This window comes from Porites lutea, chromosome 3 (assembly GCF_958299795.1).
Source record: "Porites lutea chromosome 3, jaPorLute2.1, whole genome shotgun sequence".
Lineage (NCBI taxonomy): Eukaryota > Metazoa > Cnidaria > Anthozoa > Scleractinia > Poritidae > Porites > Porites lutea.
The window spans coordinates 27,171,103-27,315,281 of record NC_133203.1 but is presented as its reverse complement, the minus strand read 5'-3'; the positions used below and the strand labels follow the sequence as shown (position 1 = coordinate 27,315,281).

Here is a 144,179-nt window from a genome sequence, read left to right as displayed (position 1 = left end):
CCTAGTTCAAAAACATAGCTAAAACATGCTTACCTTCATTGATCCATCAATGTTCAGTTCAACTTTGATAGTGTGCGTTTAGGTTTGTCCAGCTCCGCAAATATTCTCCAAATATCAGATGTCGCCCTCTGAGTTGTCTTCTTGCTGTTTTTGCCATGTTTTTAACTATTACTTTGCCTAGTTCCAACTGAAGTTATTACTCTGGAAACGGGTGAAGTGGCGGCCATTTTTGTTTTCACAACCAAAACAACTCAACCTTGTCCCCAGGTCTTCTCAGTTAACTGTTCATTAACCTGTAGAAGGCTGCATTTTTGACGTCATTTCCTCGTTAAACACAAAATTCTTCCAAATTTGGTCATCAGTAACTGGTTATGGTGAATTAAACATGTGCTTTTAGCCAATCAGAATAGGGGAAATATTTTGAATGTATAATAATATGTTTTATCTATACATGCGTATTTATTGTTATGATCTGGTGATAATAAATTCAAGCTTTTCAAAAGAAACTGAACGCAGTGATTTATTGTTTCCTTATCTGAATGGGGTTGGGGTTATGGAGATTTCGTGTATCATAAATAGAGTAATTATCTAATTGAGCATCATTGCTGACCCAATTTTACGCGGGAAAAGGCTCAGAAGCGGGAAATATGGACGGGAGTAATAAGCATCGTATAAATATTATGAAGACAAACCAGCCATTTTCTTGGAGAAAGAATACCCCTAACGAAAGAGCAGCAATGCAGAACGAAAGAAGAAAGCGAAAGAGAAAGGTTAGAGCCGCGAACAAAGAAGATAAAAGAAGAAAAGCTTTGTTAGCACTTGAAGATGAGCGAGCGATGACCCTAGCGAAGAATGAAAGATTGCTCCATCTTGCGAGGAAGTACTACGCTAAATGGCATGCCCTACATCTTCGTGAACAGGTAGGAACGTCATTTGATGTAATTTTTCGTAGTCCGTTAAATATCATCTAATGTTTACAGTGAAGGGTTAAGACTTATAAAATCTGCCGCTTCTGCAAATACCTCACAGCTATGTATTCATTACAATGATTTCAATACTAATTGAAGTAGCCAGCAGGTTTAAATACAGTAACCGACTGTAACAACAAGGTACCGCTAATCCCCTCCTTTTGGAAAAGTCTGTGGTATGCTTCCCCAGAAAACTTTGAAATTTCAAAGCCCTAGGACGCGATTTACCGCGTTCTTGTTTATACTAGATCAGGAGCGGATCTAGAGGGGAGGGTGGAATGGGTGCGTCAGCAAAATTAAGCAATTAAAAAATGTAAGGGCTACTTATGTATCGGTCAAATCGAAGCTTGAACATGCCCGCCCCCCCTCCCCGGGCATACCCTGGGCATTTGACACCTTTGCCGTCCCGGGGAGGCGGGAATTTGATGATCAGAGTCTTCCAGGGGGTGGGGAATTTGATCCCCATGCTTTAGGGGTGGGGAATTTGAACTCCACCCTCGATTTCATGTAAAATATTATTTTTGCGTGGCGAGCTATCATGCAGGGTTAGAAGATTTTCGTGGAAAAGATTGTGCCTTTGTGGCCAATTGGTTACGAGGAAAGAGCTTAAACAAGCTTTGTGCCATATTTGAAGTATTTAAATTTTAAAATTTTTAATATTGGATTCAGGCTTTGAATGTATGAATGTATTTTATTGTTGTGTTTACAATGAAATACAATACCTATACCGGCGATTCAATACAACAACATAAAATGAAATAAAATAAAATAAAACGGTCAACTACTTTGACCTACGGCAAGTATGTTAATTAATAAGGTGAGCGACGATGCATGTCAGTGAAATGGTCATGATGTAGTAATCTCAATATGTGGGATCTTTTTGAATAGAACGCTTTGTATGTTGCATGACGAAGAAAAGCTGAGCATTCAGTGACCTTGTAGCGGCGAATTCCGCCGCTTTGCACGAGACTTTTGTTCGTAGTAAATACGCTAACAGTGTTGCTCAGTTTTTGTTATATTTATAAAGATTTTGTTCGACAACTGAAGGCGTTTCCGCCGTCCTTCTGTCATTTTTGTGCCTGTGAAATGTTCCCGGGGTGGGGGCATTTGATCACCTGAATGGACCCTAGTGTGGGGCTTTTGAACGGCATTTTGGCCCCGGTAGGCGGGAATTAGAACAATAATTTTCAAAAAAGTCAAATGCCCGGGGCGTTGCCCGGGGGGGGGGGGGGGGCATGTTGAAGCTTCGATTTGACCGATACATTAGAACCAATCAGATTTCATAATTGGCAAGAATGGTATTAATTTTTTTCAGACTAGCAAAATGGATAAATCAAACACCAAGGGAAATGAGAAACAGGCACATAAAGATGCCTCAGTTTCTGCAGATCAACTGGTGTCACATGTAAAGAGAAGTCATCTCAGTCATGTGAAAGATCCAAGTGGTTCTACTGACCAACCTCTGTTACTGGGATGTGGTGTCTTTGGACGTTGCTATAAAATGTATTACAGAGGGATTTCAGTTGCTGTTAAACAATTTAACACACACCTGTCATCAGAGTCCAGTGTTATCAAAGAAGCATCACTGATGAAACAGTTGGATCACCCATGTTTTCCCTACGTTTATGGTATTTGTGTACAAAGCAAACCTTACCTGTTAATACTTCAGTTTTGCAATGTGGAAGGCAAAGCATACACTCTTCACAGGACTTTACACAGCCGTACCTTGGTTTTAAAAAATCAAGAGTGGTTTGATGTCATTTTGCAACTTCTAGAAGCACTCAAAGTGTTGCACAACTCTGGACTGATTCATCAGGATATAAAAGGTGATAACATCTTGCTTACATACAAGAATACACTGTTTGTGCCAGTAATCATTGATTTTGGAAAGTGCATTAGAAAACAAGAAGCCAGTAGAAAAGTTTTGTCCAAACAAGAACAAGAGACATACAAACAGAAGTACACACATGTTGCCCCTGAAGTTGGTGCAGGAACTCACCCTCCATCTCATGCAAGTGATGTATATGCCCTTGGCCGTCTATTAAGGCAGATTGCAACCAAGATTGGTTGCAAGCCACTTCTCTCCCTTAGTGAATGCAGCTTAAAGAATGACCCAAATGCTAGGCCTTCTTTGGATCACCTCTTGGTCAGTGTCAAGTCTCTGTCATCATGATTAGGTTCTTGATATTAAATAGAGAGGAGAAGTCGTTATGTCAAATTGCTTGATTGCAACAAAGTGAAAAGGTCACTTTAAAAGTGAATTCACACTGTTTCAAACTTATCAATCTTATTCAGTTTCTTTTAATTTGTAAAATCGTGGCCAAATTATTTTCTGGGGTTGAATCCAAAAGGACCATATCTGACTTTAGAAAAAGAAAAAGAAAATTCTTGTGCTGTGTTCACCAACTCCATAAACCAGTGACGTGAAATTAGGAAGTTTCAAGTTGCAGACTTGCAATGATGGATAAGAAATGTACAAAAAAACGTGATGCACGTGCAAAGTTGTTGTTTTGCTAACATAAATAGAGGATATTACACGGTCATGCGGAGATAAGAAATTTCTCTTCAAGTGTTGAACGAGAAGAGAAATTTTGTATCTCCAAGCAGCCATGTAATGTCCTATTTATTATGTAAACACCAATGAAATACCAAACCATTACACTTTGACAGTTTTTTGCTGTGAAAGGCTCGATTTATTATCTAGCCATAGCAAAGGTGATATTTTCACATGTGAAGATAACATGTTATTTTCACCCGTGAAGATATCAAGTTTTCGCAAGAAAGCTCACCTAGTATTTCATTGGTGTTTATATAATAAACTGATTTCTTTTTTGCCGTCGCTGTGGTTAATGCTTAAGCTCCCCACTGTTGTGATCCAGAAATGTTGCTACAATGGTAAAGTGACATCATACTCCTTCTCTCTATTGGTTGTCATATTACCACTAACTAAAACTGTATATCACGCTGTCAAGGACACTGTGGCAGGGCTACAAACCCTTTAAGTCCCAAGAGTCACCCAAAACAGTTTTCCCTTCACAACATCATTACTTCATTAAAGGAAAAGATTATGACAACAACATAAACACCACAAGGAGAAGGGTTTCATCTTTCAACAAATTAATTCTCTCGACTAATGCGTGGAGATTATTAGGGAAATTTTGTATTTGGATATTGGGGCTTAAAGGGTAAAAGTGTTTTAATGATGTTAATATTGTGACCTTTATTTTTTAAAAAATAGCTTTCTAATAAAATTACTGATAAGTTACTGAAGTTTTGCTTTAGGTTGACTGAAAGCCGAGTCCACTCTGTCCGATCTTAGGTTATTTTTCTTCTGTTTTTAAAATGACCTGGCTATGAATTTAAATTTATAATGTGGATTTGACTATTGTATGACATATTTTACTGCACAAGTAAGGATTTCACATTCTGTGGGAGAATTGTTATTTACTTCAGGCTCAATTGAAAGCCAAAACCACTGTTTCTGGTCATACTGCCAGGGTTTCTTTTTTCAAATGACCTCCTTTGCAAGCTTGGAACTACAGAAAAGTGATGGTGAAATATTTACCTTTAATTCGGTTTTCTTTACAGAGTAGGTGGAAGCTTGTAGTTGCCCAGATGTTTTCATCTTTAGGCAGCGCACCGGAAACGGGACAGGACAGATGTTTCATCTGTTAAGTTAGCAGAAGCTTCTCTTGTAAGGCAAATTCAATGATTGGCAGAGGTATTCATTTTTCCAGACTCACTGTGTGATATCATCATGATTAGAAAGGTAAATACCAAAGGCTAAACTCAACATTGTTCAATCACTTAAATTTCACAAGTGTGTGTTCACTGCAGAGTAGGTGGAAGCTTGTAGTTGCCCAGATGTTTTCATCTTCAGGCAGCACACCGGAACGGGACAGGACAGATGTTTCATCTGTTAAGTTAGCCAAAGCAAACTTTGTAGTGAATACAAATAATGGACGACAAGTTTTGGTAATGGACCGTGTTATTTCTGCAGTAAATACCATTCCCTTGTGGGTCATTTGAAAGAGAAGCTCTGGATCCCAAAATACATGATGGAGAGTGGATCTGGTTCTATTGCTTTTAATCACTCCTGAACATCGCTTTACTTATTTAAAATGGCAGTGAAATGAGGTGTCAAAACCTGATGGTGAATCCCTAGTGTATAAGCACTCACAAAGTAGATAACTTTCTTGTATTGGGATCAGTTTTGGTTTGGACTGGGAGACTTCTAACAAAGAATTCAGCATGTTGTGCTCTTATGATTTTCTTTCTTCTTTTAAGATTTAGGCCATGGCCACAGTAGAACTACATGAACACTGTAGTTATTATTTTTTAATAAGTGAGCTAATAAACTCTTCCAATTGGCAGTGTTTTTGCATAAAGGCTCTATGCCAGGTACCACACAGAAAACACACAATAGGTAATGGGCAAAATTCTGGTGGCAGGGAAGTGCTTAAATCTAGGGGTAAGGGGACCAGGAGAGAAGCCCTCCTGGGGGGAGACAAGATTGAGTGGTACCGGGGGTAGCCACCCTGGACAGGAGTCCTGGTAGTCTCTGGGGGTGAGGCCCATATCCCCCAGTCACTAGGAACTAAGGGGAACCAGGAGGGGTGGTCATCCTGGGTGGAGTACAGATCAGGTGTGACCGGGGGTCCACACCCTGGAGTGGAAATTTTTCCAGACCTGTCTCCAAAGGCTAAGCCTTACTGTGGGGTAAAGTGCAGCTAGGGGTTGCACTTCCCTGCCACTACTTTTATTGGGAAGCAAGACAGTAGTTTCACATCCCAGGAACTTAATGAAGGAATAAGACCTAGTCCAGTATAACACCATAATATAAATAATTAATCTTTAACATACATTTAGATGTAGAAAAATAAAATAATGATCTGCTTGAAATACGTTCTGGTCATGCTAAATATATAGTGAACATAATTAATAATCGAAAGAGATAAACAAAGGTTCCAGTCAGAACAAAGGGTGGGTGGGAGGGAAAAAACGCTGTTGTGAATGAACCGAAGCCCTAAGAGAACTGACTGGGAAAGGACAGTGTACGGCAAATAGAGGAGCACATGTGCATGATGAGCATGTGGTAATATGAATGGAACCTTAGTGCAGTCTAGTCAAAGGAGAATGATACATTGTAATCAAACAACTAGTTACTGTCCATTGTTCTTTCTTGTACTTTGAGCTAGTACCTACCATTACTTAGTACAAAAGCTTATTCAAATGTTGAATTTTGTGTGACAAAAGAACAGAGACATGACTGTTGCTAGTACGTCAATAAGTGTGGTTTCATAGGGCATAATTCTCAGGTTTATTAACATCAGTTTATGCTACCATAAACTTGAATTTGTCTTTATTTTTTAGCAATTCGTTGAAATTTAGCAAAACTTCGCTATCTTGCTGACATGCTTTCTACGTTTTGGAAAGAAAAATTGTTTGAATGGCTTACCCAATGTCACTCTTTTTCATTGTAATGCAGCGTTTTTTAAAGAAAATACAAGACAAGACTAATAAACGCCAGTGGAAAAATTTGGCGGTGACATTGCTCAAACCGATTCTTTAAAAAACCGTCAACTAGTCGATCTGTACTCTGATTGACTGTATTTTCTATGACATGGTATAATTGAACTGATGTAAAATAGTGTTAATTCCAAATTATTTTGGAAATAAAGGTTATGCTTTCAGGGGGGATCTTTATCCACCCCATGACTTGTGTTCATTATACACACTTTAGATTACCCTTCTTTCCTTTTTTATTGCCTTCGAAATGCCTCAGTTCATGGTCAAAATTTGTTAAGGGGTTAGTTTTCCTTTAAAGTGGACTGATGCTGTGTCGGTTGCGGAGTGGAAGTTGGAAAATTGTTTAGTCTACTAGCTAGGTTGACATTGTCACCTCAAGAAGATGGCGTTTCGAACGTTCATCCCTCATCAGAACGAATACTATCAGTATACCGAAAGCACTCGCAAATTTGGTTATTTGGAAGTAATGCAAATTTTGTCCAAAAGTAAATATTTGCACATGTTACATGAGTAAAACGCACGCGAAAGTTTTTGGATGTAGTTTGGGTAAACGTTGGAAAACACTGATGCATACATATAGATTTGCAACATGTTTGCTTAGATTTTTTCAGAAAGCAAACACTATTTTTCCACAGAGAGCAAATCTGGAGTAAATGTACACCGGATTTGTTGATTTGCGGAGGTATCAAATACGAAGCAAATGTGAAGTAGATTTCAGGTTTACGTCGTATTTGCACGCAATTTCAACGGAATAAACATCTGTGTTTGCATCATAATTACTTCTGGTGATAATTTTGGTCAAATTTAGAGGGCTAAATTTGCATCATATTTACTTCTGTTGCAAACCTGTTTAAATCCGTTTTTTCGTGCAGTGCAAATAACTAAAGTTAGTCATGGAAACATTGATAAGACAGCCTCTCTAGGGAATTTTACTCAGGCTGAATATGATATCATTGAATCTCCAACTGGATGGTTGGACTGCAGTGTCATACAAGAAGCTCACATTTTACTGAAACAAGTAAATCCCCTGATCAAGGGATTTCAAAGGACTACCCTGGGACCAGTAAGAAACTTTGATGTAGTAACAAGTGAATTTGTGCAAATTCTGCACACAGGTAACCAACATTGGGTCTGCACTAGCTCTGTTGGTTGTTTACCGGGCAGAGTAAACTTGTATGACAGCTTATTCCATGACATCATTGCTAGTGAAGTGGAAGAACAACTGAAAGATCTCATGGCAAACAATTTTACGGGAATGAACATTGTACCTGTCCAGCAACAAGGAAATGGCAGTGATTGTGGTGTGTTCTCTATTGCATTTGCAACCTGTATAGTGTATGGCAGAGACCCGAGTATTGTCACATTTGATGTACCACAGATGCGACCTCATTTGTCTACATGCCTTAAAAGTGGAGTGCTCAGCTCATTTCCCCAGATTTAAAGTAATTATAAACTGTTACTGACACTCGAATTAGCCATGCATTTTACTGTATATACAAGTGTATTTTAATCAAAATGTACAAGAGATACATATAATATTGATATGTATGCTTCATATAAGCTGTTCTAGTTGTAGTCAAAACAAAAGACTATTAATGCGAAGATAAACCTGTTATTAAGGCGAAGTCAGTGATCAAGTGATCACTTTAGATTTTTTTTTTTTTTTTTATTCAAGACATTTATTACTATAATTACAAAGAACTACTTAAAAAGAAGATAATTACAAAGTTCTAAACAACCGCAATAACAGACATACTTACAATTATCTACATTTCACAATTATAAACATTACAGCCACAAAACAGCCGCGCAATTGCCGAATGAGGCTTATTTTACAAAGAATTAATTAATACTTAATTATGTAGATAAAAGAGAGATTAACACTTAATATTTACAGTACGCTCTAAAATAAAAAAAAAACAAAAACATAACCACACATACAAAAAAAAATATACAAAAATACAAAAAAAAAAAAAAGTGTCGAATAAAAGATTACATTTTTAATTACATACTTACGAACTTAATTAAAGGGGAGAAATGTCTTTTGGCCATTTTTCATAAAAGGTTTCTAATTTATTATTCTTAGTGGAAATATATTTTTCAACTTGGTATTTAATTCTTACTTTAAATTTGAAACCTTCGATGTTTGGAAGTACCTGTTTCTTTCTGCAATCCCATAAATACAATTTACCAATTAATATCAGATAATTTAACAAGGGGCATTTTGACATCGTTATTCCAATTATAACCTCTCGTAAACACAACCCGTGAAATTCCTTTGTTATTGTTAAATAATACTGTTCAACATTTTTCCACAACATATTTGAGTGCTGACAGTAAAATAGAAAGTGACATAATGTTTCCTGTTCAGTCTTGCAAAAAGTACATTTGTCATGCTGGAGATATCCAATTTTAAAAAGTTTTGCATTAGTGTAAAGTATTGAATTTAAAACTTTATATTGAAAGGATTTGACGTAAGGCTCCTGTGTTGTCAGGTGGGGAAGGTTGTAAGCAATTTTTAAGTCTTCGTCAGATAAGCCAAAATCATGTTTTAAATTCTTTGCATTACTAGGTAGTTGTGCTTTATTTGATATTATTAAAGAGTAGTAGTCTTTCGTTTTCTTTTCCGCTATGTCAAAAATCTCATTCCCCTTTGTAAAATAAGTATTTTCTGTAAAGGTAGTATACTCTATTGTTTTCAGAATAGAAGGAATTGCATGCCTGAGACCTGTCCATGTAAGAAAATTAGCTTTCTCAATTATGTTATTGATTGCATTAAAGGATTCTATATTGTCGAGATTAAACAAGAGATCTTTAATAATACATATCCCCGAGTCATAATAAGATTTATAAAAGACTGGTTTTCCATCTATTCTTATATCTTTGTTATTCCAAATTATACAGAGCCGTTCTTTGTTAGCTAAAAAGAGATTTCGAAATTCTAACCAACATTCTAAGAGTTCTCTGTAGAAAACCGAGTTGATTGAAAGATCGTTCATTGCATAATTGCATTTAAAAAGTAAAAGACCACCAACACTACGTAGGAGATGAAACAAGTAAAATTTCCTCGTACTTTCATTATCGCTGAAAACACGTTTTAGCCAAGCTAGTCGTACAGCTTTGACCAAGCTTTCAATATCTGTCATTTTTATGCCACCGTCTTCATAACTGTTTATTGAAGAGAGCCTCGTTACTTTATCCTTTCCATTCCATAAAAAGGAGAAAATTATACTATTCACTTGTTTGATGATTTTACCTGGAGGTGAAAGAACCGAAGATATAAAAACTAGTTTGGGAATAAGTAATGATTTGATTATAGTTACTTTACCATAAATGGACAGTCCTCTAGATGACCATATATTTGTCAGCTTCTTTATGCTGTCAACCTTCTCTTGAAAGTTTTTTTCGTAAAGTAATGATTGGTCATATGTAAAAAAGGTTCCTAAAGCTTTTACGGGTTCACTGGGCCATTTAATACCAAACGGTTTTTCATCTTTTCTTTTAAGCGAACCAATCCACATTCCTTCTGTTTTAGAGCTATTTATCTCCAACCCACTGAAGTTCTTAAATACTTCTAGTTCTTGAAATAACGTTTTTGCAGAACTTTCATCAGACAGGATTGCTGTGGTATCGTCTGCGTATTGCAATAGCTTGGCTTCGTAATTTTCTATTTTAATTCCTTTGGTATCAGCATTTTGACGAATGGAGATTGCCAAGCTTTCAACAGCTAAGATAAAGAGGTAAGGGGACAAAGGATCACCCTGCCTCACACCACGTTCTAAAGTAAAATAGTCTGATGCCATTCCATTATTTATTACACAGCTTTGAATATTTGTATAAAACATTTTGACCCAATTTATAAAATTGGGGCCAAAATTAAAAGCCTCAAGGCAACTGAAAAGATAATGCCAGATGCACCTTTTGTCTGATAAATTATCACTTCCTGTTGTTTTCCAAAGTGGAATATTTTGTTTTAATTCTTCCAGATAATTCGGATCTTCGAGAAGAGAGACGTTCATTTTCCAGAAGCCGGGCCCCTTTGAGTTCTGATTGGAGTCGGTTAGATTCAACTCAATTGCTGCATGATCAGTTTTTATAGCGGGAATGATATCGGTTGTATTTACAAAATCCTGTAAGTTGTTTGATATCAGCCAGTAATCTAAACGACAGAAAATTGGTGGAGATTTTTGGCTCCAAGTGTAACTTCTAGATTGCGGATTTTTAATTCTCCAGACGTCGACAAGGTCCAATTCATTTTGTAAACATTCAATATTATCAATAACCATTTTTCTAGGAACCATAACGCCACCTTTCTCATCCAGCTTAGGGTCAAGAGGACAGTTAAAATCCCCTCCAATGATTACATTTTCTTCACAATCTAAGTCTTCTGTCTGTAGCACTCTATGTAGGTTTTTATAAAATTTGCCGCTGACTTTATCTTTGTTTGGCGCATAAATATTAACTAAAATGTACACCTTATCCTGAATGCCTGCCTTCAAAATAATAAATCTTCCCTGGGGATCAACAATGGATTTTTGGATTACACAATTAAAATTATTCCTAATCAATATCGCAACCCCACATGAATTTGGACTGCCATGTGAGAAAAATGCTTTACCACCCCATTCATTTGCCCATTATTTTTCTGAATCCTCTTTTGAATGCGTTTCTTGCAGGAATATTACGTCAGCTTTTCTTTTTCGGCACCAGGTGAACATAGTTCTTCTTTTATGAAAATTACTTATGCCCCTTACGTTCAAAGAAACTAATTTAAATAAATCTACCGTTTCAGTTGTGTTTTATAAAAATGCATATATTGTTTGGGATTAGTACTTTCCAATGTTTAACGAAGCATTCAAAAAGAGTGAGACAAAAGACATTTTCTCCTCCAACTGCGAAAATAATAAAACAAAACAGAACACATAGTACATTTACATATAAACTGATATTAAACAAAATTCTTAACATCTAGTGGACGTAGATTCACTGTTCAGTTTGAAACCGATCATGGAATTAATACATTAATAATTTTTTGCCATTTTACAATAATAGGGAAGGTCTTTAGTTTCCTTTCCTCTGTATATTTGGCCATTGATTATCAATTTATCAAAATTAAAGAAGGCTTTTTGCTTATCCTGCTTGGCCTTTTTAAGCACTGGATAAAGTTTTCTATGAATTTCTTCAATTTCTTTCGGGAAATCATCTGAGAAACCGATGTTGGTTCCTTTTAAGTTCTTATAGAAGGAGCGAACATATTCTTTGTCCTGATAATGACTGAAACGAGCAATAATTGGTTTGGGATAGGACGGAGCTCTTAGACTAGAATTATTAGTGGAGATTCGGTGAACTCGCTCAAAGCGGATATCGTTGACTTTATCCGCCGGGATTTTCAAATTAGCGACGAAGACACTTCTTACCAGCTCTTCAGTATTTTCATCCTCTTCTTCCCCGACATTGAAAATTCTTACATTCTCGCGTCTTGTATAGGCTTCCAACTTGATGTTTCTGCGTCTTAGCGCTTCAATGTCCTCGAACAAGAAGTCAATGTCTTCATTGTTTTCTTTTACTTGTGCAGAAGTTTCTTTCTGACTTTCTTGTAGACTTTCAATTTCTTCCTCGGCAGATTGCAAAGATTGTTTTAAATTCTTTACTTCATCTCTCAGCTTGCGTATTTCATCTTTTAGTAGTGCAATTTCACCACACGCTGTTAAAACTTGATCTAGTTTAGTGTTCATTTCCTCGAGGCGTGCTGACATTACTCCACCGACCCCACATGTTCATCATCTTCATCCGTTTGCGAGCCATTTTCTCTCAGCCTTTTGCTCGGATTCTTGTCCGCTTTGTCCTTCCCCATTTCTGGTTATATCTATTTGTAGGTTTCCATGACAGGTACGTTATTAAAGCGTTTAGAACAGCATATTTGGTGGAGCTCACAAAAACACGTCCTACCTCCACGAGGTGCACTGCGCAAGTCATCACTTTAGATTTATGCATAAACTGTCTTGTTAAGTCAAGTTATCCAAAACAGGTGTAAACAAGACAGACATGGTTTGAATAACCTTTTTACAATTTCTTTTAATCAAAACAAAGTACTATTTTATTTTATCTAATCAAACAAACAATGGTAGAAATTTTGTAGTGGAACTATTTTTGATATTTCTAAAGTGAAACTAATTTATGGCATTGAACTAAAAAAGCAGACAACAACTAGCAAGATAGTAGGTAAGGACGACAATGATAAAAGGACATAAGTAACCAATATATATGTCTACTGAAATATTATATGGTCAACCCACAAAAATTATTCCATTAAATAAAACTTGGTTCTACAAAATGAGAAGGAGCTTGTGATGTGGTCATTGACGCACCTTTTTAATTACCTTCTCTTAAACAAAGCTAGCACTTATTCAAAGTTTCAGTCATTAAAATGAGGTCTACAAGTAACTAGTGGTCAACTAGATTCTCATGGGTTAACTATACTCACTCTAAAAACCGGTACAGAGTGAACCCATACTTGCTATCTTGAATTTTGATTTATAAAACTAGTGGTCCCTCTAAAGTCCACTCCTTATTTACAGTGTGGCCCTCTGTGTACAGCTACCAAAACTCATGGTCCACCTCAAACTGTAGAATGGGAACAATGCATCCCAGTTTTGAAAACTTTTTTCCCCTTCTGAGCATTTATTAACAAATCCCAAAATGGAATGCATTTCTAGAGTTTCACTGGTTGTCTATCTATGAATAATAAATTGTAACAGCCTAGTCAAATGGTATTATTGGGGGACATAAATTAACAAGAGCAGAACAAACCTTAATTACTCGATCAATTACAGGGGTTCCTTCTTCAAAAGATCCATGAGGATTGCTCATGAGAAAATCAGTAGGAAGTGTCCCCTGCAGTATTGTGTATTTGCTACGTAAAAGACCTATGACTCTTTCCACATGGATGCGGACACTGGCAATACCCCTTGTTGTTTCAACGTCAACTGGATCAAGTTGATCCTTGCCTTTCGTAAAAGCTGGAATTACTAGCTTAGCTCCCTTGAAGGCAACACTTTCATGAATAGTGAAGCCACGATCGGCCATCACCATGTCCCCGGGAACCAACTTACTCAATATCCCACAGTTCTCAGTCAAAAACTTGTCTGAAGTTCGACCACCCCATGCCTCAGAAACATAGGAAATGGTACCTTGTGGGGTGATACCAATTAGCACCTTGACAGTGTTGTGGTGCTTGTAGGAACTGAATGTTTGTGCTCTAGCAAGTAAATTAGTGGGTTTTTCAATGAAAATTTCGAAGCAGTCAATTATTACAGTTGTTTTTGTTCCAAAGCTGAACTTGAAGCATTGTGGCATTGTTCTTATAAGACTTTCACGATCAGGCCAGTGTACAAATGGCGATAACCTTATGTCCATAGTCATCAACCAAGAATGAAATGTCCTGGATACTGTAGGAACTGAGATGTTGAAGCGATAAGCTAGGTCTTGAAGAGGTACATCTAATCTCAACTTAACCAGGACCATAACAAATTCTTGAAAAGGACTCAGTGATTGAGAGCGACGAGAAACAGACGGTGACACGAGTTCAAACACAAAGTTCAGAATTTCATATGATGGAAGACCAGTGTAAAACAGCACTTTATCGTCGCTATTCCTGAAATACTCTTCGTCAAATTCAATGACTTTTTTATTTGACTTTTTTATTTGACGCAAGACCAGTGTAAAACAGCACTTTATCGTCGCTATTCCTGAAATACTCTTCGTCAAATTCAATGACTTTTTTATTTGACGCAAATAAATAATCAAAGTCCTCTGTCTGTGAGGTTGCATCATAAAATTTACGGCGTAAAACGTCAGTATGAGTACACATCTCGCCAAAGCTTTTGACCTCGGTCTGACAACTTTTCTCATTTTCAGCAATGTCTTGATCGGCGAAGGAAACATCAATTTCCTCTGTTTCTTGAGTTTCTTCTGTTAATAAACCCAGATCACCGCTTAAAGGCGTAAAGGATATATTGGATGCTTGAGTTCCTTCATCATTCAAACGAAGTTTCTTCTCCTCGATCTCTACTTTTGTTTCGTTCAACTTCTTCTTCCATCTAGCTTTAGCTCGCTCTGCCCGATCCTGATCTGCTGTACTGCTATCTTTCTTTTTTCTCTTTGAATGTCCCAGATTTAGCGTTGGCACCCAGTCAACATTGAACCCATCAAAGTCTTTTGCTGGCTTACCTGAGACGAAATGACGGCTACAAACACGTTCATTTTTTAGGATTTGCTCCGTCAAGTCATCTCTGCTTATAGCCGCTATCCACTGCGTTCGACGCTCTATTGAACGCTCCTCGGCTTCCTCGCCATGATTAGTATCAATTGAAGGTACTCTAAAGAAAGAAACATCTTTATCTCGCCCGCTTCTTGCGTGGCAATCCACAAATAAGCAGAGAACCATCACGACTTACTTCGTAACATGTGCTTTACAGTGTTTGTTTGTACACCAACATGGCGGATAGCAACCGTTGTCAGGACTTTGGTCACGTGGGTGAAAACCGAGAATAGCTAAATAACTGTTACTTAATAAAGTGCAACAAACAGTAAGAAAAGTATTGTGTTTCCAGAGAAAATATCGTGCACCGTATATTAAATATATGGATAAACAATCTGAATTTCTATTATTTCCTACAATGTACTGTGGGAAAACCAGAGTTGATAACCACTTGATCATTTTCTAAACAACGTTCCAACGAGTTCTTTCTATAGACTGATAGTAATTATTCTAGTACTTTCCAACATGTAAATAGGACATTCAATGTCAATTTTGCTTCTCTTAAGACTCACTGCCTAACTAATGCCAGTATCAACAGAATGTGTCGCAGCATTACTATCTTTTAGATACCCTAGTAAAGTGTTTTATATCCTTTGACCTCTGTTTATTACGGCTGAATAAAGATTATAGTTTTTTTGGTTTTCTCCAAAATGGTTGTATCTGAATAACTACATGCATGCATGCAAGTTTCTTTGTCCGTGAATGTGATTATTTCCTGCCATGTCAGTATGACTCTGGGCCCAGCTCTATAGTGTGGTTTGCAGGATTTTGAATTTCCACGGATAGTGCGATCTTCAGATAGGAGTTGCACACTGTAGCTTTAAAACTAAAGCTACACCAAGTTCCGAAACTGGTTTGCAAACCATGGATTGAACACATTGAGTGATGCCTTCATGCAGCGTTGCTTAAGACAACTTTGGCTCACATCAGCTCGTTATCAGGGGCACCCAACGACAATTTTCGGAAAATATCTGTTCGGAAGACGATTTGAGATCTAGAATTTTCGGAACATTTGTTGCCAAAATTTCTTGCTTGCGTGCCTCTCCTAGGATTTTCGAACATCTAAATAATGGTATAAGTGCCTATTTTTAACGGATTTTTACCCTAAAAAGGTCACCTAGAATTTTCGGGAGCATTTTTCCTGGCTGAAATTTTGGAAAAGGTAAGTTTTGGTGGCTATAATTTTCGGATCACTAGACTTTCAGCTAGCAAATCCGAACAGATGAATTATTTTTAGGGGATGAAAATATGCCTATATCTACCGTTTAAATACTAAAATACACTTAACAATGCTATGTTTAAGTGGTTTGAACTATATTCTCGTTGGGTGCCCCTGCGTTATGATTTAGACTTACATGTCTCTCATATTCCGGGGGTCCACAATGTCTTTGCCGATTGTCTTAGTCGCTGGGATGCCGATTCTACGTTTCAAAGAAAGTTCCATGAACTCGCTTCTCAGCGTAACCTTTGTTTTCACATGTTATCCATTGACAGCGAGGATTTAGCCTTTAACCTTTCTTAATGGGTGCTTTAAGCCTTTGTTGCAGATCGTCGCAGGCCAGTTCAACCATCACCAGATATTCGCGCATTGGATTCTCTTGGACGCGACTTGACTGAGAGAGCATACGCGGATTCAACCCGGCGGAACCTGAACTCCCATATAAAGATTTATCTGACATTTTGTGAGGCGGTTTCGTCTGCTCCGTTTCCAGTGACTGTAAAATTAATTACACGTTACATAGCTTATTTAGAGTCACTCGGCCGCGTTTATGGTACTATCCTGAATCATTTAAGTAGCATTAAGCATATGCATAAGTTTCTCGGTCATGATTTGACTTGGGATAGTGATTATCGTTATAAATTGTTGTTACGCGGAGTTAAGCGTTATTTAGGAACAGCAGTTCAGCGCAAGGCTCCAATCACTCCACGATTGTTATTACGCATTGTACACCTTTTCGATTTTGATAAGCCTTTGCATGTCGCTATGTGGGCGCTTTTTCTAGTAGCTTTTTACTCCTTTTTACGCAAGTCGAATTTAGTTGTTGATCGCGCGGCGTTAGTCTCGCCTGAGGTCCTTTTGCGGTCAGATCTTTGTTTTGATGCATCGTTCGCTTATCTCACAGTTCGCGCGTCTAAAACTATTCAGTTTCAGGAACGTCTTTTTTCTTTACCCTTGCCGCGCATTCCGGGTAGTTTGTTGTGCCCTGTAGCTGCTTTGGTTAACCACCTTCGGATTAACCAGGTACCCCAGGACATGCCATTATTCTCGGTTAGGTCCGCTAGTTCATTGAGTCATATCACCTATCCGCATTTTAGTTCTTTTCTGGCCAGGGTTAACAAAGCTGTCGGTCTCGATTCTACTAGCTACTCCCCTCACAGTTTTAGGCGCGGTGGCGCTACCTTTGCCTTTGAAGCTAAAGTACCATCTGAGTTAATTAAGGCACAGGGCGACTGGCGTAGTGACTGTTATTTAATTTATCTTGAAATGACTGATCGACAAAAGAGGGCGGCTGCTACTCGCATGGCTGCCGCTATTTCACACATTGCTGTTTAGTTTCATCTTCCATTTCTTCAAGTTACTGTTAATTAATTTCTCTAATTATAAAAATCACTCTCAACCACATACTACCATGTCTGGGCCTTGGCGGTTTTGTTCATTGACCTCTCGCCAGCGTCTCGTCCTGCTAGTCAATAAACTGTTTTGCCCAAACATTGTAGTCTGTGTTTGATATTACAAGTAATTGAACAAGGATCACCACGGGTGATGATTGCTAATTGCTATAGAGAACACGCCCCTTTCGGACCAGTCTTCCGCGGGTTTAGTGTATCGGCTTTCAGATCGCTCCACGTTAGCTTTGAGCAAGACATCGCTTACCCGCCCACTCCACCCTTGGCGGTTTTGTTCATTGACCTCTCGCCAGCGTCTCGTCCTGCTAGTCAATAAACTGTTTTGCCCAAACATTGTAGTCTGTGTTTGATATTACAAGTAATTTGTGATACAGTACGTGCCAAATAAAACTTTTCTTTCACTTAAGTTGGCGTTTCTTCATAAATTTCTCTTTATCTCTTCTTTTTTTATCCAAATCCGTTCAATCTTTTCAAATGTGAGAGCCGCAAGTGAATAAAGCGGCAGATCCCTTTAACTACCACAACCCCTCCCCCAACCCCTTCAAGAAAAAACAAACAAAAACGGGATGTAACCACTGGGCAGTTAAGGAAGTTCAAAGAGAAGAATAAAATAAAGGAAAACCAACAAGCTTTATTAGAAAAGTAAACTCGAATACTGAATCAAATTTCCTGATTTATGTACTCAAGGTTATGTATTGAGCAAAAAGTCTTGAAAAGCTGAAATGGGGGAGTTACAAACATAAAAATGACAAAAAATATTTACAATCTTATGTTCCCCATTTTCATAGCCATTTTCTGCTTCAATGCCTATAATAGCAACAGCAAGCTTTTACTTCCATGAGCACTCCACACCCAACCCCTCCCACAACCCAAAAAATTGTCAGTTGCATTGGACATTATAATAACTATTTCAAAACACTGGTTAACTCAATGTTATGTAAATCAGTTTTTCTTGGTAAGCCTATTGTGGCCCCTGAAACCATGTTAGGTGCTTTCCCACCATAAGAAACTAGTTTTGGTGGCACAGATTTCCATGCACTATTCCGTTGGTTTTTTCAAAACACTTTTTTCAAAAAAAAAATTCATGGCGTACTCTTAAAATTACTCTCTACAGATACAGGTTAACTATTTTGGAAACAGAAAAATTATCCCTAAAACTGAATCTTTATGATCAAGATTTAATTGTCCTTTGATTTGTATTCATCATTAAATTACCACGGTCAAAACAATGTATAGTAAAAAATGAACCAGGGATAAAAATGAGAAATAAACGGTGACTGTTGTCTGGTAATGTTGTGGTTCAATTTTCATTTTACTTTGATTTGTATATGGTAATATAATAATAAAGATACTATAAAGGCATTTAGATTTTTGGAACCAGGCATCAAGTAAAACCACAATAGATTTGCATACTTGGTTGCATCAGGACTGTCACTAAGGGTACACCACAGGCTATTACTTTCATTGGAAACATAGGGAAAATAGAACTAAAAGAAAATTCTACCTGTTTGATCCACCTTTTACTAGTAATTATTATTTGGGCGTGGCCCAAATAGAGTAATGGAAACGGCTTGTTTTGACGCAAATATGCAATAGGCACGCAATACGTACTAACGTAAACAAGGCAAGTAAACAAGCGAAGCGAGGCAAATGTCTGCCATGCGAACGTCTTGTACAAGGTATTAAAGAGGCATGTGGAAAAGAAAGCTCTGCTAGCACACGGCACTTAATCGCACTTTTACGATCTCAAAAGTTCATCTGAATCTTCATTATTTTTGCCTCATCGAAATTTGGAAGTCTGAAGTCCAGGGATGAAATCTATCAAAAATATTTGGAATACTAACGTCGGGTTTTGGTCACAATAAGATCACAAGCAACGAACCTTGAAACACAGAAACTCAAAAAACGGATCGAAATCCGCCAATCACAAATCATAAACAATGACCTTTTGAACCCGTTGACAAAAACTTTCGTTTCCTAAGAGGTCCGCTAAGATGATTGACGTCTGACATTTTTTTGACGATAGGATCGAAATGCACCAATCATAGAAAGACAGTTTTAATTGCGTGTTTCCTAAGAGGTCATCTGAATTTGCTGTTTTCTTTATTTTATGTCCACTTTCTTTTCTTTATTCTGTGATTGGTCGATTTTGTTAGGTCGAGTGGATAATCCAATGAGGGACGATTTGGATATCGTTTGATCCGAAATTTTTCGAAGCAGCAGCGAGAAGCAGTTTGGATAACATTTGGCAGCAGAGTTTCGAGGAACGTGTTAATATATTGTTCAAAACATCAAAGACTCATGGACCCCACAGACGTAATAACAAATCGGAATATCAGGAGTGTACGTGTAAAATGGATAAGAGTTTGAACAGAGGAATGTTGAACGAGTTTGAGAGTCGCAAGATTTGGTGGTCGTCAGTGTGACAATAGTGATTTTGATTTTTGCATTGCGGAACACAGCGAGTTGCCTGTGATAAAAATCTGTTCCGATGAAGGAAGAGACGATTGTCAACAATTGAAACCAAAAGGGACTGAGGCTTCTTTTGGAACTACTTTGATAACTGCAACAATTCTTTTTATTATTTCAATTTTGTTTAGCAGGGTGACGGTTAATGAACTTTTTTTGTATTGCGTGTTGTGTTTTTTCATCTGTATGTTGTGACGCGGTACATGTACTATGCTGTGCGTCGGGATTTTGCATTATCAGCAAGTTTTGTGGTAAAGTCTTTTGATGGCAGCGAGGTGACGACAAGAGAAGGTAATGAGCTAGTTGTACAGGAGGAAAATTGTGTTGAGGAGGAAATAAAAGAAGCTGAATTGAGATCTCGTCGTGGGAAATTTATTTATAACAGAACTTACAATTTCGTTGTTTAAATCAGGTTTGTCAATTATATTTTCGGCTTGACAGATTACGATAAAATCGAGATTGTAATTCGAAACTGGGGGTTGTTTTCAAAATTTGCATAAATCGGGCGCTGCAAAGAAATATTTGAGTTACAAGCGCTTCGAAATGCTGTACCTTCATAACGGCATAGCTTTTACTTGTTGCGCTTTATCTTTCAAAACTATTGATCGATTCTAGCTCAAAAACTCTCAAAGCAGCGGTTTAAGTGTTAAAGCCCGTGGCTGGTTGAAATCGTCTCTTGTTTGTTTTCAAACGATTTAGGATGGATCGAATCGACTTTGGATCGATTATTATTTTATCAGCTTGTGGTTTGAACGAAACGTTTTTTCTTCTCGATAAAGTTCACTCAACAAATTTAGAAAGATTTACTTGATTTTTCATTTTTGTCAACGATCTGACCATGGAACGAAATGACCGGTTACCGTGATGCCCCCTAGCAGACTACCCATGAACAAATTAAAATCTTTGTTACAGAAAACACGGAAAGTGACACTTTTTGTATGAAAGAGTATTAGGAAAAATACACCATTGTCGTCTGAAATTCATTGTTACGTTAAAAATAGAAAAGGTTTATAGAAGTAACTGTAACAGTGTGAGGTTTTTACTTAAGGGGCAACTCCAAAACTAGTTCGTAAACGAGGGAAGGTGTATCTGTCGTCTAAGCATCAGAGCACAGGCGATTTAGGTGGAATGAGATGTCCAAATAGGCTTCTAAGTAAAAATTTGCCCCTCTGTACAAGTAATTATCCATTTTATAGTGCTTAAAACAGTTTGAATCACCGGGTTAATTTTGGCCAATTTAAGCTTTGTACTGATATAGAGAAGAAACCAGGACCTTCAGTTTATGTAGATGCTACGAAAACAATTAATGCTCCATACTGTCAAGGAAATGTTAACAGAATTGCCAGGAATGTTTGCAGTGTTTGAGCAATTTTTCCACCTTGAATACATGCAGTGACAGTTATACTCAGGGGGGGTGGGGGGGAAGAGACGAGGTCTGGGACCGCCGAGAAACGATGTTCTCACAACTTGCAAAGCGGTCACCCAGCGTGGTGGTCAGCGGATAGTTACAGTATTTTTCCCACAGTAAATATTTTAGAAGCAAGAATTGAAGCGAACCAGCAGAGGAAATCAGAAAAGCTTAAAAATCTGAAAAAACTTATATCATGCAACTTTGTTTTTCTTGCATATCGTATTTGTCTTTTGGTACTGAAATGCGGGGGAAACTAAAACGCAACAGTGCTAGATCTTAACCAACAACAACGCGCTCGATGGATTTAATTTATAGGTTACATCGTTTTTGCCGGGCAAGGATAACTTGATGCTGATAAAATTTACTGGAGCAAGTGTCAAATTTATCGGAAGCAAGTACATTCAAGAAAGCTTTATAAATATGAGCTTACTGCTCTACACATCATAACTGAATAAAAATTAACACTTCATAACATTTCACTTCATTTATTTCGATCAGTCAACAACTTGAATTCAAAGTTAAAATTCAAAACGATTCTAAAACAAATCACAACTACTACTGAAAGCTCTGTACCTTGAAGCGACTTTAACTTTCCTAGGTTTGCACCAAAACACTGCTCGATAGCTCAACTCTTCGGCGGCCTTTTCTTAGCAGCTATACGGAGCTAGCTATATGTTGCATATTCCAAACTCTGCAAAGGGAAATTGTTTAACAGAAAAAGAAAACCACACACTATGTCTGAAAAGCGACATAAAATCAATAAATTTGCGAATTACCAAAATATAATAGTGAGAAACAGTCCAGCCTTCGACTGCCATGTTTTTATTTTTTCTCAAGACCGTTGATTTATGGTTTTTGACGTAATGCGCATGATCAGTGCGCAAATCCGCTGGCAAGACCCTTGCTGTTCGCTTTGCAAGTTGTGAGAACATCGTTTGGATTTCATTTAAGGTGGCTCCCTAGAGTAAATTGGCCGTGCGCAGCCTGAGCACTAGTATGGCGCGAGCTTTAAAATCCGCGCGACGTCCACGCAAAAATTAAAACAAACATGGCCTCTCAGTTTCGAAATATTCCCCCCAAAAAACTTTATTAACTTTCTATTGAAACTCATTGTGCAAAAAGTTTGTTTAGTGTAGGTCAAACATTTATGAGAGGAGACAATGTTACACCGGTTACAAGTCAATATCGATCCTTAAAAGAGCAAATTGTATGTAAAAACAAAGCAGAAATTTTCCAAAGACATCAATTCTTTCGCTTCAAAAGTAGACAAACGTTAAATAGTCGAAGTAAATGGACAATGTTTTTGCACAACGAGAAATAATTTTTACTCACAGATTGACCCTTGACGAAAGCAATAGTTGTCCGTCGAGACCTACGGTCTTGTGCATGTAGTTGAGGACATGATATACGAATTATAGATCGGCGCCATCTTTTACAGCAGACTTTAAAAGAAAAACTTCGCCGTCGAAATTATCCCTAAAGAAGAACAAGGTTTAAAAAGTATCCGGAAGTGGGCTAACATTTGAAGATCTGCAAGCAGTGTACAGCAGATTAAAAAATGAAGGGCTTATTGCGATCCTTTCACAACCACCGTCTTCATCGCCGACGATCGCCATCCTCACGAGTGACCACCACGCTTTGAATTTTAGCTACAATAGTCAAGTGTTTCGAAGAAAACATCCTGTGTTAGGTATAAAATTGAATCCGCTATCCCTCCTTTTTCAACTGGCGAGATATCACCGTAATGATACTAATAAACGGCTTCAAAAAAAGGCTTTCGTACTCTTCAAAGAAACCACATGTTTTCAGTAGCTTTGTGCATTATGCGCATGCGGGCGTGATGGCTCGCGCGCGTATTTTGCTCACACGACCCCGAACCACGCGTGTTTTTCGGATTTTTGTGACGTCAGCGCAGTTAATTAACCGTGAATTTCTCGCGTTTCCTTCGGTAAATTATTTTGAAAATCGCCTTATTTCTTAACAATGGTAGTACCTTTGTACTGCCATTTTTTTGTCAAAATCTGTAAGAGCTAAACTCCTCTATTAAGAAAAAGTACAAATTTCAAAATATTGGCAAAACCGTCTTAACGACCCCATGTTTTTTCCACTTTAAAATGTTAAGCAATATCGTTAATATAAAGTGGCAAAGTTTAAAGACATTTCACCGCGGGAAATTAGAACTATCAAGGAAAAATGGGCAAAAATGACAAAATTACTGCCTGTTTAAGGATGCAATGTTTCCATGGTAACGGCCTTAATCCAGAAAATGAAACTTGATAAAGGAGCCTTCTTATATGGGTAACCTTAGCGGTGAATCTCGTGAACAAAATCGCAAAGACAAAGTAACTAGATTTTCCTCTGTAACGTATGCTTGATAGCTCGGATCATTAGTAAATACTCTAGGGAGCCACCTTAAGAGAATGTGTGGGAAGTAGCTTCCCCCCCCCCCGGTTATACTTGTAACACCCATCACTACTGTATATGCCACACACAGGTTACAGCATTTGAAACACTTGGCACTGAACTACAACTCATTCATTTTAACGGTGGCAATTATTGGTGTTGGTATCTACAGCACTTAGACTGGGGGATATAATGTATTTGATTCTCATGCTACAGATATGTATCATAACAGTCATAGTGAAGGGACATGTGTATTGTTGGAAATACCATCCAAGCATAAATTAGTACAATATTTTCAGACTCTACATAGGAATGAGGATATATATGAACTTAAAGATGTACATATTGCCACCTTTGAACCTCATCTTTTCTCAAGCAATGTTGACAATTGTAGTATATCAAATGATAATAGTTACCAATGTTCCTAATGTGTTACTCTCTTATTAATCCTTGTGGATACTGGACTCAAGGAACTTTATTTGCCCTTGTTAGTAACCGGAATACACTGTACAAAGTGATGGGTGTGAAAACACATCTGTCAGTATCAGTGGAGCTGAGATAAACCTTACTCTCTGGGCTGTAACCACTTACGTCCTAAGCTGCAATTTCTGCATTGAAGATGTGCATATTTTCAAACATTGTCGTGAAATGACACTTTTTGTTGTGGATTGGGACACACTGTATAAGCTGTGTGGTTCAGCAAACAAGTGGAGTGAACAATTTTTCTTTTCTAGTAAGATATGATGACGGTTCTTTAGCTGCAATAAGGCATGTTCAAAGTATCATACCCGTAGTACGACCACGCCCAAATATACGCTCACACAGCGTCTTGTTCTAGCATATATCCGAGCACAATTTGAAATCTTAGTGACAGCCCTACTGCAGGGAATAATGCAAACTATTGTTAACTCTTAAGGAATCTGACCCCCATATTGTCCACAGTTAAATTTTGCTCAAAAGTAACCAACTGTGGTCAATGAGCAAATAGCAAGACCCACACTATGACTTTTTCTTAGCATGTCATTGACCCAGTTTGAAAATGATTGAGCCTGGTGGCCCTGGTAAGGGTCACTTCGAGCAACCAAGGCTCCATGGTGGCCATGAATATGAGAGTCAAAGAAAATCAAAGTTCCATTACTGTCTACAATGATAATCCTTGTTTTGTCATTGACCACTAACACATGGAATGACTGCTTCTGTTGGAGAATCAAGTTTACCACTGCAGCAAACTGATTCAGTGGATCCGCACCAAACACATTATACTCCTGCACAATACCACTGATGTGACAGTGGTCACCAATTGCAGAAACAGCATCTTCCACAGCAACATCAATCCCCTCACCTCCAAACAGTTCATCATGAAAATCGTTTCCAGTCCTGATTGCTTCTATTACAGCTGCCTCCCATTGTCTGTTGAGGGGTTGTCCAACAGCTGGCGTAGGTAAACTGGACTGGCGATAAATGGAACCAAAGCAAAGCGCAATAAAAGAGCATGCATTGCTACCATTTCTGCCATCGACTTTTGACTGACTAACAATACTAGGAAATAACCACTCTGTGATGCCACATCCAACGTCTGTTCCAGTTACAGATGGTGTCATTACAGGTGTTGTGTTAGATGCTGATGTAGTATTGGAGCGTACTGGAAGTGATGGTGTGGCTGGGGGTGCTGCTGCTGGTGCTAGTGCTGGGGATGGTGCCGTGGGTGCTATTGTAACTGCAAATACAGGTGTAGATGAAGTGTTCAAGCTTACAGGAAGTGATATGGATGGAGGTGCTGGTGCTGTGGGTGCCCCTGTAGATGTTGATGCTGGATATGAGGATGGAGTTGATGAGGGGAGTGAAGAACCTGTGGACCTTGTCAGTCCAGACGCTGAAGAAGGGTCCGGTTGATTGGCATTTCGAGCAGGCAGTGTTCTCCGGGCGTTTTGGATGTCTCCAGCCATACTCTCCATTTCTCGTTTTCGCTTCTGATGGTAAGTGCTCCACCAGCTCTTAATCTGACTTTCTTTGAGTGGTTCCAAGCCTCTTTCCCTCATAGCTGAAATGTAGGCCAGTGGGTCTGCCCTTATGCCATAGTTTGCCTGCCTGTTATGAAATTCGATCATAACCTCCTTCTGCTGAAGGGAAAACACTGTCCGCTTTGCACCACCAATTTTTAAGGCGAAACCTGGTTTTAGGAGGTTCAACTTGTCCTGATCGGTGCCGACAATCTCGGAAGAATCTGAATTCCTTTGGTGCTCCATCTCATGTTGCACAAAACGGACACTGTAAACCTCATGACTTCCACTTTGTCTTGTACCCGCTGTTTCTTGCAGGACAGGAATTTCGTCAGATGTAGCAGCACCAGTTGCACCTGCGATGGGGCGTCTGCGATTGGCAATACTTTGGAGCTGCTGTTGGGTTTTTTTTAATTCCTTGCCAATGCCTGCAAGAGAGTGGGCTATAAGTCCTCCATTGTGTGGGCCAGAAGTTGGAAACTCAAAGCTTCCAAAGAGGGAGATGTCTTTGAGTGTCCCTCACTTTTCTGGTGCCTTGCTTCTGTCGATGAGGAGTTTTCTACAAGTCACATTCTTCATTGACTGCAAAATTAAACAAACAAGGAACTGTCACATTAGGAAGCAGCTAAGGCACAATGTTAGAAGTAATTACCAAGCCAAGCACTCAAAACCATCCATCCCCCAGTAAGCCCTTAAATCTTTTTTAGTATACTAGATAATAATAATGATAACAATAATAATAATAATAATAATAATACTAATACAGTCGACTCCCGATAATTCGAACCTTCAAGGGAAACAGAAAAAAGTTCGAGTTATCGAGTGTAAAATTATATGGAAACTGTTTGGAAGGGAAAAGAAAATTGGTTCGAGTTAGCGGGAGGTTCGAGTTATGGAGGGTTCGAGTTACTGGGAGTAGACTGTAATAATAATAATAATAAGATGGCAATGCTTGTGCTAGAATTAAAATAAGTGTATTAATTTCACTTTATTCTCGTTTGTGATGAATTAATGATAACAATTTAATTAATTTATTGCAATTATTTTGAAGTGACCATTGCAGTTTACTCAGGTAAACAAGAAAAATAATAATAAAGAAATTGGGTTTGACTGACAAAAATTGTACAATACGGTTACTAACACTTTCATCATTTTCTACACTGGAGAGGAGCTCTACTTTCATGGTTTAGTATCTTTGAAGTGTTTGTAAGTTGTAAGCTTTAGTGTCACTGTATTATTCCAAATTTCATCACATTGTGTTGCATACAAAGTGTTGAACATTGCAGGTTTAATACAGACATTTACACAAAAAAATGCAGACGAGAAAATAACTGAATGCTAACCAAAAATATACTCATAACTGGGGAACATAATTAGAGGGAGGGGAAGGATTACCCCTTAAAAAAGAGAGAGGGTATGGCATAATTCAAACATTGGAAAATATGATGGGTGCTTTTAGAGAGTTGCTACACAAGTCAAACATACATACCCCTATAAGGTCTCCCAATTGACTTCCTGTTTCCAAATTGTTGCCCACTCTGACCCATCGAACAATTTTATGACTGATATGGGCAAAGTGGGTATCCAGCTTTGACTTCCCTTCACCAGCCTCAAAATTGTTATACTCCACCAAAGTCAGCTGGAATGCTTGGCTTAATTCTGCTAAATACAGGATGAACCCTGTATTGTGGTAGTGTGGGCCATTGTCTAAATGACGAAAAGATTTTCACAATATTAGGTACTCAGTCTTTATAATGATAATGTTTAAATATTCAGTTTTATAGCTTGTGTTTTGAGTCCACAATCCCTTTTGTCCTAGTAACACTTAGTCCAAAAAAATGTGCTGCCCCAAATAGACCTAGAAGAATGCAATGGATACTCAAAAGCAGATTCTGCAGGTTCACTTGGTTGTAAAGGAGTGACAGTTCCCTTAGATGTAGATACAATGTATCCCATCGGGAATTTTTTAATAACTCAGGTGGAAGTTATAGCTGATTAAGACACAAGGAATGTTTTACAGTTTGACTACTGTAGTGTATTTTCCATTCACTGTTCCAAACTGACACAAATTACTACTATACTACAATATTGTATTTCCTTTCTTTATACTACTACAAGAGAAATTTCTGCAATTTAATTGGCTCAGAGCAGTGGTATTTCAGCTTTGAAATGCCTACATGTGAAAATTACAAACCTTTTGCGGGTAGTAGTATAAACAAATAATAGCATGATTTGTATGTGATGTTTGGCATAAATATCACTTGTGATATTTCAAAATTGTCTCAAAATTACGTACAACAATTTTGAAGTATGACTCGTGGTATTTATGCCAAATATCACTACAAATCATGCTATTACCTATACAAATGTAAATAGTCTTACTAATATGAATACTCACCAGAAAATAAATATACTCGAAAGCCAGGGAACTCCTTCTCCATCCAGCGAAAGCACACGTCCATGGCACTCTGGCTAAACCAAGCATCCTGCTTGGTGTCCTCACTCCAGAGATCAATCACCTCTGTTCTTCTCTCTGTTTCACTAACTTGGGCAATGGCAAGGAAGCCGTGTAGGGAAATTCCACGCTTCCCATACCAGTCTCTCTGGATTTCTCGCGTTCTAACACCTAACTCCAATTTCATTTTGTAGTCGACAACTACAACAGCTTCACCAGCCTGCAGGTTGTCCAGAATGTACTTATAGTACTCTCCTTGATGACGTGTCCGTAACAGATGTGCCGTGTATTGAGTATGAACTTGCATCAGATCATCCACTTCTTTCCTTAGGCAATCTTCTTCACCCTCACTTGGCACACTTGACAACAGCATCTGCACTTGCTTGTACACATCATAAATGCCACAAGCATCTGGGCAAAACCTGTCATGAGGATGCGAACAGGAGGCAAATGCATTGGTCATGCAGAGTTCTAAGCATGGAGAATGCCTCTGCACCTGGTGGGCAAACTGGGTCTTCATGAAGCGTTGGTGCTGCAACAATTTTTCCCTCAAATCCTTAACAGACACCATTGTTGCTCTTTCGACACTGCCAAGCAAAGTCATAAACTTCTCAAAATTTGAATGTCCAAACTCATCACAGAGATTGCAAAGCCCTGCAAGCATGGTGATGTAGCGGAAATTGGGTGGAAGGTGTGTGTAAATAAAAGTGCGCTTCACGCCATTGGGGAATTCCAGGAGATATTGGTTGACAATCTCTTTAACATTGTCCTTCCAATACCTGACAGGTGTTTCCTGGCCATCTGTTATTACACTTCTGCAGGAAGAAGGCCTTGAAACACTCTCTCTGTTGAAAAATTCAGACAGTTCCATCACCACATCAGGACTGACACATTTTCTTGTAAATTTGAATTTTGCTGGAGGGGTTCCACCACGGCCAAACAAAATACAATGGACCTTTGCCGCCGCTACTGTCTTTGAAGAACAGTGAAACAATTCTTGCAACATGCTGTACGGATAGTCCATGGCGACAATGGACAAAAGTCTTCGTCTCTCATCTGCATAACAAGTTAGTCTGCCAATGGAATTTGCAGCACTAACCCTGTCCTTGAAGTGCTCTGGTGTTTTTTCACCCGTGAGAGTAACACGTGAATCTTTAAGTGAATTACCAATGCAAATCTTGCCTGTTTGTTTTAAGGACCTCCTTCTTGCTTCTCTTTTCTGTTCTTTGTCCATACAAGCTCTATACTCTTTCACAAGAGATTGCATGGTCGGGTTATTGCAAATGTCTTGATTGTCCACATCAAGCCCAAATACTGAACAGAAATTCTTGTTTTGAAGTAATTCATTCATAAATTCTGACATATCTTCTGGCACAAAATGAACAGTTTTCATTACTTCATCTTTCATCAACTCAATGACGTCAGCCCTGACAAGCCTTTGTGCCGGGTCGGACAACTCCTTGTAGGGTACTTGGCGTACTGGGGGCTTTTGAGTGCCTCTGTCACAAGAAGTTGCTACCGAAGAGGCCGCAATGTGAGCTGTTGGTTCTGCTCTTACTTCTAATATGTCACTCTCATGAAGGACATCTGCCACGCAGGATGTGCTTAAGCCGTCACCTGACGTTGAGGCTTCAACTTCATCAGGCATCATTGGTGCTGGTGTCACTACCAAATCATTGACCACATCCCCCACATTGCAAGTACTTGCATTGCTACTTCCAAATTGAGCCCTTGTACAAATTTCCTAAGTAAAGAAAGAATACCCAGGGATTACAGAAAAGCACTTAATCCAAGGAGTAAAGATTATAAAGTATTGTTAAGGGTTAACAGTTATTATTTGAAGTGAAACAAGTAACAAAGGGACAAACTTAATGTGGCAGTGACAGTATTCTGAGAAATGTACATAAACTGGACTGCTCACCAATGCATAGTAGTCAAATTGAACTCTGAGTTCTCTCTATATTCCTCTCGGTGTTTCGTCCATGGTTTGAATAAGTGCTGCTCTCGAATAAGGGCAGCTTTAGAATAATTGCTACACCTTTACATAGAAAATAAAATAAGCGTCGCGGCGCTTAATCGATCATTCACGGTATGTGTTTCTGTTGATGTTTACCCTACGCTGCTAAGAAAATATAACAGGCTTTACTGATGGTCAGCAAGTTACATATAAATCTTAATTGACAAACTATACAAGCTTTACAAATACTATTCACTGATAAATAAAAACGTTTTTCAATCTATCTCCATCAGAAACTATACAAATGATGTTTGGGAGGGTTCTGTCAAACGCATGTAGAGGAGGCACACGTGTGACAAAAACACATGCCACATTTGAATTGAAATAAACCAAAGCCCGTGAAAATGTCTAAATAAAAGAGTCCTACGCGACAAACATAAAAGGACTTATTATTCGAGAGGGCTTTACCGATAAACAACGCGGAGTATTTCAAAGATAACTTATGAACAAAACAAATTCAAAAAGGCATAAACTGAATGTGAACAAAAGAAGGTGTGAACCTTACCTCCAGTTTCTGGCACTTGACTTCAGCGTGCAGCCTTGAACGGCAAGAAACACAAATTTTTCTTTTTCTCCCCTTGTTCTTTGGATCTTCACTAGCAAGAGTTAAGGTTGAGGACGCTCGCTTCCTCGCGGGTACACTGGCAATTGCTCACCATTTACTTTTCCATGCTTCCATTCATTGTGACGAGGACAGCAGCAAACGGCTTGAAACGGCATGACGAACGATACCGAGGCCCAGAAGACCGCAAAAAATCAACCACTTAAACTTTTTGTTATTATTTACAAACGTATTTACAATATATTTACAATTATGAGCGAGCAAAACGACTTGAAAAGAAGGAACTAATGCAACCCGAGTGTGATCAAGATGGCGGCCGTGCTGTGAAATACGAGACACGATCGTCCAATCCTCGTACGCTTGTTCGCTCACATCCGAATCTCCCGACAAAGTACAAAACAATAGGTCGGAACAATACCTTTCCTTTGTTCGATATTTCTGACTTACAATCGTCTTTTTCCGTTGAAAATTCGGGAAAAAATGACTTCTGACCAATCAGATCGTTCCATTTTAAGCTGCGGTCGCTTGCTGGCATTCTTCACATTCCGGTGCCGGTTTCTCTTTCCACCTCAGCCGAAGCAAAAAAGCTAATGATTAAGTAACGGCTTTCATTTTTCAGATTTAAAGCCTTACGACTAAATTTGTTGTAGTCTTATAGCCAATCAACAATCAGTTTAGCGTTATGACAAGGTTTGGTAAACTGATGTCTACTGAAACCATGCTCCGTCTTTATAAGGCATTTATACTTCCTCACTTTTATTATTGTTCCATGGTGTGGCATTTCTCTAGTAAACAAGATTCTGATAAATTGGACCTATTAAACAAACGTATTCTTCGATTTATTTTCAAGGATCTTAACTCTGAGTACAATAATTTACTTAAAAAGGCAGGAACTGCAAACCTTAAGGACAAGCGTTTACAAAACATGATTCTTACTATTTTTAAATGTCTTCATTTTTCTGATTATCCGAGATATTTAAAAGATATGTTTCGCTTACGCTCTAGCACCTATTTTTTAAGAGTACATAATATGCTCTGTTTGCCTAAACCATTGACCACTTCTTATGGTATCAATTCCTTTAGTTACTTGGCAGCAACATCTTGGAATTCTCTTCCTGACCATCACCGCACTATTTCTGATTTACTTCAATCTTTTCGACGACTGATATGTACTGGGAACAATAATTTACTTAAAAGGGCAGGAACTGCAAACCTTTCTACATCATAATAATTTGCAAGTTAGTTGTCTAGGTAGTTAGTTATCTTATTTGTTATTTGTTATGGGCTCCTGTTGTTATATAGAATTAACTTTTTATTATAATTATTTATTAATATAGTTGGCTCGAAGATATTAGCACTTGAGTGCTACACTGTAAATTAGAGGGTAAATAAAATTGATTGATTGATTGATTGATTGAGCTAACAGTTCATTCTATTACTCTGAAAGCCTCCTGTTGTTTTGGGTTTCCTTGAGTGGAACATGGGCTTCCTGTGCAAAAGCCAACCGTGTTTAATATTTATCCCTTTTGAAAAAAGAAACACTTCGTTTTTATCAGCGAAAACTAGGTAGCAGTTATTCTTTCTTCTGTCACTTTTCCATAAAAGTAACGAACACATTTTGTGCATTTTTTGTTTAACCGTATGATTTCAACTAACGTGGGTGCCCTGTGTTAATAAAAATTTTGACATGTTCCGCCGAACGGATTTTGGCGGATTTTTAGTATGTTGTTAGATAGGCCACCCTTACTTAAATGACGTTGAAAATAATTCTGTTGCAATTAGTTTTATGTTGAGCCTTGAAAATGCCTAGATTGACTGGACTAGCGAGTCAAAGATCGTAGAAGAAGTTAAAATAGAATACAAGGATACAGACGGAAAATGCACTTCTTTGAAAACGCTTTAAGATGCCAACATTTCCCAATTTTCGCCCTGACATTTTTTGGAAAACTCAACGAGATCTCACATACGTGGATATTAATTTTAAGACTGAAGGATCGAAAGAATTCAATTTTTGGAAAGATTTTTATTTTGCTTTATCTGCAAATTACTTGTTACAGAGACATACAACTGACGTGTGTTCCATATATAAATATCGGTCATCATACATCATCAAACACTGACCGACTGAAAATGTTACGATGGAGGACGAAAGCATCAGGGTATTCCGATCATTCTACCCCGAGAGAATCATCGATAAAAAGGATTACACGAATTGTTTCCCAAAACCTCTAAACAGCTGGCTGCCATGTCAAGTACAAGCAAGACGGCGATGTCGCAGACTCAGTTGTGGATAACAGGATGCGATACGCAAAGAAGTCACCAGAAGAGCAAAAATCCGCGAAATTGAGCCAGGTAGCATGTCTGAACGAAGATACATGTGGTTCAGGCACCGATGCCAATGCTGATCTCCCAGGGGAAGCCAACCCCGCACCGCCTGAGCCAAAACAGGACAAACCTAAGAAAAAGTGCTCCAGGAAACAACAGCGGACGTCGGAGGAGGCCCACATGGCGCACATGAAGATGTGACAAGGCTGTGAAAATGATGAGTAAAATAGAACGTAATTTAGATAAATAGCGACGAGGACTAAACATGCGAAATATTGAACTGCCAATTTTCTTTTGTTCATTTTTTTCAGTTGATAGTATTTGTAAGCGAAAACGCTGAAGATAAAATGCTTTTTGTCACACAATTCGTCTTTTATTTGATGGTTCTATTCGTGCCTGCCGCAAATAAAGGAAAAGTTACCGATGAGAAAACACCCCGGGTCAGTTTTGCATATTTAGTGGACTTTTGCACTATAGTGGCTCTAGTTGGAGTTATGTGAAAGATATCTAATTGGACAGTATTTGATTGCTATAAAGGAAGCCAAGTATTTGAGTCGGGTGTGAATTGAACGGACCTCGTGCGTTTCATGGCGACGCCTACACCACGTTTGAGTTAATAATAATCAATAGCACATCGAATCCGCAGAAATACATTTTTGGTTGATTGCGTTCGATGCTAGGGAGTCATTTTGCATTTGTATACTCAGTCAACCGTCGTCTGTATAGCTTTTCGCAAACAAAGCGCTTCAAAATAGTATCTAGGCTGAAATGTCGTCTCCTACAGATGAGGAAGTCCATCGATATATACAAGAAATAGTAAGGGGTAATAAAGGTGTAAGGAAAAGACTGGAAAAAGATGTTCGTGCTATGTGCGCAATGCTGTCGACACTAGTAGAGGATGTTTATAAAAAAGCTGCAAAAGAACGAGACTTAGCTCAGAGACTGAGACGAAGTTTTAAAGACATCTATGGGAGCCTAAAACTGCATCTGAAATTCCACCTCGGGGATGCCGCGGAAATAACTGAGCTCAATAGACTAGGCCAGGAGATTGGATTGACCAAGGAAGAACAGAATGCACTTCCAGAGGAAAAATGTGCCATTGACCCTGGAAGCAAAATATTGGAAATTGTAAGTATCATTTTACAAAGTCTTTCATAATGTTTCTCTATAAAACTAGACACCAGAAGGTGTATACTGGGCAGCCATAAAACCTAGACTAGATAGAAACAAGAATTACTTCGTGAATTTTACCGGGGCCTTTTGTCTTGGCAACCCACATGGAAGGGTCGTTTTCATCAACAAGTTTGTCGGGCGGCATGAAAGTCTTTTTTATTGCAAATTTTCTTTAGAGATGAAAACAAGGTGTAATGAATAATGTGAAAAAGTTTCCTGTAGCGAGTGCGAATTGTAAGGTATTGAAACGCACAAACAAAGTTTCGCGCATGCAAGTTTAATAAGTTAAGATTTTTGTTTTGTCGTAGTGTACACAGTTCAACAGCGACTAAACTTTGTCATCGTTAGGATGAATACTGTAACAATATTTTTCAATACACAGGGATTGATAAGGAGCAAATATAGTCGCATTAACCATTCCGTTCCAAAACTAATCGAATTAATACTTGGCCCTAAGCCTATTTAATGAATAATTAATTTTCTTTGAATTATTTCAATATACTTCTAAATCACAAAGGTAAACAATTATGTTCAGTAAAGGTGAGGGCATAAAAACGCCGTAGCAATGGTTTAATGCAAATAAGGAAAGAGGAAAGGGCAAGGGGACTCGAAGGAGGGAAAAAGTAATTTGTTCGCATGGCGAGTGTGTTAGAACGAATGACTGCGTTGCAGCAAAGGTCACATGTAATTAAAACTCAGAAAAATAGATGAGGGTTCAATACATTAACATGAGTCAACTCCCAATTCTAGGCTGTCAAGTTACGCAGTTTTTCTCACGTGTTCAGATCGATTACATAATAATAAGATATTTCTTAGCAACAAGAATCCAAAGTAGCTAAGAATACCAAGGAGAAAAACATAAAAAATTCTACATCAACGTCTAATGAATAATGTGAAAAGACAAAATTAGGGAATCCCGCAATTTGAACAGTTGAGAATTTGCGCATCTCGCTAACGTAAATATTGTGTGACAAAGGTTATTTGAAAATATTTTGTTTTGTTGCTTCATAAGTCAAAGCAGTGATAGACTCCCTCCTAATGAGTTTTAATTGTTTGTCGGAAAATATTTGACGAAGTTTCTTGTAGGGAGTGCGAATTGTATGGTATTGAAACGCACAAACAAAGCTTGGCGCATGGCGACCATTTCAGATTCTTGAACAACAAAACTAATAGATAATGCTAAAAATGGAGGTCAGGGGTCGTTGAACACAGAGAAGATATAGATTGAAAAGCATAAACAATAGCTCTTAACTAAACAAAGGGATTATGCGCATGAAGAATTACAACGAACAATATCAATAGAAAACAAACATACATCATGTTGTTTTAAGAACTGCGGCTTGCTACATCTGTCTACTCAAACTTGTCCAAAAAAATTATTGTAAATCACTTGATAAACGGCGAAAATCGAAGAAAATCGAAGAGACTACCCGCACAAAGGTGAAAGAATCAGTCCGCCATCTGCAATGATGTGATTGGACAAAATTGGTCACGTGGACCGTGTCCAACACCGCCTGGTCAGCGATATATCCCTAACAATGTAACTTTGAAAACACAGAAACGCGTTGCATTTTATGACCGGTGCCAGCCTTCGGCTAGGCCCCGGTAATTATGTGTTGTATGAAAACGAGAAGTTTACCACAAAAGACAGCTGATAGCGTATGAAAGGAAGTAACCCTGCTAAACCCATTCCCATTCCGGACACCACCCCAATCCACGGGTCTCATTAAACTGTTTGAACTGAAACTATAAATAAATGAAAATGATAATTGATGGTCGATACAAAGCAAGCTAGGTGGGTGTACCGTGTGGCACGAAATTTTTGCGGTTGTTCATTTTTGCGGATTGCGCATTTTTTCTGTTTCACGGTAATTTTTGCCACTAGGTGTTATGAAGCAAGAGTGTAGCGTGATTGTGAGATGGCGTGATTTTACTCCTTTTAAACTTTGTGATTATGCTAATAGTTTCCCTCGTCTGTCAGATTTCACTGATTGCGGGGTTAAACATTCGAAGTATTCAATTAAATTAACAACATAACTGAGCGAAAGAGAACTTGCTGGCAGGTCGGATTAAAAACTGAAGCTTGTAGATTCAAGAAAGTCACGATTTCGTGCAGTGTGTGTGCGAGCTATTGTACTGTGAGGATTGAAGCTGTGAAATAAACCCTGTTTTTGCTTAAAACTGTGATATCGTGAAGAACAGCCGTACGGCATTCACGACACTAGGATACATTGGTTTTTCTTGCTGAGAATTAATTTTCAAAAAGTACCCAGTACCCAGCATTGATAATATTTTCGTTCTTGTTAAGTACGTGCAGTCAGGGTGTAATCGAAATACAGATTTTCAAACAAGCACTACGGTATGCGTACATTATGTAAAACCAATTCATTGTATACCGCTTTGTTTCTGAATTGAAGAGGCGAGTTGTAATTGAACAGACACGATTTCTTAGTGCTGTATTTTTGTGTAGTAAATTTTAGTAAGAGTATACTTAATACTCTGGAGTAAATTTTTGCGGGAAAAATGTCTTCGTTAATTTTGGGGGGGAAATTATTTTTGCGGATCGCTGGAAAAATCGCAAAAATCGTAAAAATTAAAAACTCGTACCACACGGTATCTCTAGTTTATCTGAACTTTTTTGTTCTGTGGACAGCTTGTCTCTATATTTTACTACGAAAACAAAAACAAAAAATCGTCTTGTTCGTAGGAGAAAAGCTTCAGCGCATCTGAAATTTTCTTTAATCGCGTGCAATACCATTGAGCTGTAGTTAGAGCGGCGCACAGAGTTAAATTGTGTAAACTAAACCAAACTGGTTCGACATGGACAGAGTTTTTAAATGAAGAAAACGCTTTTTTTTTTTTTTTTTTTTTTACTATTTTTATACACTGCGGACCGACCGGATGAAAATGAACTCATTCAATGTTTTGAACTATCATAGAAGGGACGTCTGTACACGGGCTAGCGTGTGCATAAGATAAAAGTTTTCATTCCGGAGGTCATATGTGGCGCCAGGAATGGGCTCCTGGTGACGCTTTTTATCCCGCGCTTCTAACTCAGTAGGTAGCTCACTTACTGTACAAGGTTTCCTGATAGACTCACTCGGAAGAGTTCGCTTGTAAATGGGTCTCTTGCATACAATAGTTCATGAACTATACCACTTCCAAAATGTACTCTTGCCATCTTTCAGACTGTGGGATAACCATCAACAGCGTTTACATTCATATCTTTGTATTCGTATGCTTCCACCGAAGATAGATTGCTAATAGCTTTGAGTCGCTTCGAGCTCCTCGGATTGTACTCTGCTAAAGTCCGCTGATCTATTCTACACATTCTACACATACACTTATATCTTACGCACGCGCTGAACACGCCAGAGTGCGATTTGTGCCAGGAAAAACCGAGCCCTATAACTGGGCTGTGCCACAGGCAGCTCAATAATTAGGAAAATATCGAACATTCAGTGATCGAGCCGACAACTTTTTGGTGATCAGAACCGAGCTCTCTTACTCATCGATGCTATTGTTCTTTAAATGCAAGTGTTAGTTACCTAAGAAGGTTTTGAAGATAGCTGCGACCAAATTCTGTGGCGTAGGATGTGAATGCTACAATTTGAGAACGGCGCGTACTAAACTCTTTTTCCTCACCAGAAAAATAACTTGAAATATCGAGCAAACGCTGAAGTTGGAAAGACGTTTCTCCAGGTAGTTTTACACTTATCACTTTAATAAATCTTGCTAGACAAGTAACAACTGGCATCCGCCGAATTTCTGTTTTAGATTCGTGGTGTCGTAATCGAAACAGTTTGCCTCATTGTTGTAATAGTTTGTAAGGCACTACTAAAAGCCAAATAAAACCCGGCAAATGCCTCTTTTACAATAGTGAAATGCTTAATGTTTGGTTATGGAAACCTTTCAACATATCAGGACAACAGTGTAATTTAGGAGTGGAAATATTTTCGCATTCTTGGCCTTGGTTCAGTACACGGTCTTGAATTATAAACAAAAACAGAAACAACAGAACGCCTCTTGGCCAAAAGAGAGTGACAATGGCGCCAATATACATACTTTAAAAGTTGGGAGCTTGTACAAAGATTTGGGATCATTCGCTCTATGGTTGTAAAATCAAAACTGGTAATCAAAATCAAACACCAGGCCATTGACGCAAATCTGAAGTCTAACTAGAAGACCCTGGGTACGAGGAAAATGCATACCAAGTGTTAAGGTAGACAGATTATACAAATACCGTATATCCAAAAATGCCCACCACTACGAAAACGTGTTCTATTTGAAAAAAAAAAAGGGAATTGAAGAAATTAAAGTACAGTAAAAAGAGCTATTAAGCGAAAAGGCAAAGTACTCAGTGTGCTTCAATACAACAAACTCGGTTCAAAATGAAACTAGTACAAATGAACAATAAAATCGAACGACATTTCTGCGGTATCGTCATGACTCAATTTTTAAGTTCAATTCGCAGTAGTTATTATATTTACTTATTATATGTTAATCTTCAGTCAACTATTTTTTGACAGTAATTTCAATCTCGGCATTTTGAACTTGAAAATGAAAATATCATGACGAAACCGAAACGTCTGAGCAAGAGCCATAATAGGACAGAGAGGGAGTCTATAAAGGGCATTGGCCGGGATATCTTAATTTCAAAAAAGTTATTTTTAGAACTATGCGGACCACGTGTAAAACAGTTTCCGGTAAACTAGTTTACTTCCGGAAGACTCGCTTTCACGATTCAGCGCGCCAAGCGAGGCGGCGTCAACAAATAAGAAAAATGGCGGCACAAGTGGAGGGACGATGTGGAGTTGACAAATTGGCCTTCTTCAACAAAGAACCTACCATAGAAACTGCTTAAAACTCCTACACAAAAGGGTCCTTTACAAGCAACGGTGGAAATCGGTTAAAACGACCGCGTGACCATCGTTTTTTGTTTGAACAGCTGGAAAGAGGACAAGTAGCATTGCAGCCCGGATAAGCGTTGCACACAAAACGCGCGGGTCCTACAAAGACGACCGTACAAGCAACCGTGTGGACGTGTTTTCTATTGAAAGAGGAAGGAAAAGAATGTATAAAGGTGTCCAGTATTTTTGTCAAGGACATGACCGGGAATCTTGTGGAACACACCTTTTCCTGCTTGACTGATATTTTGTTCCGCACTTCACATTGGACAATTAGCAATTCTTTATTGAACACGAGGTTAATAGAAGCGGAATATTCGCGGCGAGGTTAATATTCCTAAACAGGGTGATGGGCTCCTGCCCCCGCCCCCCCCCCCCCCGGGCATTAGAATTTTTTTTGCCTTGGATGGCAAATTCCCGGGGGTGGGGACTCTTGAGCTGTCAAATCCCCTGGGGTGGGGACGAAAAAAGAGGGCGATTGCCCCGTCCTCGGTCAACACTGCAACGTTTTTCATTGATCACACAGCCGAATAGTGCCGTTTTAAGCATTTTAATGTGCGATTTTTTGTTTCAATTAATGTCTTCCTTTGTAATAGCGCTAGGATTCTAATTAAGAACGTTACAGTCAACGTTACTTTCGCAAGGACGACATGCACCAGTTTATAATTTTAGTATTGATGTAAAATTATTGACATTAAAATTAATAGAGCGCCGTAAAGTTAAATGTTATGAATGTTTTTATAAGTATGAAAGGATATTTTTCAAATAACATCAACAGAAATTTGATTCAATAACCAAAAAACGTTGATTCACGTCGATAGCTCCCGATTTCGCTATGTAATTCTGGCTTGATAAACAATAAAGAAATGCATGCATAAAATCAAGAACATGCCTTTACAACCTCTTAAATTTTTTCCTGTCCATGACAGATGAGCCAATCTTTCCCAGTAAAATCATCTGTGTAGTTATATTCTGATAGGAAACCGCACGCGTGACAAAAGCTCGGGAATGGCCCTGGGGTTGGCAAATGCCCGGCCCCCGGGCAGCACAAAATTTGCAAATGGCCCACTCCTGGGACTGACAAGGCCGGCAAATGCTCCGCAGTAGCCCGGGGGGGGGGGGGGGGGGGCTAGGTGCTACTGGAATTGACCGATGCATTTTCTGGGCCGCAATGCTACTTGTCCTCTTTCCAGCTGTTCCAACAAAAACGATGGTCCACGCGGTCGTTTTAACTGTATTTCTACCGTTTCTTGTAAAGGATCCGTTTGTGTAGAAGTTTTAACCAGTTTCTATGGTAGGTTCTTCGTTGAAGAAGGACAATTTATCAAGTACACACCCTCCACATCGTCCCTCCACTTAGGCAGCCATTTTTTTCATTTATTGACCCCGCCTCGCTTTGACGCGCTGAATCTTCCGGAAGTCAACCAGTTTACCGGAAACTGTTTCCGCATGGTCCGCATAGTTCTAAAAATAACTTTTTTGAAATTAAGAAATCACAAAGGCGTGACTGGGAGACTCCCTCTCTGTCCTATTATGGCTCTTGGTCTGAGTTGTTATTGACCAAGCGGTGAAGTCAGGAAGGCGGGATATTGGCCAAATTATTTTTTGAGTTTTTATGGACAGACATGAAGTGGAGGTCCATAAAGACAAACAAACAAAAAAAACAGAGAGAGAGGGAGAGAAAGGGAGGGAGAGAGAGGGAAGAGAGAGAGAACGGGATCAATATTCAACTATCCTGACTGAACCGAAGGTTGACCGCACCGAGCCAAAGCTTCTTTATTCATCGTATAGCAACACAAAATCTGTTCTTGTGGAACTAAGCCGGCAATCCTGAGGAGCGGACAAGATAGGCCCAGCCTGAATAGGTAATGAAAGTACGGTATTCAAAATTGATGTGGATATTTTTTCTCCTTCAAATATTTCACTTGAGTTACAAAGTTTCCTTTCACCTTTGGTAGCTTTTTTTGACGTGTGATCTGCATTGTAAAAGAGAATTCAACATATCCGTGGCTACAGTTCCGCTTGAAAAAACTTACGAAAGTCAAATCAATCATGACTAACAATTATGGAGCAGATTCCACACTGAAAAAATAAACGGGACTGGCTGGGAGAGCGCGATTAGCCTACCATATTCAAAGATTTAGTATTCTGGGACCGGTTCGATGCTGAAAGGTCGATTAGCGCTAATACAGGATTAAAATATAACTTTTCCCGTTTATATTCTACCTTCCTATGTCAATAGGCCCTTTGCATTTCTTGATCACGTGATCAACTTTCGGTAAACAAGCAAACAGTTCGCTTTTGAAACATTGTGTTAGCACAAGCTGAAAGAGCATATTAAAATTAAGTAACCTGAGAATTTTCAGCCGTATGTCTCAAAAGTAGCGATTGTACCGGCCGCCGAAAGTTAGAAGCATTTGTATGAGAAAAACAACTTTTGCCACCCAGTCACGCTTACATGATTTTCCATACAAATCCTTGTAAATTCTAAAATTTTTAAACCGTCGTTAAATCTTTCCGTCACGCATTTAAGGGTTCAAATTGCCTGTTATGAATTAAAAGGAGATTTGAGCCCTGTAATGCTTAAGGAAATATTTCATGAAAGTTATGAAAATTTCGAAATTACAAGGATTTGTATGAAAAACCAAGCAAGCTTGACTGTATGGCAAAAGTTGTTTTTCTCATACTAATGCTTCCAACTTTCGGCGGCCGTTGTAATCGCTACTTTTGAGATATACGGCTGAAAATGCTCATGTTACCTAATTTTAATATGCTCTTTTAGCTTGTGCTTAGAAAAGTTTTCAAAAGTGAACTGTTTTTGTGTTTACCGAAAGTTGATCGCGTGATCAAGTCGTGCAAAGAGCCTATTATTTAGAGTAACATTTCGGTCTTCTTCCATTACTGCATCCGTCAGAGCAAAGGCTCAACAGTATTTTGTAAGCTCGAGTTGCATACCATCTTTGTAGGAACCGGGCCTGGGACTGCTCAAATGCCTAGGAGCATGAGTGAACTAGAGATTTAAGATACTCAACTCATTAAGACGTTTTTTCTGACCGCCCTCCTATTAGATCGAAAACGAGGCAGTGCACACTTTTAAGTGATGCAGCACGACAATAGAACAGTTTGCGTGGGAGGTAAGGAAACTGATCTCGGACCTTTCCGTCCCGGGCTGAGTTTGATCACCAGTTAGTCCGAAGTTTAGTACGCCGACTAATGCACCAGTCAATTCCACCTGCGCCCAGCACCCCCCCGGGCTGACCCCCGGGCATTAGCATTTTTTTTTGCCTTGGATGGCAAATTCCCGGGGGTGGGGACTCTTGAGCTGTCAAATCCCTCGGGGTTGGGACGAAAAAAGAGGGCAAATGCCCCTTCCTCCGTCAACACTGCAACATTTTTCATTGATCGCAGAGTCTAATAGTGCCATTTTAAGCATTTTAATGTGCGACTTTTTGTTTCAATTAACGTCTTCCTTTGTAATAACGCTAGGATTCTAACTAAGACTTCACGCCGCGACGACATGCACCAGTGTATGGTTTTAGTATTGATATAAAATTATTGACATTAAAATTAATAGAGCGCTGTAAAGTTATATGTTATGAATAGTTTTATAAATGTGAAAGGATGTTCTTCAAATAATATGAACAGAAATTTGATACAATGACCAAAAAACGTTCATTCACATCGATAGCTCCAATCTCGCTATGTACTTCTGGTTTGATAAGCAATGAAACGCATGCATAAAATCGAGAACATGCCTTTACAAGCCTCTTCAATTTATTCCTGTCCTTGATAGATGAGCCAATCTGCTTTTTTTCCAGTAAAACCTTCTGTGTAGTTATATTCTGATAGGAAACCGCGTGCGCGTCAAAACCTCAGGAATGGCCCCGGGGTTGGTGAATGCCCGGCCCCCGGGCAGTGCAAAATTTGCAAATGCCCCACCCCGGGACTGACAAAGCGTGCAAATGCCCCGCAGTAGCCCGGGGGGGGGGGGCCTGGGCGCAGGTGGAATTGACTGATGCATAATCATTCAGTTCAATAGGACACTTCCGAGTTCCAAAAACCCTCACCTTCAAAATGGGGCCAAGTGCAAAACCTTTCCTGTGAAAATGAGTTTTATTTGCATGAGAATGAACTAGTAATAGTTCTCACTAAAGCTGCCCCTATGGAAAGCCATAACTTTTTTATGTGGTTATTTATCATTATGTGGTGTGGTTTCTTCATTATGTCTCGTGGTTACTTCATTATGTCTTGTGGTTACTTCATTATGTCTTGTGGTTACTTCATTATGTCTTGTGGTTACTTCATTATGTCTTGTAGTTACTTCATTATGTCTCGTTGTTACTTCAGTTATGTCTTGTGGTTTCATGACTTTCATTAATGGTAATCAGCACAAATTTAGGCTCTTTAGGTTCTTAAATTGGTTCCTGGAAAAATACATTGTAGCTAAGAGTATTTAGTGGTGTTCAGCTTATTCCTTGATACAAAATTCTCACAGCATTACATTGTAGTTGGAGTGATGAGGCTCCTAAGTCTCCAAACAGGATCCTGAATGTTAACTTATTTGTCCAAGTGTACAGAAGGTTTTTTATGGATTTTAGAAAATAAAAACCTGTCACATATTTTTAGGCTCATCAGTTTCTTGTATAGAGGGGCCAAGCTGGCAAATTTTTGCCTAACAGGTTCTTGAAAACCAGGTTCTTAGTCAAAGGTTTTTACTGTATAGGTAATATTACAGTGAGTTTATGAAAGGTAAATTAAAGCGTGTCTGTTACATTTGTTAACTAACATAACTACATTAGCTTGTTTTGAAAGCTCAAACTAAGTAGGAATCTGCATGTTATGCTCCAAAGTAGTATTCATCAAGATGATCCAACTAAAAGTTTTAAAAATTTTATCTAACGTAACATAGAGGAAAGAATGTTAACCCAAACTATTAATTTCTGTAAGTCCATTTTTTTTGAGGAGTGACTACCTTCAGAAAATTTGCCATATCTTATACCTTGAAATGAGGGTTCCTTTGCAGCTGGTTATCTTTCACTTAACATTTACGCCTAAACGTTAGATAAAAAATTTAGAAACAGAGCTGCCTGCCAGAGAAGCCATTTAAACGAAAGACACATTATCCAGAGGTAAACACAGAGAACCCAAACCTTTGTGATTGTTGTGGATGATTCAAAATCAAATTTTTAACAGAATACTTTAATCGACTCGTCGATCCTTTTAATTGCAGCTTGACAGCTGTGCACAGTGTCAACAGAAAATTTCTAGCATAGATAATCTTAACATTAGTTGGTTCGATCAAAATAAAATTTTTCATCACCGAAAGAGACTATTTTAGCATTTTACAAGACTCTCACGTTCTGGAAATTCGAAAGAAAGCCTACAATGTCCAAAATATAGAGTGCTATAACCTCAGGTTCAACTCAAAAATGAATTGTTCGATCGATCAAAATCGTGTCAAATTTTAATTAGCATCAAAAGTGGGACAGTACGCTTATAATACAAAACTGCTGCTTCGTCGTGCCACTCGGTACAAGTTAATTTATATGCCAAAACAAAGTCGAAGAATGATTTCTTTCCCCGCTTTATAATTTTCCGTTGCATCGAGAGGCAGAAAACTTAAACGAAGCGCAAACCTCTGCGATAAACAGTGTATGCGAGTTCAGATTTAGCAGTCAGAATACTTTTGTTTTGATCAATGAAAACGCGCCCGAACGGTAAGCTACCTCTTTCCTGCAACTAAGTGCAAGCTAAATCAAATTTATCCCTCTGCTTTTTAATTTTCTGTTGTGTAGTGCTATGTTGCGTTTAACTTGAACCATGCATAAAAACTCAAAGGTGTCTAAATGTTAACAGACGTGAGGGCAAACCGAATGGCAGCCAAGCTGTAGAACACGGTGTCGATTTAGAGCACAAAAAGGGTCTACGCGTTTTACAAAACTGCTGCTTCCGTGCAACTCGGTACACGCTAAATCATATACCAAAACAACGCCCAAGAATTTTTCTTCCACTGCTATATAATTTCTTGTTGTACCGAGTTGCACGAGACTTGCACTAAACATAAAAGAAGAAAATTACCCACCTTTTTAGCATGTCCTCTCCTCGCATCCAGCGATCGCAACTCCGATCTCGGATAAATGGATCGAGCCAGTGTGTTTGTCTGACAGTTCCAGGATGCATTATCTACTAGACAACACATATCACTAAAAATTTCGACCAAAATAATTTTCGATCTCTCACAGTGGCTAAAAAACCACAACACTACCACTGACAAAAAAAACTGCCATTTCTTCTTTCATCTGTTTCGCGGGGATTTTGCCTCTAAGCCAATGACTTTACCGGAAATTGACCACTTGATTTTTGTCGCGGCGCATGCGTAAACACTTTTCGCCAGTGAAGGAGAATGTTTCGCCCTTGTTGGGGCTCACCATCATGGTATAGCTGTCGGGTCAATGAGCGGGGGTTAACTTGCGTATGAAAGACCCTTTACGGCCGATGTGAGTGTAAGCACTGCTTTAAGCGCCAGCTCCACCGTAAACAAGTGGTAGCTGTTGGTTCGGAACTGCAAAGCAGTTTTCCCACGGCATGCTTATAGTACTGGCCCTACCGCGGAGTTGGTACGTGTGCTTCAGTGCAGTTACTTGATAAAGTTTTAAAATTGGCTACAACGTGCGAGCGTGAATTGATCAAACCTTTTAATTTCTAAGGCTTACTTTCCGACAAATACAGGTCCGTAGCTAGGTTTTTTGTAACGGGGGGGGGATATCACAATTGCCGAAGGCATGAGCCTTGTAGCGGGGTCTGGGGGTATCGTCCCCGAGAAAATTTTCAAATTTGGAGGCTCCGAGACGCTATTTTCAGCACTTGTCATGAGATATGTCTCCGAAAAATCGACCTTGAATATGAAAATGGCAAACAATTGCAAGTCACTATAATCAAAATAACTGAGTCTAAAGAAAACGAATCCATCCACAGACTTTTAAGTTTTCAGTGTCTGGCTCAAAAGGTCCAGGGAGGGCAGATGCCCCTCTTGCCCCCCGCTATCTACGGCACTGAAGTAAAATGAACTGTCTGTAAAAAGAGAAAGAGAAATACTAGCGAAGAATTCCAACTTCTAATTAAATCTTTTCTTACGGTTTATTTTGGTCTATTCTCGAAACTGAGAATGTTTTCAGATCAAACCTGTGTAAATAGAACTGAAACAGTGCATGGAACCTCTCGTTTCCTGTTTTTACTCTCACCTATTGTATAGATTATGTGTGAAAATCTTCATTATTAATCGGCATATTTCAAAGAGCTACACAACGACCAGCGCTCTCTATATACGACAATATACACAGCAGGCAGCGGTAGACTCAACAATTACTAGTTCATACTTTTGAACGGGAACAATACACTCACTGATAAAACGATAATGACCTTCTTTTATATTTTTATTATTCCAGCTAAGTGACATAACAGAGTGTATTGATTGTCCAAAGGGCAGCGAAAGTCATGCTAACACTGTGATGTCGAGGGCAAAAGTTTGGTTCAGTACACTTGAAGCAAAGAACACGTTCAAACCCAAGGTGTTGACGCACGTGTCCCATAATGGCAAATGGTTTGTTGGATCATCAATGGCAGTGAGTCATTTTTTAAGACCTCTCTGTTTGTACAAGCGAATTTCTTATTTTAAACAGGGCCTCAAGAAAGCTGTTGTAAAATTTCAACCTCTAGAAACTGAAGATAATATTCACTGGAATTCCTCATCATTTTGGTTTAAGCCCGTGGGATACAAAACCGAAAAACGTCCATGTCAAAACTGCATGGTTATGTTCCAAAACTTATCAGGTTTCCTAGGCAGCAGAGATAATTTGAGAGAGGAAGGTGTTGGGGAGACAATTTTGGCGGCATGTGCTGAATATGTTCCTACAAACCAGTGTCTGCCAGATGTTGCAGAGTCGGATATCGAAGCTGTGAATGTTGTGCTTACAAATTTCCGCGATAAATGTTCATTATATTTTGAAAAGTTTCCTGAAAATGTTTCAAAGTGCGACTCGGCTTATGAGTCTTAAAAATCTGAAAAGGACGAAAGTCGAAAAGTCGAAATTCTGAGAAATGTGTATGACACGTACGTAAAAGATAAAATACACATTTTCGGGGTAAAACCAGAATATAATAATAGTTTAAGCCATAGTGTATGACTTGTAAATTTGCCTCTTTAGGTGAAAAAAAGTTTCATTTAGTTTTGTAACGAAGTTAAATGGTCGCTAAGGCCGACTTTCCATTGGTACTGAGCTTATATTCACTTCTTCCAAGAAGCAATGAGAGAGAGAATATTTCTGAAAGATCCTTTACTCCGTTTGAAATGTAACAGAGAGGGATTCTTGGAGCGTTGGCCAGGATTTGTGAATTTCACCAGAGGTTTTTTCAGAGGTTGTAATTAAACGGAAGTTTAAATCCTGAGACGTCCACAAATTTTACTTAAGTCCAGAAATCAAGTCGTCAAAGTGAAAAATGCAGACTATTTGTCAGTAATTTATGGCGACTGTTGAGTTCTCCTCTCGCCTAGACTGAATTCTAGTTTGCGGACCTCTCCGGAACCCTACTTCCCGATTAATTCAAGCTTTTGATTGATCTAAAAATAACTTTGGTGAAAAACTCATCACTCCCAAGGGCTCAGTAGAATGGCTGTTACCCTCTCCATCCCATTATTCTTTGTTGGTGCAACCTCCTTACCACCTTATAAGGACGTAAATTATATTTGCCATCATCGTCCCCCAGCCTATAGACGCACTTTGAAAGCTGCTAGAGTGGCACGTGATAGAAGGCTTTTGTTACAAGATTACCTGAGACTGTGAAAACATGAGAAGCCCCAAAGGCAGAAGACAACTACTTTGACTTTTTCCCGGCTTCTGTTCATGTGTTTATATAATCATGATAACAATCAAGTGATGATTACAAGGGCTCGACTTTATTTTTTAAAAGTAGCTGCAAACTGATCTCCCAGCAAGGAACATCCTCCCTTCTTGTACATAGGCCCTAATTTGACCCATAGTGATGATGGCATGGAAAGAAAACGCCATATGGTAGGTTATCCTAGATGCTTTGTTTATGTAGCGGTTAGAAGAAAACTTTTAGAGCTTTTCTCAAAATTTTAGATGCATTGAAAACAAAAAGTAAACGATCGATCGCTTCTTACATGGTAAAAGAGGACTGAAGACGAGACTTTTACAGTCAAACCAGGTCACGCGTTCCCGTCGCTAACAAACTAATGAATAGATTAATGGTAAAATGATTTCGTTTGTTGATTCTATAATCCATTCATAAAATGAATAATCCAACAGTCAAATTGTACCTCAATTCAATAATTAAAAGTTGATTTGGTTTATGAACAAAATCTACCTGTTCTTTATTCTTGTCTGTTGTGTTCAATCGTATTTGGTTCCCTTTTCCTGCCGTTTACGACTGCGTTTTTCATTGCCTGTAATCAAAATACTAGGTAGGTAACAGCTAGAATAGACAGACCGCAAACGCAAAGAAACTGACAAAGGCCGAGGATCGAAATCCACCAATCACCACACATACACTGACCTCAGTTTGACCGTCGTGTTTTCTAAGAGGTCAGGCCTAGGTCTGTTGCACTGATTACTGGCAGCAAACTGGCGTACATGTAACAGTTTGTTTGGGTTTGAACTTCAGAACTCACCCGCACTCGACTCTCAGAAAAAAAGAGGAAAAAACAAAATTCAGAGGTCAACTTGTGGAAGGTGTAGTTTTTCAAAAAACAGTAATCGAATCAACATTCGATTATGGAATCGAGGCTAAATATGAATATTGGATTGTTCATTTTATGAATGGAATATTGAATCAACAAACGAAATCATTTTTCCGTGAATGAATTCATTAGTTTATTAGCGACAGGAACGCTTGACCTGGTTTGACTGTAATCGCTAGTAACATCTGGCAGTAAATTATTATCTTTAGAAACCATTGTTACAGTATTTTCTCGAATAAGCGCCCAAGTTCTCAGGAACAATTAGACCATTCTCTAGTCCGTTTAATGAAAACGTAATAAGCGCCCATCCTTTTTTTAGCTGAAAACTGAAATAAGCGCCCGCTCTCATTCGGGGAAATACGATATTTACTGCAACTGAATCAGTACTTGCCACACTATACTTGCAATAGGTGTACGTATTTCAACCTTTCGTTTAGTTGTATTGTTTATTAGTAGCTAGAGTTAACGATACGATGAATGGTGACTAATATGCCAATGTATTGTAAACAAGTATTTTTCCCTTAGGTTAGTTGAATTTGTTTATCTAAACGTAAAAAAACCTCTCTAGTATTAAAGTTTGAAAAACGTCACTAAATTCTCAAAATCAAAGTAGTTCAAGTTGATGCATCCCATAAGAATTGGTTCATGCTTAGCGTGCGTATATAGAGTTATCATATGAATGCGGGATGTGTGGAGAGCACGAGAGAAGCGTAAGAGAGTTGCTGGAGGCGTAGCAGAGAGCAACTCTAGCTTTCTTTCTCTTCTTCTTTTCCCTTTCGCGTTTTTCTCCGCCTCCTTTCCTTCTCCCATTTTGAGTCTGTCACGCAGGTTACGCACGCTAACATATGGGCTATTTTTAAAGGACGTAAAATGCTTCAAGTTTCCGTTGAAGAAAACTACGGAGAAAATACATCAAGTAGTTTCATTCACCTGTGCCAGTTGTCCGCTGTTGCTGTTTGCTGTGGCAACAGTGTGTATACTTTTAGCTTGGGGATTCAAACAGCAAAGAACTTCAGGATCTTGAGCGCCTGCGATTAAAAAGAAAAGAGAGAACCACCTGCTATTATCTGATTTATTCGATGGGTAATAAGTGTGCTCCTTGGAGTGACCTGACTCACAGGAGAAAGCGTCCGGGTAGTGAGGGTCAACTTTTTTCCTTCTCTTTTTTCTCTATCTTCAGAAAAGAGCAGTTTATAGAAGAACCAACCATTAGAATTTAGAAGCGAGTTCGCTCCGGTTTCCTCTCATGACTGCATACAGTAAAAACCCATATATAAGAACCGAGATTTTTTCAACTTAGCCTTAATAGGTTCTTACTGAAATGGCATTTAGTGGGATTTTAAGCTACTTAGGTTCTTAAAAAGGTTCTTAATTTGATAGGGGCAGTAGTGATCAGCACAGATAACTATGAGAGAGACACATGGATCTCATGTAGTGTATTCTTAATAATTGCTTTGTGTTATCCAGTATTGGCAAAGACATGATATGGTTTTCATTTTTGTTTATTGTTTGTATCTTATTGACTGAAACCTAGACTAAAAATTTTTTTTCTGCGTTTCATTTGTTCCTTCATTTTTGTAAAAATAAGAACCTGTTGAAAATTTTAAGCTAAATAGGTTCTCATAAAAAGGGAGTTTAAAATAAAAATTTTAGCCTAACAGGTTCTTAAAGCTTAGGTTCTTATAAGCGGGTTTTTAATGTATTTGTTTACATGATACCACCACAAAAATGTCATGCCGGCGCGAGTCACCCCGGCGTGAGTTCACCCCGGTTGTTATACCGGGGCGAGAATTTCACTCCGGTACGAAATCTCGCAACGGTATCATGTAAACACGAAACGACCACCCCTTTCGGTGTGAAATCAGTTTGCTGGTAGACTAGAACGGGTAGCGCATGCGTAATGTTTGCGATTTTGAATTACACGTGTATTTTATCAACATGAAGTGTACCTTCAATAACGAGATATGAAATGACCCAAGTCATCCCGGTATGAATCTCGGGCCGGTGCGAGTTTAGGCTTCACAACAAAGGGCAAGGTCTTCGACAGAAAAGTAAAGGGTACTCATAATAACCCACGTTCTGTGTAAAATTCTTTCTGGTCATAGTTTCTGTGTTTGGTTTGATCATCCTTTGTGCTCAAGTCGATCAGAGAATTACGATGCAATGGAATCGTGAAAAATTTTCAATGTTGTCCCTAAAGCCTCGTATTTATGTTAAATCAAAATCGGGCTGTTCAGATTTGGGTATAAAGTGCATGAGCAAACTTGCCCTGTGCTAAGGTTGTACTGATTAGTTTTGATTACAGCAAATGCAGCGCCTGACTTCACCACAAACCATGCAAAACTGAATGGCTCCAAGTACAAACCTGGCCGAAACATCGGTTAAAAAATGTTTGTCATCAGCGATGCGGCTCCAGCCAACGAACAGGGACAGCGAGACAGCAACGACCTGCAGCAATGGCTTGAGTAATTTAGTTTCTGTCCTCACAGCAGCTTGAAGATATAACTTAGGAGATGAAGAACGAGGGCTGGTCAACCTATAGAACTTACTTGTAGCGTCTCCCTCCACCACTCCCCTCCTCCTCCTCCTCCTATGCAAAACAGCTTTTCCCCCTCCCCCTCCTCCCACCGATGCAGGAGAAAGTTACCTCTAGCCGGCGAACGCGACAGGGGCATTTTGCAGAACGCCGACCGCCGAATGATCCTGAAGTTTAGTGACTGATAGGATTAGGAAACTGAGTGAATCAGGTTTCGGGTAAGTTTGCCCAGTATAATGACCCTAAATGAATTCTAAATGAATCTAAACTTCAGAGTCATTCGGCGTTCTGCCAAATACCCCTGCCACGTCCTGCCGCCTGCGAACGCAGACGTATCTCATTCCCGTTGTTGAGTCTAAATCTTCCAGCTCCTTCGTACACCTATAGAATTTAGTATTCTGGTATATGTTTCAGTTCACTGCCAAAAATATCAGTGATATGGCGAGCTTAGGTTGCTATACTTAACTTACCGCCAAGAACAGCATCCATACATGGAAATAGCTGAGTGTCCGGAAAAGACATTCTGTAAAATAATTAAAAAGAAAGAAAAAAAAGACATCACACTGATTATATAGGCCCATTAATCGCTATGATTTGGCTTCTGACGATACTTCGACGTTAAAAGTCATTTACATGTAATCTTTTTTTTTGCTCAGTGTTTGTCTGTTTTATGCCGTTGTACCTCTTACTTGAAAGCGTATAATTTTTCTGGTTCTTTCAGTATTCAGTATGCATTCACGTATGTACCCGATGAATTGTCCAACTGCTTCCTGGAAATTGATGGTTTTGATTACTTTAGAGAATTCTGATTTTTCCTTTGCCCGATGCTCCTGGCTGATAGGTGCCATAGTTCTTCATTTTTACTTGAGTTAGCTACGTTATAATCAATTTCAAACCTTAAGTGCATACTGTGCCCTGACAAGGAAGGTCACGAGGTTTGACTCCAAAGGTCTCACATTATTTCATACCTGGCGATTTTTATTTCAAAAAGATCCCCGGTGCACACATCCCTTGTAACGTAACCTTGGCAACCAGCTTCCGGCTGTAAGATTAGCATTGCACGCAGCCATAAAACTGGGCCTCAGACGGCCTACAGTCAGCTTGGAAAGGTCGGTCACAATTTTGGAAAGAAGTCTGCCAAAACAAACACGAAGATCAATGAAAACATGCTGCAGTAGAAGGGGAAATGAGATATTCGGGTCAATTTGGATCGCTTAAAAAATGAGTACACGTTACTCGAAACAAGAACTCTCTTACAGCGACGTTCAGTCTCGTTTTCTTGGAGATTAGATCGAGAAATAAGGAGGCGATTAATTCTAAACGAAACAGGATTTACTCGCTAAAGGTTATTCAATTCCTACTTTATCGACGTCGAGTATTCTTCAGGATATTTACTTTTTATTTGTTTCTGAATTGATTTAGTACGCGTGTTAGTGACGACCGGAAATATGTGTGCTGTCGCAGGCTATACGCGTGTATAAGTAAACGAAAATTCAAGGGCCCCAATTCTAGAGAAACAAGAATCGCCGAAAGGCGATTTTTAACTGGTCTGCAAAGGGGCTAATTTTTCTGAAGGGAGGGGGCGGCTATACACACTCAGGCTACCATAAAACCTTGTCGGCAACCATTGCATGCGACAGAACCTCATAATTATTTTGAGACTGAAACATAAACTCATTCAGAACATTGTACCCTTTTTAAAGACTTTCGCAACCAAAAAAAAAGAGTACCATTTTTAAAGTGGGGGCTGTATAATAACTTTTAAATTCCACCATTATGAATAAAAATAAACAAGTTAGCCATTAATTCTAAGCAGGAAACAATTTGCATTATTTCCACATACCTCTCCCCCAATCCCTCTGTGCCCCAAAATATAGCGTGACAGTATAACGTGACTAATTTGACGTAACTGGAAATTCCAAAAATTGTTGTCGTTCTACGAGCATAAAATGCGACAGACTGAGCTGATTTACACTAGACAGAAATATTGTATTGTATGAAAACCAGAAGTATACTAAAACAGACAGTTAACTGCCCATTGATCCCTCCTGATCCAGGGGCCTCACTGACTGCACGGAGACTTTACTGCGCTTTTCACAAACATGCGAACTCTAAAGTTCAAAAGCCACCTTCACAATTGTGTTTATCGCTGCCGTCAATCATAATTACGATCACAAGCAACGAACCTTGAAACAGAGACACACACAAAATGGATCGAAATCGACAAATCACAAACCATGACCTTTTGAACCCGTGAAGTAAAGTTTTGTTTCCTAAGAGGTCCGTTAAGATGATTGACAGCAGCGAAAAACGCAATCGTCGGTTGGCTTCTGAACTTCAGAATTCGCATGTTTGTGAAAAGTGCGATCCTAATTTGCGGTCCACAGTCTACAAGAAAACGCACTATTTTTTCCACAAGATGAAAAATATTCAGTTTTAAGATTTTCCTCTTGGTATTTTTCTCTAACTTAAAGGAATAAAATCCTTTGCATTTTGAGACCTAAAAAAGTTTAAAGATTTCTCGCTCGCATGTTGCGTTCACCAGCACGCACTTCAAACAATGTGAATAGATGAAACGATCGATAACATATTTTTTACCTGGTACCGATGCGATTTAAAAATTCGCTCCAGTTCTGTTTGTCTCACCCAAGACGAACGTTTCTTCATGGAAGATAACTATGCCGCTTTATAACTCGTCCGAAGTTTTTGTGCCAGCTAAACAATATGGAAACACTATTCACAGTGACTCCTCGGATATTAAAAAGACTGAACGTGACGCACTATTATGCCTTTGTTTACTTCTGATCACATCTTCAAGCGAAGTCTCTCTTTTCAAGCGATTCATCTCAACGCACAATAATTGACCCTTATATTAGTTAAAATTCTATGGTTCATTTATATTACTGCTGTTTTTGCCCCTCACATTGACTGTGTTCGTTCGTATTCAAGACACCTTTACGAAAATAAAGGTCGTATAAGTCACGTGTGTTATGTTTCGAGATAAATGGATTATACGCTTGTTAAGTTTCCATTTTGCGGTGACTTCAGTTTACATCTCCATAAAATGGTAAAAGAAATATCAAGAAACATCACGAGAGCTGAAAACTTTCAAAGGCATTTTTCTGAAACTCGCTAATGCTGACATCAATATAGCGTGCTTGCTGAATGGGCGAATTGTGATCACAAGATCATGTACAAATTTAATGATAAAAGCTTAGCAAGATACAAATACAAACAAAAGCAAACCCCCTGAAACCTCGACGTGGGCTACACTTGTATGCTCTACTCAGTCACCAAACCTTGTCAGTAATAGCTCCTATTTTCCTACAGTCGCTCTCTGTGAAGCTCCCGGATGGGATGTCCCGGTGAAGCTTTAAACTTGTGTGCGAAATTCTCAGAGTCCCTATTTTTGTCCGTGTCTTCTTTATCCTCAGTATCCGAAATTTAAACCTCCAAAGTGGCGTGTGTTGCATTAAATAGAAGGAAATATTTAAAGGAAAAGCCAGTCTTCTAACATGGCAAAGTTGTCACGTCCCTCGCTCATGGACGTGCGTAGTACTAGTGCCATTCATCGGCAACTGAGTTGTTCGCTTCACTGACTACGAAGGCTTACAATCAAGTCTTCAGCCATAGTGTCGTCAACTGGTGAAATACCATGCTCATGAATTGTGCTTCTTAATTGCTCATGTACTACATCGATCGATAATTCTCTCTTTGAGTTCACGAAGCGGCCACGGCGTTCCAAACCTGACGTTCACAGTCATCTTTTAGTGTGAACCTACCGTGAACTGCGTGTCGGTTTGAATGCAACGCGAGCATTTTTCTGAGTTTCCCAGCGCCAACATCATCTAACTGACTTAAACTCGAACAATAAAAAAATTATAGAGTGACTCCCATGATCGAATCGCTTCGAACAACGCAAATAGCCTTCTTCAGGTTCGCAACGCCTTGTGGGTTTTTCAGGGGGAGCGCAGACGAGGTACAAAAAGTATCCGTGCAAGGGTTCGTGCAAGAGAAAATCATATGAAACCATTTGTGAGAACATCGTTTTTCGGTACCAGACCCTCGTGTCTTCCCTCCCCCGGGAGGCTGTTTTTCGCCGCAGACGACCGAAAGCCCATTTTATGACTGGGCGCACAGGCAGCCCAGTAATTACATCACTGCCAGAGATCAAAAAAGTGATTTACATGGCACGTCATTTCAATCATCGCCGAAAATAAACCGCATGTTTACCACAAGATTCATTTGCATACAATGCAAGTTTACAACACCCTACCATCGCAGTTTTGCAAATTAAGATTCTCTTTTTTTTTCGACCACTCAGTAGTTTTCACTTGTTCCAAAGTAATCAACGCTTTCAAGCGATAGAATTCGTGGACCGACACGTGTCGGAAAAGCTCTAAATTAATCTTTCCTAAGCTTTCTTCGCACAACATGCGCTTAGTTATATCACGCAATGATTCTTATTCCCAGTTTCCACGGTCTCTGCTAGGAACGCCTGGCCCCCCTTTTGTGTCATAAATACGAAGAGAAACGGCTTGCAGATTATGAGTCTCGCTGCTTACGCATGCGAGACTACCTTATTATAGGAAATTAACGCTCCATGAAATTAAGGTATTGGAAATTAACGCGACTTAAATTAACGCGAATTTAATGGAAAACGACTTTCGAATAAAGAAAATTAACGCGAAAGAGGAGGTAGAATTTCATAATAAAGGAAATTAACGCGATTAAGACACAGTTGGTAGTGACAACTGGAAATCTATCTTGGCCGAAATCAAAGGAAAAGATATTGACATCACTTCTGACAGCGACAAAGATGAAGATGAACTCGAAATATTGTAAACCTTCGCCTTAGCTTTTGTGAAAGATGAAAAATAAAGGGTAAATGGAAAGAAAGAAAGCTTGTAGTTAATGTTTTTTAGGTGTCAAGAATGTCTGGACAGGTTCCAAAATTGGGGTTAAAATACTGGAAATTAAGAGCACAGAAATTAACGCTGCACTTAATTAACGTCGCGGAAATTAACGCTCAACAAAATTAACGCGACTTAAAATAACGCGAATTTTAACGATTCGCGTTAATTTCATGGAGCGTTAATTTCCTATAATAAGGTGATAAGTCTTCCTTTAATATTTTTGTTTCATTTCACATACGTCACTAAAAAGTGCTGTGGTTTCATTCGTTTTCCTATACTGATTTTGTTTTCTCGTTTAGCATCGATTGCTCAGTTGGGTTTAACGAACGTGTTTGGCGTATTTTGTCAGTACTTCTTTCCTTTTGTGAAAGGTAAATATAATTTTTGGCAAACTGTTAAATTTTTATTTTAAAGACGGCTTTAAAAACTGTCAAAATAACTCGCATTACACCCGATCCTGAAACGAAGTCGGTTATTTTCATGACGCATATTCATCGATCGAGTAATGAGAAATAGTGTAAAAAACAGTTGAACATCTTACTTGGTAACCCAGGGTTTTAATAAAAATCTGTTCAATTCAATATTTCGCGAAATGGTTAAAATTTTAAGTGAAATCTCGGGGGGAACATTCTTTTGTTTGTCAGCTTTCAGTAGGAGAAAAGTTGATGTATGACGTTTTTTTTTTCAGCAAGTAAGTAAGATGGTCAGTAAATACATGTTGCAAAAATGAGGATGACATGCATGCATGACCTTAACTTCACCCCCGTTAATAGATAGAAGGGGGGCGGGTTCCAGACTCTCAGATAGTGAGAGTGGACGCGTAAGTGTATATAGGTACGCGAAAATATAAGGGCGTGATCTGGGAAAAAGGGGCTGTGGCGGGAAAACGGAGGGGAGAGAGCCCTTTCTCCCCCCAGTTCCCTCCCGTTTTAGTTTTAAGTATTCGCGCTTTCTCAATTTCGCGAACCCGAGTATCTCGGAGCCTGGATCGGGATAAAGAAGGAGCAAAAGTGTACCGAAGTGGGGGAGGGGGAGGGGCGACGGGGGTTGTGATGAGCTGAAGGAGCAAAAGTATATGCCCAGCCAATCATTTAACGTCATATCATGTCAATTCTATCAAGTTTTTTGGCGACTTCTTTATGCTGTGCTTACAATGACTCAACCTCAACTTGAGCCAGCAGTGTTTTTAAGATGTTCTTAAATTATTCAATTGCCAGCCTCGACATTCTTACAAAAGTCTAGTATTCTTAGAATTTCCCAGCTTTAAAGCGGACTTTTAAAGAACCTTCTCGAAACATATAAATCTATCAGTCAACTGTTATCCCTATTACAGCAGCACTCGCGTGACCAAAACACTTACTGAGTGACAAATTCGGGCTTTTGCTTTTCGTGACAGAGAACTTTAGTCAAATTCTGAGTAAAAGTGAACAAGTATTCTGTTGCTTACAGGACTACTTTATAAACTGTGAAGAATACTGCGTAGGTATTTTACTTTTCAATGCATAAGCAAGGAATTGTCGCCAACGGTGGTTCTGATTTTATTGCCAAATCAATTGAGTCAACAAAGAGAAACAAGATGTTGCCGACTCCATGCGTTCTCTCGGACTATGTACGATGCAAAATACGACCAGAATCTGATTTTTAGGCAACACTTTATTCAAGGTAAGCACATAACATTGATTGGGATGCAGTTTTTCTTGAAATAACGGGGTATACAAGAAGAAATTTCCAAAATTTTCGTTATTTGTTCGCGAAATATTTATTGTTTGCGGTTGTCTACATGTTCAAAAGTTGTGATTATTGGGATTTTAAGGGCGTTAGCACTCAGCACTAATAAAGAGCCCGCAAGAAGCCTTTGTATCTGGTATTATTTCAACGTTTCTATTTCCAGGAATTCTAAGTTTCAAGTGATTTGGTGTCTTACCGGGCAAAGAAATATTTTTTGACAAAATGCACCAAATTAAGAATTTTCGGCAAGCGAATTTTAGTGATTTTTGGCAGAGCACCATCGCCTCGAAAATGAATCCATTGGGCTACAAATGAACTAAAATACTTTGAAAACTTTTCAAAATCAATTTCCTGAGCTCAAAATAAGGTATTTGTATGATGCGATTCAAACAGAGCGAAGTTTACGAGAAGGTGTCAGACATGCTCAGCGGTGTTTTTCCAGGCGTGGGGCCGAAAGAAGAAAGAGGCCCTTCTAGAGACTGAGGTAAAAAAATAGTCAATGTATGGACTGTCTGTCGTTGTAAAGAGGTGGCCGTTAGTGGAGGAACCGAATGTAATGTTACTCTGCAATTTAGATTCTATTAGCACAAAGAAACAGATTTTCAAAAGATGTTCGGATACATCTCGGTTAGTAGAAGGTTATCTGCTTAGAAGGCGGTTTTTAGGTGTCTCCCCTAACTTCACAAAACACGAACGAAAAACACACCAAAAAACCACCTGCTACGCAGGCTAGCTAAACCAGCGGAAGGCCGGTGGTCGCCGATTGGGTGGTAACCTTCAGTTGGCATTTTGTACTTCATTCTTCCTCAGTGTTGGTTGGAAGCAGACGTGTGGGGAAGGGGCCTGGGTAGCAATGGCGTAAGACGTGTCCTTGATCCGTCCGCCACATATTCTATTTTTCCCGGGTGGTAAATGGAAGAACTGTTGAAAAAGATCTTGGAAAGGAAAAGAAGCGAGCGTTCCTCTTCAGAGGAGTCGAGCACTTCACCAGAAGCAAAAAAAGCGACGAGTGATGAACTAAACTCTCCTGAAGAAGTCGAGGAGCACGAGGTTGAAGACGAAATCTTTACGGTTTTGAACATGGCCGAAGGTTTTCATAAAGCTTTGGAGGAGATAAATCGAAAGCTGGAAAAGCTAGACGCTATCCAAACAACAGTAAATGAAGTCCAAACGTCCCTTCAAAAATTGGAAGGAAGAATACAGAAGCTGGAATATTCGCAAACAACCGCCAGCCACGACATTGAGAACTTGAAAGAAAGCTTAAATAAAGCTGAGAAGCAACAGCAGAATTCGACAGCGAGCCTAAAATTTTACCAGGAGAAAACAGATCTCGCTTTAACCGATTTGCAGAAGAAAAATGTTGTTTTAGAAGCTAAGCTTAAAGAGGTACAAGACAAGAATCTCTATTTGGAAGCCTACTCGAGGCGGGAAAATATAATTTTTGAAAATATTGTGCAAGAAACAGACAAAGAAGACACTGAATTAGTTGTTCGCACCTTCCTCGAGACGGAATTAGGATACAAAGATGCAAGCACCGTTGAAATACAGATGGTTCATCGCTTAGGAAAGAAGAAGGAAGAAAAGCCCAGGCAAATTATCGCAAGGTTCCTCCGCTATAAGAACTGTGAAGAAATTCTAGCTTTGGGCTCCCGTTTGCGAGGAAGCAGATTTAAAATGTATCAAGATCTACCCTACGAAATAGTAGCAAGAAGAAGAAAGCAAATGGACACTTTTAAAGAAGCTAGGAAAAATAACATCCCTGCATCTTTTAGTCGGGCACAACCGGATAAGCTCTTGATAAAAGGTAAAATTTGGCCAGTTGGTAAACCTCTCGAGATACCAGGATAGGCGAGAATGCTTCTTCATCATGTCATTACTCATTAGGTAACCAAGATCACGTTAGTATCGTTTGACCACATTTGCAACCCGTTATTATCAATTGCTAGATAATTATTTAGGCGATCGGAATAGAGGTTCGTAACAGATGGCGCTTCGGTTTTTCTTATCTGTCTGTAAGATTCTAGGTAAAAGTCCTAGCTTCCCCCCCATGTCCCTTTACGAAGAGGTTTCTTATTTAGTTGTGTTTATCTGTGCATGTTCTGTTTGGTTTCTATGTTTTAATAGCTTAATCATTTGTTTTAGAAGTAAACGCCTAGTACAAATTCCTATCATACCGTGCAGTGATTGTGGAGCTTTGACACCAGGTGATGTAAGGCTTCCTCTGCAAAGCTGCCCAAGAGAATATCTATGGCTTTGACAATAGCATCACTAAACGTCAGGGGATTAAGAGACAATACAAAGCGTAGAGAGGTGTTTAATTGGCTTCGCAAAAAAAATTACTCGGCATATATGCTACAAGAAGTCCACTGCACTGAAAATACTAATCACGTATGGTCTGCTGAATGGGGCTATCAAGCTATTTTTAGTACTTATAAGAGCAATAAAGCAGGGGTATGCATCCTTTTCAACAACAACTTCGATTTTCAAATAGAAAAAACTTACACTGACCCCCAAGGACGCTTCATTATTTGCGACATTAAAACCAATGAAAAGTGTTTTACTTTAGGGAACATATATGCTCCTAATGAAGACAACCCAACTTTCTTCCTTGACTTCTTTGATCACCTTGCAGATTTCAAATGTGATGATATTATTATAGGAGGCGACTACAACCTTGGACCAGGTTTCTGGAAACTAAACACATCTTTTTTAACTGAATTGGATTACGTAAACCAAATTAAAACAACGATTCAGGAAACACTCGATGAGTACAAAAATGATGAATCGGTAAATCCTTCACTTCTTTGGGAAATGATAAAGCTAAAAGTGCGCGAAAAATCGCTCCGCTACTCCAAGAACAAAACAAAGCAAGCTAAACAACGCGAAACATTTCTGGAACAAACAATTGCCAGATTAGAAGCGGATCTCGATAATAAAAACTCCGATGAAATGCACTCCTTACACCTGGAGGAACAATTGAATGAAAGCAGGCTTGAGCTTGAAAAGATAATTGAAATCCGCACCAAAGGCGCAATTTTGAGATCTAAGTCTAAATGGTATAATGAAGGAGAGAAAAACACCAAGTATTTTCTTAATTTAGGAAAACGACACTACAAGCAAGGGACAATAAGTCAAATTAAAATAAACGATAGCGAATTTGTCACCTCGGATAAAAAAATATTAACTGAATGTGTGGCGTTCTATAAAAATCTCTACTCATCCAAAGGTAACACATACAACCAAGATGGTACAACTGTTTTCATTAAGGGTGGTGATGAAAGAGCCATTGACGAACATGAATTAACTTCGTGCGAAGGAGTTTTAACTGAAAAAGAGTGCCTTGAGGCTTTAAGAGATATGGAATCAGAAAAGACCCCTGGGACCGACGGCCTACCAGCCGAATTTTACAAAGTGTTTTGGAAAGATGTATCCAACACCCTAATTAGCGCACTGAACTACGCTTATGAAACTGGAAAACTCTCAATAACCCAGAGAAGAGGAATTATCAAACTTATCCCTAAGAAAGACGCAGAACCGTTCTTTATTAAGAATTGGAGACCCCTAACCCTCCTGAACAGCGACTATAAAATAGCGGCAAAATCAATTGCTAATCGCTTGAAACCTCTCCTCCCTGATCTCATTAATTACGACCAGACTGGCTTTATAAGAGGTCGTTTTATCGGAGAAAACATCCGCCTTATCGATAGCGTTATTTGCTACGCTAAAGAAAACAATATACCAGGATTACTTTTGTTTTTAGATTTTGAAAAAGCTTTTGACACGATAGAATGGCCTTTCATTAGGAAAACCTTTCAACATTTTGGTTTTGGTAGTAGCATCTTAAAATGGCTAAACCTTTTCTATTGCTGCCCAGAAAGCTGCGTTTTGAATAATGGTTGGGCGAGTGATTTTTTTGAAATCCAAAAAGGTGTAGGGCAAGGCTGTCCCCTCTCACCTTATCTGTTTGTTCTGGCAGTAGAAGTTTTAGCTTAGGCAATTTGTGAAAATAAAAGTATTAAAGGGATCTTTGTAAACGGTAAAGAAATAAAACTAAGTCAGTATGCAGACGATACAACTCTTATACTAGATGGAACAAAGGAGTCGTTAATAGCCTCTCTCAAAACACTGGACGATTTTTATGAAGTCTCTGGCTTAAAAATTAATGACAAAAAAACAGAAGCCTTTTGGATTGGGGCAAATTGTAACAAAGATGAAATATCAATTGTCGGAAGAAACTTTAAATGGCCGAAGTGTAAAGTTAAAGCTTTAGGTGTCTGGTTTTCAAATGATCCGGAAGCAACTGCAACTTTAAATTATAATGAAAAACTAGAGAAGGTCCGGAATGTTTTGAGCTGCTGGAAATACCGTAGACTTACCCTAGTTGGAAAGATAACGGTCCTAAAAAGTCTGGTTGCCTCTCAGCTCGTTTATGTGCTCTCACCTTCACATACAAATGTGAAAATTATCAAAGAAGTAAACAAGTTATTTTTTTCATTCCTCTGGAATGGAAAAGGAGATAAAATCAAACGAGACATTATAACAAACGATTATGCTAATGAAGGACTTAAAATGATAGACATACAGTCTTTTAACAAGTCCCTGAAAGCTACATGGATTAAAAAAATATCTGGATGAAGAGAACCAGGGAAAATGGAAATATTTTTTTGATATAGAGTTAGAGCGATTTGGAGGCACAATAGTCCTCACTAGTAATTTAAACAAGAAAGATACCATTGAGAATCTCAAGATTAAGAATAACTTTATAAAAGAGATACTTTCAATCTGGGCGGAAGTCAATTTTGATGAAAACATAACGTCCGAGAAACAATTTCTTGAACAAACTTTATGGTACAACTCACTCATTAGAATCGATAACTGCCCCGTCTTCTATCGTGAATGGTTTGATCGAGGCGTTACGAAAGTGAAACATTTGAAAGATGAACATAACAAATTTTTATCACTAGCTGAGCTGCAGCAAAAATACAGCCTCAAAGTTTGTCTTTTAAAGTATTTCGGACTAGTGTCTGCTCTAAAATCTCTTTGGACTACATGTAAAACAAACTGTATCAAAAACTGCAACAATTATGAAACCTTTGTAGTAAGATTAACAGAATGCCAAAGTGCGAGCAAACTTGTATACACCAAGTTGCTTTCCACAAAATGCAAGTTACCATCCCATAATCAACAGAAATGGCTAAAAGACTGCAACGAAAATGATGTGGAGGCGATTAATTGGCGGGAAGCCTACCAGTTGGCCGCTAAATATACTAAAAGTACAAGAATTATTGAATTCCAATATAAATTTTTACATAGACGAATATCAACGAACGACTTCTTAACAAAAATTGGCGTAAAAGACAACCCAAATTGTTCTTTTTGTAATAATGAACCGGAGAAACTTCTTCTTCTTTTTTGGTCTTGTCCTAAAGTGGCCTTTTTCTGGCATAGTTTATCTCTTAAGCTGACTTTGCTCCACATTACACCGGAACATTACACATTAGATATATTTGTTGCACTTGGTCTAAAGCCGGATTCTTCAAAAAACTGCCAGCAAATTAATTTCCTTTTCCTTCTAGCCAGAAATTACATCTGGATTAGCAAAAGAAGGGAAACCTCGCCAAAGATAGCAGGCTTCCTGCAATACCTCAAATCATTCTACCACATAGAGACCACTGCAGGCCCCATTTTACCAAAAAAATGGGAAAATGTGAGCTCCTTATTTCAGTAAGCCTTTGATTTTGTATACATTTGTATATCTCGATCCTCTGCTCATTTTCTCCAGCATTAACCTGGTGTATCTTTTGCTTCACAATCGCTGCCTCTTTAAGACACTTAAGATATAAGTGCGTTTACCGTGAATGTTTGGTTTTGTAAATGTTGGTTTTGAAGTACAATTACTAATTAGAACTGCTTGTAAATAGTGCATTGTAGTGTGAGTAGTGAGTAGGTAGTGTTGTAAGTACTGAGTATTGTAAGTCTTTACATTGTAAACAGAGTAAGTACCTTAGTCTATTGTATTCTAAATATTGTATTGTAAGTAGTGTAAGTATCGTAGTGTTTGTAAGTATTTTTGATTGTTGATTGTCGATTGAATAAATGTTATTAAAGAAAAAAAAAGAAAAAGCAGACGTGTATCAGCAATTTCTACCCCTAAGCTAAGATAGCCTGCGAAGCTGGCGGGATCGTTATAGCGCGAGCAAAGTTTTAGCACAGGAGCTGGGTAGCCGTGCGGAGAATGGGGAAGAGACGATGTTTTCTCGATGTTTTCCGGCTATATATCCCTCGGCGCTCGCTTCTCAAACGCGGTTTCGCAGTCAAATCATTCACACAAGCAGAAAAGAATTCCGCCAGCTACGCAGGCTTAAGTGAAAACAAACATCACATTAAAGACCCGTGAATAAAAATCCTCGCGAAACGTAATATCCAAATAGAAAATTCAACTAACAGGAAATAATAATCATAATCATAATAATAAATTAGATTTATACAGTGCTAAAATTATAAAATATTCTAAACCGATTTACAATGTAAGATTTAAAAAAAAAATAGAACAAAAATTTATGAGTTTAAAGATAAAACAATTTTGAAAAACTTATCAGATTAAGACAGATTGTATGCTAGTTTAAAAAAGTTAGTCTTTTACTACTTTGATTTAAAAAGAAAATGATTGATATGTACAAAACTGATATTGATATTTATTATTCATTCAAAATATTTCCCCAACTCTGATTGGCTAAAAGCACACGCATAATTCACCATAACCAGTTACTGATGACCAAATTTGGAAGAATTTTGTGTTTAACGAGGAAATGATGTCAAAAATGCAACCCGCTACAGGTTAATGCACCGTTAACCGAGAAGACCTGGGGACGAGATTGAGTTGTTTTGGTTGTGAAAGCAAAAATGGTGGACACTTCGCTCGTTTCAAGAGTAAGAAATACAGCTGGAACTAGGCGAAATAATAGCTAAAACATACCAAAAATAGCAAGAAGACAGCTCGGAGGGCGACATCTGCTATTTGGAGAATATTTGCAGAGCTGGACAAACCTAAACGTACACTATCAAAGATGAACTTAACATCGATGCAGGTAAGCATGAATCACACTTAGAAGCCATTTAAAAAGAACGGTAACGTCTTCGAAGAGTTAATTTTCTTTACCAAGTCAGATTTCTGAAAATAATATAACTCAAGTAGATTACTTTTTATTAAAAACTGAATCATTGTATAATGCAATTCTAGATCTCTGATTGGCTTAGCCATCATTATCAGCCATTGTACCATGCTCTCCTGGGGTAACTGTACGGGTCTGCTCAAAAATTAAAAACAAGCTGAAAATCGGTTGTTTTTACAAATGAAGTCGGGAAGAACTCTCGATATTTTGTGGGCGTTTTTAATAAAACAATTTTTCCACTGCGCTTGTTGGATATGAGATGATTATAGCCAACTCGGCGCTACACACCTCGTTGGCTACTACCATCTCATATTCAACGAGCACTTTTGGAATAATTGTTTAATTTTATCCCATGCATACGGTCATCCTCAACAAAGCGGCGAAACAAACAAAAAAACAAAATTGAGAGAGTTTATCATGTTTTGATTTTTTAGCAGACGACTCAAATCAGTTCAGGACAGTTGTTTTGTTTAGTTGGCATGACAATGTTACTAAGAAATACATAGCGATGCAATTTCATTTAATTTCATTCATTTTACCATACCCTGCTTTTGCACAAGTCTGCGGGCACTCCTGGATCAACTTAGAAGTCCACTTTTATCTGAACGATTTACAAGGGTGAAAAAATGTGGTTTCCTACAGATAACGATCTCAGAATATTCATGAGAAAAATAGTGAGAGTTAATGAGGAAAACGAGAGGGATAATTTGAGAGATGATGTTGTTCGTATGCGTGATCTTCTATCGCTCCTCTTGGACAGATGCATGGAAAGTCCAAATCCTTTACCTGAGAATGTGAAACAACACTTTAGGGATATCTACCAGAGCTTAAAATTGCATATGGAGTTTCACGGCTTTGGAAGGGATGCTGCTGCCGACATATTAAACCTTAGAGAAGTGGGTGAATATCTTGAATTGGGTGCAGATGACGCGCCAGAGATAGAATGTGCCATCGACCCTGGGAGCAAATTGTTGGAAATTGTAAGTAAGCGTAAGACAAAACGAATTCTTGGAATGAAATCTCGAAATTCTCTGCCAGGTTACGCTGCATTTTCCTTGTTAACTGAGAACACATGATCAAACATACTAGTAAAACTGGGTAACTTGTAGGTACTCAGATCTTCATATAGTGCGAGTCTGTTGTAAGCAAAACTTGCCCAACTGATATTATATTCAGGCTAAAATCAATTGTGAAAAATTACATGGCAGCGAGAAGCTGGTGTTATTTTTTAACGCCGTATGGTGTCGTTGCCACTGACTCCGTTATGTTATTCCACAAGCTAAAACATAAGGAAAGTTTTCCACATTTTCACCTTGCAGTTTCACATTCACACCCCATAAACATTTTTTCAACTTCAGTTTAGTCACATGGGCATGGATCGCAGACCGAAAAAGGTTCGCAGACGAAAACCGCGCATCAAAGAACATGCTGGAAACTTGAGTATGGGAGATGACAAAAGTTTGGTCAAGTTAAACTGAATCAATCCCCAAGGAAAAACAAATAGACGTCGTAACAAATTCAGGCCAAAAGATTTCAGTGCTAAAGGTTTCCCGTCGTATCAATTCAGTCAGTCACTTCTTTAGGCCTCTTCAGTTATATACAATTGAGAATCTCTTATTTTAAACAGAGCCTGAAAAAAGCAATAATGAGCCTTCAGTAACGGCAAAAGAGAAAATAAGGGAAATTTACCCTTTTTTTTTTTCATGCTGCATAACAGCTATGTCCCCTATTTCAGTTTTCTTTTTTAATTTCAGTTTAGTATTATGGCAGTTTATGATGGACAAAACCTGGGCAGCGAAGAACATGCTGATCTAGTATGGCAGATGGCGACAGATTTGTTGAGATATCTAAATAGACCTCTAGAAGGAAGGGATAGACGGCGCAACAGATTCAGGTCTAAGGTTTTGACCAAAGTTTCTCTGAGAGATGAAAAGGAGAAGAAAAAAAAATGGTCTGCCGGTTCATCAGTGGCAGTCAGTCACTTCTTAAGGCCTCTTTATTTATACAATAGAATTCGTCATTTTAAACTGAGCCTGAAAAGAGCAGTGATATATAACGAGCCTCTAGAAACGGCAGAGACGAACGTTGAATGGCAATCTGAAGCATTTGGGGGAGAGGGGTATGAAAGATCAAAAAGACCTTGCCAAACCTGCCAGTCAAAGTTCCGGAACTTACAGTGCTTCGGTGAAAGCGACCCGCGTGAGTTCAGTTCGGCTCAACGTGCCGAGTATTGTCCTATCAACCAACATCTCCCCCAGAGACCACGCCAGAAGATGAGATTACACGGCAAGAGCTTGACACTGCCCTGGGACAGTTCCGTCAAAGATGTTGGTTTCTTTATGAAGACTTTGGAAATATTGCACAGATTTGCAGGGAAGCGTCAAATTTTGGAGACATTGAACACCTCCGCAATGTATACGAAGAGCATGTAAGAGACAGTGTAATCATTTTTGGTATAAGACCAGAATTAAATGGTAGTTTGAGACCAGCGTGAAGAGTTTTACTCTCTTCAGGGTAATAAATAATCCAGGTCTGAAGAGAAGCCAACTGCCAGAACGCTGGGCACCGCGGCCCCTGAATAGCGACAGCGGAATTAGCGACCCACCATGACGAAACATGTGAGTCACTTTTTCACACAACTATAAATGACAACAATCACCGCCTTTATAAGTTATTACCTGCACCGCACGAATCTACTTATTCATTACTTAAGGCGCGCACGACCTCTTAACATGCCAGGTTTTAAAACCGACCATTTTAAGAATACCTTTATTATCTTTTCATGTCTTAAAGCAATTAACTTTTAGGTCAGAGTTTTCGATTTCGCAGGTTGTATTTCTATAACTTTTTTTAGCATCTCATTTCTTGTTAGCTTTTTTATTCCTTTTCATTAAGATAGACTAGTTAATGTTTAGAACTATAATTTGATTTTTGTAACCTAAATACGCAATTCAGTTTTCGCCGAACTGCTATGTATTTATGAATTAATAAACTTCAAACTTCAAACTTCAAACGCTACTACTTAGTAATTAATTATTTGTACCTGTACTTGTAATTGTGACCTATTTTATCCTTTAATTTCCTCTTGTAAATTATCTAGCTCATTACAAGGACTTGACCATAGGTTAGAACAAGAGAGGATATCCTCTCTTCAGTTAGAACTAATAATAATAATCAGCAATCTAATGTCAATATCAAAACAAGTAGCCCTACATGGTAGAGAAGACTAATGCCGGCTTATGCTTGATTAAAATTTCTCACAATTTTTTGTCTTGTTTTGTTTGTTTGTTTGTTATTATTTTGCAAAAATACTTTTCCTTTGGTTAGAGGAACTTGTCCAAAACCGACCTTTCTCGATCTCCTAAAAATAACTACAGGTAAACTGAATATCGTTAAGCCGGCTGAAACTCTAAATTACACAATTGACTGATTTGATGCACCTCATATCCACGAAGGATATAAAGAATACAGATCCCAATTAAATTCAGACGAAAATACTACATCCATACGGTTTCTATAGATAGTTGCAGTGTGATTACACAGGTCAGTTAAGTATAGTAAAAAAGATGATAAGTCTGCAGATCTAACAAGCAGTTTCATTCATCTGAGGCAGACGTTCGCTGTTGTTGCGGCAACAGTGTGTACACTTTTGGCTTGCGGATTCGAATAGCAAAAAGCTTCAGGATCTCGAAAGCCTGCAATGAAAGATAAAAATCCATTCTTTATTCTCTTACATATTCGCTGGGTCACGAAATCAATTCCAGATCCCAAAGAGATCTGACACAGAGGGAAAGCGTCCTGCGCCGCGGAGTGCTCGTCACTTTTTTTTTTCTCTCTGCCCATACGCGACTGACAAACGACGCAAACGACTTCGTTAGCGTAAAAAGTCATAAAAGAGAAAAACTTCTGCTCGTTAGGCATCTCTCTCGGGGTTTCTCTCTATCTCGAAAAAGAGCAGTTTTCAGAGGAACGAAAGTATCAGATGAGAAATAAATACTTCAGAAAAGACAGTCAAGTTCTGGGACGCGTGAGCAAAACTTGCAGCAAACGAGGCAGTGCGGGAAGGTTGTAGAAGCAGGTTTGATTACAGCAAATACAGGGCCAGACTCACCACAAACCATGCAAAAATGGCTCCAAGTACAAATCCAGCCAGAACATCGGTTAAAAAATGCTTGTTATCAGCAATTCGGCTCCAGCCAACGAACAGAGACAACGAGACAGAAACGACCTGCAGCAACGGCTTGAGTAATGTGGTTTCTGTCCTCACAGCAGCTTGAAGATACAACTAGGGAGATAAAGATCGACGGTTCATTTTAGGAACATACAAAAAAATAATAATAGTAATAATAATAATAATAATAAATAAAAAAAGGTTGAAAGGAAACAATCCGTTGATCCTGTAGGGATTCCGAGCCGATTTGAAGGATTATGCTTTTTTCTTTAGCCTTTCAGTTGACAGGCGCAAAAAAAAGGGGGGGGTGGGGCGGAGAAAAAAACAGAAGAAAAGCGCTCAATGGCGAAAGAGACAGTAAATTCCCCTCTCCTAGTTTTCCCTTATTGTCCATCCCCTTTTGACGTCTGCAACTCAGACCAGTTTTGTTCCATTGAAATTCCTACGGTTTTCTGCCTTTTCTAAAAAACGTGAATCTAGGGAGAGACCACAGATTTCCCTGTGTTAAAATGATCTGGATAAAGGAATAGTTTTGATGGTTCTTTGGAAATTATTTTTATGTCTTGGAGATGTTCGCAGAAACTTTCAGTCAGTTTTCTCCCCTCCTGTTCACTATGGTTCCAATATAGTTGGCTCGGCAATAAACTGGCAATAGCGTGTAGTCGAGGCTTGTTTATAACCCTACTCGGTTGCCTTGTCTTCAAACTAGTTCCAGTTCACTGTCGAAAATATGAAACTGGTAAGCGTACGTTGCTATAATTAACTTACCGCCAAGAACAGCATGCCATACATGGAAATAGAAGAGTGTCCAGACGGAAAAGACATACTGCGGTGAAATAATTAAGGTTATTACACATTGTACTCATTATCTGTCCTCTCACTGGATGAGAGCCTACAGCTAATTTTGGAAATCAATGCAACCTACAGATTAGTTAGTTATCTGCTAGCAGATAACTGACTAATCTGTAGGTTGAGCGTGCAATGCATGATTTCCTATATCAATACCATCAATTCAGTTTCCTTGCGACGGTGTGTTTGTCGTTATTTTCTTCAAAACGATGTAAAATAAAACAATTATCTGATTAGATTCGGTTTTTGGGATATCCTAAATAATCTAGGGCTCGGTAAGTGTTATCAGCCTCGGCCTTTGGCTCAGCTGATAACACTTACCTCTACCCTGATACCAGGGAAAAGAGGCCTCTGATAACAGGGTCCTTGGCAAGGAATTTCACGAGTTTTACTCCAAAGTAATCACATTGTTTCATACCTGGCAAGTTTTATTTAAAAAAGATCCCCGGTGCACACATCCCTTGTAACGTAACCTTGACGACCAGGTCCAGCTAGATTAGCCTTGCATGCAGCCATAAAACTGGGTCTCAGACGGCCTACCGTCAGCTTGGAAGGGTCGGTCACAATTTGGGAAAGAAATCCGCCAAAAACAAACACGAAGATCAATGAAAACATGCTGCAGTAGAAAAGGGAATAGAAAGGGAATGAAAACGATATTCACGTCAACGTGGATCGCTTAAAAAATGAGTTCACTTTAAGCGAAATAAGTCTTCCTTCTTTCTGTTTTCAAATCATTTCGTACAGGTTAATGAAAAAGTGCTGTGGTTTCATTTGTTTTCCCATATCGATTTTGTTTTCTCGCTTGGTATCGATTGCTTGGGCTAACGAACTTGTCTGGCCTATTTTGGTAGTTCTTTTTTTCCTTTTGTGTAAGGTAAATATAATTTTTGGCACTAGAAACTGTGATATTTTTATTTCAAAGACGGCCTTAAACCTGTCAAATTAAGGACTTTAACGTCCAAAACGCGACGGCAACAAGAACGTCGCTTAAAAAGTGAATTTGCGTTCCCCGTTTCCTACCCACTTCCTTTGTCAATTGTAGGCGAACCCTCCTAAAGCAGAATTTCAAGGGACCATATTTAAGCTCGGAAACAGAGATAAAATTTCGTCGTTCCTCGTTTACGTTCTCCATAAAACGCGAAATTAGCCATTTTCACATCGTAGTCGTGCAAAAACGGGAAATAAATGTGCAAAAAAGGGTGATGCACGTGCAAAGTTGTTGATTTGCTTATTAAACCTATTGTTTTTATGACGTTCTCGTTGCCGTCCTCGTCGTCACATTACACCCGATCCTGAAACGAAGTCGGTTATTTTCATCACACGCATATGCATCGAACTAGTAATGAGTGGTAAGTAAAAACACTTGAACATCTTACTTGGTAACCCAGGGTTTCAAAGAAAAAAAACAAATGATTCCGGTTCTTCATCTTCCTGATCGTTCTCTGACCTTCCCATGTTGTTAGACACCTCCACAATGAAGATCTGTTCAATGCAATAGTACGCAGAATGGTAACATTTTAAGTGAATTTTCTGGGGGCGTCATTCTTTTGTTTGTCAGCTTTCAGAAGGAGGAAAGATGTTGTATGGCGCGCTAAAATATGATAACAGCGTGATCTGGAAAAAGGGGCGGTGGCGGACGAATAAAGGGAGAGAACCCTTTCTCTCCCCATTTTCCTCCCGTCTTATTTTCGTATTGGTGCTTTCTCAATTTCGCGGACTCGACTAATATCAGAACCTGGAACAAGCTATTGCTCCTTCAGCTTCTCCAACTTATAGTTCCCATATGGGGGGGGGGACGTGGGTGGGAGACGTGGGTGGGGGGGGGGAGGGGGCACGGGGGTGGCGATGAGCTGAAGGAGCAAAAGTATATGTCCAGCCAAACATTAAATGTCACGTCACGTCATTTTTATTCAGTTTTTTTTGGTAACTTCTTCAACTTTTCTTACAATGGCTGAGCCAGTAGTGTTCTTAAGATGTTCTTAAATTATTCAATTCTCAGCCTTGACTTTCTTACAAAAGTCTAGTATTCTTCCAGTTTCTCAGCAGCTAACGGGCAACGAAAGTTACCCGATGTGCCTTTCATCACTTAACGCAATTTGGTTAGGGTTGTATATATAGCCTGTTAAGAACAGTTTATTGGAGCATTGCAATCAGTCTTTCCTCTTTTGTTGTCCAAAATGATTAATTATATTCTGCACTAGTAAACAACTAGAAAGATCACCAACTATGCCAAAATTTTGCTCCCCAAACGTTTGATCAGCGAGCTCTTACGTTAAACACACTTTGCAAACTACAGCAGCCCTAGCTTATGGGCCGTTGGACAAGTAATATGTTTTGAACTACAGTATTTCTGTTTCAGTCGCCATGTCAGTTGTTAGCTAAGTTTGATTAGTTATTCAGTATACATGCGATTTGGTTGACTGGCTTTTTTTTCTAGAAAGTAATTTGCTTTAAAATTTTATAAGAATAAACAGTTAAGGCTTAGAGCTTCCTTTCCAGGGATAATGAAGAGAGAGAACTTTTTCATCGTACTTTGTCAGACTATTCCACACTTACACACCTCTGAGAAGTGTGGAACTATAAAGTAAAGAATGCCAAGGGTGTTCATGACTGGGGGAAAGTGCGACAATATCCTTACTTTGTCAGACTACTCCACACTTCCACACCTCTGAGAAGTGTGGAACTAAGTAAGAAGTGAAGAGAGTCTGGATTTCATGGCCAGGGCTGGACATGGCTCTGATGACATCAATGTTTTACCCACTTATAGCACAAGAGATAAAAGATAGGTAAAATAAACAATTAAATACTGCGCTTTACTTCGTATTTTTTTTTTCGCTAAAAATGTCTATTTCAGAGACCCTAAATTTAAACATTTTCTGGGGGAGCCTGCCCCCCAAGCCCCCTAGTTTGAGCCACCTTCAGCCCCCTTATACCTTCAAACTCTCAGGCAATGCCCCTGGCCATGGCATACAAAGCTTCCCTTATACCCTGGCCATGGCATACAAAGCTTCCCAAAAATAGTTTATTGATATAAGAAACTTTTATAGCCTCCTTCAGATAAGGACATCACTGTCAAAAAGGGAAAAAATCCTGGAGTGGACTCTTTCTCAGCATTTTGGGATAACGGCGACTGTACACAAACATCTTTATTTGTTGACCTTTTAAAACGTGGAGTGACAGATCTTTATGTGTGTGGATTGGCTTTTGATGTGTGTGTGAAAGAAACAGCCACAGATGCTGTCGGACAAGGCTTCAAGACTCATGTCATAGTGGATGCTTGTAGAGGACTGTTGCACCTGAAGGAATTGCAAAAACAAAAGAAGAATTTGTAAAGAATGGAATCGTTTTACTAGAATCAGAGAAGGTAAGGGAAATTTTAATCTTTTCTTCTGTGTGTGTTGATACACCCAGTGTGCACTCACACACTCACCGCTGCACACTTGTGGGGACATTCATATGAAAACACACCAGGAAAGTGGGGTCTGTTCAAATTATGGGGACATTTCCGAGTCCCCACTAAAAAAGTCCTCTTAAATAGGTAATTCTTTGAAAGTACACCCTCATAATGAGGACCCCCGAAGGGTCCCCGTAAGTTGGGTCAGTAGAACACACAAGTTGAGTCCCCACAAGAAGGTAAAAAACAGACCCTGCAAAAAAATTATTTTCTTGCCCTGAAGCACATTAAGAGATGCCCAAGAAAACCATTAAGACACTTACGTTAACGAAAAAAACATCTTTTAGTGGTTTACACACTACAATTCTACATAAAACACACACACTGTGTGTAATGCTGTTACAGACTCCATCTGACTTATATTAGGAATTACCGAGTGTATTAAATTGAAAACAACTTTAGCGTTTAATGCAAGTATCTTTATAGCTTTTTTGAGCGCCTCTTAAAGTGCTTTGTGAAAAATAAATACTTCTCTTCAGTTTGTTGCTTTTTCACCTTCTTGTGAGGACTCACGGTGTGTGTGTTCTGTGAACCACAGTTAAAAGCCGACTTTTTAGGGGGGGGGGGGGTCCTTTTTATGAATAAAACTAATTTCAAAATACCACAGCCCACTACAGACCAAAAGCAGAGCCCGTTTTCTGTGAAAAATCTTAATAAAGAGGTGACTGATCATCATGACTATTATTCAATTATTATTATAACCCTATCGCCACACAATGCAGGAAATTTTGCAGAGTATTAATTGGGTCAGAGCCTGTGACCTAGGATACTCCAAATACCATTATTATTATTATTATTATTATTATTATTATTATTATTATTATTATTATTATTATTATCTCGCAGTATAAAATGTTAGAATGCTGTCCACATTATAAGTAGTATAGGGCGCATAACCTTACCTACACCACTTGACAAGCTACACTTAGAAGTAGAAAAAGTGCGGTACGAAACCTAATACAATCCTAACATACACAATGATATGATTCTCTCCACTTAAAAAGCCAATTTAGAATAGTGTTAAATTCTTATATATACTCTGTAAAACCTACGCAAAGACATGATGATATAATTATCTCTACTCAAAGCCTATTTAGAATAATAGCAAACTCTTATACATTTACGTAAAAACATCAGCAAAATACATTGTAGCAAAAAAATCTCAATACAAAATTATTGTTATTATTATTATTATTATTATTATTATTATTATTATTATCCTCATTTTTACAACCACAGGAGGAATGGCGGATGAGTGTCTTTAGTACCACAGCAGACTTGCGGAGCTGATCACTAATAAGAAGGGAGAAAGTTACTCAAGCGCAATTTCCTGGATAAGAGCCAAAGTGTTTATCACCACCGTACGCTCTGCAATACTATGCTTGAGAGGCTCAAGATCCAGAAGACAACAGCTAGACTTTGTTGACTCAGATTTACAGATCGAAAACATTAGAGCCTACCTGAATTAATCTTTAAAACATTTTATAGAAACTTTTTAATTTTAGAGTAGAAAGCGCTATTTAGGAATACGAGTTTTTATTGTTTTTAACTTGTTTCTTTTTAATATCAGAGATGGATAACAATCAGTACATGTTTCTACTAACGGACTCATGAGGGGTCCTCATTATGTACATGTAGGTGTACTTCTAAACAAATAGCCACTACATGAAGTGCAGGAGCTGTTTTACGAAAGGTGACACTGTGTCTCAGACCAACAAAATAATAACCATAATTCTTCTGTTATTATTATCAACATTATCATCATTATTATCATTATTATCATTATTATTATTATTAGTAGTAGTAGTAGTAGTAGTAGTAGTAGTAGTAGTAGTAGTAGTAGTAGTAGTAGTAGTAGTAGTAGTAGTAGTAGTAGTAGTAGTAGTAGTAGTAGTAATGGTAACAAGAATGAGTGCGGTCCAATTCGGTCTGTAATCATACGAGTGATTAACAAAATCGGACGACCGCGTAGCGGGAGTCCGATTTGTTTAATCACGAGTATGATTACAGACCGAATTGGACTCCACTCCACACGAAGTTCTGTTACCAATTAATCATAACTTTAACAAAATTTGTGATATATTAGGCTCTTTTTTTTTTAATCAAAACACAAGAAATTCCGAGATTTTTTTGCTACCAGTGAAAAAAAAAAGCCATTTAAGTACGCGCGTGATGGCGCGTACTGTCCAATTACTTAGGCATGACGCGTACTGTCCTATTTAACTGTCCTATTAAGGCTGAAATCAGGGCAGTTGATAGCCAATCAGATTTAAGAATTTTGTTATAGTTATGATGATTATTATTATTGTTATTATTATGATGATTATTACTATCATTTTCATCATCATCATTATATTTTGTTTTTCCTTTTATATGCACTACCCTTTCTGTACATCTCCTATGAAGTGCCATTAGTTCTGTCGGTGTCCAGACCTTGAAGGCACTGATCACGAGGGAAAGATGTCTCTTTATTGACAGAACTTTGAGTAATACGTGGTTTGTTCCAAGGAGACAGATTGATCTTCTGAAGTTCCCAGATGTTGCCACTGCCTTACGTGATGGCCCCAGTAAATAAAGTTTTCCAGTCCCTTCTTTACAACACCTCAGATGAGGCACTGATGACAATTTGGTACCATTTCTGTCTCCATGACCCAGTAATCCCCAGATCTCTGTATTTATCTACAGTTTCTCAAAAACCTTAATATGAGGTTTTCTTTCAAGCAGGAATGGCACATCGATGACCACGCATCACTTGTTTAATATCATGTCCAGCTGCTAACTTTACGTCAGAATTGTTGGTTACTTATTATCTCTCTGTCAGTATGGATTGGCATGCTCCATAAAATAGTAACATGATCTTATCAGTTCTCAGAGTGACGTTTTAGGATTCACACCACAATTAGTCACCATAAGTTATGAGCACTTTCTTCAGAACTTAAAATCAAATCACTCAGCAGTACTCAGGTAGCTAAAATTTGAAATCGTTTCACTTGTTTATACATTTTGTTCTTGAAACTTATTTCAATTGGTTTCAAATCATTGCTTTATTTCCTTTTTATCAGAGTGATCGGGCCAACATTGACGATGATTCGAAGAAAGAATTTAAGCGACCATCCGAAGCTATCACAAAGCGAGTCAAGGTAAGTTTCGGATATTCCTTTTCTTATTTACAATCAACGAACATATATTGCAATGAACTAACTACAATCCTTTAATAACTAAAGCTACGGTAACAAACTGAATGGTTATGTTAGTACTCATACGTCCTGCTTGCGCCACGTGGTTATGTTAGACACCAAGTTCTCGTTCTCGTATGACAATCAACTGGCATTGTTTATTGTTTATGCCAAATGAACAGAGTGTATATTATGGCTGCAAGGCATTCGAGATCAACAGAACATTTCTTGCTGTTGTGAATAATCATCCATCAACTGTACAAGTAGTGAACAGACAATAGAGTTACGAGCATTCCCGATTGCTCCGAGATACTTTTTATGACCATATGACCATTTGGCAGAAAACCACGCATCTCTCTTGCGACAGCTGCGTTAAATCTTCATAATGCCAAGAGTCTTTAACCGCAACGGCTTTGTGGTGTGTAGAATAAATGTTATGAGCGTTTTCAACACATTTTCGAGCCGTTCAGAACCAATGTTGTTCGCTTTCCAACCGCAGTGCGAAAGAGTGTAACACAATTTTTGTCTTCGCCTTCCCATGCATATGTTTTGTCTATCGCATACAGTCGCGTGAAACCTGCTTTAATTACGGTCGCGAACCGAACTCCGAGAGCGCTCTGTAATGAAATTAGTCCTCAGGGGATTTTTGCAATTCTTGGACGCCGCCCGCCGCATGCTTGCGCTCTTTAATTGTAAGTTGGTTGAGCCACGTTTCGTCCGAGACAGGGGCGAGAACATTTTCGACGATAGTATAGTATCATTGACTTTAAACAATTCCAAAACGATACGCTGTTGGGATTTAGTCCTCGGTGGTAGAGTTTCAGAGATTTTTCAGTCTGGAATGTTTCCCTGTTTGAGTCCAGGAGTTTTTGTAATCAGTCAAGGTTTTGTGAAATTTCTCCAGTAACTCAGAGTTAAAGGGATAGCGATGTTTTTGATTTTATCACAAATTACACGAGAATTTCATTCCATAAAGCTCATTTCTACAAATCTATACGCTCTATTTTCACATGTGAAAAAAAGCCTATACAGCCAATCAGAATGGCGTACAGGTCTTTCACGTGTTGGAGTATAACCAATAACGATAACGTGAAGGCCTTTCCGACACAATCAGAATCGTGCATCGTTTACATTCAAATAGCTTTTCAGATTTGGCGGCTTTTTAGCGGCGTCTCCTCCAAATTTTTCCTGCGAAAATGTTGAAGGTGGAGGAAAGCTCTAGATTTGTGTGGGTTGGTTGCTCCCTACACGAGTTTGTACAGCATCAAAAAATAAGAACACATTAAGCAAAACACAAAGAGATGTTTTGTTGCTTAAAAAAATTTAGTTTCAAGGAACGAGCTGAGAGAGATTGTAGCAGTAGCGGCCGGGCAGCAGCAGCAAGAGTAGATATTACTTAATTACGAAATATTAATATCATATTTACAAAGTCTTCCTGGGAGTGGTGATTTACACGCGAACCTATCTGCGATTCATTGTGTAACACTACTTACTTACTTACTTACTTACTTACTTACTTACTTACTTACTTACTTACTTACTTACTTACTTACTTATTTGATGCCCGAATAGGTAAAAAAGAACAGGATTAAAACTTTTGAGTCATGGGAAGCAGAAGAGTTTAACCAGGGAGTCCCTCGTCTGCCCGCGGGCCGGTATACTTACCGCGAGGTTTGTAATAGAGCCTGACAGTTTAGTTTTCTTTTTATGATCTGAAGCATCTCAGCTGCCGGAATCCTAAATCATGTGAGTGTCTAAGATTTTAAAGCGGCACGTACAGCACCCGATTCTACTGAAATATAAGGGTATTATGCCTGATGCTCCAGGTATAGTATTATCCTGAAGTCAACATTATGCAAGCACTTTCAGTTAAAAAAAAAAACGGCAGAAAAGAAATAAACATCATTAATTAACAGAGAGATATCCTTGTTCGCTCTTTACTCTTTCGTATCTGTCCACCGTTTTAATTTTTTTTTTCTTTAATCCATAATAAGTTTTCATTTTCTTCTTAGTTTTTCACGTAGTCAAAAAGAAAAGAAGCTGTTGTTACAAAGAGGAACGCTGTGAAGGTACGAAATTTAAAAATACTTTGGTATGATCAATGATGATAATGCGTTGTTAGAGGTTAGAGGTGAATAACTGAAATCTTTACCAGGACTGGACCTTTGAAGCCAGCTATGGTAAAAATGTAACGAAAAATTAAGACTTTTGCCAAGATGTAGTCGCAAGAATCAGCTTAAAAAATAAGTTTCCTGCAACGAAGCCATCAAACATGGTACATGGAAAAAGTAGGACTAAATGTTCAGTTTTGGTCACATGGATTTAAAAGGCAGCTTTTTCCTGGCATGAAACAAAGCTAATGTTGTTAATTTTGCCAACCTTGAAAACGTTTGGTAAATTTATCGGTAATTGAGGTAAACCGCTCTGTCAATTCTGGAACACCATGGAGGTATAAACAACGAGACATAGGGCAAGATACATGGAAATTTCCATGTACCTTGCCATGTGTTTCATTGCAGGATACATGGAAATTTCTACGTACCTTAACATGAATAGCGCAGGAAGGAAGGTGGAAATTTCCATGCAAAACACATGCTTTTTCATGTGTAGTGCAGGTTTTGCTTTTCACCCGCGTTACATGCTCTTTGAGACAAATTTTACCTCATGAAGTGACTCTTTGTCAAAATCTAACTTTTTCTTTAGAACTCTTACCACCCTTACTTCGTTTTTGAGGCTGATTTTTACCATAACATCGGCATTTTACTATATCCCTTTTTTTTTTTTTTTTTTACAAAAACAAAAATTTAATTCGGTGTATGCAACCTCCGTAGAAACTGAAGAGGACTGAGAAGCAGAAGTGTGGGGAGAAAAAGAACTCAGACTTGGCAGGGCAAATAACTTACATGCAAAGAATGAAGCGTACTTGTCCTCCAGTGTATAACATCGCAATCAAGGAACCCATGTCTTACAAATGTCCCCCAAAATTGAGGTGTGACAACATCCCTGGTGCATTCAGACCACCGATGATTCCGGTGGGACTATGGTCAAATCGCGGTACAGTTACAAACCGAATGCAAGGTACGGAGTTTTTCTGTTCTTGCTATTTGTCGTTAATAAACTGATTTAATATATGGCTAGTGTTTGTAGCCGATATAGCGCTCGCTGTGATTGGTTAAGTGCTGGGGCATTATTCTCCATGACCACTTATTGATTACGGATTATGTAAAATTCAAAACGCTGTGCTGTTCTAACAGTTTTTAACTCGTGGATACGCGAAGACGGTAGAAGCTGGGCCTCCGATATGCAAATGTGTCACTCAGTCACTCGGATGTAGCGCCGAGTTGGTTAAGATCATTTCATATCCAGCAAGCCCAAGTAGAATAATTGTTTTATTAAAAGCTCTTTGACGCATAATTGAGAATCTGAACAAACAACGAAGTGAGAGAAAGGAACTCAGATATCAGGTTATTTATCACTTCATATCCCGGGAGGGACGGGGATAGGGGGGAACTCCCTTATTTGGGCTATACGGGGACGGTCCACTGGACAGGGTACGGTTTTTTGGCCTCGCTGTCCTAAACTGGGTGTACAATTTGACTTGAACCTGTCCTAACAGGGTATGGTGTTACGAGGCGAGAGACTTTAACCCAGACTGCGAGCAGTCTCTTTCTTTTCCAAGCCTGCGCGAAGTTAGGTTGCAAGAGCATGCGATAGAGCGGCGAACGACGAGCGGCCCGTTTGTTTTAGTTCAAGTGTAGAGACGCAACAACAGGGTTTTAGACGCATTGAGCATAATTTCTCTGATTTGAAAGGCTTATTAAACAGTTTAAATTCCTGTAAAGCCAGAGAGTGTGTATTTTGTGTCTTGTCCTAAATAAGGTTTTAAAATGGAGGCTGTTGTCCTACAGAGGGTAGGGTTTTTATAGTATTTTTGTCCTAAACAGGGTCAGGATTTCAAACCCTCGGCGGCACCTAAAAACCCAAACATGGGTCAATCCCCCCCCCCCCCCTCGGGCTTCATATCCCGGCAGCGTGCCCTCGTAGAATATTTGTTAAATAGTCTTCCGTTTTCTGTGTAGGTTATAGTAGAGATTTATTTTCTTTTTCAGGGAGTTCTACCAGCAGAGACACTACGTCAAAGGTCTTTCCAGTAAACTCGTGTGCTAAGGAGACCCAACCAGTAGTAGAGGGGGTCTAGTCCCGCACAAATCGGAGCACATTTTTTTCGGACACCGCGGACATCACACGTGATGACCGCGTGAGAGTTACACGTGAGTCACTTTTTCCAAACACGTGAGTTTTATGTTTAGGGTTAAATCTGTCGTGAGTTTTCCAAAACCTAACTAAATTAAATTTCCTAAACTAACACAAATGTTTACTTTTATGTTTAGGGTTAAATTAGTGGGGCGCAGTGTTTAGGGTTAAATCTGTCGAGTGAATGTCCTAACCTAACTAAATTTCCTAACCTAACTAAATGTCCTAACCCAATGTTTACTTTTATGTTTAGGGTTAAATCAGTCGGGCGCAGTGTTTAGGGTTAAATATTTGTCCTAACCTAACTAAATTTCCTAACCTTACTAAATGTCCTAACCTAACTAAATGTCCTAACCCAATGTTTACTTTTATGTTTAGGGTTAAATTAGTGGGGCGCAGTGTTTAGGGTTAAATCAGTCAGGCGCAGTGTTTAGGGTTAAATCAGTCGAAAAATTTCCTAACCTAACTAAATTTCCAAAACCTAACTAAATTTCCTAACCTAACTAAATGTCCTAACCTATCTAAATTTCCTAACCCAATGTTTATTTTTATGTTTAGGGTTCAGGTCACACTTGAGTGATTATGGGTAAGTTTGAGCAAGCCCATTGACGTCACACTTTGTTTTTGCTGACTCAGTTTTAGTTTTGTAACTAAGTTTTCCAAAACCTAACTAAATGTCCTAACCCTAACCCTTTTCCTAAGCTAACCTAATGTTTAATGTCGAGGGTTAAACAAGTTAATTCCATCACGGTTTATGTTTGTGATGTGTACTAAATTTCACAAGGTCACGGTTGAGTGATTACGGGCATGTTTAGGCAAGCCCATTGACGTCACATACATTTTGTTGACTCAGCAGAATTTGTTTCTATTTTTAGAACTTGACATCATTTTATAATAACACAAGGTATAAAAGCCGGATATCTATAACCATACTCATTTTATTACGATACGTTGTAGTGAACGGAGCTCTCATCATGGCAATTACTTACCCACGTCCCTGTCCAACCTGTGGAACCAAAATTAACAATCGAAGTAATTTCTCAAGACATAGAAAACATTGTGAGAAGAAAGTAGATCCTGTTCCATGTCCACACTGTCAGTCCACATTTACAAGAAAAGACGACATGTTAAGACATGTTCGCAAGTTCCACTCCGAAGCGGCCAAGCGGAAAGCAGAAGAGTCTGCCGAACTATCCAAGCTGGAATTATTACATGCAACCAAAGTCCGACGTTTAAGTGTAGAAGAACAAGTAGGTGGTGCGGTGAGCATCCGTGGAGCAAAACGCCCCACTGAAGAGTCCAATTCTGATGTCAAAGAGTTAAAACGAGAGGTGAAACAACAAGAGGAAAATGAAAAGTACAACGAGGAATCTACTCGGCTCTTTGTAGCCAATGTGACGAAATAAGGACCAGCCAAAAAATGGAAACAAAATGTAGTAGTGACCCAGAAATTCATGATGACCTTAGACCAGCAACGCTCTCCTAAAGAGTTAGAAGATTTGAATATCGCTGCAACCCACGCCATTGCAGAAGCTACAGATAAGCTAATTGAGGAACTCAAAATACCAGAGGACTATTGGATGTCTTTGCAAATTGGGAGTAAAGAACATCAAAAAGGAGGATTAACAGGAGAAACATGGCGAGTAGACGTAGGAGATTTTACGAAGCGAGCAGCCACGACTCAAGCTGTTTTACAAAATCTTTCACAGGTTTTAACCAGCGGCGAATTTATTACAAATGATGTTGGTTTTTCAGCATCAGTATTATTCAGCCGACCGGAACGAAAGGGAGGTAAACGAGCAGGAGCAGGTCCAGGTCAAAAAATATGGGAGAAAATGGCTAAAGAATCCAAGTGTGTCTGTGAGATTAAAAACAAGGATTCTCTGTGTTGTGCTCGCGCTATCGTGGTGATGCGTGAATATGCAAGACGTCAAGCGGGTGAAACTAACACCTTTGAGAATATTCGACAAGATCGAGGAAACAACTCCCAACAACTCAAAGAGGCGAAGAAGTTACACCGAGAAGCAAAAGTGTCAGAAGGATTATGTGGATTAGAAGAAATTAATTCATTTCAAGAGTATCTGGGACCAAAAGGATTTAGAATTATTGTGGTGGATGCCACTCGGGGTGGTGTGATTTTTAAAGGAGACAAGTACGAAGACGAAAACAAAATCATTGCTTTGGTCAAGTCAGTGCATATGGATAAAAACAACCAAGAGAAAGCGCATTACGATGGTTTATACAGCATCCCCGGATTTATGAACAGAAGCTATTTCTGCAAGAAATGTTGCAAAGGGTACAATAGCGAAGACAGCGCCCATCATCGATGCCAAGCCAAAAATTGCCCAGCATGTAAAAGAAACAGCGAATGATGAAGACGGATGTCAAGATTTTACCTTATGGGGACAACCAGATCGTAGTTGCAGAATATGCAGACGTGAATTCTATGGGGAGCAATGCTTTAGAGCTCATTTCATTCAAACTGTCAAAGAAGACAAAGACATAAAGAAGACAAGAGAGGAATTAGAACGACAACTCCATGAACAATTGACCCCCATCCTGGAACTGAAAAGTACCTGTCGAGACTTTCAACGATGTGTCAAGTGTATGGTGACTTACAAGGTCAACAAGGATTTACCCCACAAATGCTTGCATGCACAGTGTAAACATTGTCTGGAGTTTGTTCCTATTTACGAGCATAAGTGCTGCATTACCAGTGAGGAAGAACAGAAGTTTAAGAGAACCTTGCAAAAATTAAGAAAAAAGAAGAAGACAAAAGAAGAAGTGTTGGGAACTATTGTTGAAGGATTGCCTGATCAATCCACACAAGACATGATCGATGTGCTAATTGCTCAACGGAAGAAAAAATTAAAGGATTTAGAGTATATCAATATGGGAGTGCCAATGGCTGAAATCCAATTAGGAGATTTACAAAAAAAAGTCATTGAAGATCTGTTGGAGGAGGGGGTACCACCGGAAGAGATTACTCTAGAATTGGTCAACGAGCGATTACCGAAAGAAAGACCGTCAAAGAAGATTGTTGTTGATGATTTGATCTTTGCTGATATTGAATGTCTGATTGACAGCAGTAAAACCTTTATCCCAATCCTGATCTGTTTTACTAAAGGACGTGACAAAACCATCTATCACCACTGGGGTACGAATTGTGTGAGCCTATTTCTCGAAACAGTTCAAGCATGGGCTGAAGCAGAAAAGCAAGAAAAAAGTAGAAGAGACCTCCCGGAGTACACAATCTTCTTTCATAATTTGAAAGGTTTTGATGGAGTGTTAACTACCAACACGTTGTACAACCAGAATTTAAAAGTAACAGACCAAATGGGTACAGGTACGAAGATTTTACACTTCAAGCATCAGAATCTGATTTTCAAAGATTCATTGAACTTTTTGAATATGCCCCTTGCGGCATTTCCAAAGACCTTTGGCCTGACAGAGCTGAAGAAGGGATTTTTTCCGCATAAATTTTCCAAGCTAGAGAATTGGAATTATGAAGGCAAGATTCCAGACCTTTGCTACTATGAACCACAGCACATGCCTAAAGAGAAGAAAAAGGAATGTGAAAGTTGGCATGCAGAGCAAGTGACAGAAGGAAAGAGTTGGAATTTTCAAACAGAAATGTTAGAGTACTGTCGGAGTGATGTTCAGTTACTGCGAGAAGGGTGCCTGAAATTTGCCCAAGACACAAAGAACGAGGCAGGATTTAACCCACTGACTCAATGTATTACCATTGCCTCGACCTGTCATTATTTCTGGCGGAATTTTCAGATGCAACCGACAACCATCGCTGTGGAACCTGTGAATGGCTGGAGAGGTCTCAAAGTTAACCAAAGTAAAATCGCTTTACAATGGTTGTATTTAGAAGATCTGAAACTAGGCGGTAATCGAATCAAGCATACTCGCAATGGAGGAGAACAAGTTCTCAAGATAAAGGGTGGACGAGTCACCGTGGATGGTTATGATCCCATAACCAAAACAGTCTTTGAGTTTCATGGATGTGAGTATCATGGATGCAAAAAGTGTAAACCAAATGCAAGACACATGAAAACATTCCACCATCCAGACAGGACGGTTGAAGAACTTTTTCAAGTCACCGAACGAAAAACAGAGCTGTTGAAACAAGCAGGTTACAACGTCATGGAACAATGGGAGTGTGATTTCAGAAAAGAATTGAAACAGAATGAGACATTACAGGAGAAGATTGAGAAAATGTCATGGGTTTCTCCTTTGAACCCCCGAGAAGGATTCTTTGGTGGTCGAACAGGCATGGCAAAATGCCATTACCAGGCATGCGAAGGGGAAGAAATTTTATATGAAGATTTCACATCTTTATATCCTACCATCAACAAGTATGGAACGTATCCCATTGGACACCCTCGGATTATGGTGAATCCTGCTGATCAGAACATTGACAGCTACTTTGGTATCGCTAAAATCGATGTGTTGGCTCCAGAAAAGTTACTTCACCCGGTGCTGCCTGTAAAAATTGCTGAAAAATTGCTGTTTCCTCTGTGTGTAAAATGTGCTGAGGATCAAGCAGAACGCCTCTGGCATGAACGAGAAAATCTCTGTCCCCATAGTGATGAAGAACGAATGATCACAGGTACTTGGTGTACTCCGGAACTACAAAAAGCTGTCGAGAAAGGTTACCAAATTACCAAGATCCATGAAGTCTGGCACTTTCCGTAGAGTCGAAGAAAAGAGGGGTTATTTGCACCGTATGTAAACACCTGGCTCAAACACAAAACAGAAGCCAGCGGATGGCCAGCAGGTATTGAAACCCCCGAACAGAAAGCCGCCTATATCCGCGATTACAAAGAACACGAGGGGATTGATCTGGACCCTGAAAAAATAGAAAAGAATCCTGGAAGGAAACAAGTTGCGAAGCTTATGTTGAACAGCTTTTGGGGCAAATTTGGCGAGAACGAACATCGCACACAGACACAATCAATTCAGGACGAGGACACATGGCAGAAAATCATTCAAGATCCTTCCATTATGGTAAAAGATGTCAGAATCTTTAACGATGATGTCATGGAAGTAAGCACAATGAAATACGAAGATGCTTGTGCAAGTAGTGGAAAAATCAATATTTTTATCGCATGCTTCACGACAGCCTTGGCACGTCTAAAGTTATATGCAGAATTGGAAAAGTTAAATGAGCAAGTGCTATACTATGACACAGATTCAGTAATTTACAGCTGCAAGCCAGGAGAAGTCAAAATCCCTACCGGTATCTTTTTGGGGGAAATGACCGACGAGTTAGAAGGCGATGCTATTACAGTGTTTGGTTCTGCTGGACCGAAGTCGTACTGCTATAGAACAGCTAAAGGTAAAACAGAGTGCAAAAACAAGGGAACCAAGAGCTCCTTTGAAACCAACCAGGTATTAAACTGCAACTCCATGATGCAACACATTCAGAAAGAACTGTCAGAACCCTTGGAACAAAGAAGAATCATGGAGATTGAAATTAAAAATCATTTTGTTAGAGATAACACGAATAAGACTGTCAGCTTAAAGGAGTTAGTCAAAGTATTTGGTGTAAATTGGGACAAGCGCGTGATTGAAAAAACCACGGGGGTAACTTACCCTTATGGCTATGTTAGATTGTAATTTTTGCATATGCTAAGTTTTTATACGTAATGTGAGAACAAAGTTTGCTTGGTAGCGCGAGTTCTTATGACAGAGCACAGTTTGCTTGGTAGCGCGAGCTCTAGTTTATAGTGTTGTAATAAAGTAGCGGTAAGGTTACGATAAAGTGTGTTGTTGTTACAAAAGACATGTGTGCTTATTGATGGAAAAATTCCCAAAAATTAAAAGCGAAAAACGAAAATCCATGAGGCAATGCCTAGGGTTAAATCAAGAGGTGGTAACGAAGACAAAATTACCCTAACCCTAACCCTGACACTAACCCTAACCCTAATCCCAAAGGACTAGGGTTTAACCCTAACCTTATTAGCATTTTAACCCTAACCCTAACCCTAATCCCAAAGGACTAGGGTTTAACCCTAATCCCAAAGGACTAGGGTTTAACCCTAACCTCATTACCATTTCAACCCTAACCCTAACCCTAATCCCAAAGGACTAGGGTTTAACCCTAACCTAATTAACATTTTAACCCTAACCCTAACCCTAATCCCAAAGGACTAGGGTTAATTAACATTTTAACCCTAACTAGGAGAAGGATTGGGTACGAATGTAGATAAATTGTGATGACTCAGTTTATCCCAATCATAAAACAAGTGCGAATGTGAGTGTGTATATGTGTGGAGGAAAAATGCTGTCGGTGTCTATGCAAGATTTTGAACAGATATCCTATTGGCAAGACAAACGTCTGACGAGTGCCCATTGGTATAATGTGTACAATCCAGTGATTTCAGTAGATTTGACAGAATTCACAGACAGAGTGGTCGGAAACAACGACGCTGTGCAGGAAATTCAATTGGATCTCACAGTGCACCAACACAGAATACCAGAAAAGAATGAAAATTTGTTGATTTCAATGAGTGATGGTTTATTACGAACAGTTCAACATTGGATTAGAAACCGACGTTTATCCATGAAAACGCGATGTTATTTGACGTTACAGGCAGTGGAACCGATTGCGCTTCCGCTTACAAAATGTTTAGGCGTGTTGACAAATATTCCAGTCTTTGCATTTTTTCCTTGGACGGTGTCGTTATCACGCACCATATTAGCTATGTTCGATTGGCTCAGTTATAATTGGCTACTAGCTAAACTTCTTTCACCAAGAAATGGCATAAAATTGGTGATTACAATCATTCACGAGGAACAGGTTTAAACATGATAACTCTCAAGAGATATTCACGCTCAGACTTGCCCGTTGACGTCATCACTCCAGGGAATTTTGATAAGTAGAAAAGGGAGGTGAAATCTGGTGAAACATTACAGATTTGCAGCATGCCTAAAGTAACGTATCCAAGACCATGTCCTACATGTGGAAAAGAATTGAGTAAAAGCCATTTCTTTCATCATAAGAAGCAACGTGGTACAACAGAGAATCGCTATCATTGTCCATACTGCCCTCTTTCGTTTTCACGATCAACTCACAAACAGCGTCACATGAGACAGCAACATTCGAAGAATCCGCAAAGGTTTACTTGTCCAAAATGTCGTCAAGTATTCACAGGTAAACAAAAAATGAAACTTCATTTGGAAACTGTGTGTGCTGAGGTAAAACCCTGCTACAAATGTTGGCACTGCAACGCATCATTTACAAGACAAGACAGCAGGCAAACGCACATGCGACGTGTTCACGGGTATATTTGCAAGCAGCAAGACGTCAATTTGCAACTACATTTACAACATTTGAGTGAAGAGGGGGTTTCTTCGGGTGCAGACATAACGGTGATGTTACCTTGACAAGATGTAAGATAAAAATGATATCTTAACATGAATACGGTGTCAATTTATAGTTTAAGGTGAGAACTGAAAACATAAAAGGAAGGCATGTGCAAAAAATATCATTCATTTAACACAAGTTATCATGATGGTAGGAACGTATGACGCATGGACTCCAGCGGAGCAGGGGAATAAAGATTTAGGGGAAATGTGGACTAATCATGGGCAAACAGAGAGAGAAATGTACCCTGAGAACAAGGAGAATCTACATTGGATGGAGCTAGCGTTAGATGACCCCTTGTTTAAAGTCAGTTATACCCAAATATTCGGATCTAATTTGTATGTCGTTGACATAACCCAAAATCCTCCGTCAAAAAAAGGTGTGAGAAATATGAATTTTGAAATTGTGTATCCTATATACCATGGGCTGAATGACATTATTGAATTAACAAAACCTTCCAAGACATCCCTGATTAAAATCAAAGTCTCCTCCAGAGAACATTGGAATGTCGTCTATACGTGTGAATTCCGAGTAGATCGATGGTCTTATAACAAAATGGATGAAATCATAGAATGGTTAGCAGATCAACTCACCATGAAACAAGACTTAAACGGAGGTTTGCTCATACAACTGTCTTTCAGTGAGGAGAACAAGGTTGCAGTAAAAGTCAACAACTAAAAATCTTAAGTGTGGAAAAAGTCAACAAATAAAATGTTTAAGTGTGGAAAAAGTCTGCAACTGAAATTCTTATGTGTGGAAAAAGTGTGCAAATAAAAATGTATCATCCAAAGGCCCCAAGGCCCCCAAGAAAAAATCTTAACGCCCCAAGGCCCCTCAAACAACCAGGGCCCCCAAGGCCCCCAAGGCCCCTCAGACAACCAAGGCCTCCAAGGCCCCCAAGGCCCCTCACATTTTCATGGTCCTAAAAATCTATAAATAGAGCGAATTCACCATGTTAGTCATCACAATCATTTGTGTTAAGACTTCATTACGCTAACATGCCTTACAGTCACAGACGTGTTTGTCCTATCTGTGGAAAACATGATTTACTAAAATTGAGCGAACACTTACGTCAAGTGCATAAGTTCTCTTGCGATGAACGACAGTTGTACTTGAAGAACGCTACATTTTCACAATCCTCTGCATCATTTCTTAATTCTTCAGGGTGTTTAGAGACACAGCCTTACCCCGAGTTTAAGTTTCAACACCCTGCATCGATGATGGTAGTAGGACCTACTCAAAGCGGCAAATCCTATTTTGTGGAACAATTGCTTAAAAGCAAACGTATCAAATATCCTAGTAGGAAAACTACAAAGATTCATTGGTTTTACACCCAGTGGCAACCACTGTATGATCGTTTACAATCAACACTGGGGACAAGTATTACGTTTACTCAGGGGTTACCAGTAGTAGACGATAATTTAGAAGACATCAATGATAAGGTTCATAACCTATGGGTGTTCGATGACTTGATGGATGAAGCCGTACAAAGTCCAATCATATCTCAGCTGTTTACACGCGGTCGTCATCGTAATTTAAGTGAGATATTGTTGTTGCAAAACATGTTTCCCAAGGGAAAATTTAATACCAACATTTCACGAAACGCTCTATACATGGTTTTATTTCGCAGTCCGAGTGACAGAAAGCAAATGGATATGATGGCAGAGCGAACATTTGCAAAGGATAGATCTAACTTTATGTCTGCTTATATGAAAGAAACAGAAAAGCCCTATGGGTATATTATTTTAGACAACCACCCTAAAACAGCCAGCGAAAAACAAGTGATTGCTAATGTATTTGGGGACTGTTATGCTTACCCGAATATCACAAAAAGTACACACACAGTCCCTAAGATAACAGACGTACAACCAAAACCATCAGTTACATGTAAAGTCGAATGTCCAGTACCGAAGCAACCAGTCAAACGTAAAACACAATGTGAAAAACCACGCGCTAAGAGGAAACGAACAGAAGCAGAGCCAACAATGAAACAGAAGAAAGTTAAAACATTGCCTAAGACACAACGAGTGAAAACAAAACAAGCTGTCTATAAACCTAACTTTATGCCGTCTCCACCACGTGAAGCTCTGAAGAAGAAGAAGAAGAAGAAGAAGAAAAACAGATTTACTCCACCGAAGATCAAGAGATATACTCTGAGGAGGAACAGTTTTACTCCAATCAACAACAACCAAGAGAGTTAATGAACGAACTGAACTCTCTCGCTAGACAGTCACGCAATGGATTCGGCCCTAAAATCATGCATGAATAGCTCACTTTATCAATAAAAAATGTCAATGACCTGTACGTTAAACTACATTGTCAATAAAATGTGTTTAAAACCTTTATTTCTTATGTCTTTTACTAGCGTACTAAAATCCCATACATTTTACTATAGCGGACCGCCAAGGAAACACCTCTTTCAGTATAATCCTTGTAGTCATGACCTGAGCGATCTATCATAGTTTAATTTGAGTCTTACATCCTGTAGAGCAAAGGTTCTCACTATTTTGATAGTTTAGAGTTAAGTTATCACTGACAACGTTATCATACGAGCACTTTGTTCCACGTAGCCGCCATATTGGATTTTGCGATCGACACTCTCAAAGTGTTAAGTCCGTTAGGGCTAAAATGTGGAGTTTTACTGCAGGTAAAGGGTTTATTCCTAGGTGAAAGGACATATGACATGGCTAAAAACATACACACATACCCACAAAGAACAGACTCACACACAGGATCGATCGAGAGAAAACGTTTCAAAACGTTTTTGCATCAAAGTCGCTATTGCGCATGCGTAGTGTGCAGAAAAACCCCCAAAATGTATACTTGACCCCCTAAATCTCTTCAACAGAGGTTAAATACGCTTTATAAACGGATGACGTCATGCTTAGAAATTGAATTGATTATCTCTTAGCCTGTCAATCAAAACGGCGGTATCCTTTAAAGGCTAAACTGACAAGGGATACTACTAAGAGATAATCAATTCAATTTCTAAGCATGACGTCATGCGATGGATGACGAGTTTAAAAGATCTGACAGTTCTCGGCGAGCACTCGGAGAGTGCCGAAGAGGACTCGGAACTTAGTTGCCTATGAATATGTAAAGGTGAACTTATATATGTGTATGAAAGTCACTACTCACACTTGTGGGACAGAATTTCTGTCCCCTGCGCCCTTCGCATGCGCAGTAACAAATTTTGTGTAAAAACGTTCTAAAACGTTTTTAAACTAGTCTTAAACGTTTATAAAGCGTATTTAACCTCTGTTGAAGAGATTTAGGGGGTCAAGTATACATTTTGGGGGTTTTTCTGCACACTACGCATGCGCAATAGCGACTTTGATGCAAAAACGTTTTGAAACGTTTTCTCTCGATCGATCCTGTGTGTGACTCTGTTCTTTGTGGGTATGTGTGTATGTTTTTAGCCATGTCATATGTCCTTTCACCTAGGAATAAACCCTTTACCTGCAGTAAAACTCCACATTTTAGCCCTAACGGACTTAACACTTTGAGAGTGTCGATCGCAAAATCCAATATGGCGGCTACGTGGAACAAAGTGCTCGTATGATAACGTTGTCAGTGATAACTTAACTCTAAACTATCAAAATAGTGAGAACCTTTGCTCTACAGGATGTAAGACTCAAATTAAACTATGATAGATCGCTCAGGTCATGACTACAAGGATTATACTGAAAGAGGTGTTTCCTTGGCGGTCCGCTATAGTAAAATGTATGGGATTTTAGTACGCTAGTAAAAGACATAAGAAATAAAGGTTTTAAACACATTTTATTGACAATGTAGTTTAACGTACAGGTCATTGACATTTTTTATTGACAAAGTGAGCTATTCATGCATGATTTTAGGGCCGAATCCATTGCGTGACTGTCTAGCGAGAGAGTTCAGTTCGTTCATTAACTCTCTTGGTTGTTGTTGATTGGAGTAAAACTGTTCCTCCTCAGAGTATATCTCTTGATCTTCGGTGGAGTAAATCTGTTTTTCTTCTTCTTCTTCTTCTTCTTCTTCTTCAGAGCTTCACGTGGTGGAGACGGCATAAAGTTAGGTTTATAGACAGCTTGTTTTGTTTTCACTCGTTGTGTCTTAGGCAATGTTTTAACTTTCTTCTGTTTCATTGTTGGCTCTGCTTCTGTTCGTTTCCTCTTAGCGCGTGGTTTTTCACATTGTGTTTTACGTTTGACTGGTTGCTTCGGTACTGGACATTCGACTTTACATGTAACTGATGGTTTTGGTTGTACGTCTGTTATCTTAGGGACTGTGTGTGTACTTTTTGTGATATTCGGGTAAGCATAACAGTCCCCAAATACATTAGCAATCACTTGTTTTTCGCTGGCTGTTTTAGGGTGGTTGTCTAAAATAATATACCCATAGGGCTTTTCTGTTTCTTTCATATAAGCAGACATAAATTTAGATCTATCCTTTGCAAATGTTCGCTCTGCCATCATATCCATTTGCTTTCTGTCACTCGGACTGCGAAATAAAACCATGTATAGAGCGTTTCGTGAAATGTTGGTATTAAATTTTCCCTTGGGAAACATGTTTTGCAACAACAATATCTCACTTAAATTACGATGACGACCGCGTGTAAACAGCTGAGATATGATTGGACTTTGTACGGCTTCATCCATCAAGTCATCGAACACCCATAGGTTATGAACCTTATCATTGATGTCTTCTAAATTATCGTCTACTACTGGTAACCCCTGAGTAAACGTAATACTTGTCCCCAGTGTTGATTGTAAACGATCATACAGTGGTTGCCACTGGGTGTAAAACCAATGAATCTTTGTAGTTTTCCTACTAGGATATTTGATACGTTTGCTTTTAAGCAATTGTTCCACAAAATAGGATTTGCCGCTTTGAGTAGGTCCTACTACCATCATCGATGCAGGGTGTTGAAACTTAAACTCGGGGTAAGGCTGTGTCTCTAAACACCCTGAAGAATTAAGAAATGATGCAGAGGATTGTGAAAATGTAGCGTTCTTCAAGTACAACTGTCGTTCATCGCAAGAGAATTTATGCACTTGACGTAAGTGTTCGCTCAATTTTAGTAAATCATGTTTTCCACAGATAGGACAAACACGTCTGTGACTGTAAGGCATGTTAGCGTAATGAAGTCTTAACACAAATGATTGTGATGACTAACATGGTGAATTCGCTCTATTTATAGATTTTTAGGACCATGAAAGGGGCCTTGGGGCCTTAAGATTTTTTCTTAGGGGCCTTGGGGCCTTTGGATGATACATTTTTATTTGCACACTTTTTCCACACATAAGAATTTAAGTTGCAGACTTTTTCCACACTTAAACATTTTATTTGTTGACTTTTTCCACACTTAAGATTTTTAGTTGTTGACTTTTACTGCAACCTTGTTCTCCTCATTGAAAGACAGTTGTATGAGCAAACCTCCGTTTAAGTCTTGTTTCATGGTGAGTTGATCTGTTAACCATTCTATGATTTCATCCATTTTGTTATAAGACCATCGATCTACTCGGAATTCACACGTATAGACGACATTCCAATGTTCTTATGGAGGAGACTTTGATTTTAATCAGGGATGTCTTGGAAGGTTTTGTTAACTCAATAATGTCATTCAGCCCATGGTATATAGGATACACAATTTCAAAATCCATATTTCTCACACCTTTTTTTGACGGAGGATTTTGGGTTATGTCAACGACATACAAATTAGATCCGAATATTTGGGTATAACTGACTTTAAACAAGGGGTCATCTAACGCTAGCTCCATCCAATGTAGATTCTCCTTGTTCTCAGGGTACATTTCTTTCTCTGTTTGCCCATGATTAGCCCACATTTCCCCTAAATCTTTATTCCCCTGCTCCGCTGGAGTCCATGCGTCATACGTTCCTACCATCATGATAACTTGTGTTAAATGAATGATATTTTTTGCACATGCCTTCCTTTTATGTTTTCAGTTCTCACCTTAAACTATAAATTGACACCGTATTCACGTTAAGATATCATTTTTATCTTACATCTTGTCAAGGTAACATCACCGTTATGTCTGCACCCGAAGAAACTCCCTCTGTCTGTGAACCTATCAAAGAAAATAATCCTCCTGCTGTGTCTGAACCTATCGAAGAAAATAATCCTATGGAAACTACAGTGAAAAGTAAGAAACCTACACTAAAAAGTTATCGTCAAAAACCGCAAACAATCCTGGCACGCATCAAATATCGTGAAAAAGCCATCAAAGGATTCAGAAATCATCTCAAGAAGGGTACATTTCCTAAACGGTTCAAATCATTACGGCCCTTCCCAAAAATGGAATCACCCGAAACTCAAGCTGTAGTCAATGCGGCCTGTGAACAGGTACATTGTGTCATTTTAGATCAAATGATTGAAGGCGAAGAGAGAAAACTTTTGCAAGATCAAGACAATTATAAGGCTATGAAGAAACAGCGGGAATGTGAACGTTCTCAGTTACTCAAGACATCCAGAAAACCCCAGAAATTGACTGTAACTCAGCTCATGCAGGAACTTACCGACTTGCAGTCCAAATATACCCAGCTCTGTCATCAATTAAACAGCACTCAGTAAATTAAAACACAAGTTTAAACTGTAATCATTGTGTGATTTTTATTGACCTCTTAAAAACTAGTTACAATTATAAAAGCATCCTGTTGTTTACAATGCAGTAAACGTTAACTGTCCTCTAACATACTTGGCCTTCAATCGTAGGCCATACGTTTGTCCTTTAATCAGAGTCTTTTGTTTAGGATATTTCACCAAGACTTCGTGTTTATTCTCTAAGTTTTTGGTGATTTGCGGGTTTAAATGTTCCACTACCTCTGAACCTCTAACGAGTACTGTGTTTGATCTCACTGTAAACTTTTGTAAACCTTCGCCGTTTTCTCCTTGATATGTTCCTTCTATGGGGTATATTAGAATATAGTTGAAATACGCAATCACTTTACCCACTCGAGGATCAATGTTCTCAATACATGTTGAACCTACAAAGGTGCGGTTTCCATTGATCTTGTTTTCCAGAAAGAAGTAAGACTTTACGGGTGTCTGACCGCAGTGGCAAATCTTGTGTTCGTTCTCTTCAATGGGTCGTGACTCCACAAACATCCATTCGTCTTTGCAATCTCGCTCTTCACTCAAATGTTGTAAATGTAGTTGCAAATTGACGTCTTGCTCCTTGCAAATATACCCGTGAACACGTCGCATGTGCGTTTGCCTGCTGTCTTGTCTTGTAAATGATGCGTTGCAGTGCCAACATTTGTAGCAGGGTTTTACCTCAGCACACACAGTTTCCAAATGAAGTTTCATTTTTTGTTTACCTGTGAATACTTGACGACATTTTGGACAAGTAAACCTTTGCGGATTCTTCGAATGTTGCTGTCTCATGTGACGCTGTTTGTGAGTTGATCGTGAAAACGAAAGAGGGCAGTATGGACAATGATAGCGATTCTCTGTTGTACCACATTGCTTCTTATGATGAAAGAAATGGCTTTTGCTCAATTCTTTTTCACATGTAGGACATGGTCTTGGATACGTTACTTTAGGCATGCTGCAAATCTGTAATGTTTCACCAGATTTCACCTCCCTTTTCTACTTATCAAAATTCCCTGGAGTGATGACGTCAACGGGCAAGTCTGAGCGTGAATATCTCTTGAGAGTTATCATGTTTAAACCTGTTCCTCGTGAATGATTGTAATCACCAATTTTATGCCATTTCTTGGTGAAAGAAGTTTAGCTAGTAGCCAATTATAACTGAGCCAATCGAACATAGCTAATATGGTGCGTGATAACGACACCGTCCAAGGAAAAAATGCAAAGACTGGAATATTTGTCAACACGCCTAAACATTTTGTAAGCGGAAGCGCAATCGGTTCCACTGCCTGTAACGTCAAAAAACATCGCGTTTTCATGGATAAACATCGGTTTCTAATCCAATGTTGAACTGTTCGTAATAAACCATCACTCATTGACATCAACAAATTTTCATTCTTTTCTGGTATTCTGTGTTGGTGCACTGTGAGATCCAATTGAATTTCCTGCACAGCGTCGTTGTTTCCGACCACTCTGTCTGTAAATTCTGTCAAATCTACTGAAATCACTGGATTGTACACATTATACCAGTGGGCACTCGTCAGACGTTTTTCTTGCCAATAGGATATCTGTTCAAAATCTTGCATAGATACCAACTGCATTTTTCCTCCACACATATACACACTCACATTCGCACTTGTTTTATGATTGGAATAAACTGAGTCATCACAATTTATCTACATTCGTACCCAATCCTTCTCCTTGTTAGGGTTAAAATGTTAATTAACCCTAGTCCTTTGGGATTAGGGTTAGGGTTAGGGTTAAAATGGTAATGAGGTTAGGGTTAAACCCTAGTCCTTTGGGATTAGGGTTAGGGTTAGGGTTAGGGTTAAAATGCTAATAAGGTTAGGGTTAAACCCTAGTCCTTTGGGATTAGGGTTAGGGTTAAAATGCTAATAAGGTTTGGGTTAAACCCTAGTCCTTTGGGATTAGGGTTAGGGTTAGTGTTAGGGTTAGGGTTAGGGTAATTTTGCCTTCGTAACCACCTCTTGATTTAACCCTAGACATTGCCTCATGGATTTTCGTTTTTTGCTTTTAAGGTTTGGGAATTTTTCCATCAATAAGCACACATGTCTTTTGTAACAACAACACACTTTATTGTAACCTTACCGCTACTTCATTACAACACTATAAACTAGGGCTCGCGCTACCAAGCAAACTGTGCTCTGTCATAAGAACTCGCGCTACCAAGAAAACTTTGTTCTCACATTGTGTATAAAAACTTAGCACATGCAAAAATTACAATCTAACATGGCCATAAGGGTAAGTTACCCCTGTGGTTTTTTCAATCCCAATTTACACCAAATACTTTGACTAAATCTGTTAAGCTGACAGTCTTATTCGTGTTATCTCTAACAAAATGATTTTTAATTTCAATCTCCATGATTCTTCTTTGTTCCAAGGGTTCTGACAGTTCTTTCTGAATGTGTTGCATCATGGAGTTGCAGTTTAATACCTGGTTGGTTTCAAAGGAGCTCTTGGTTCCCTTGTTTTTGCACTCTGTTTTACCTTTAGCTGTTCTATAGCAGTACGACTTCGGTCCAGCAGAACCAAACACTGTAATAGCATCGCCTTCTAACTCGTCTGTCATTTCCCCCAAAAAGATACCGGTAGGGATTTTGACTTCTCCTGGCTTGCAGCTGTAAATTACTGAATCTGTGTCATAGTATAGCACTTGCTCATTTAACTTTTCCAATTCTGCATATAACTTTAGACGTGCCAAGGCTGTCGTGAAGCATGCGATAAAAATATTGATTTTTCCACTACTTGCACAAGCATCTTCGTATTTCATTGTGCTTACTTCCATGACATCCCCGTTAAAGATTCTGACATCTTTTACCATAATGGAAGGATCTTGAATGATTTTCTGCCATGTGTCCTCGTCCTGAATTGATTGTGTCTGTGTGCGATGTTCGTTCTCGCCAAATTTGCCCCAAAAGCTGTTCAACATAAGCTTCGCAACTTGTTTCCTTCCAGGATTCTTTTCTATTTTTTCAGGGTCTAGATCAATCCCCTCGTGTTCTTTGTAATCGCGGATATAGGCGGCTTTCTGTTCGGGGGTTTCAATACCTGCTGACCATCCACTGGCTTCTGTTTTGTGTTTGAGCCAGGTGTTTACATACGGTGCAAATAACCCCTCTTTTCTTCAACTCTCCGGAAAGTGTCAGACTTCATGGATCTTGGTAATTTGGTAACCTTTCTCGACAGCTTTTTGTAGTTCCGGAGTACACCAAGTACCTGTGATCATTCGTTCTTCATCACTATGGGGACAGAGATTTGCTCGTTCATGCCAGAGGCGTTCTGCTTGATCCTCAGCACATTTTACACACAGAGGAAACAGCAATTTTTCAGCAATTTTTACAGGCAGCACCGGGTGAAGTAACTTTTCTGGAGCCAACACATCGATTTTAGCGATACCAAAGTAGCTGTCAATGTTCTGATCAGCAAGATTCACCATAATCTGAGGGTGTCCAATGGGATACGTTCCATACTTGTTGATGGTAGGATATAAAGATGTGAAATCTTCATATAAAATTTCTTCCCCTTCGCATGCCTGGTAATGACATTTTGCCATGCCTGTTCGACCACCAAAGAATCCTTCTCGGGGGTTCAAAGGAGAAACCCATGACATTTTCTCAATCTTCTCCTGTAATGTCTCATTCTGTTTCAATTCTTTTCTGAAATCACACTCCCATTGTTCCATGACGTTGTAACCTGCTTGTTTCAACAGCTCTGTTTTTCGTTCGGTGACTTGAAAAAGTTCTTCAACCGTCCTGTCTGGATGGTGGAATGTTTTCATGTGTCTCGCATTTGGTTTACACTTTTTGCATCCATGATACTCACATCCATGAAACTCAAAGACTGTTTTGGTTATGGGATCATAACCATCCACGGTGACTCGTCCACCCTTTATCTTGAGAACTTGTTCTCCTCCATTGCGAGTATGCTTGATTCGATTACCGCCTAGTTTCAGATCTTCTAAATACAACCATTGTAAAGCGATTTTACTTTGGTTAACTTTGAGACCTCTCCAGCCATTCACAGGTTCCACAGCGATGGTTGTCGGTTGCATCTGAAAATTCCGCCAGAAATAATGACAGGTCGAGGCAATGGTAATACATTGAGTCAGTGGGTTAAATCCTGCCTCGTTCTTTGTGTCTTGGGCAAATTTCAGGCACCCTTCTCGCAGTAACTGAACATCACTCCGACAGTACTCTAACATTTCTGTTTGAAAATTCCAACTCTTTCCTTCTGTCACTTGCTCTGCATGCCAACTTTCACATTCCTTTTTCTTCTCTTTAGGCATGTGCTGTGGTTCATAGTAGCAAAGGTCTGGAATCTTGCCTTCATAATTCCAATTCTCTAGCTTGGAAAATTTATGCGGAAAAAATCCCTTCTTCAGCTCTGTTAGGCCAAAGGTCTTTGGAAATGCCGCAAGGGGCATATTCAAAAAGTTCAATGAATCTTTGAAAATCAGATTCTGATGCTTGAAGTGTAAAATCTTCGTACCTGTACCCATTTGGTCTGTTACTTTTAAATTCTGGTTGTACAACGTGTTGGTAGTTAACACTCCATCAAAACCTTTCAAATTATGAAAGAAGATTGTGTACTCCGGGAGGTCTCTACCTTTTTCTTGCTTTTCTGCTTCAGCCCATGCTTGAACTGTTTCGAGAAATAGGCTCACACAATTCGTACCCCAGTGGTGATAGAGGGTTTTGTCACGTCCTTTAGTAAAACAGATCAGGATTGGGATAAAGGTTTTACTGCTGTCAATCAGACATTCAATATCAGCAAAGATCAAATCATCAACAACAATCTTCTTTGACGGTCTTTCTTTCGGTAATCGCTCGTTGACCAATTCTAGAGTAATCTCTTCCGGTGGTACCCCCTCCTCCAACAGATCTTCAATGACTTTTTTTTGTAAATCTCCTAATTGGATTTCAGCCATTGGCACTCCCATATTGATATACTCTAAATCCTTTAATTTTTTCTTCCGTTGAGCAATTAGCACATCGATCATGTCTTGTGTGGATTGATCAGGCAATCCTTCAACAATAGTTCCCAACACTTCTTCTTTTGTCTTCTTCTTTTTTCTTAATTTTTGCAAGGTTCTCTTAAACTTCTGTTCTTCCTCACTGGTAATGCAGCACTTATGCTCGTAAATAGGAACAAACTCCAGACAATGTTTACACTGTGCATGCAAGCATTTGTGGGGTAAATCCTTGTTGACCTTGTAAGTCACCATACACTTGACACATCGTTGAAAGTCTCGACAGGTACTTTTCAGTTCCAGGATGGGGGTCAATTGTTCATGGAGTTGTCGTTCTAATTCCTCTCTTGTTTTTTTTATGTCTTTGTCTTCTTTGACAGTTTGAATGAAATGAGCTCTAAAGCATTGCTCCCCATAGAATTCACGTCTGCATATTCTGCAACGACGATCTGGTTGTCCCCATAAGGTAAAATCTTGACATCCGTCTTCATCATTCGCTGTGTTTCTTTTACATGCTGGGTAATTTTTGGCTTGGCATCGATGATGGGCGCTGTCTTCGCTATTGTACCCTTTGCAACATTTCTTGCAGAAATAGCTTCTGTTCATAAATCCGGGGATGCTGTATAAACCATCGTAATGCGCTTTCTCTTGGTTGTTTTTATCCATATGCACTGACTTGACCAAAGCAATGATTTTGTTTTCGTCTTCGTACTTGTCTCCTTCAAAAATCACACCACCCCGAGTGGCATCCACCACAATAATTCTAAATCCTTTTGGTCCCAGATACTCTTGAAATGAATTAATTTCTTCTAATCCACATAATCCTTCTGACACTTTTGCTTCTCGGTGTAACTTCTTCGCCTCTTTGAGTTGTTGGGAGTTGTTTCCTCGATCTTGTCGAATATTCTCAAAGGTATTAGTTTCACCCGCTTGACGTCTTGCATATTCACGCATCACCACGATAGCGCGAGCACAACACAGAGAATCCTTGTTTTTAATCTCACAGACACACTTGGATTCTTTAGCCATTTTCTCCCATATTTTTTGACCTGGACCTGCTCCTGCTCTTTTACCTCCTTTTCGTTCCGGTCGGCTGAATAATACTGATGCTGAAAAACCAACATCATTTGTAATAAATTCGCCGCTGGTTAAAACCTGTGAAAGATTTTGTAAAACAGCTTGAGTCATGGCTGCTCGCTTCGTAAAATCTCCTACGTCTACTCGCCATGTTTCTCCTGTTAATCCTCCTTTTTTGATGTTCTTTACTCCCAATTTGCAAAGACATCCAATAGCCCTCTGGTATTTTGAGTTCCTCAATTAGCTTATCTGTAGCTTCTGCAATGGCGTGGGTTGGAGCGATATTCAAATCTTCTAACTCTTTAGGAGAGCGTTGCTGGTCTAAGGTCATCATGAATTTCTGGTTCACTAGTACATTTTGTTTCCATTTTTTGGCTGGTCCTTATTTCGTCACATTGGCTACAAAGAGCCGAGTAGATTCCTCGTTGTACTTTTCATTTTCCTCTTGTTGTTTCACCTCTCGTTTTAACTCTTTGACATCAGAATTGGACTCTTCAGTGGGGCGTTTTGTTCCACGGGTGCTCACCGCACCACCTACTTGTTCTTCTACACTTAAACGTGGGACTTTGGTTGCATGTAATAATTCCAGCTTGGATAGTTCGGCAGACTCTTCTGCTTTCCGCTTGGCCGCTTCGGAGTGGAACTTGCGAACATGTCTTAACATGTCGTCTTTTCTTGTAAATGTGGACTGACAGTGTGGACATGGAACAGGATCTACTTTCTTCTCACAATGTTTTCTATGTCTTGAGAAATTACTTCGATTGTTAATTTTGGTTCCACAGGTCGGACAGGGACGTGGGTAAGTAATTGCCATGATGAGAGCTCCGTTCACTACAACGTATCGTAATAAAATGAGTATGGTTATAGATATCCGGCTTTTATACCTTGTGTTATTATAAAATGATGTCAAGTTCTAAAAATAGAAGCAAATTCTGCTGAGTCAACAAAATGTACGTGACGTCAATGGGCTTGCCTAAACATGCCCGTAATCACTCAACCGTGACCTTGTGAAATTTAGTACACATCACAAACATAAACCGTGATGGAATTAACTTGTTTAACCCTCGACATTAAACATTAGGTTAGCTTAGGAAAAGGGTTAGGGTTAGGACATTTAGTTAGGTTTTGGAAAACTTAGTTACAAAACTAAAACTGAGTCAGAAAAAACAAAGTGTGACGTCATTGGGCATGCTCAAACTTGCCCATAATCACTCAAGTGTGACCTGAACCCTAAACATAAAAATAAACATTGGGTTAGGAAATTTAGATAGGTTAGGACATCTAGTTAGGTTAGGAAATTTAGTTAGGTTTTGGAAATTTAGTTAGGTTAGGAAATTTTTTGACTGATTTAACCCTAAACACTGCGCCCGACTGATTTAACCCTAAACACTGCGTCCGACTGATTTAACCCTAAACACTGCGCCGCACTAATTTAACCCTAAACATAAAAGTAAACATTGGGTTAGGACATTTAGTTAGGTTAGGACATTTAGTAAGTTTAGGAAATTTAGTTAGGTTAGGACAAATATTTAACCCTAAACACTGCGCCCGACTGATTTAACCCTAAACATAAAAGTAAACATTGGGTTAGGACATTTAAGGTAAGGTAAGGTAAGGTAAGGTAACTTTATTTAAACACGTTATTTCCTTCAGGTATACATTTACAGTGAAGTATAGAAGAACTAACTTCCTAACTAATCTAAAATCTAAGATAAAAACTAAAATAATAAAGATGAAAAGAAAACACCTGCTTCTCAAGGAGGCCGTGTGTAAAAACAGAAAATCGCTAATTAAATCATTTGTCAATCGAAATTTACGTCTCTTAATTTTCCCTTAAATATACTAGGGGATGTCAATTGCCGCACCTCCAGAGGCAAGCCGTTCCATAACACACTTCCGCTGTAGTTAGGTTAGGAAATTTAGTTAGGTTAGGACATTCACTCAACAGATTTAACCGTAAACACTGCGCCCCACTAATTTAACCCTAAACATAAAAGTAAACATTTGTGTTAGTTTAGGAAATTTAATTTAGTTAGGTTTTGGAAAACTCACTCGACTGAGATTTAACCCTAAACATGAAACTCACGTGTTTGGAAAAAGTGACTCACGTGTAACTCTCACGCTGTCATCACGTGTGATGTCCGCGGTGTCCGAAAAAAATGTGCTCCGATTTGTGCGGGACTAGACCCCCTATACTACTCCAACCACAAACAAAGGAAAAGAATAGAAGGATCACTACGGGGGGAGATGACGTTACCTTAGATCCAACGAAAGTGGAATTAGGACGGGATCAGATAGGAATTGGTTCTACGTCACGCGTCTTCAAAGGTCAATTTCACCGGGATACGGGTTCTATCACAGAAGTTGCGTGTAAAGAATATATGGTTAACATCACCCCCAAGCATAAGGTAAAATTGTTAAAGGAAATTAAGTGTCTAAAAAACCTGCGACATCCCAACATCCTTTATCATTTCGGGGTGGATTTTACTCGATCACTTCTTGTCACCGAACTACTGGAAAAGGAAATCAAAATTGAGGGAGAGGTCACGAAGGTCCATAACGCAAGAGAATTACTGGACCTCCATGAACTACAACCAGTGCCTTGGTCCATTCGCTTGCATAACATGCATGGGGTGACCTCTGGACTTGCATTCCTTCATAACCATAACATCGTCCACTGTGATCTCAAAGCAGCAAATGCATTCATCGGCGACGACGGAGAGGGAAAATACAAGGTGAAACTAGGCGACTTTGGTATGGCTCGGTTTGATTTCGAACAGTTTTCCGTATCAATCTTGCCTTCTAATAATGATGTTGTCATGGGTACCGCAGCATACACAGCACCTGAACTTCTGCAAAGAGGGACAAAACCATCCTTTCAAAGCGATATGTACAGCCTCGGGATGGTTATGACGGAATTCAGTTTGCCAGATCGCTCAACTCCTTGGGAGGGAGAACTTGCTAATTCCGCTCTCAACTATGACTACATACGTAAAGGAGAACGACCAGCTGTTACTGAGGAAAACTTAACAGGGTTGAGTGACGACAGTGCCAGACAGTGGATGAGGCTTCTTCGTGCCTGCTGGGATCAGGATCCTTCCAAGGGACCATCGGCAACAGACGCTCATCATGCGATGATGTCTATTTGTGGTCCGGAACCAGGGAATAACTACAAGACGTTTGAACAGTGGAGTGACGAAAATCCAGATACACTGTTTGTACCACTGAGTAATCATCAGGGAATGGCAGTGGAGCTCATGGATGAGGTCGTTAGCTCTTTTACTTCTCAGAACAAATCGATATCAGAAGATCTTAAAATGACCTTGCAAGTAACTTTCAAGCAAGCGATGGAAGCAATTCCTGCGTCTATCTTTGCACTAAAATCGCCCACGAACTCCTCAAATGTGAAGAAGTTTCTGCTCATAAAATAGCTTCTTTAATCCAAAACGTGGCGGAAGAAACCATACGATCCCTTCCGAACCGTGTCAACCACTTGAGAAAGGTTAGCGACTATGCAGATGTATACGATGCATTGCAGATAATGACCCAGCATGCAATTATAAACACGCAATACACCACCACTGAAATCTTGGCGAAGCAGTCATCGGATAATCTTGAAGACAAGCAGAGGCATTTGAAATCAGCATTGAAATCGTTAGAAAAGTCTAAAAATGCAGAGGGAAAGGCTTTTGCAGTTTATACATGTAACCCATATGCTATTCTGGTAGGCGTGGTACGTTCAACTTTCATCATAATTGATACTCACAAAGTACATGAAGAGGTCGGAGGTAAAGACTCAGGGTTATTGGTGCTCTTTAATCTGAAATCCATCCAAAAAGATGATGTGCTTGACGGGGTAGTAAATTGGATATCTCTGAGGATGAAAAGGTCTATTAAAGACTTTTCCACGAAACTGCATTCCTTAGTGCTCCTGCAGGCTAAAAGCGATGTTGGGAGTGTTGACGAGGACGAATTTGTAATCTCAGACTCTGAAGATCTAGAAATTTTAAATGCAAGTATTGAAATAGAAAGACACCTACAATGTATTGACTCCAACGATTGCGTAGAGGTGGAGGAGAAGGAAAATGACAGACCGCAAAACGAGAAAGTTAACAAGATCAAACCTGATCTTGAAGACCATAAGATAGGATCCCGGGTAGTAGTCATATAGGCTACAATAGGTCCTAACCAATCAGAGCGCAGCAAAAATTTGATCCACCAATCAGAATCGAGCATTTAGCCCATGTGACCAAATTGACGTCACAATGCCCATATTTGGGCATCCATGTTCACGTGACCCCATGGGGAAAAGAACACGCACACACAAGAGGTTGATCCACATTCTTCACATAGTTTTAATGAACACATCTCGAGTAAAGCCTGGGTACAAGCGGGACGCATGCGCAATTCAGCCCCAGTCCCCTCGCATCACCGGAAGTCAATAAAAAACACACTGTATGGAGGTCAACATCATTTAATACAAAAAACAAGTCTCGACAGTGACCTAAATTACATCCGGGACGTGTGTGACGTCCGAGTGACGTCACGCCCATTTTTTTTTTTTACATTAATACACATAATGAAGATAGGGTGTTTGCTTCCTGGCGGCAGTCGTCATGAGCAATGGATGAGGCCATGAAACGTAATGGTTGAAATTGAGCCCTGACCATGGTTTGATTAAATGGAATTTAAACGTGGAAAAGATGTCTGAAACGAATCGGAAGGAGGGTGGTTAGAGCCAAGAAGCAAACTGAATGAGAAAAAGTCGACCATTGCTACGCACAAGGCGGTGGTTTATTGTCCAATGATTGACTAGAAGACAAAAAAGACTTAATTACAAAATGGGACGTGTGTGACGCCTCGTGGTGTCACGCCCTGGAAGGATTGTATACAAAACAATTCTATTAACATCCAGTCTTGCGTGAAATCAAAATGCTCTAGGATCCAATGCGTTTCTGGGAAAAAGGTTTGAACAAATAGAGTAAGCTGGACCATCCTTGATGATTGACGATACAAAGTTTATGAGGGATGGGCCAGCTTTGGAAAATTATCACCCGTTGGATAATCCAATGGGAATCTAATGGAATTTAAAAAAAAAAATCATGAACATCCAGCAGGGGTGGCGCCACCATGCAGACCTCCCCCTGCCGGGTGTTCAGAATTCCCAATCCATGCTTTCCATCATCGCACAGCCCCGACAGGGTTCATAGAGGGTGGACACGTGCCGTACATAAATCCAACAACGTTCGCAAACAAAATATAATCTCCCCGTCAGATTTTGGAGGTTCCTCGTGTGTTGGTGTATCACCTGGGCAATGGCTGAAAAAGGGAAGGGAGATAAATGGCTCGTATGACAAAACGAGAATCTGAAAAAGGAAAAAAAAAAACTTGTTTTAAGGACGGGGTGGGTACCCCATGCCTTGCAACATCTCGCACCAATAACAGGACACGTGTAAATCGCTGGCAAGACGAAAGTTCAAATAACAACGACAACAAAGTAATTTGATGGGTCTCGGAAATGGAAGAGGGACCCCTGATCCAGTGTACCACTGCACAATACTGCCGAGGAAACACCATGCAGCGGAGGTACCGTGAACCCTGTGGGTGCTGAGAATGGTATGCGAATCTACGAAAAATTAATAATGATAATGTTGTAAGCCCATGAGTAAATAAGCAATACGGTCTCGGATCCAACCACCGTTCCCATAATGTTCAATCATGGCATTTACATCTGAAACGTTTCATGAAGACTGATTACACATCTAACAGTACTATAATGGCATCGCAATTGCACGGGTCTAATCCATCCTCCGTACTGGTTTAACGTATAATGAAAGCCTACAAAGAGGTGGACAGACGAATCAAGATGGGAATACTGGTACGAAAGAAACCGGATTGCAAAGGGCGGATCCATTGCGTGTGATGACGTAACAGGCAATGCGTGGTTGTAAAAAAATTAAAAATTAATCATTTAAAAACTCTAACAGGACTAACTCCGGTTCACCCACAGGACCCTGGGCCCGGAGAAACGAATTGATCCGGAAGGTCATACGTAGGGGCCAATCGTCCCAGTCCCGATGGTTGGGGTCCCCATTCTGCACAAACTCGACTACATCATCTTCCGTGAGGGACCCCTCCCTGTTGCCGGCAATGACGTCATCTAGTCTTAACCCGTCCATCATGCGTTCACAATGGTTGCACACTCCGCCATAAGTGGGATGAGCGACCCACTGGTAAATGTGACACACTGGCTGATTCTCCATAAAATCCAAGGAATCTAAAAAATTAACACGAACAGGTTGGAACCCAAAACCGCGCGGCCCAATTGAGTCGAGCTCGTTGAGGGCAAAGACACAGGTGGACAGGCCACAGCACGGTTCGTAGAAACTCAAACCCCTTGAACACGTCTAGGAGTCAAAAAAGGTATAAGGCAAAGGGACCCACACCCGAAAAAAATCAAAGCCATAACACTCACCAGCCATGCGACGGCGATGCACCTCATGATCGAGTTTCCGGGCGACAGGATGGTCCCACGGCAACGTTTTGGCCCAATCCCTCAGCTCCTCATGGGTGCAGCGTCGGAACAAGGCGCACAGGCATTCGCGACCATTCGGCAGGTGGCACAACAACTTCAACATATCGAACAGGACCGCAATAGGTACCGAGTACAGCACAATGGACTGGAGCGAGCTCAACATCTTGATCAGTCACACGGATCAAACTGGAATGAACCCACACAGGGCGCGCAACGTGATTTAGAGACTCCACGAGCGGATCTGATTGGTGGAGAGCCATCACGTGGGATGCTATGAAGGAGAGGAGACTCTAGGGGGTACCCCCCATGGGTACACCTTTTCATCCCTGGACCAGAGGGGTCTAGCGCGAGTGTGTGATTGGTGGACACCAGAAGATGAATAAGGGGAACACCACGTAGAGAGGTCAGTCGCCTCGTGTTGCTCTGTCAAGATGGACTGTCGAGGGTTGGTCGATCCACAGAACAAGCCATTTGGCCGTTTGCTCCCCTTGGAAGTCCAGGTCAAGATCATGTTTTGGGTGCACTGTTTCTACACCATGGACCAGCGAAAGAAGGTGGTGCGCGAGTTGAAAGGGTTGCCCAAATGCGACCCCACAGGGTTGCCTCAACATCTGGGCGAGGACCGTTGGTGGAACCAGGTGGTGGTGCGGTTGCACGCGCCCCGAAAAAATGGCTGCCACCACTGCCACCGCCTCATGGATCACCGGTTATCGGTAAGGGGAAAAGTGTCCTTTGCTTGTTTTGTTTTGTTGGTTGACTGAGCGTTTTTTTGTGTCTGGGTTTCAGATTGGCATGATGGTGGAAATGGCGCGTCAAACCCCCAATCTCGACCGCCTGATGAACGAGGGCATTGCGTTTGTGATTGTCACATTCAAGTATCGGATCCCCCAGTGTCCCATTGGACAACGCCCCGTCATGATTGGCAGGAGGAAAGCCTCATACGATACGGTGGACAAAGTCATGAAACGCTTGGACTTGATCATGAATGTCATGTCAGCCATGAATTTTATTGTCATTGATATACATTAAAACAAGTGATATGTTCTATAGCAGTGTTTTTTATTTGTTTTTGAATAAAGCCTCCAGGGTGGGATAGACCGCTTGGTCTTCTTCCCGCGTGCCTACAATGGCAGTCTTGTCTTGGAGGGTGGGTAGAGCAATGAGTTCCTCGGTCATGCCTTCACATGGTTGATAGTCTTGGGAGGTGGGATTGTGTGGGTGTGGGATTCCACACTCCATCCTGTTCCATCCAACACATGCTTGCGCAACTCGTCAAAATAGCCCACCGCCAAGACTAAGGACGCCGGCTGGATCACGTGAACATTCCGCTGGATATACTGGAGGCTGATGGGATGATGGATTTGTCGACCCAATCGAAACGCTGCCTGGGTAACGGTGGGGGTGGCGGCGTCCAACTCCGTTTGCGTCAAGGGCGTGAGGGACTTGGCTCGAGGGTGACAGGGTGGGATGAGGACCACACACACATGACCATACAGGTGACATAATCGTTCCACATGCGTTTCCACGCCTTTGGCGCCTCCCGTGTAAATAGTCAGCGGCATGGTCTGTCAAAAAATGAAACACATTGTTTAGGGTAAGAGAAAGGCGTCCAAGCCCACATCGTGTGGGGTTCATCATCGGCATACAGTAGGGGGTCGTGACATTCCTGTTGGGTGACGGTTTGTTCGAAAATGCTTCGAACTAGACGACAGTCATTACAATTGTTAGGGATCCAGTCCAACCCTTGACCTCGGGCAAAGGCGTCATCTTTTTCCTCACAGCAATACTCGCATAAGATTGTATCCAATAACCGATCACACCGTTTTTGCCACAGCACGCGTTGGGCATTGACTTGATCGAGGGTAGGCAGGACATGGGTTTGGCGACGTAACCACCCACTCATTTGACAGGCTCGTACACGCGCGCAACGATCGTGCCAGACCCCACTTCCGCGATCCCCGTCAGTATGATCCATGCACCAATTGCGGCCATTGTCGTTGGTGGCCATGACATTGACGGTAGCCATGGGAAGAGGGGCCAAGTCTCGGCAACCCTGCCCTTCCAAGACCACGAGGGGGTAGGTCATCTCTTGGAACAGTCGATACAGACCATTCAGTGTGAACACCCCGAGCCGAGTCCGTTGGGGGGTAAGGTACTGTTGACACCAACGAGTGAGATCGTCCTGGATCTGAGGGTAGGGATGGAATTCGTGGCGGTTGTACGCCGTGTCTGGTTCAAAAGGCAACCCATGCACCGTCCCAGTTTGACGATCGACACGGGTCTTGGCCTCCTCGGATAATGAATCGTACGACACGCCCTGCGGTAACAGGTATTTGAAGAGGGCATGATGATGCCCCGTCCAATCACAAAAAGCCAGTTCTCGAATAATATATTCGTCTCGGGAGAGGGCAAACCCCTGACTGTATACCAAGAGACCCACTTCATGGAGCGCCATACTCACTTACCGTGGATGGGAAAACACTGTGATGAATGAGATAGCCGTCGTGCCACCTCTGGTTTTATAGCGGAAGGCGTGGGCTCTGATTGGCGGACCAACGGATCACACCACCCTCACGAGAGCCAGGGCTGAGTCAGGATTGGTGGACAAAAAGATCCTATGAGGATCACGAGACGCCAGAGGATGGGCTATAAAAGGCAGGCAAGACGTTCACCCAGCGTCATTCCGCCAAAGCATGGAACGTCAAGCCACTCAACCTGCCGCGGTGCCCTCAGGACGCAAACGACGCCGAGTGAGTAGTAAGAAACCCAAGGGGAACGAGGAAGCCCAAGCGCTAGCCGTAGAAAAGAAAGCCACCCAAACCCCCACCAGTGAACTCGTGTTGGCCCTGAACGCCCTGCCCCGAGCAGACCCACTGACACCCCCTACACCCTCCCCTGTTTGTTCCGTGGACGAGCTGATGGAGGGAACCCTGAAAGATTATGAGGAAGAGTGTGTCGAAGAAGGGACGTGTCAGGCCGATCCTGTCAAGGAAGAACACGACCTTGACCAGATGGAGACCCAGTTGAACGATCTCTTGTATGAAACGTGCCCCTTTCATCCTTGTCAATACATCTATTGTGTCAACCCCCAGACCCAATTTGGCCAGTTGAGGTTCAAGTGCCCCCAAGAAGGGTGTCCCGTGTATTTGTTTGAAGATAGCCGGGAAGTGATGATGGAGAAATTGAAAGAAGACACGCACCCTCAAGTCCGTGCCCGATTGCAACGAGGGGAGTTGAAGTGCAAATGTGGGTTGGTCCCCAAGATGAAATTGCAAGAATTACCAGAAAGTGTTTTTCAGATGTGGGAGCTTTCTCCCAGGACAAGACCCCTGTGGCTACTTTCAATGGTTGCATGGCCCGCTATGGTATCCCCGAGAGCAAGCGCAACCCACGCTGAGACGATGGGTGAGAGACACACTCCCTGAGATCCAAAGCAGCCCAGAGAGGGATTTTATCGAGAAGAATAGGCCATGGTTCAATCAGTTTGGGGAAGCCGCCAAAGCCCAAGAGAGGGAGCGCGAGAGGACGCGCCATTTGCATAAGAACTTTGGTAGCTTGGTTTTGTTTTGAAAAAATGTAGGTGTGTGAAAAAAAACTATTAAAGACAGAGATGGGAGTCGATTATGTGTCAGTGTCTTGATGTCGTTGCCACGCGCTTACGAAGATCCCCAGGCACCCGGGGCTTTGGGCGGGGTCCAACCCTTTGCCCAAGCCCATAAATTGAAAACCCCGCAAGCGCAACGGATTCTCCAATCGGTGTTGAGTTATACCCTCCACAAACCCCGACGGACGCGGTTTCCTACCGCGCCCAACGTTGGTCTTTGACCGAGGCGAACAATGGCAGATGGATTTGGTCGACATGCAAAAACTCAGTCGATGGAACCAAGGGAACAAATATTTGTTGACCGTGATCGACGTCCTGTCCAAGTATGCCTGGGCCGTCCCCATCAAATCCAAAAGCACGTCCGAGATGATCCGAGGGTTGACCCGCATTTACCAGCAAGCCTCGCCGCGACGACCGCTCCGCGTGCAGATGGATCAAGGCAAAGAATTCTACAATCGAGGGGTCCAAGCCTGGTTCAAGAAACAGGGGACGCATCATTTTTCCACGTATGGGGATAGCAAGGCCTCCGTGGTGGAACGATGGCATCGCACGTTGAAACAACGCATGTACCGTTATTTCACCGCCCACAATACGTTACGGTACGTGGACGTGTTACAACCCTTGATCCATACCTACAATCACACCCATCATCGCAGTATTGGGATGGCCCCGCATCAAGTCACCCCCAAAACGGTACCGGACGTGTGGGACAGACTCTACGGGTCGCGATTGGACCAAACGACCTCACCACCCAAATGTCGAGTAGGGGATCGTGTGCGTCTCAATAAGAAACATCGTCCCTTCAAAAAAGGGTATTTGCCCGGGTGGACGGAAGAAGTGTTTGTGGTCACGCACGTCCATCGTCATCCTATCGTCACCTATCGACTCAGTGAATGGGACGGCACGCCTATAAAAGGCACGTTTTACGAACCCGATGTTCAAAAAGTGCAAGTGTCGGACGACTCGTTATTTCGGGTCGAAAAAGTGTTCAAACGCCAAGGACGCCAGGTGTTGGTGCGGTGGAAAAGGGGGCCTGCCAAGTACGATAGTTGGATTCCCGCGCAACATGGTCCGCGTCAAAATAACACCTCGAAAAAGAAAAAAGCGGGTGCGGTTTTTGGATGAGGTGCAGGCGGAGTCCAGCCGACCGCGAGCCAGTTACACACCCCCACCCACCAGCGACGCGGACATTCTGAAATTCATCCAGAAGAAAGCAGCGGAACAACGGCAAACCCAGCCGTGGTGGGAAAAATTGGCCAGTCCGACCAAGCAGCAATGGGCGTATGCCAATGCCTACCATCGAGCCGAAGAGTATGCCAAGAAACGGGGTGCCTTGCGTTCCCCACCCAAGAAAAAACAACGCCGACGCGCTGGTCGTCATCCACCTATGCGCAAGAAGAAACCCCCCAAACCCAAGACCTGCATGACCCTGATGGAACTAGCCCGGGCCTTTCCCAACATTGCCCAGCAAGTGTGTTTTCATCCCAAACAATCGACCTTCAATTCGTTGGTGGGACGCGTTCCCCGCAGCAAACAGAAAGTGGACCAGTGGCTATAAAAGGACCCTACCCCTGTTCAGAGGGGATTACTCTTCATCATGGGCGAGATTAAACGCCTGACGCTCGTCAGTGATGCGACCAACGAGTTTCCCAACAATGCCAACAACAGTTTCAAGGTCCGTCTGCCCGAACGGCTGTCGTTACCGGGCGAGGGGTGGCATGCCTCGTTGATGTCGCTGACGGTCCCGGATCAAGGACAGAGCAATGCCGTCATCGCCACGGATCCTCATACCAAAGTCATCCAGTTCAGTGTGACGTACTTGACGCGCAAATATCTGCTAGGGGAGTATCGACGGGTCAGTTTCAAGACCAAGGAGTACTATGTGGAATTGGAAGAGATCATGAGTACCAAACATCCTGTGACCTCCGGGAGCCTGTTTTGGCAACGAGCGATGCAAGAAGTGCACAACACGACCATGGAGAAACTGATGTACGAACAAGATTATGCCAAGACCTTTGATGCGGATGAACGACCCCTGGTCAGTGTGAAAAAGAACTGGATGCCCATGATGACCTGGAAAGACAATGCCCTGATTTTGCATGCAGTGCCTAAAGGAGAGTTGCTAAACGGCAGCAAGACCAAAGCCACGAGCGCCTTCTCCCTGGATCTAGGGGTAGCGGAAAAGTTTGGCTTCATCGAACAACCCCAAGGTGTGCTAGGGCATGTGCTGGGCCCCAATCTCCAATTCACTTGCCCCACCGTGACCTATGATGGCCAAACACCCCCCAAGGATCCCTCGAATCGAACGGACTATTATTGGGAAGGAGCGCATTATGCCGGGACGCAACCCTCGGATTTGACCAGGGATGTGATGGATCAAACATTTGTGGTGAAAAATAAGAGGCTTCATCCGTCCAGGATGGTGGAATGGCAGTTTAACAACCTGAATGCCTCGTTTGAAAAATTGGTGGGGACCCGCAAACGCACCGTCATGGTCTATACCGATCTCGTGGAATCCACCGTAGTGGGCAGTGGCAAGTTTCCCCTGTTGCGGGAAGTGCAATTGCTGAGAACCGGCGATGGGGAAAGTACGGCGGAACCCCTGCACCATCAATGGATCAAAGTGCGAGGACAACAGATGGATATCTTGGAAGTGGAGATTGCCAGTACCAGTGGACCCCTAGCTATCTTACCCCCGGGCAAAACCCTGGTGACCATCGGTCTCAAACAGCTATAAAAAGCCATTCACGTGTTCTGGAGGGTCCAAAAAGCACCTCGACGTGAACCGACCATGCGCGGAGGCAGTTTAACGCGATACCACACGCCCGTGGTCACCCAACAAGAGGGCCAGGGTCTGGCCGAAGACTTGATCAAACTGGCGGGACCCCTGATCGTGCAGCAAGCCCAAGCGGGACTGCAAGATATCCAACGAGGCAAGAGTGCCGCGGACACGTGGGCGGATCGACGTACGCAACTCACCCGCGGGCTGAAACGCAAAGCCCCCGCGATGGCCTGGACGATGGGCAAACACAAAGCCAAACGCACCGCCCAAAATACCTATAAAAGAGCCACGCAACGTGTACGGGACATCTTTGGACTGTGAAAACAAGATGGTACGCGTGGGTGGCTTTCTCAAAACGCAAAATCGCATTCGACGGCAACGCACCCGTGGACGGTTCATCTCGCCGTACCAACTAGGGGGCACCATCTTTGGCAAGTCGGCGATGGCGCGCTATCCTTTGATGTACACCTCCTCCCGCCTATCGAATCCCATGATCTCGGACTACTTGAAACAACATAAGATGAAAGGAGGCACCATTTTTGGCACGTCCACTCGCATGCGCATGGGGGATCCCTGGCAGGTCCTCGCGGCAGACCAAGAAAACGCCAGAAGGACACGCTGGCTCCAGCAACGGATGAAAGGGGGCACAATCTTTGGCAAGGGGGATCTCAGGCAGGTGTTGTGGGCCAACCAAGCCAAAGCCAGGAGGCAACGTAGGCGAAAGGGTATAAAAAGGGGACGACGTTAAACCCCAGGGACAGACCGCATTATGTCGCTCCAACTGTTTGACGTGCCCGATGTGGATTATCGGTACGAAGCCTCTCGGGAGGTGGAGTTTCAACCCGCCTTGACGGGCATCCAGCCCATCACGTTCTCCATCCCTGGCTCCGACGATTATTACGATACCAATTCCCTCCGATTCAAAGTCAAAGTCCGTCTGACCGATCCAGCGGCTGGGTATAATGGGTTGAGCGCTGATTTGACCGCAGCGTCTGATGCCAACAATTCCAAGAGCACGTAGTGCGTCAACAATTTTGGACACTCCATCTTTCGAGACATCACCCTGAGCATGAATGGCGTCCTCATGACGGAACAGAGCAACACCTACCATTACAGAGCCTACCTGGAAACCTTAGTAAATTTCAGCCGAGAAGAAGGAGCCACCAAGTTAGCCCCCCAAGGATGGGTCAATGCAGTCAATGTGGTGAATATCATGGGAGCCACAGGAGCCAATTCGGATATCCCCACCAATGTGAATTGGAGTGGGAATGCAGAATTGCGTGCCTTGACTAGCCGGTTGCTAAACGAAAATTGGCACACCTTCCTCATTCAACCCCATTTGCCACCCCTCAGAACAGGCAAATTGTTGGTCCCCAATATCCAGATGGACTTTGAACTCTTCCTCAACCCCAACACCGTCTACTTGATGAGCACCCCGAACAAAGGCACCTTGACCACCAAGAAATTTCCAGCCATTCACCCAGAAGACATCAAAGTCACGTTGCTGATGAGAAAACTGACCTTGAATGCCAGCGTCTATGTCAGACTGCAGAAAGAAAGACAACTGGGCAAACAGATTGCCCGCTACCCAGTGGTGCGGAGCGAAATCCGCACGTTTTCCTTTGATGGACGAACCACCCAATGGGAACAAGACAATGTGTTTGTGGGTCGATTTCCTGACCGAGTGATGGTCGAGTTATTGCATTCCAATACCTTCAATGGAGACCTACAACGATACCGCTTTGCCTTTGAAAAGTTTGGCGTCACTCAAATACGTCAGACCTTGAATGGAGAAGAATACCCTTACAGAACCCTGCAACTGACTGGAGATCAAGCCTATGAAGATCTACTGGGGTACGATCGATTTCTACGAGCCATGGGTGCCTACAATGAAGACAAGATTCCTATGCTGCTGCCTGGTGATTGGGGACAAGGCAAGAACTGCACGTTGTTCCTATTCAACAATGTGCCCAGTGGAAAAGCTGATGATCCTCAGTATCGCAACCCCCGTCAATCGGGCAATGTGCGACTGATCATTGATTTTGCTGCGGCTGTCAATCACAACATCACCGTGTTGGTATGGAGTGAGTATGAAAACATGTATGAGATCAACCATCTGGGAGGTATAAAGTACAACATCAACGGCTGAGGTTGTCTCAGAAGACAGAAGACACGGGTCATGGAGTTTGTGGCGCTCAGTGATACTGTGTTGCGAACGTTGGCTCTGGAGGATCCCCAATTACGACGCGTGTTTCATGGCGTGTACCCAGCGGACCAGTTACCCCGCTCACCCTCCACGTCCGTCCGTCAAGCGTACATTGTCAACACCGATCCGGCGGGAGAACCGGGACAGCATTGGTTGGGTCTGTGGACGGAACAGAACAAGTGCGAGGTCTTTGGCAGTTATGGTCTACCCCTGCAAGTGTACACCAACCCAGACCTGCACCAGTGGTGGGGTCAATGGAAGCACCTGATCCGCAGTGACATGACCCTGCAAGCCCTGGATAGTCAGACCTGTGGCCATTATGCGTTATTTTTCTTGAAAGCCCGAGCCCAGGGCCAGTCGTATCAAGAATTTTTGGGGCAGTGGAGTTGCGACAATTTAGTGTTGAATGATCAGAAAGTGGCCGACCAGTTGAAACGCGTGATTAAACAAGAATTACAAGATGAAGTCGATGCCCGACCTGAAGGGGGGCAAAAGAATGTGAGCCGCCAGGCCTTTATGCTTTGTAATCATTGTGAGTGTTAAAGTAAAAAACATCATAAAACGAGATGTGTTGTAAAAGAGTGGTCATTTGTATCTCATCATGATTACGCGAGGCGATGTCCAGCGTGTGATCGATGCCTTTCTCTTAGAAGAAACCCTGTATTGGTGGTTACACCCCATCGAGCGGGTGAACACAGTCCAAGGCGTCGATGCCTGGGATGGGTATCATTGGTTAATGGCCCGCCAACTGGCCCAAGACCAGGATTGGGTCTCTCTCAAACAGTACATGGACACCATGAGTGAAACGCATTTAAGAGAGACGATGGAAGGGCTGATTCAGTTTGAGTCGCCACGACTCTACCGCGAGTATTGGACGGCATGCCCAGACAACGACGACGAAGACGCGCTTCCTCCCGACGACCCCGCTTTCGTGAAAACGGGCGGGGGATCATGAGCGTGTTGGCCAAAGCGGCCAAAATCGGTTATAAATTGGGACGTAGCAAACAGTATAAACGAATGGCAGCCAAAGGGGCCACGGGTCATTACCGTCGTCTGCCTCGACCGTGGGAAGGATGATCCGACACCCCAGTAGTGTGATTGTGGCTGGCCCGTCGGGCAGCGGCAAGAGCGAGTTAGTGGAACAATGGTTACGGTACCTCAACGTGTTTCAAGTCAAACCCAAAAAAATCGTCTATGTGTACGACCGATGGCAACCCCGGTTTGACCGTATGCAAAAGAAGGATGGGATTCAGTTTCATCGCGGGTTACCCGACCCCCGTCATTTGACCCAATGGTTTGGTCGGACGCGCGGAGGGGTGCTGGTGTTGGATGATCTGATGGAAGAAGGGGGACAGGACAAACGCGTGTTGGATTTGTTCACCAAAGATTCCCATCATCGCAACATCACCGTCTTGTATTTGACGCAAGATTTATTCCCGCCTGGTAAATTCTCCAAGACCATCAATCGCAACGCGCATTACATTGTGGCCTTCAAGAACCCCCGGGATCAAACGGGCATACGGACCATTTTACTGCAAGCCTTTCCCGACCGATGGCGTCAAGTCCTGCGCCTATTTAAACGCATCACGTCTCGTCCCTTTGGCTATTTGATGTTGGATGTGCAGCCGGCCTCGGATGATCGGTACCGCTTGTGGAGTCATTTAACGCCCCGAGAAGGCAAGGCGCAAGTCCATACCCTCCCCGTGGATGTCCCTGCCGTTCGAAAACGAACTGCAACGAGAACTCGCCAGAGTCCGTCGGCAAAGAGAAGGCGGACAACAACGTGACTTATCGGTCCGCATGGAGACCCCGACCCTCTCGCCTGCCGGGGTGGGCTCCCCCACAGCACCTCCTCCCCTCCAGGACCTCAGCAGCATGACGGACATGGTGACTGAATTGACCCGACCGGTCGATCGAGCCCAATTGGATCAAGAGATTGAGGATTTTAATTTGACCTACCCGGTCAATGTGGACGATGCCTTGAACGCCTTCACCTTACCACCCGTGGCAGGCACAGGCACCACCCCGGCCACCACCACCCTCACGGCGCCACCACCACCACCCTCTGTCACCACCGCTCCCACCACGACAGCCACCCAAACCCGCCCCACCACGTCCACCCGAACACGTCCCACGGCCACCACCACCACCACCGCCAGCTCCAGACGACCCAGACCACGTCCTGTCACCAACGCCACGACCACCACGGCTCCCTCCCGTCCCCTCACCGCCCGACGCAGTGCTGGAGCAGGGACCAGGACCACCACCTCCACGGTGACGACCCCCACTGGACGTCCCACCATCGCCGCCAAACAACCGCGACGACGTCCCCGCGTGCCGTCTCCCCCATCCCCCGATTCCCCCCCTCCGTCGGAGGACGAGGATGAAGATGATGACGATCGACGGCGGGGATTAAGGCGACGGTTGGATTTGTTGAATGAAGATGCTCAAGAACGGGCTCGAGGGAGACGCATTCGCAATATCACGCATACCAATACCGTCACCACCGTGTATGAAGAAGGAGGGCGACCTTCCGTGCGCCGCACCTCTACCCGAACCTCCAGCCCAAGTCCGCCCCCTGTACCACCCCGCCGAGGACGCGGCCGTGGCCGTGGCCGAGCCCGTGGACGGGGTCGACGCCCGTGAACAAAAAAAAGATATAAAACCAGGGTCCTTCCTTCTACCGTCCCAAAACCATGTGTGGCCGATGTCGAAGTGGTATGGCCCCTAGACGCAAACGCAAACGCACGACGACCCGACGTCGATCCCCTGCCAAACGACGAAGGGGTCAAGTGGGGGGTGTCGGGCCCGGTCTGCCTATCGGGATTCTCAAAGCCGGCTATGGGATCACCAAAGCCATCGGGGATCATCAAACCAAGCGTGCCATCAAAATTGCCGACAAACGCCGACGGGAAGTGGAATCCGGCAAACGAAAACGCTATGCGGGGGAATCGTTTAATTGTTCCATCATGTGAAAAAAGAGTATAAAAGACAAGAGGCGTGTCTTCTGTTGGACAAACAAGGGATCATCATGCATTGTGGTAGACGAAAACGACGCCGAAAGCAACGAGGGGGTATCCTCCCAATATTCCTCATCCCCGCTGCCATTGCTGCAGCCAAGGCGGCAGCGGCTGGAGCCGTGAGTGGTGCCGCGGCTTATGGCACTAAAAAAGCCATTCAAGCCGCGACGCGCAAGAAAAAAGTGGGCAAGATCAGTGCCGCACAATGGGCGGCCAATAAACGACGGGTCCAGCGGATGTTAAGTCGAACGGGTTTGCCTCCGTTGCGAACGCTAGGGATGCTATAAAAGACACGCTTGGTGGGGAACAAGACATTGTTGGAGGATGGTCCGTGGACCCAATGGACGTCGGCATCGTTATGTCTCCCGAAAACGACGTCGTCGACGCGGTCTGCAAAGCGGAGGTAGGCTACCGCTGTTGGCAATGGCTCTCTCGCCTTTGTGGCTCAGGAAATACAAACCCAGGATCCGTCTTCGTCGACCGGACTAGACCACCCCGCAAGGCCATTACGTTGTCGTTAGAGTGGACTGAGGAGATCGAGGCCGCGTTGTGTCAGCGATGTCGACGTCGTATGCAACAGCATTATCATGGGGAACTGTGTCGCCAGTGTGGGGCCCAATTTACCATAAATAGAGCTGGGTCGTGGCAATTCCTTAACCTTAAGCATGGCGTGGCGCATGGAACGTCAAGCCCCGTTCTTGAAGAGCGTCTTACAAGAAGCCAATCAACATAAACGACAAGAATTGTTGTGGATGGCGAATGCGGATCAGATCAATGCCATCAGTGAATTGGTGATGAACACTCTCCGCGGCACCGTCCCCCGCTCCCGACACACTATCACGTTGCTCAAACCCCATGCCCAGAGTTTACGCGCCATGGCCAAACCCGCGCATTCTGTGAAACGACGGCGCGCCATCATGATGGCTCAAAAAGGCGGCGCCCTCTGGCCTGAACTCTACCGATGTTATAAACGTTGCATACGCTAGACCAGACACCTCAGTTGCACCATGGAACCCGAGATGGTGAGCACCACGGTGGGCAACGCCCCTGCTTTTTTACAATTAAGAGACAAGTACAAACAAGAATTGGTGGAAGATACCCGCTTGACCAAAACCGCCGATTTGGCTGCCAAACAACATGTGCTCCTGACCAGTGATGCCCCCGATGCCTGGAAACGGCCTCAACTCAAAGCCGTGAGCCGTCAATTATGCCATTGGACCAAAAAAGTGCGCCAACCGTTTGGGGCCCCGGCCGGTGGTGTGAGCGCAGCAGGGGCCACGACCCCGGGCGACGATGATTTTGAGGCGGGGCCTATGCAAGCGTGGTTTACGCAATTGGTCAAGGCGACCCAGGGTATAAAACAAGGGTCCACGCCGGGTGGGCCCAGAAAACCACCTGTCCCGCCCAAACCGAACATCACCCCCAGTGCCAAAAAGAAACTCAAGTTTACGCCCCAACCGAGCAGTGCCGAGTTGGCACACGAGTTGCTTTTTTCAGAGGAGCCTGGCACAGAACCCTGGGATACCCCCAGTGAACGTGTGGACTCCATCAAGAAATCGCTCAAGCGCGGGATTCGCAAAAAAGCCGGCGGGGTCGCCAAAAAGAAAGCCGCCGGTCTGGCCAAGAAAGCGTTGGATTGGAAATCGTGGAAAACCCCGTGATGGGACGGAGACGTCGTGTTGCTGCGCCCCGTACCCGACCGAGGCGACGACGACGATCGCAACGCGGGGGCAAGGTATTTGATGTGCAAAACCTCCTCAACAAGACGGGCATTGAATTTCATTGGCCCGGCTATCAGTACATGGGACCTGGGACCCATTTGAAAAAAAGATTGGCCCGTGGGGATCCCGGCATCAACCGGTTAGACAGGATCGCGAAAGTGCATGACATGGATTATGATAAAGCCAAGACATTGAAAGATAAATGGGTGGCGGATCGCAAGATGATTGCCAAGATTGATCAACTCCCTGGTCGCAAAACCCTGACGGAGCGTATTGTTAGACGCATCATGAAAACCAAACTGAGATTGGGCATGTGACTACTTAACACACTCATAAAAAGACAACATGGTTGAATTGTTACAACACTTAGTTTAATAAACTCATTCTTGTTCTTACAAATACTGGTCCATTTGCTCCAACGCGTTCGCCCGAAGGGTTTGTACAGTGTCCTCCTCAGGCTCAGACTCAGCCCAGTCTTACGGCAACCACGGGAGGGGAAAGGGACGGTCCAATTGCTCGTCCAACCATTGGCAGCGTTGACGCCGAATCGATTCCACCCGCTTCTCATATTTTTGTTTTTGCAAGGCTCTCCACCCTTCTTCGCCCAAGGTTCGCTTTTTCTCCACTTGCAATGCCCGCCGCCGCACATTCAATCGATGTTTGTAGGCCTCGTAGGTCCCCTCCTCCTTCATTCTCTGCATCCAGTTCTTTTGGCATTGCGCGTTCCTACGTTTCACTTCACTCCGTCGCTCCTCGGACATGGCATGGTAGCGTCGCATGCCCTCCTGGACCTTTTTGGCCTTGAAGGCCTCGTACTCCCCGTTGGCTTTCATGCGCGCCAAGCGTTCGTGGTAGCGTTGTCGGTGAAGGGTTTTCACTTTTTCGATCCCGTTCACCGCCGCATATTGCCGTTGCCGGTACAGTTTTTGGTTCCGTTTATTGGTCTCGGGGTCCCGCTTTTTCTTGGGTCGCTGGCTCGATCCGGGGGTATCCATACTCAATTTCAATTAACCGGGCAGCACACACGTCCGCCAACGCCCGTAACTTTTGGAATGGACTCTCTCTGGCCTGTCGATTTTTGGCACGACGGTCTCGCTGCTGTTGCACAATGTGCTCACGGTTCCTGTAGTAATAGTCCCGATTCAAGCAGCGTACATAGGCCGCGTTTTTGGCTCGATATCGCTGGCAGGCCAGTCGGTTGAACTCTCGGGCTTTTGTCAACTGTTCGGGTGTGGGAGCTGGTTTAGGTGGACGGGGTGGTTTCAACTTTTTCTGGGCCGCCCGCCGTTCACGTTTCTGTTGTAACAATCTCTCTTTGTTTCTCACGTACCACTCGCCGCTGGCGTGATGTAGTGGAGCGAGCACAATTCAATGCGCAATTACGGCAATTGCGGGATCCTGTCCCTGGGGACAATATTGGCATGGCCTTGACCGAAGCGTTACACCAAGCCATTGAAACAGAACTCGGCCGCGAGCAGCGACCCGCCCATCATTTTGTGAATTTTGCCATCACGGCTCACGGGTTCACCCACGCCTATCAAACAGAGAATTTCACCGTAGGGGAGTTTTTACAACGCACGGCTCGTTTGGATGAGATGTTGGCCACCTTGGCTGGCAAGTTGAATAGCAATGAAGCCTTCAACCCCGATCGCGGTTTCCAAGTGGATGTGGTGTTTGTCTCCATGCCCGGTCCAGGGTCCGGTCGACATAAACAACACAATGTGGGACGTCTATGCCTGGATCGAGACAATAAGAAAAAGAAATGTATCATCCCCATCAAAAACAGAGATGCCCTATGTTGTGCTCGCGCTATCGTCACCATGCGAGCCCACTGCCATAAAGATCAAGGCGTGGATGGGTTTCGCGACTGGGACAATCTCAAACGTGGTCGTCCTGTGCAGTTACGTCAAGCCCAGGCACTCCATCAGCAAGCAGGAGTCGCGGAGGGTCCCTGTGGTTTGCCAGAGCTTCGGCAATTTCAACAGGCGTTGGGGCCTCAATATCAATTGCTGGTGATGACCCGGATGAAACCGTTTTTTCTGATCTTCAAAGGACCTGACGCGCCTCATCCAATTCGTTTACTCAAATCCAATGATCATTTTGATGGTTGCACGTCCTTTCCTGCGTTTGTCAACCGCTCCTATTATTGCCTGGACTGTGAACGAGGGTTCAACACCAACGATCGGACCAGTCACACTTGTCAAGGGAGACGCTGCCGTGCTTGTGGGCGCTTTGATTGTCAGGATTATGTGCGTGGCACCCACCCCACGGAGTATTGCCCCCTATGTCACCGCAAGTTTTACGGCAGCCAATGCAAACATCATCATGTGGTCAGCAAGCAATGTCAGTCCATCAAAACCTGTCTCAAGTGTCAAGCCCAGTACACGGTGGTTCCTGATCGACGTCATAAGTGTAGGTACGCCAAATGTCCCGTGTGTCAAGAATGGGTGTCCATCCAAGATCATAAGTGTTACATTCAACCCGTGGTAGAGAATGAGGAGACTGAACCAACAGAGGAGGGGGGAGGTAGCATGGTGGCGCCACCCCCTCCCCTGTTTGTTTATGCCGATTTTGAAGCCATGCAAAATGCAGAAGGCGTGTTTGTGGCCAATTTGTTGTGTTATTCGTCTAGTGAAGAAGCCACTATTCATGTGTTGGACGGGGAGGACTGTGCCCTACAATTTTTGCGCGATTTGGATGATCTCACTGAGGTCCCGGACAGCGAGAGTGAGCGGAACATTCTCGTGGTGTTTCACAACTTGAAAGGATTGACGGCATGTTTATTCTGCACGAACTGTACCAGCAACAACGCGAAGTGGTGGATCAACTGACCGTGGGCGCGAAAGTGTTGTCCTTCAGGAGCGGAGCTGTCAAATTCATTGACTCGTTGTGTTTCTTGCCCATGCCACTCGCCTCTTTTCCCAGCACCTTCAATTTGACCGAATTAAAGAAGGGCTTCTTTCCCCATTTGTTCAATACCCCGGATCATCAACAGTATGTGGGCCGCATCCCCGATTTGGAATTTTACGATCCCGAGGGCATGATGGCCAAAAAGAAAGACGAACTGACGCGTTGGCATGCGGATCAAGTCCGTCGTAACGTGCGCTTCGATTTCCGTCAAGAAATGATTGACTATTGCAAATCGGATGTGGCTCTGTTGAAAGCGGGGTGTGAAGCTTTTCAGCAAGAATTTGAACGGCAGGCTGGCTTCAATCCCATGGCCAAGTGTATCACGATTGCCAGTGCCTGCAATCTGTATTGGCGCAGGCACCATTTGACCCCCGACACCATCGCTGTCGAACCACTAGGGGGTTGGCGAGGGGCCCAAGTCAACCAATCCCTCAAGGCCCTACAATGGCTGTACTATCAAGAACATCAAATTCCCAAGGAGGGGGCCAGTGCCGACCGCATTCGTCATGTTCGTAACGGGGGCGAACAGTCGGTCCGAACTATCGCCAACAGTTATTTTGTCGATGGCTACGATCCCCTGACCCGAACCGTCTACGAGTTCCACGGATGTCTCTGCCATGGCTGTCCCCGCTGTTATCCCAGCAGAGACGCCAAACATTATGCGGTGCCGGATCGAACCGTGGAGGAACTGTATCAGGCCACGCTCTCCAAACGCATGGCTCTGCTCCGAGCGGGTTACACCGTCATCGAAATGTGGGAGTGTGACTGGGACCGACTGGTCGACAACGAGCCCGCTGTATCTCAGTTTCTGGCTTCCTTCGATCTGGTGGCTCCCCTGGAACCCCGCGAGGCCTTTTTTGGAGGTCGAACCGGCGCGGTGGCTCTGCACACTGTAGCTGGGGAGGGCGAGGAAATACGCTATGTGGATGTGACCTCCTTGTACCCGTGGGTGAACAAGAACTGCCCTTACCCCATTGGTCATCCCAAGATCATCACTCAACCCGCCGACCAGTCACTGGGTTCCTATTTTGGATTGGCTACTGTGGACATTCTTCCCCCGGCTGGTCTATTCCACCCCGTCTTGCCTGTACGCTGTGGCCAAAAGCTCACCTTTCCTCTCTGCCGTGCCTGTGTCCAGACAGAGCAGGCCCAACCCATGTTGACCAGAACCCATTATTGCCCTCATTCGGACGCCGATCGTACACTACGCGGAACCTGGTGTACGCCCGAACTCGTCAAAGCCGGCGAAAAGGGGTACACGCTGGTCAAGATCCACGAAGTCTGGCATTTTCCCCCCGAGCAACGCAGGACGGGTCTTTTCGCCACATACGTCAACACCTGGCTCAAGTTGAAGCAAGAGTCCGCGGGGTGGCCCGGTTGGTGTCAGACCCTCGAGCAGAAACGAGAGTACATTCTCCGCTACCAGGAACGGGAGGGTATCCGACTGGACATCGCCAGCATTGCCAAAAATCCCGGTCGCAAGGCTACCGCCAAATTGATGTTGAACAGTTTCTGGGGCAAGTTCGGCGAGCGGATGAACAAACCCACCACCGTCACTGTCAAGGACCCCGCCCATTTGTTCAATCTCATCTCCGATGCGGCTCTCGATCTCAGTACTCTCCGTCTCTGTACCGACGACATCTTGGAGGCTGTCTACACCAGTGTCCAAGACAATGCCGTCAAAGGCACCAAGACCAATATCTTTGTGGCGGCTTTCACTACGTGCCATGCTCGGCTCAAGCTCTACGAGTCCCTGGACATCCTTCAACAGCAAGTCCTTTACTATGATACGGACAGTGTGATTTACCGATGGCGTCCCGGTCAACCCTCCATTACCACGGGTGATTTTCTGGGGGACATGACCGATGAATTGGACGGAGACGTCATCACCGAGTTCGTTTCTGGGGGCGCCAAGAATTATGGGTACACGACTCGCGCAGGCAAAGTAGTGTGCAAGGTACGCGGTTTCACGCTGAACGTCCGCGGATCTGCGATTCTTAATTTCCACACGATGAAAGACAATATTCTCTCGGAACTAGACTCGCCTCAGGACTCTCGCCGACATTTGAACATTGTCACCCCTTATCATTTCACACGGGATCTAGAGAAGAAACAAATTTAAGTGGTTCCGCGCGTGAAGTAGTATGGGTTGGTGTTTGAGAAGCGCGTTATCGATATGACCACTCGATCGAGCTATCCCTATGGCTACGAGAGGATTGGGGATGAACTCGACCTGCTATTAGATTTGTAAGAAAAAAAGGGCTTGACGTCACTAGGACCTCACCTACGTCCCACTTGTAACCAGGCTCTACGCGGTACGTTCATTAAAACTATGTGAAGAATGTGGATCAACCTCTTGTGTGTGCGTGTTCTTTTCCCCATGGGGTCACGTGAACATGGATGCCCAAATATGGGCATTGTGACGTCAATTTGGTCACATGGGCTAAATGCTCGATTCTGATTGGTGGATCAAATTTTTGCTGCGCTCTGATTGGTTAGGACCTATTGTAGCCTATATGACTACTCCGGGTTTGTCCTACCTCCTCCAAAAGCACAGAAAAAAAAGATCATTCTCCACAGGAAAAAAAAGATACTGCGGCTTACTTAACGATGAGACAAAAACCCACTGAAACTGTTATCGCCGATGCTGGTGAGGTAGAACATTTGTACGTAACCCCAGAAATGGAACGAAGTGAAGGTTCTCCTCCATCTAACACAACAAACAAAAATGATCATGGTAATTACACTCCACCCGAAGAATTGCCTTCTGTTAAAGAGGACGATTTGATCCTCTGGAAGGGGCACTTAACAAAATTTGGCTTAAATTCATTGAACGATTTCCAGATTCAAGCCATTCAAAGCGTTCAACTCGGCCGAGATGTGATAGTTGTACAACCAACTGGAAGTCGTAAGAGTTTGTGCTTTCAGTTGCCTTCTCTCTTCGAGCGCGAAAAATTTGTGGTCGTAATAACCCCTACCATATCACTAATAAACTCACAGATTGAGGGGTTGAAGAAAGTAAACATTGATGCCATTGCGTTAGGAAGGCCCGCTGGACAAGACGCACAACGGAATCATGATAGACTTTTTAATAATAATAATGGCAATTCTTTCCCATCAATCGTATTCACGACTCCTGAGCACTTCGTCGATCGTGTTTCTTACAATCTTGAAAGAATCAAGACAAATGTCAAATTATTGGTTTTGGATGAGGTGCACAAAATGTTTGATCGGAACTCCGATTTCCGATCAAGCTACGATTTTTTCAAAGGAATTAAGGATAGCTTCAGTTGCGTGCCTGTGATGACATTAACTGCCACCTTGAGTCAGACCCAAATGCAGAGTTTGTGCGCGGATTATTTGAAGAATCCTGTCCTTATTAAAGGTTCGATCAATCGCAGCAACATCAAGTTGAACATTAATCATACGTTACATCAAAGAAGAAGAAGAGCTCCAGATCAGCAGTAAAAGAAAATACAAAGGAAGACATTTGGTCGGAATGTGCTACGGATATAAAGAATATATCTGGTGATGAATATGCCATCGTATACATGGATTTCCGTAGTGATGTTGAACTAATGACATCATCACTCAAGCTGCTATTAGGCGAAGAAAATGTTAGACCTTATTACGGAAAAGGGATGACTCACGATGTAAAGAAGAAGACTGACTCTGCCTTCAGAGGAAAAGGGTTTCAAGTTTTGGTAGCCACTGAGTCCTATGAAGTTGGCACACATAGTCCACATGTGGACAATATTTTCAGGGTGGGTTGCATGCGTAACCTTAGTGTTATGATCCAAGAATTTGGCAGAGCTGGAAGAAGTGGTAACAACGCTGATGGTTTTCTTCTAATCAATGAGACAAAGGACGACCAAAGATTAGCTTTCTCGACCAAAAACTGTTCAAAAAGTGAAGAAGAACAGATAAAAGCACAACTAATTCAATCATGGCGCTGGGTCTACTCTATATACTGCGGGCGATGTATGAGAGAGGAAATAATCAGTAAGTTTGGAGAAGGTCAGCTGGAGTTGCAGTGTGTAGACGAGTGTTGTTCCAGTTGTGATATCAAAGATAAAAGAGATTTCAACGCAAAGGAAGCGATAAGGCTTCTACTTCAGGCAGTTTTAGACCTTGGACTAATACGGGCTTATAAGGAAGGGGTAAAAGAGGAAGTACTGATTGGATGGTTAAGAGCGAGCAAGAAAGATACATTCCCTCTACCCGAAATGCAGAAAATCATGGAGGAAACGCAGACATATTCCGCTGGTACGAAGACTTTTGAAGGTAGAAGTTCCCAAGGGTGGTGGTCAAGGGTTCTGAGACAAGCTATTAATTTACAGTTGATTGACATAAAATATAACATAATAAGGTGCACGTCATTAAGTATGTAGGCAGTACAAAGTTTCCGAGAAAGGGAAGCAATTTCTGGATTCTCCTTATGATATCCTGGTTCTGGATCCAATAAACGATCCCTTCGATCAAAAAACAAAACAAAAGGAGGTAGTCACAAGAGCAAGGACTCGAAGAGGACATCATCATTTGCCGAAAATAAAGGATTGCCTGAAGAATTCAGCAAATTGGATTGAATTAACGCTTAAGGACCAGTATGAATTCCCAGGATTTGACACATCCTCAGCGACGTCGCAACCAAACTTTATTTTCGTTAAAGATTATAGAAAGTTAAGTTTCGCTCCCAGTACTCAATCTCATTTTATTTGGGATGATAATCAGCTGTCAAAACGAAGCACACAAACAGCCAAGCACAATATAGTTATAGATGGTGTGGATACCTCATTAAATGTGAGAAGAGGGCCTTGTGAAGGTGTGAAGAAGTGTACTGGTCCTGACTGTTCCTATGTTGTCTCTAACAGACAAAAGGTCAATCGATGTGTACACCACAGAGACAGTCATTCTCTTGTTTCCACTGGACTGTGTCCTGCACATATGGTTTACATATGGCCATCCCTTGACGATGGAAGGCGATGGATTGGGGTTGTGCCAGGCACGCAACATAATCACTCAAAACCAGCACCACACATCCTGTCGAGCAAAGTTAAAGAGGACATCAGGAAAGTGGTATCTGATGATAGTAGTAAAAGTACCAAAGATATCATGAAGGGATTTGGAATTGGTTACGTCCCCGCTGAAGCCAGTTCACCTGCAGCTAACGCTGACCGTGTGAGGAGAGAGAGGAAAATGGCGCTTGGAAAATGGATGTCTTTTCATAAAGAACTTCGTTTACTAGATGAGATACTTGGTTTTGATAAAATTAGGAAAAAAGTGGAAGGTAACCAGTTATATGATGAAAGCACGAACATAAGAGAAAAAGTCAACAAAATGATGGGACAGTATCAGATGGAAGGATCTGAGTATATTTTTACGCCTGCCAGGAAGTACGCGTTTTTTATGTCGCCATTTCAATCAACTCTTTTGAGTAGAGCAGAAGATTTCTTCATGGATGTGACTTACACAGGCAACGACTTTTTTCCATACCTTCTTAACATCGTAACTTTCAACGATCAAACGTGCGTGTATAACGCGGTCGCAAGAGTACTGTGCAGTAGACAAGATGGCGAGACTTATGCCAAGTCTATAACCACAATTTTCGACAAGGTTTCACATGATCATGCTCATTTCTCAAACGGTGCAAAGTTAAAGTCTATACTCGTGGATTTCGACGATGCACAATACAAAGGACTGAAAGAATGTCTCGGTGAAGAACTGGCCAAGAAAGTCATCCGGGGGTGCAGTGTTCATTGGCAACGATCAGTGAATAGAGTCTGTAAGTTGGTTTGCCAAAGCGAGGATGAAACTCGAATCTTCAAAAATTTAGCCCGCAAAATCGAAGAGGAACGAGATAAAGAAAATATTTACCTAACTTTCGATGTACTATCGGGCTCCAGGAAACTGCAAGACGCTAAACAGTTGATTGAGTGCGACCTGTGTTCTGAACTTGACAAGCTTGACAACCATAATTGGACAAAACTGAAGCACTGGAGAAAGTGGTGGTGTCGGTTGAATCACCTAGCAATGTTTACAAGGGCCTTTAAGGAAATGGAAGAGAAAGATTGGGAAGAAGGACCATGTACGACCAATCCAGTCGAGGCATTGAACCGACAATCACTGCATGAAGGCTGTACCGTTCTTCATACTTTAATGAAAAACATTTACCTGGAGGATCGCCTGCAAGCGGTGAAAACAGCAGTTTGCGAAGATAATGTTACAACCTCTTATAGGGCATCACCTGGTAAACCAAAAAGTAAACGAAAGCCTACAAGCATTGGGAATTCAGGAGATGAAGGTCCACCAGACAAGCGCCGCCATATAATCAGTCAGAAAAGAAGGCCGAATGGTAGAGCGTTAATCAATCGTGTCATTGAAGTTGAATATGATGAAAAGAACAAATCAGGAAAGGTGACAAAGTACTGGGGATGGTGCAAAGGACAAATCGTGGCATACCGGAAACATGAAGGGTACTTGGTAAAATTTGAGGATAGAATTGAAGATGACGGAACAGTCGTTGCTGGGTGGTCGGATTGGATTGAAGACTTAAATAGCAAGGATGTACGTTTGTTAGATCCGTAATTCAAGAGCATTAGCTGACCCTGATCAAAGATAGTGTCAAACCATCCGCTGATTGACTTGGCAAAGAAGTGCACCAGGCAAACGCTTCATACACCGGCGGGTCTACAACGCGAGTCACTGGCCACAGGTCAACATACCGGTCACAGTGCTACAGAAAAATAAACAGGCGCAAAAGTGTCTCCTAGCCCTAATCGTTATCCAAACTGGTGTTTTACATCGAGGTGAAACTGTTTGCCTTAGATATCAATAACCAATAAGGCAGTGACCTGTACCTGTGGCCCGTGGAATGTGACCCGCGTTTTAGACCTGGCTTTCGTTCCCATTTCAAATGATAGCACAAAATACGTATGTTACGTGTGTTCCAACGCCTCCCTTTTTGTTGGTTTGGTTTGGCGCAGGACAAAAACTGGCCAACTTAATTATTTATACCGCAAAAGCCGTAAACAACTTTTGTTCTCTTAACCCGAGAAATTACTTAGTTTGGTCTGGAACCACGAGTGGCTCGTAATGCTAGCATCACAGCATGGTCATCCCTCCTAACACCAATGATGCTGTAATTAAGTAACTAAGTTACCGGTTTGTAAGAATCATCCTGGCCTATTTGCCAGTACGAACTGAGGAACTGCTTGAGTTCACTCTACAGCGAGCCATGAACATTTTAATATTTTGTCTAATTACCTTCTTAATTACCACGCTGTAATAATAAGCTTTTCACCGTTTTTGAACCGTTTCCGAAATGAGATCACGTTCCGCAAAGCTTGTAATTGATAGCACGCTACAAGTCAACTATTACAGGTAACGAACGAAGACCAGTACGCGCGGTGATTGGTATTGAAACACCTCTCGGTTGGTTTGGCATTGACTTAGGTTCGGTTAATCATTAAATCTAGATTGAAACGTGACAAAGTTAGTTCAACCCGGGAATCGGAGCTAATCCGTCAAAGGATACTGAAAGGTTACCGCCCTTTGAATAGAAACTGGCCTCGACCAATCACTGCGTCGCATGTGGCTTCGCGCGAGATATAAGTAGCGCAGTTTGTACAAAAGTAGGAGAGAGTTAGAGAGCGTTAATTGACTGCCAAGCGGTTAAGTACTGTTTAATAAACGAGCGGGAGTGTTTTATCAGGTTATAAAACCACGAGGCGAAAATCTCTAGGGAATATCCGAGTTTGTTTGTGTGGCGAACTTGTGCGATAATTTTTGGTTTAGCGTACCAATGTGATAATTTTAATTTCGTGTTGCACAAATGGATTTGAAGATGCCAGCACGCATTACGTGGCCGGTCGCCTTGGGAATTATTGTTAGAATTATTATTGTGTGGTTTTGGGACTGCATGACCAGTTCGGAGCGGACGTTTCTTGAGCTAAAGAAAGAACATCAACGAAACAAATTACAATCAACCCCGATTTCACCCTGGACTGAAATCAAATGCCGCCCGACTTTTCAGTTCGACAGTGTTTTACCAGGGTTTAAAACACGAGCACGTGACCAAATGGACGTGATAGGTTGTTGAGCTCGTGAATTGGTAGTGACTTTTTTAAGACCTATAAAAACCTCACATCAAAGCAAAGGCTGTTCTGGCGAACTTTTCCCAATCCTATGTAGGACACCCCCAACATAGTAACTTCTACTTTATTGAAACTATATTTAGTGCAACTTACAGTGCATGGATAACATCGCAAAGCGAGGGGGTCGGGAAACAACTTTACTAAGTAATAAACACTAGATAAGATGTGTGATTGTGTCTCTTTCTTGCCTGGGAGGACTATGAAGGGTTTAATGCACCCGAGTCACTTATGGTAAATAGTAATTACCCAATGAATTTCCCTCTACTCTGCAAAGCACTTTTACACATACTATGAGGAGAAAGGGGTTTGGTCTCGGATTGGGAAGTTATTAAGAAGGAAAGGGGCTATTTGCTGTTTTATAAACAACTCCACAAAACTGGAAAAGAAATTGGAATAGTGCAGTGACTGTAATTGTTTTGATTAACGCCCCGCCATTACCCTCAAAGCACCCAAACTAATGAAACGTTTCATTTCGCTCGTGTTAAGCAAGCATTCTTTCGAATCTTCAGATTACGGATTTCGACGCAGATGTCGTTATGATAGGCCAATAACTAACGGCTTAACTTGGAACCACACTTATAACATACTGTAACATTTTAAGCCAATAACTAACGACTTAATTTGGAACCACACTCATTACAAACTGTAACATTTTAAGCCAATAACTAACGGCTTAACTTGGAGCCACCCTTATTACATACTGTAACATTTAAAGCCAATAACTAACGGCTTAATTTGGACCACACTTACAACATACTGTAACATTTTAGGCCAATAACTAACGGCTTAACTTCTAACCAAACTTATTACATACTGTAAAATTTAAAGCCAATAACTAACGGCTTAATTTGGACCACACTTACAACATACTGTAACATTTTAGGCCAATAACTAACGGCTTAACTTCGAACCAAACTTATTACATACTGTAACATTTAAAGCCAATAACTAACGGCTTAATTTGGAACCACACTCATTGCAAACTGTAACATTTTAAGCCAATAACTAACGGCTTAACTTGGAGCCACCCTTATTACATACTGTAACATTTTAAGCCCATGACTAACGGCTTAATTTGGACCACACTTACAACATACTGTAACATTTTAGGCCCATAACTAACGGCTTAATTTGGACCACACTTACAACATACTGTAACATTTTAGGACAATAACTAACGGCTTAACTTCTAACCAAACTTATTACATACTGTAACATTTTAAGCCAATAACTAACGGCTTAATTCGGAACCACACTTATTACATACTGTAACATTTTAAGCCAATAACTAACGGCTTAATTTGGACCACACTTACAACATACTGTAACATTTTAGGCCAATAACTAACGGCTTAACTTCTAACCAAACTTATTACATACTGTAAAATTTAAAGCCAATAACTAACGGCTTAATTTGGACCACACTTACAACATACTGTAACATTTTAGGCCAATAACTAACGGCTTAACTTCGAACCAAACTTATTACATACTGTAACATTTAAAGCCAATAACTAACGGCTTAATTTGGAACCACACTCATTGCAAACTGTAACATTTTAAGCCAATAACTAACGGCTTAACTTGGAGCCACCCTTATTACATACTGTAACATTTTAAGCCCATGACTAACGGCTTAATTTGGACCACACTTACAACATACTGTAACATTTTAGGCCCATAACTAACGGCTTAATTTGGACCACACTTACAACATACTGTAACATTTTAGGACAATAACTAACGGCTTAACTTCTAACCAAACTTATTACATACTGTAACATTTTAAGCCAATAACTAACGGCTTAATTCGGAACCACACTTATTACATACTGTAACATTTTAAGCCAATAACTAACGGCTTAATTTGGACCACACTTACAACATACTGTAACATTTTAGGCCAATAACTAACGGCTTAACTTCTAACCAAACTTATTACATACTGTAAAATTTAAAGCCAATAACTAACGGCTTAATTTGGACCACACTTACAACATACTGTAACATTTTAGGCCAATAACTAACGGCTTAACTTCGAACCAAACTTATTACATACTGTAACATTTAAAGCCCATAACTAACGGCTTAATTTGGACCACACTTACAACATACTGTAACATTTTAGGCCAATAACTAACGGCTTAACTTCTAACCAAACTTATTATATACTGTAACATTTTAAGCCAATAACTAACGGCTTAATTCGGAACCACACTTATTACATACTGTAACATTTTAAGCCAATAACTAACGGCTTAATTCGGAACCACACTTATTACATACTGTAACATTTTAAGCCAATAACTAACGGCTTAATTTCTTACCAAACTTATTATACACTGTAATATTTTAAGCCAGTAACTAATGGCTTAACTTGTTAGTCGGTATATATGTAATATTTTAGGCCAGTAATAGCATACCGACCCTAGTTAGTGGCTTAAAATGTTGCAGTATACATACTGTGATAACAGCATATTAAGCCGTTGTCTAAACGCCCTATTTGTTTGTATAGTCCCCATTGCTCTGGTCCTGGGGCAATGAGAAATTAAGGGGACCAAAAAGGTGATCAGTGAAATTTGTCAACGAAACGAAAAAAGTATGGACTACTTTTTCGTCTAAATGAATTCGCTAATGATTCCTGGCAATAAATATACTGCGATAGTTTCTTTATTCGAGGCCTGATATTCAAATGACTGCTAGATCAAGGCAAAGACCTCAGTGAACCAAATGAAAGCTGTTTCTGCGTGGACGTGCGTTATTTATACTGCTAAGTGTTTAGGCAAGGCGGCAAGTGATTGTTTTGGATATTTTCGTTCATCTTTTGGTGACGAATTAGCACAACCTCTTCCCTGCGAGCAGAGGTTTCTCTCTTGTATGGCTTTTAGCGTTTACGAAGTCGTTCGCGTGCATGGCTTGTCAGGCTGTTGCGTAGTTCAATTGTTGCTCGCAGGGTACACAACCTCTAGTATGATAAGCAGAGCAAGTTTTTTTGAGCTTTCAGTTACCTCAGGAACGTCTTGGGTATACTAGCGGAGCGCGGCAAATGTAACTATCTAAAGGCAAGCTGCATAAATCATTTCGTTATTTAGTTGTTAACTCTGTGCAGCATTGTCCTGTTAGGTAATCAACACATTTTAATATAGTCCCCACAATGTAAAGATAAAATGTTTTGTCGCCGGCATTGTAACTTTGTTTCTCTGATTAATGAGTTGATTTAATTTGATGAAGTTAAACTATCAAGCCCTTTCAAAAAAAAAAAGTTTGTTAAAAGAAATGTACGGCTCCTTGTTCGTTTCAATAGGTCGAGTTAGGAATCCGGGTCCGAGTAACTGAAATTGTGACATAAAGGTGGATTTCTTTTCGCGAGGTTCCCCATTATTTTTTAGTCTATGAAATTAGAGATCGGGAATAGATAATGTCAGAAAAGTTATAAGATAGATATAGCTTTTCCAAAAGACTATTAAGACTCATAAAATCGTGTGCAATAGTGATAAAAATTTACAGACGTGTTGTGTCCTCACTAATAGAGGGTCCCCACATATGCGCCAGGATTTTTTAATTAGGATATTAGCAAATTTTCTTGGCGCAAATGTAATTGTTATTGTCACAATTTTGGCCAAATAACTTATTTGGGCGATGAGACTTGCCAGAAAAAGGAGTGCATTTCGATCGATTCCTGTGTCAAAATGGAATAGCAACTGATCGACAGTAAAAAAATTGGCGGGAACTGATGATTACTGACACACACAGTCAAAGTGAAAATTTGCCTTCAAAACATAAAATTGCTTCCGTCATGGCGGCGTAATTGAAACGTTGGTGTGACTTAAATGTGAAATTCTTGCTGCAAATGAACGCTAGTTTGCGCGGTTTAGATGGAATCCAAGGGATAATTTTTTGTGGATGATAGCAGTCAGGCCCATATGGGCTCTGGCCTGTTTATATTCACCAGAGGATCTGAAAACAAAATTTCCCACGCATTCCCTTACGCTATTATTTGTTCAGAATTTGCTCTAAAAATGATTTATCATACTGTTCAAATCGATGGAAATCGACTTTTAATTTGAGGGAAATCGTGAAGGAAACTTGATTTTTTTGCGAGGATATCTATAATATTTAGTGCAAGATAATAAAATGTCTGGTTTCTCTTTAATAGTTGCTATTTCCTCTGTGCTGCAATGTGACCTGCTAGATAATTTTTGGTAATTATAGCGAACTAGGCTGAACATGTGCTGTAGGGGTCTCCGCGTGCTTCAAACACAGGACACCATTACTGTTAACTTTCTGAGTTAAGTGATTAGAGCGGTTTTCACTTGACTGTCCAAAGCAATTGAGGAATTGGTTTGGTTTTGGTTTTACTACGCCCTTTGGTTGGCTAGTGTATTTACTTTGGTTTTGGTTTTACGACAGTCAAGTGAAAACCGCTCTATATCTACGGGAAAACAAAACCAAGTTATGGGGACCAACGCAAAGGCGATGACTAAGCCTGTTTAAGATAAGAACAAGATCAAAGTGTCATTAACATATTTGTTTGTATAGTCCCCATTGCTCTGGTCCTGGGGCAATGAGAAATTAAGGGGACCAAAAAGGTGATCAGTGAAATTTGTCAACGAAACGAAAAAAGCATGGACTACTTTTTCGTCTAAATGAATTCGCTAATGATTCCTGGCAATAAAATTTCGTCTAATTGGATTCGCCAATAAATCGTGGTAATGAGGGAGTCTCTTTATTCGAGTCCTGATATTTAAATGACGGATAGATTATGGTAAAAATGTCAGTGAACCAAATGAATATACTTTTCGGCTCTGCGTGACATGCGTTATCTCACTGCTAAGTGTTTTGGCAAGGCCCGTTGTTTTGTATTCAGCACAACCCCTAGCATATTAATCAGAGCAAGTTTGTTGAGACTTTAGTTTCATCAGGAACTCTTGGGTATAACAGCGGAGAGCGGCAAAATGTAACTATCTAAAGGTAAGCTGTATAAATCATTTCGTTGTTCATTTATTTAATAATTTGACCCGGCTGGGTAATCAACAAATTTTAATATAGTCCCCACAGTGTAAAGATAAAATGTTTTGTCCCGCAGTGTAACTGTATTGCTCTGATTATCGGGTTGATTTAATGTGTTGAAATTAAACTTTTCAAAAGAGAACTTAGTTTAAAAGGAATTTTAATAGCTCGTTCTTCGTTTCGATCAGTTGACTTGAGTTAGAAATCCAGGTAAAATTGTGACATAAAGGTGGATTTTTTTTTCGGGAGGGTCCTCATTTTTCTTTCAGTCCATGAAAGTAGGGATCCGCGATAGATAATGTCGGAAAATTTATAATATGAAAACCTAAGGCCAAGCGAAAATAGCTTCCAAAAGACTATTTAGACTCATAAAATCGTGTGGAATAGTGATCAAAATTTACTAAGATGTGTTATGTCCTCGTTCTGAGGTTCCCCACGTATGCGCTAGGATAGGACAGCAGCAAGTTTCCTGGCGCAAATGTAATCGTTATTTTCACACTGTTGGTCAAATAATGGACTTGGGAAATGAAGCTTTGCTTAAGAGAGCGAGGGCATTTCGATCGATTTGTTGGCAGAAAGGTAGCGATTGATTTTACAGTGAAAAGTTGGCGGGAAATTAGAGTAAATTAAAGATGAAACAACAACAACATGATATTAATTTGAGGAGGACTCGGAAAAAAAATCCGAGTCCCAGATGGGATTTGAACCCACGACCCTCCGTGATCTAGTCGGATGCTCTAACCACTTGAGCTACTGGAGACTCTATGGTGAGCAAGGGCCAATTTGTGGGTCTCGACTGGAACCGCATCACGCGGCTACACAGCCAAGTAATGATAGGCACACAAGAAGTGAAGAACTCACTAACAGCATCGCGCTGTCACCTTAAAGCATATCAAAGATGCGGCCAACCAACCTCCAAAGTGAGTATATTAAAGATGAAACAACAACAACATGATATTAATTTGAGGAGGACTCGGAAAAAAAATCCGAGTCCCAGATGGGATTTGAACCCACGACCCTCCGTGATCTAGTCGGATGCTCTAACCACTTGAGCTACTGGAGACTCTATGGTGAGCAAGGGCCAATTTGTGGGTCTCGACTGGAACCGCATCACGCGGCTACACAGCCAAGTAATGATAGGCACACAAGAAGTGAAGAACTCACTAACAGCATCGCGCTGTCACCTTAAAGCATATCAAAGATGCGGCCAACCAACCTCCAAAGTGAGTATATTAAAGATGAAACAACAACAACATGATATTAATTTGAGGAGGACTCGGAAAAAAAATCCGAGTCCCAGATGGGATTTGAACCCACGACCCTCCGTGATCTAGTCGGATGCTCTAACCACTTGAGCTACTGGAGACTCTATGGTGAGCAAGGGCCAATTTGTGGGTCTCGACTGGAACCGCATCACGCGGCTACACAGCCAAGTAATGATAGGCACACAAGAAGTGAAGAACTCACTAACAGCATCGCGCTGTCACCTTAAAGCATATCAAAGATGCGGCCAACCAACCTCCAAAGTGAGTATATTAAAGATGAAACAACAACAACATGATATTAATTTGAGGAGGACTCGGAAAAAAAATCCGAGTCCCAGATGGGATTTGAACCCACGACCCTCCGTGATCTAGTCGGATGCTCTAACCACTTGAGCTACTGGAGACTCTATGGTGAGCAAGGGCCAATTTGTGGGTCTCGACTGGAACCGCATCACGCGGCTACACAGCCAAGTAATGATAGGCACACAAGAAGTGAAGAACTCACTAACAGCATCGCGCTGTCACCTTAAAGCATATCAAAGATGCGGCCAACCAACCTCCAAAGTGAGTAAATTAAAGATGAAACAACAACAACATGATATTAGAGAAAATTAGAGACTCTTAAAAAATGAGTAAAAATTGTTCCAAGGGTGCAAAATTACTTCACCCAAAGCGACATAATTAACACGTTACGTTGATGTGACTTAAAATTAAACAGTATGAAATTCAGGTAATGGACTGATCCTTACTGGAGAAGCGCTAGTAGGTGTGTTTCGATGGAATCCAAGGGGTAATGTTTTGTGGAGGTATAGCGCCACAGTTGTTCAGAGCATCTGAAATCCTGTAACCTGCAATCTTGCAATCCTGTAACCTGTTGCTGTGAATATAAATTTATGAAATGAAGTGCAACTATGAAACACTTTGTGGAAAACTTAACTTTATTACTAATTTATACTTGCACTGTTTATCTGGTTGTTGGCTTCGATTAAAGGGCGCAATCACAGAAATGTAGCGACCTAACTTTGTCCCAAGGGCTTCTCCCCTAAGAAAAAGGGAAAAGTAAAGGGCGTTAAATTCACTGGAAAAATTTCGCGACTTTCTCTTTATTATTTGGCAAAATAGGAGAAAGATATGCATCCTGTTATTTTTAAAGAAACGATGTGAGTCAGGTGGGTCACAGAAGAGATTAATTTTTATTTTAGTAGCTACATGGAAAGATTTTGGAAATATTTCAATATCTTCACGGTCTTACTAATGAATAACAAGTTGGCAAAAGCTTGCTGATTTGGGGGATGGTTGAACGAAAAGACTGACCTTCTCAGGGTGAAAAAGAAAACAACAACAACAAGACTCCACACCTTCTTTGACGTAACTTCATAATCACAAATATGGTTTAGTATTGCGCGGGAAATTTTGTCTTCTGTTCAGACTACGACTCTAAATACTTCGTTTGCTGTATGGACGGAATGTCGTAAGGTCACCTTACGCACCTCTTGCATTTCGAACTCGCAAAATATTACGTTACTTCCGATTCCCTCCAAATTTGGCCCACAGGAAGTTAATAGACTTAGCCAATTATGTGCCTAGTTCCAGTCCCCATGGCGTTTTGAGCTTCACGCAACGATTCCTTTGTTAAAAACTTGAAAGTATGGCGATTTGATTTGATGCGGCACGATTTTTGAGTGATTTGTGGCGGCTTTTGCGAAGAATGAAAGCTTGTATCGACGAATTTCAACCAAATGCAAGTCAAGCAAATCATTTTTGAAGGATTCTGGAGGATAACAAGCAAACAAAACCGCAAAAATCGAGGTAAGAAAGAAGTAACAATCTTTCCGTGGAATGCGCTGAACTCCGTCCCGCTCAGCTTTTTGCCTTTAAAGCCTTTCTTATTTTGATGAATTATATCAGTGAATTTATGTTTGCTTGTTTTTAACTCGATATTTCGCCGAGAAACTAAAAAATAAAGCGTCTCTCGAAGGTCAACATCAGCCACTGCACAAGGTGACGCTCAAGTGTCGAGTGCCAATGCCAATAGCCCTTGTCGCGTTTTTCGACGCCATATTAGGGACTTTAAGATCTGGGACGCGACGACTTCTAGAACGCGGTGGCTGATAAAGGACTGGAACTAGAACGCCGTCGTTTGCGCGCGAAAAGTAAAGTTAAGATCTCCGTCGCGATGCAAGACGACGCGGCTGCAAACCGCTCTTTATCAGTGTGATTTTTCGGCAATTCTTTCGCAGAAATAGCCATGGCATCATTTAAGAAAGTCCAAGAAATGCTTTGTTTGTGCTTTGTTCGATAGCATCACCTCCACTTCTTCGTTGACGCTTCGGTTTGTCATCGCTTTCATCCGCTGATGAACCTCTTTTCTTCGTCTCTGACAGCTTCTCCATCGCTTTAAGTCTAACATCTTCCGCTTTAGCCCGATCGTATTGACGTTTTTTGCTAGCTGTTCCCTGTGTTTCCTGTAATTCCGCTTCGCCACTTTCCTCCAACGCGATGATCATATCCAATAGGTTTTCTAGTTCCGTTGGCTCATCGGGAGTTATCCCAGTTGCTTTTTCCTCCGCTAGAAGTTTCTTCTAATGCTTGTAAACAAAGATTCCCACGTGGTCTCGGACTGATCGCTTATCAACCCTGAATTTCGGTACAGTGTATTTTTTCAAGGTGTCTGCTATTTTTTCCCACATACTGCTTCTTTGTGTTGACCCTTTCTTAGTTGTGTAGGGATTTACATTGTCGACTTCTCTGCATAGAATGGCTTCATGATCATGTGTCCAAAACATTACCGAACTAAAGGGAAGCATAAAAACACACGCAGTTTAATGAAATCAAATTAAATAATACAGGCTTAAAATTCGCTTTTAGCGGCAGATGAACGCAATAAATGGAGAGTTGCAACGGTACAAGAGACGAGAAGAGTATGCAGAAGACTCCTTCATTCACTATTTGCAGTTTTAGTTCGTGACTTACTTGCAAGCCTTGCTCGAAGTCGAAGTCGAAGGCGCTGCTATTTTACAAGCTTCGCACACCTGAAAGAAATTTAAAAATAATCAAAATCCTTCCATCTCTGCGATCTGAAATGTCGCCAGAAATTACGTCCAATGATCCCAGAGTGCTGATTTTCCATGTTTAGAGGAATATATCATCATTTAATTTAAGCACAGGAACAAATATACTCACGTTTTGTACAGACCGTCAAACTCGCAAAGTCCACGTTCTCGACGCGACGTGCTGACACCAGGTGGACGGCTTGAGCATGCGCAACATGTCTCCTCTTTGAAAATTTACTTCCTGTCGCGTCTTACAGCCGTCGCGTCTCGGATCTTAAAGTCCCTATTGACGAGTAGGCAAACGTGTGAGAAATTACAGTGTTTGTATGAGAATCTGATGTCGAATAATTTCCGTAGAATGGCTGTTCTGAACAAAATGTCAATTGTAAACTAAAGCTACAAAGCAAAGGATTGCCCTAAAAAAATTGGGGGGCATACCTGTGCTTAAATTTCTCCAGAGGCTTGCTTTAGATTTTCCATATATTTGTCTCCAATTTTCCCGGGACTTTCTTACAGACAAATGTATAGAAAATTTTAAAAAGTGGTTCTAGGTCTTCTAGTGCATGTAACGCCCTCAAACTTTTTCAGGAGAATCCTTAGGAGTGAAGCTTTAGTTTACAAATCATATTTTTTTCAGAACAGCTGTTCTATGGAAATTATTCGACATTAGATTCTCATACAACGAATCACTGTAATTTCTCATGCGTTTGCCTACTCGTCAAGATGGCGTCGAAAACCGTGACAAGGTCTATTAATTAGCTCTGACCTCATTTGCATTATGTGAAAATTTCTAGAAAATCGCTAGTCGCTCTATACTTTCGATCGATTTTCAGGCTGTTTTGCTTAGATATTGAAGAAAAAAATCATTTCAACTGTATTACACAAAATAGTCAACTCTCCTGCCAAAGTTGCATTCTTTATTAATGAAATTTTTAAAATACGCTGTGGCTATATGCCCGGCAGGGTTGGGTCTTACTAAATGAAATCCCTTTAGTCAAAATCCCTTTTTCTAATCGTCTGAAAGGACAGTATTCCATCTTCGTCCAAAATCATCAAGCGATCAGGAAAACAGGGATAGATTTGCAGTTGAGCGGTTGTGGTTTCTTGATCATAGAGTAGAGTCGGGTTGGACACTTAGAAAAATTTCGTGAGTAGCAGCATGTGACTCACGCGTACGTTTTCGCACAGGCCAAATACCGGGCAGTCCGAGAGGCGACTGGAAAGTAAGAAAGCCTGTTGTTAAGCCGAAGAATACATACTTGCCTCCTTTATTTTCCCAAAGCAATAACGAAGATACAGTGCTTTCATTTTGAGACCTCATTTGCAAGGCCTCTAGCCACTGCAAGCTAAACGGCTCTTGACACGGCTTGAGTCTTACAAAACAGGCTCCTCTAATTTTTTTAATTGGTGAAGAATACTGTACTTTCAGACGATTAGAAAAAGAGATTTTGAAGAAAATCCAAAAAATTTTCTGGCTGCCGGGCATTTAGTTTTTTTTAAGACCCTTCCCGGCTGCCGGTCATATAGCCACAGCTTTTAAAATAATTGTGCAGATATATATGCCTTGTACATATTTTTTGCGAAATATTATGCGTTTTCCGAGAGCAAAATATTTTATTTCTGAAAGGTTAATTTTTGTCCTTTCCAATGAAGTATAGTTTATAATAATATGGAACTGTAAATGATAGCAGAGATATAATTTTTTAAAGTAATGGTCAATAATACTTAATAATGTTGAAGACAAAGAGTTAATTAAAACCACATTATTTGACAAAAATTTTGAATTTTATGAATATTGGGTGGGGTAATTTACCTGCTATTCAAACATGTACTTATCTTTTTGATTATTTTGATTTGGTCACAGTCATTTACAAGAAAGAATGGCCGAGGCAGGTGCCTCGGTTTGCCTCATGCTGGCTGCAATCCTGTTTTTTCAGACTCTCAGATTCCAAACTGAAGTGAACTTTGAGATGGATGGAAGAAGTGGGAATTTGAAACTAGTGAGTAGTCTCTATATGTTTAGGTATTTAGGTATTTAGGTATTTTATTTATTTGCCAACACAATTACAATAATTACTTAAAGATGCCAAAAAAAAAAAAATGTAGGAAGAGATGGCGAGGAGGCCTAAAAGAAACTATAGAGCTTATGTTAATTACGCCTCCTCAATTACAATTTTTCGAAGATGGCATAAAAATTACGGCGACGGGTACAATGTAACATCAGGTGAATAATTAAACTAATCAATATTACGGAAGTTTACAAAGTATACTAATAATTATTACAAATAAATGCCTTAAGTGCTCTTTTAAAGGAGAAAGGTGAGGAAGCGTTGATGATGTTGGTGTTTAAGGTGTTGTAAAATTTAGGTCCTTGATAAAAAACGGAAAATTGCTTGGTTCGAGTACGACAGAAAGGCAGACGAAATTTACACGAGTTTCTTGTATTATACGAAGGAATTTGACTTTGTAAGGTAAATTTACAATGAAATTTTAAAGGTAGAGTATTGTTTTGATAGGAGTACATGAATAAGCCTAGTTGTATTAAGTATATATCATGAAATTTTAAGATACCAAGATTTTGAAAGATTGGATCAGTATGTGCATCGAAAGTGGTTTTAGCTATAGTTCTGATCACTCGTTTCTGTAAAATCTCAAGACGAATAAGGTTAGTTCTGTAAGTAGAGGCCCAAACTAAGTTGCAGTAAA

General features: G+C 41.1%; 2 protein-coding genes and 3 pseudogenes across 2 annotated transcripts; 2 read left to right on the top strand and 3 right to left on the bottom strand.

Annotated features, from left to right (window-relative positions):
* Positions 1–619: 619 nt before the first annotated feature.
* Positions 620–3,141, top strand: LOC140930801 (tyrosine protein-kinase src-1-like). The gene is made up of 2 exons (XM_073380514.1): positions 620–920; positions 2,284–3,141. The coding sequence occupies exons 1-2, from the start codon at positions 648–650 to the stop codon at positions 3,139–3,141; spliced, it is 1,131 nt and encodes a 376-aa protein (XP_073236615.1). The 5' UTR covers positions 620–647.
* A 10,066-nt stretch (positions 3,142–13,207) lies between these two features.
* On the bottom strand, positions 13,208–13,913 carry LOC140930824 (uncharacterized). Its single transcript, XM_073380536.1, has one exon. It carries the CDS (start codon positions 13,911–13,913, stop codon positions 13,257–13,259), a length of 657 nt encoding a protein of 218 aa, XP_073236637.1. The 3' UTR covers positions 13,208–13,256.
* A 10,650-nt stretch (positions 13,914–24,563) lies between these two features.
* Positions 24,564–31,259, bottom strand: LOC140930791 (uncharacterized; annotated as a pseudogene).
* A 37,500-nt stretch (positions 31,260–68,759) lies between these two features.
* Positions 68,760–71,751, bottom strand: LOC140932071 (phospholipid phosphatase 2-like; annotated as a pseudogene).
* An 8,078-nt stretch (positions 71,752–79,829) lies between these two features.
* On the top strand, positions 79,830–131,050 carry LOC140930790 (uncharacterized; annotated as a pseudogene).
* Positions 131,051–144,179: the final 13,129 nt, after the last annotated feature.

What these genes read in the sequence shown, in the direction of transcription:
- LOC140930801 (XM_073380514.1), top strand. Translation starts at nt 648, where the DNA reads ATGGACGGGAGTAATAAGCATCGTATAAATATTATGAAGACAAACCAG. An exon ending in CCCTACATCTTCGTGAACAG is followed by an intron (nt 921 to 2,283) that starts GTAGGAACGTCA and finishes AATTTTTTTCAG; the next exon opens with ACTAGCAAAATGGATAAATC.
- LOC140930824 (XM_073380536.1), bottom strand. Translation starts at nt 13,913, where the DNA reads ATGGACATAAGGTTATCGCCATTTGTACACTGGCCTGATCGTGAAAGT.